At 44.1% G+C, this 119,746-nt stretch overlaps 7 protein-coding genes and 1 long non-coding RNA gene across 10 annotated transcripts; 4 read left to right on the forward strand and 4 right to left on the reverse strand.

Annotated features, from left to right (window-relative positions):
• Positions 1–1,862: 1,862 nt before the first annotated feature.
• Positions 1,863–37,641, reverse strand: LOC143362704 (uncharacterized). The gene is given in 10 exon segments (XM_076803094.1): positions 1,863–5,006; positions 5,008–5,147; positions 5,721–5,767; positions 6,041–6,101; positions 9,786–9,829; positions 16,410–16,489; positions 18,907–18,994; positions 19,789–19,820; positions 35,297–35,372; positions 37,497–37,641. Coding segments are annotated over 10 exon segments (1,269 nt in total). The 5' UTR covers positions 37,520–37,641; the 3' UTR covers positions 1,863–4,328.
• Positions 37,642–37,968: 327 nt separating this feature from the next.
• On the reverse strand, positions 37,969–39,252 carry LOC143362531 (protein DPCD). The gene is made up of 4 exons (XM_076802779.1): positions 39,096–39,252; positions 38,628–38,830; positions 38,297–38,530; positions 37,969–38,231 (listed from the first exon to the last, which is right to left on the reverse strand). Exons 1-4 carry the CDS (start codon positions 39,157–39,159, stop codon positions 38,130–38,132), a joined length of 603 nt encoding a protein of 200 aa, XP_076658894.1. The 5' UTR covers positions 39,160–39,252; the 3' UTR covers positions 37,969–38,129.
• Positions 39,253–39,269: 17 nt separating this feature from the next.
• Positions 39,270–39,753, forward strand: LOC143362532 (uncharacterized). The gene is made up of 2 exons (XR_013083658.1): positions 39,270–39,406; positions 39,673–39,753. It is a non-coding gene; the product is annotated as an uncharacterized LOC143362532 (long non-coding RNA).
• A 327-nt stretch (positions 39,754–40,080) lies between these two features.
• Mttfb1 (mitochondrial transcription factor B1) lies at positions 40,081–41,480 on the forward strand. Its single transcript, XM_076802778.1, has 3 exons — positions 40,081–40,855; positions 40,948–41,101; positions 41,196–41,480. Exons 1-3 carry the CDS (start codon positions 40,222–40,224, stop codon positions 41,449–41,451), a joined length of 1,044 nt encoding a protein of 347 aa, XP_076658893.1. The 5' UTR covers positions 40,081–40,221; the 3' UTR covers positions 41,452–41,480.
• A 466-nt stretch (positions 41,481–41,946) lies between these two features.
• Positions 41,947–44,373, reverse strand: LOC143362529 (zinc finger CCCH domain-containing protein 15 homolog). The gene is made up of 7 exons (XM_076802777.1): positions 44,147–44,373; positions 43,821–44,028; positions 43,172–43,413; positions 42,891–43,094; positions 42,627–42,801; positions 42,343–42,543; positions 41,947–42,276 (listed from the first exon to the last, which is right to left on the reverse strand). The coding sequence occupies exons 1-7, from the start codon at positions 44,213–44,215 to the stop codon at positions 42,143–42,145; spliced, it is 1,233 nt and encodes a 410-aa protein (XP_076658892.1). The 5' UTR covers positions 44,216–44,373; the 3' UTR covers positions 41,947–42,142.
• A 356-nt stretch (positions 44,374–44,729) lies between these two features.
• LOC143362526 (SEC23-interacting protein) lies at positions 44,730–61,329 on the forward strand. 3 transcript variants are annotated; one of them, XM_076802773.1, is made up of 9 exons: positions 44,730–45,020; positions 54,348–54,800; positions 55,579–57,212; positions 57,329–57,811; positions 58,284–58,455; positions 58,525–58,964; positions 59,070–59,436; positions 59,518–59,845; positions 59,932–61,329. In XM_076802773.1, exons 1-9 carry the CDS (start codon positions 44,888–44,890, stop codon positions 60,188–60,190), a joined length of 4,269 nt encoding a protein of 1,422 aa, XP_076658888.1. In that variant the 5' UTR covers positions 44,730–44,887; the 3' UTR covers positions 60,191–61,329. The 3 variants fall into 3 exon arrangements, with proteins under 3 accessions (XP_076658888.1, XP_076658889.1, XP_076658890.1); XM_076802774.1 differs by having other exon boundaries at positions 44,733–45,020; positions 58,305–58,455; XM_076802775.1 differs by lacking the exon at positions 44,730–45,020 and adding an exon at positions 50,735–50,756.
• Positions 45,504–55,498, reverse strand: LOC143362528 (uncharacterized). The gene is made up of 13 exons (XM_076802776.1): positions 55,414–55,498; positions 53,118–53,274; positions 52,238–52,320; positions 51,741–51,838; positions 51,534–51,668; positions 51,331–51,460; positions 50,237–50,449; positions 47,318–47,418; positions 46,627–47,243; positions 46,393–46,552; positions 46,177–46,303; positions 45,921–46,094; positions 45,504–45,832 (listed from the first exon to the last, which is right to left on the reverse strand). Exons 1-13 carry the CDS (start codon positions 55,451–55,453, stop codon positions 45,645–45,647), a joined length of 2,223 nt encoding a protein of 740 aa, XP_076658891.1. The 5' UTR covers positions 55,454–55,498; the 3' UTR covers positions 45,504–45,644.
• Positions 61,330–97,620: 36,291 nt separating the features above from the next.
• Positions 97,621–105,317, forward strand: LOC143362463 (uncharacterized). Its single transcript, XM_076802665.1, has 2 exons — positions 97,621–97,715; positions 102,246–105,317. The coding sequence occupies exons 1-2, from the start codon at positions 97,701–97,703 to the stop codon at positions 105,315–105,317; spliced, it is 3,087 nt and encodes a 1,028-aa protein (XP_076658780.1). The 5' UTR covers positions 97,621–97,700.
• The last annotated feature ends 14,429 nt before the right edge of the window (positions 105,318–119,746 follow it).

Here is a 119,746-nt window from a genome sequence, read left to right on the forward strand (position 1 = left end):
ATTCGCAAGATCGTTTTAGACGATCACGCGACAGCTAGACGAGATGATTTCCTCTTTCGCGGTAATCGGGTATCAAGTGGGAGCACCGATACGAAAACATTCCCAGTTTATATCTAATTCGCATTGTACGCGGAACTTCGACCAAACTCGGCCGAATCGGATGCGTTCGCCTCGCCAAATTCGCGGACCGTTTTCCGAAACGGCGCTTTCTATTATCTTAACACTAGGTTTACGGGACGCGTCAAAACGACGCGTTCTAATATTTTTAATTTACGATTGGAATTACTCAACAAACTTATTTCCTTAAAACTTGGATAGACACGTTCCTCTTATTTTTATAAAGTAATGTGAAATACTCGCTCTTAATGCTCCGTAAACCTGGTGTTAAACAACAATTGCACAACGGGAACGCGACACGCAACGTGTTGAAGAAATTGCTCCGAACCTGTAACGAACCTGTAACTCTTCAGATCCGCATACGGGGCGTTTGCTGACGGACGTTTTCTAATTAGGTACTGGCATTATGAAATATCGTCATTCGAACCGCGGAAGTCGCGACAGCTCCCTTGAGGTATAAATAAATATCTCTGATGAAACAATAAATATTCCCAACACCCAGAGCGTGTACGCATGCTCGAATTAGTCTAATCTATGGCGGACGTATTCTAATTACCGGCAGTATGAAACATGGGCCCCGTTCGTGTTTGTTTTCTTCGGTTTCTCGCCGGAGCTGCGCAGGGACCCGCATTTCTGTGCTCCCTTTTACACGGGCAGTCCCTTCAGCGCGATTTCATCGACAGAGTCCGGCAAAGCGGGGCGAGGCGAGGCGAGGCGAGGCAAAGCGAGGCAAATGGGGAGAGAAATGGGGGCCGGGAGCGCGGCGGACGTCGTTGTACAAAAATAAATAAAGTCTCTCTCAAAAGACTGAGAAAATATGTCGATAAATCTAATGTCTAGTTGAGATAGGTACCCCGCTATCGCCGGCCGGAAAGCAATTGTCCCCGGCTCGGGCGTGGACGTTATGGCGCAGCAGGACTATTATTTCCCGTGATCGAGGAGTTGCTTTTGGATTGCCTTCCGCGATCCCGGGGATCGCAGCGAGAAGGGCGACGATCTTTCCACCTCCGGGAAAGTTTTCAAATTCCCGCTATCCGCCATCCACTTTGTCCTACGCTCGCCGGAGTTCCATCGCGGACTCTGACAATTTATACATTTCTAGTCCCGTGATCTACTTGCGCCATGACAAACCGTATCTTTCGATAATATTTACTATCCTTCCGCGCTCTCCAGAGTCTCCCGCGTCTCAAATGACCCGCGAGCTTCCTCCGGGAAACTTGTTTGCGTTTGCGTTACACGGACCAACTTTTTGCCCGGGCACTTCATTATACTCTCCGACCCGAGACATTTTTGGAAATTGCCCTGTTAGGTCGTTGCCACGCGGAATCGACGATCCTTGCACCGGGACAATCCTGCGGGCGAAACTAGGGCAAGTCGATACGTTTTTCAGGTTTGCAATTTTTGAAAAAATCCGCTAAAACATTCTCTAAACGTTCCTCCTTGCAAACTGTGAGTTTGCGAATTTACGGAGATCAGTTTACAGAAACTAGAACAAGTAAAAAGTTTCTTTTGTCCATTGAAAGTTTTCTTTAATTAATCGAGATAAAATAAACACACCGTTGGGGATTCTTAATGTGGACGTTTCCTTATTTTACAAATTTGGAAATGATAGAAATGCTATTACCAAAGAAAAGTTCGTCGAGAAACTCTCCACGCTTAATTAGCGATTCGAGTGGGCAATTTGTTAAGAGGAAAGATCGACCTGTTGAGAAATTGGTCCCTTATTCGATAAAACGGTAAGCAGTGTGTACAGTAGAGCGTATATTTACAGTTTTACAAAGTAGCGAGGGAAAATGCGATCGCAGGAGATCGTCGTCTGTGTAGTGTGTACGTGGAGCGAAAAATATATAAATTTTGTCGGATCGAGGCGCTCGGGGCGGAGAAAGTTGTGGACTGACGTCAATAACAAACGTTGTATTCCTTGTCACACGTCACATTTATTCCTCATCATTCATTATCGTGCACTTTTCCCATTTTTTCTTTTTTAACAGGCTCGATTTACAACGCGCAAATCGAGCGACGGACATGCTAGATTTGCAACGTGCAGGACGACTCGAACGTAACGAAATAGTTGATCGTTTTTTTTTTTGTAAACAAACTAAAATTGTCTCAACGATTTACGCAATCATTTACGAAAGTCTACGTACAGCTGCTACTCTTAAACGTTCAAATTTTAAATAGCAAACACTTACAGAAAACGGAAATTTGTCGTATTTTACGAACGTTGATTTACTTGTTAGGATAGATTCTCCGTAACGATATTTCTCATAAATTTAGTTAACGTAAAATACAACGGTCGCTATAATTTCTCGAAAGGATTATTCTGAAAATAGTACTCTAGTCTTTAAGATTAATTTTATACTGCTTTAACCATTGCGTCTTACTAGAATAATTGAAATTTCGCAAATCTATGTAGATTTTTGTGAGTGACCATACCTGCACATGATTCCAGAAGATCCACAGACGATTTATCGTACGATGGATCGAACGAGCTACTCATTAATACCAATGAAATCGCTGAAATTAGACAGAGCTGATTATTAGCTGATTAAAGTTTTGAGCTTATTATCAATCGACTGAGCTAGTACCAATTCATAGCCGAACGCTTACTTTTGTCCGTCTCAATCGTTAATTAACGGCTTCAACCTTTTCTCGAAATTATAACTTTTCTAGCAGCCACTTTAAATTATTAACAGATCATCAAATTATTAGAGCCACCGTACGAAAAATATATTCTGTTATCCACACGGCGGATGCAATTTGCAACCCTGAAAAATTCTTAAAAAATAGTAAGGATTTGGTGTGGCTTCGATTTCATTTAACAATTTCTTTTAAAATCGTCGATTTATGCGAGTGACTCCAACAATTCGATCGCCCATTGTATTTCAAAAAGAGGATCAACGCTGATCTCAAAAGATTAGGTACATGAGCGCGTAAAAGCACGCTGATATGTAAGAACTTGAACGAATTTTGCAATAGTCGAGTTTAAAACGACAGCTGGGTAACTTACCGTATGATAAATTGTACAGTCTGTGGAACTTTTAACAAGTACTAGATAGCATGAGAACCAGTCGTCCGGAAAATCATTTTCGATCGACGAATCGTCGCGTTCAAAGAAAATTTCCTCCTTCGATTTCCCGGACGACTTGCTCGAAGGTAATCAATAAATTACTTCTTAATGTAAAGCGAACAGCGACATTGTTCTAGGGAAACCGCACGCGGAATTAAACGGAACGAGAACTGGACAAATGTCGCCGCGAGTAACAAATTTGTAATCCCCTGTCGTTCAGCGACATATGATTTAGAATACGTTATGAAAGCACTATATATTCAGCACTGATAACGTTCTTTACATTTATTTCTTGAAATACACTGTTTGAAGAGTTTATGCTAAACTTAATCTACGAAGAACGGGCGTTCAATGCAAAGTAACCGGTTAAATTACTTATCTAATAGTTGCGTCCCCCCATTACCAACTAACGGGAGAAATGAGGGAACGGATTTCAGTAGAATCGTGAAACATGGTTGGACGGCAACGTTTCGTGATCTTCCGAATGATCTAGTTCCCTGACTGCTCTCGTAAGTACCGAATTACAGTCTGTACATACATCAGGCGTGGGCGCAACAGGCGCTCTCTTCTTCATCATACATTAAAAAAAAAAAAAAAAAAGAAAAACGACGCGTTCGCTGCCAGTGTCACATGTGTGTGTGTGACAACGGCGATGTCTCAACAAAAATCAAATTACGTGGGCATCGAAAAATCGGGAGAACAAGGGACAGAAGAGGGTTTACAGAATAGCTGAAAATTCGAGTGTAGTGTGAGCAAATCGACACGATTTCGCTCTTCCTCGTGTACGTTCCGGAATTCAAGCGTCTAGCATCGAGTGCAAAAATCCAGTTAACAATCCCTCGACAAATCGACAATCCCTTCTCCATCGCTCGCATTCACCTCAGCCAACCACACTACAATCAAATCCAAACACCACCCACACCGGCGTCGACCCTAAAAACCTAAGCACCCGATTACCATCGAATTGTCTACTCCGTCGTGGATGGATACAATGGACGTAAACGGACAAGAGAAAGAGAGAGAGAGAAATCGAAGAGAGGACGCCGTTGAATCGGCATAAACGTATTACACCAGTGAGCCCCGACGTTGTCCATCCCGCACCAGTCTTTCGGAGTGTTGGTGTGCACCGCGACTCTGAATGTCAATTAACACGTAGATACATCGTACGCTTGGTATACCCGCTGATTAGCGAATCGTCACTTGTCCTGATCGAACTTGTCCTCGGGCGTCTCTGTTGTCCCGAGACAGCCAACAGGTTCTCCTCGAACGTGTCTACGGTAAAGTCCTGTTCCTTGTGCAGCTTCGGTATCGGTCTGCCGTGGTGCCCGGTCCGCCTGATCATGCTCGCGCGGTTTTTCACCAGCGCCGCGATGCCGTTTCGTGTATGCTGCTTTCGCTTTTGCGTTTGCAGGCGTCTGAGCGCCGATGGCCGGGGCCTGGCGGCTTGCGACGGCGGCGGTGGTGGTGGTGGCGGTGGTATTTTCGGCGGGGGCAACCGAGCGGACGGTCCCGGCGGGATTCGGGCCCCGCCGGCGTTCCGATTAGGGCCCGGCGGCGGTGGGAAACCTGGAATAGGGAAGCCTGGTCTAGGTGGCGGCGGTGGGTAACCTGGAATAGGGAAGCCTGACCTAGGTGGCGGCGGGGGGGGACGCGGAGGTCCGTACCTGAACGGTCGGGGACCGAACATCGGCGGCGGGCCCCGAAGCGGCGGCATGGGCCGGAATCGTGGGCCCGCGAAACCGAAAGGAGGAGGCGGAGGCGGCGGCGGCGGCTGAGGCGGAAATGCGCCACCTCCGTCTTTTGCGAAACAACGACGCATCGCACCGAAACTCGGCGGTCCCATGACGCTTGCTCGCTCGCTCGCTCGCTCGCTTCGGGCGGGTTGATTCCTCCGGCAGATTCTTCAGGTGCGCCACGTAACTCGGACGTTCGATCGAGTAGCCGCGGGCCTCACCGAACGCTGTAACATGCACAAAACACACACCTGGTATCAGCGCGAATACTAGCGCGCTGGGCGAAAGTAGCTTCTTTCGGACCCGGCTCGCTGTATCCGGTTCTACGGTTCCGTTAGTCTTCGATCTCGAACAGCGGTTCGGCGATCTTTCGACCAGGTACTTCAAACCGGTATGATTTTGTTACCGGTATTGCACTGATAAGGCTGCTCCGAAATGCATGAACATCGAAAGCCGCTCTAGAGCACGAGAAACGAGTCTAACTGTAGCTGGCGAACTGTGGTTTGTGGTGTCACCTTTTATTCTCACTGATTTACGGATTTGCTTTGTTCAAATAAACCGGCAAAATTGAACGCGGAGATCGATCCACCTTTTCAGACACGTACCATCGACGTTGGTTTTTGCTATTGTACTCTTTGTAACGAATTCATCGAACTATTCTTCGGTTATACTTTGTTACTTTGATTGGCAACGGAATGGTCGAAAACAATCTGTAGTAGATCTTGACGGATTCTAATAATCAATAAACCGACAAATATATTCAATATCGAGATCTGAAATGGAAAACTAAGATCACATACTTTTTATACTCTCCTCGGCGTTCCACCCTAATTGTTCCACAAGATATCTGGAATAAGAGAGTTACGATATAGTAAACGCTTTTGCTGACCAACTCGACCCGACCACTTCGCGGTACTAATTTCAAGTAGTCGTTAATTTTGTGGTTAATCACCAATTGAATTCGACAAATTTTTGACGTATCTACGAACAGACAACGATTCTCAAATGAGATAATAATCGGATGGAAATAGTTACATTGAAAGTTCACCATTGATCGTTCATTCGAACGAACAGAAGAATAATCAGCGACGAGGTAAAGACGAATAAGAAGGATACTAACCTGCAAATAAGGTATCCGGAACGGTTTATACCATGCGTGCAATGAACGCCAATTATGTCTTCTGAAACAAAAGAAACGGATGTTTTTCAGCTGTACGTAAAGGGCGTTACACATGTAGGATAACATGGCGAATGAAATTGAACGCTCGGAGAACATGAGATATTTATAATTCCGTAACTCGCAGGTCGCGTCCCATGGTGTACAGAAGTGCAACCATCGTTTCGAGCCACTTTGCAAAATTCGGCGCACGGTGTCGGTTCGAAAAGGAGAGGCCCGCCGAAAATATTGCAAGAGCAGCAACGCGCGTAAGGTGAGACGTACGATTTCATGGGTCATCAATTCAGCGAGAGGTGGAGGCAGGGTCGGCGCCTTTTCGGGCGCAGCAAGGGGCTGATTATAATATTACCGCAAATTACCAGCAAAAGCTGCGACGAATTCACGACGATTCGAGTTTGAGCGGGTCACGGGCGGCACTCTAAAGCCCTCTACACACGGTCGAGCTTGTTACGATGCGTAGGCTCCTAAATCTCACGACTGTTGCAACGCAGCTCCGCCTCAGGACCAACCTGCATCGAAGCGGCAATCAGCATACCTTTGCAAGTCCCATGATATTTACTTCTCCGCAACGATTATCTTTTTGCCTAATTTCCTTTCACCGAACACATCTTTTATGCTACCACTCGTGTGCGGGGAACGCCTTTAATCGTCTGTAAAAATTAATCTTTACTGTCGGAAAATAATTCGAAACTGACGTTGGACGAAACCTGGACGCATCGCAGCACGTTCGAGAAGTGTACAGGGAGCTTAAGGGCCGAACCCTCGATGGGAGCAGTCGCTAAGGTCATAATGACCGGCATGACCGACCCTACTACCACTTCTGCCCCGTCAATTTTTCTCTCTCTCTCTCTCTCTCTCTCTCTCTCTCTCTCCGCATTTTCCTTTTCCGCTGGCGCGGCGTCTCGGCGTGTGCGAGTACGCAACACTTTGGACCCACTTCGTGGCCTCTCACCTCGACTTACGTTGTGAATTAAGTGGCCATCGGAGGTCATGCGATATGTTGGTTGACCTTCGCGAGCCTCTTAAGAAGATCGTTCGCGGAAACATGACGCCATTTATACGCAGAAGCGAGGTCTGAACGTTTCAGTGCTGCCATACAATAAGGCCGGTATATTTATCAGCGGCCCCGCAGGAAATTATGCCCCTCGATGCCCGAAAGAATCGCGAAAAATAACCGTAATTGAAGAGTATCATACCGAGCGACGTATCACGACTCGAACCGGGATTAATTACGGGCCGGTGTTCGGGGCACCGTGGTTTCGTTTTCTAATTGCGAGCCGCGTTTCAAGTCCCCAAATTGAGCTTTCTCGGACATGCTGGTTACATGATATTCTTTTCATTGCAACAGTTGGCGCGAACCTCTTCGTTCCATCCGTGTTAAACGAGCTTCCAATACAGGCTGCAAACAAATGTTGCAAACTGTTCGTCTCGGAGCCCAACGAACACATCGACTTCATTCTCTTTTAATAAGCTATCAGTTTTGTTTTAATCAAGTACCATTTCTATCTGCAACCGGTACAAGGAAGAACTCTTCGAATAATTCAAGAACTGCAGATGTTATGTCACTGTTTCAAATGAGCGACATTGTCGAATCCGCGCCCGATTTTTCCACGAACATTCGTTGACGAAAGATACGCATTAGCGTTATTGCCAATTGATCGACGCACGTTTCGACGAACAGCGACGAGGAGGAGAGTCCGGCAGCGGCCGGCCATCTTAACGGATAGTAAGTGGCCAGGTTTACACGCAAGGGAGCAAGCAAGGTAAGATCATTCCACGTTCCTATCTATCACAGGGTCATCTCTCTTTTGCATACGCAGAAGCATACGTCTTGCAGAAGACCGGGAATATTCTCGGAACACGTCGGCATCTAATGTGAATCTAGAGCGAGCACCCCTGCGGCGCACCGACATGCTAAGGCTGGCAAATAAACCGATCCTCCGAAAGATTGCCAATGACCCACGACCTTTTCTGATCCGTTGTATCGACTTTCACGGACGATTAAATATCGGGCAATGCATCTTCACCTTCTGCCAATGGCGAACTGCCGACGCGCAATTAATATCTATTTCGGCATGCTCGTCGTCCCCTTTCCACGTTCGTTCATTGTTCCATAATAAATGGATCGCGGATTTCATGCGCTTCAGTTGATGCAACTTAACCGTAGAACTACCGAGCCCTAAACGTGACTTAGACTTATCCCTTTGTAATAAGAGCAAGATCGAATTTGCTCAGGTTTCATACGATTTTTATGGTAACGTGTGCCCCAAAGAAGAGATATATTAAAAAATTTCTCGTGAAAACGTGTCCATAGTTTCACTAATCGTGAAAGCAGAAATTATCCACTATTTTGACTGGTTCGGTGGTTCTAGTGTTAAAAAAATAATTTAGTGCTGTCTGACCGTTTAGGACCGTGTAGAAAGTTATCAGAACGAAGGAAACGTGGGCACAAAACATTACAAGTCGAACTATCCGCGCTGCCTCGAAAGGAAGAAAGAAACGAAGAAAGTATGCGCGGCGAGGCACCCCGCTGCTCAACAAACGAACTCAAACAATTCTCCACAGGAGCCGAATCACAACAGAGACGTCCATCCTTCACCGATAACCAGCGTGTCGATCGATATGCCATATCGGAATTCCTCGATCAATTCCAATTGACGGGGCATTACAGGCGGAGCCGATTGCGTTTCAAATAGAAATACTTCAGATTTCATCCCTTCGCGAATGAAACGGAATTTATTTTCACTGTTAATAATTGCTGCGGGACACCGGGACGCCAGGTAGTGGAAGCCTCGGGTCTCAAAGCAGTTCTAATCGTTGCGGGCATAAAGGCGAGAGGTCACGAAAATGAGCTGTGGCCTACAGCCGCGGAGAACGCGACCATGAGAGTGGAAGAGCTCGAGAGGCGATTAGGCGGTCGGACGGGGACGTAGGTAGAAGGTATCGCATGCCACTCCCTGGGGAACAACGAAGGTTGGTTTTCGGGCTACTAGAGTAGTCGCGAAGTACGACCCGAAGCGACGTGGTTAATGTGGCAATATGATATATAAGCGGGAGGTGCGTCCGCTCAAATAGCCTCCGGTGGATGGGTCTCCTTTCGTGTTCCTCGGACTTCTAGCGGAGAACGTAAACACCCGGCCGCTGGAAATATATGTAAGAGCCGTTGAAACGGGAAAGGACCTTTAACGTTCGCCTCGGCGCGCGCGCATAAACACGAAAATATCCCTCCGCGCGATACACACGTACCGTACATATGTACATACGGCGGAGCCGCGCGAGGGCATTTCGGTCGGCCGATTACTGCCGCCTTAAATCAATCGAACGATCGAAGTTCGAACGTTCCACGGTATCGGCCGCCGATACACGCGTAAACACTCGTAAACGCACGCTCCTCTCTTCTTTCTATGCGCGGCCCGGAGGTGGACCACGGGCACGGGGACTCGTGGGATGGGTGCAAGACGATTAACGACATCTTGCATTCCGCGGCCGATAAATCACCCGGCCACTGTAAACGGCCTCGGCTTAGTTATCTCTCACCTGGCCGGGTCCGCAGCAGCGCCCCTCTCAACCAGAAATCGTAGCGGAATTCCGCGTTTTCCTATCACGAATAGCTGCGGTGGTACAGTGATACGTATTGGTATTATCTCGCATAGAAAATCGGCTGATAAATAATATTACACGGACTCACCTTCACCGCAAGTAGACGTGAAATCTTCCATCAACTCGAAGAACCTGAAACGAAAAAGAACACACGTTTTTACTTTCCAAAAATCAGAATATAAATTGCTATTAAGCTATTAGCTAGATTAGATTAGAAGATTTTTATTTAGCCCCTAGCTGTCGTAATTGAAACAGAATATTTTCATGTCGCATAAAAATCCACAGTAATAACGGACCTCCGTATAAATTCTGAATTCCATAAGAGAAAAGCGAAAATAATTAAAAAATGTTCAGATCAGTACAGCAATCCAGGAGCAGGATAATTGTCAGATACGAGGCTCGCGTAATTTCGTTGATAAATCTCGTCGAGAGGGGACAGAAAAGTATAGCGATAACCGTGAAATCGTTTCAATCTCTCTTTTCCAATGGACGAGCCCCAGAATGAACTTGGTTCCACGAAACCCTGGCAACCGCCATTGTGTGAGAATGGGCGAGAGCTCAATTGTGTTACTATAGAGGCTTAATAGTGACTATAGAGGCTTAATAGGACCATTTTAGTGGCTTTCGCCCCTTTTACCCTCGAACCGGATTCCCTACACCATCGATTAGCCTTACACGATTAGAAGCACTAACTCATTCGCCGACTTTACCAGCTGGTTTCCACGATCGTTCGCTGTCGATCGATTATATGGGTACCTTTAACCTATTATATAGGACCTATAATGACTAATAAGAAGGATGAACTTTTCCCACTGTGGATAGCATACGATCACGTGTCCGATAACAGAGTATCGAGCGGACGGATCTCGATTGTTCTTTCGAAATTGATCTACAGAGTCGATCGGAAACGAAGTTAACCTGCAACGTGTAAATACTGTTTTATGTGCAACCATCATTTTACATTTTGCATAAAAAGACGCGTTCGCAATTTTTCTGGATTCGAAAAGTCATTTTTCCCTTCACGAATCTAGTGTAGTTAAATTTGGAAAATGCAGGATTAACACTTTAACAGATTTTTTAATCACTTGTCCTATAACTTTATCATTTCAATAAGAGTAAAATAAACAGATTCCTAAAGTTCCAAGCAAATCATTGTATTATTTAACTAACACAAAGTTGATACACATTTTTCTCTTTTCAATTTAATGTACCTAATCTATGTAGCTCTGGGAGAAAAATATTTTCAACAGTCGAACGATCTTCGTGTAGATAGTGATTCCCGGCGATTTAGGCTCGTAGGACGATCATCGAGAAATAAAAGGCACCCGGCGAACCCGTTGGGAGTGACAGTCGCATCTCACGCGGAGACGCATCTATCAAGTAGTGGAATGAAATATCGAAAAATGGCTGCTGGAGATCCGCGCACCGTGGCGCCGCTTGGAACGTGAAGAATGACGAGCGTTAAATTAATTTTACTTCAAATTTGAATTACAGATTCGACGCGGACGTGGCGGTGTCTCCGGGCAAGGCGCTTCGCGCTCAGGTCAATCGGAATTTCCCCGTGGAAAGAGCCATTGCTATCGGGGCATTGTGTTCCTGCTCGTCGTTTTCGTCTTTATCAAAAGCACCGGAGTCGCGTCAACTTAAATATTTATAACCCCGTTGGTCCGACACGCACATTCAAATCGAAAAACACGCGCGGCAAATTGCGAACTGCGCGGACATTTACCCTGATTACTAAATTGTCAACGTTACCAAAATCGTGCTAAGATCTATTGAATTTTATATTCTAGCATTCTCTGAAAATTTCCAGACGCGGATGACGATAATAAATCTCTGTGTTAATATTAAAAATTTGGAAGCTGTATCACGTCATTCGCATTCTTCCACTGCATGTAGTTCTACTCGTATGCGTCCACACACGGGCCAGCATGGTTTCCGGAAGATTGAGAACCATTAACTCGAATTATACGGCGGATTATGGGGAATCAGACGGGTAATAGCTGCCACGATTCCGTTTGAATGGCAGCCTAGGGCCTATGGCTGTTTCCTTGTTTACTCAAAGCGGGCTTAGCACGACGAATGTATGCTCGAACAACAAAACGCATCGAGGGCGCGCGCTCCGAGTCGCATTATTCGGTCCGCATAAATTCGCGGGTGGTTTCGGAGGTGTTGCGCGTCGCTGGGTTCGGCTAAAATAAGGAGATGCTCGTGAAACTGCGAGGAGACATTTATGGCAGGGCCGATAGTCCGTGCGTAAGCGGTGTTCATTTGAATAAGACCGCGCGGTGTGTGGTCCCGTTCACGAATCCTCCTCGCGAATGAAAACACGCGCACGAGAACCGGATCGCTGCCGATTTTTCTCCCCGTAGGAAAATACCCGTCCGGGCTTACGATCGGGAAAATTGTGGATCAAGGCGAGCGCCGCCTCTCAGGAACAGTTGGCTGCTGACGGATACGCGATAGTCGAGCATCGCGGCGTATTTGTCAAAATGTAACCCTCCCGGCGGTCCGCCTCGCGCAGAAAAATCAATGTTGGCTACTAATTTCAAATTCAGCGTTCCACATTCATAGAACACCGCGAACGGGACGCCCAGGGCGATGTGTTCGTGCAGCCACGGCACCGAATGCTCCGCAGAATACCACACTGCACCGTCGGAAATTGACCCGTACGTAACCTAATTCGAACGGAAACGTTCAACCCGCTGTTTCGCTCGGTTGCAACTAGCGGCGTTTACGTCGAAACTACCAAAAATCGATCGCATTTCCCTCTTTGGGAATTCACGGTTTTACCAGCTTCTCACGGCAATGGCGAACCGTCCTTTAATCGATGACTGTGTTCGATTGATTCAACGTTTCGCAGGTACGTGTCCGGGTCATCATGGCGAACACCCAGGGACGAAACACCGTCGCGAAGTCAAGGGGGACTTTGCGCGTCCGGATGCTCGGCCCCTACAACCCCTAAATCGCGAATCGGCATTCCGGTCTTGACGCCACAGGCACCTAGATTACCGCGGGACCCGCGATTACGATCGGGCCTGGCCGTGGCCCGTCGTATAGATTGTATGTTTCATTGTACTATTTAAGCAAGCAATCTCGTTCAAGGTTTATCCTAAAAAAAAAAGAGAGAAAATAGAGCAAGTTTTTCCGAATAATTTCTAACACTTCACGATCAACATTTTTAAGCAATTCAGTAAATTGAGGAAGTCCTGCGATGCTCAGCGTGTTAAAGAAATTTAGATTATTCGTTTGAACGCTTAATGTTTGATTGGAGATTGTTGTATGACGATGTATGTATTTGTTAGTTTCAGCTGAGCTCAGTAGTAGCGCGTCGGAGTGGGACGACTCAGGTAAGAAAGCAAGACAAATATTATGAATGTTGAACTAGAATACTAGAAGATAAACCGACCGTTTCCGACGAAAACTATAAAATCGAATTTAACCGTCAACGATTTAGTTCGTTCAGCGGATGACCTGGCACACTTTCGTCCTCAAGCTGCCTCCACCTATCGTTGTCCCGACAGACCAGGATCGTCAATCGCAGGGGGCACTTATAGTTTAAAGCGTAAGAGACCGCCACAATTCCCGCAAGCGGAGAGGCTACCCCCGAGAATGACCAAAATGACACCCTGCGGAAAGTGCCTGAGGGTAAGCACTGAAACAAGCGATTTTGATCGAGCACTTCAGACACTAGGGTGTCCTTGCACCTGCGAGAAAAATTACTCTGCTATCTGGCCTATCCACCTGGTGACTTGAAGGTCGCATTTATTCAGTTTATTAAAAAAATGATTAAGTTCCTCTCTCCTTCTATTGACATTAAATTCTTCTCACCTCACATTTAACCCTTTGCACTCGGCGCTATTTTCATTCTAAAACTAAATTTTTCTTCCGTCTTGGAACATTTTCATTTTATTCATACGAAACTGGTCCGATTACCACATATAATATTTAAATGTTTAGTAATCTATTGAATAAAAATTCTGTAATGTAACAAATATTTTGTAACATTTTTTGTAATTTCTTTGGAATAATGCCACAATAATTTCTAGCGGTGCTTCAGAGTCACCACTCGAGTGCAAACGGTTAACCATAGATGCTCAGTGAGTTCAGGCGACTCTTGTTCACCCACGTGTCTCACAAATTAATCCTCGTGTCAATGACCGGCTACCCGCTGTCAAGTTCTGAGAATTAATTAATCATCCTTTCTTCATTTTTGCCGGCAAATAGTCAGACTATTGTAGATTTCTATGTAGAAAATTCTGATTATCGACGTAAGGGTTATCCACCGAGAACTCGCATCGAACGCAAGCTAGACGCATGATTGAACGATTCTTCCGCAGATGTAACAACCAACGCGAAAATAAGCTGCCAATTAGCGGTTCGGCTCCGGCCGGCGATGCTCGGTGAATCTGCTATTTTGCATACAAAGTGCACGCATTGTTTGCGAAGGGCGTGTTCACGGCGGAGAGGATTATACATTCACGGACCGCATAAAGCTCCGTCGAATTATTCTGTCGGGCATATTATCATACTCAATCGAATTAAGTTTGAATAGCCTCCGGGGTTCCCGTACCCCTTTCGAGCTTTATTGCCGCGCGAGCCGCAACAGAACTATAGGTGAGCAAAAATTGTGAAAGGTGGCGCAGTGAGATTTCCTCTGTTTGAAGATGTTTAATGCATAGATTCGTAGGCAGCCGAACGGTTCGACCGCTGTTTGTATGACCGTATTCTCGACAAAAGTACCCCGAGGAACCGAGGAGATCACAAAAGCACGAGTTCTCTGCAAACACTCTGATCCCCGGCCGTGCCTGAGCATGTGCTTTCCTCGTTGTTGCTGCCAGCTTTCAAGGCCACGCTTTCTTCGTAGACAGTACGTATTGCTTTCCCGACGAACGAATTAATGATAACCGACGTAATACGATCACAAGCGGAACGTAGTTTCAGTGTTAATACCCCGTACGCAGCAGCACCGAGTCACAACAAATTAAACGGTGTAAGAAGCAGCAACAACAGCTTGCATAAGCAGCTCCCCTTTGGAACCAAGCAGGCGAAAACGGACAGGAAAGATATGCTCTGGCAAATCTACCTAATGACACGATCGTCCGAGTGGTCCAAAGCGTGAAGACCGGGTTCCTCGGCATTTTGCCAATAGTTGAAAAGAAACAATGGCGGAAGAGACCACCACCGGAGATATGACAGAACCTGTGCACGGCCGCGTTTTACACACGCACCTGGCTCTCTTTAGGTATTCGGGAAAAACGTATGGTGTAGAAAGGGTACAATAAACGTTCGCAACGACGTCCGAGTCTTGTGCAATAAAATATAAGATTACTTCACTGTTGTCGTACTCGCAGAAAGAGAAATGTGTAAGATTTTTTTGGAGAAATTTCAACCATTTTCTCTCTCTCTCTCTCTTTTATGGTGCATTAAACGCACGTTTTACCCGTCAGTTTCACCGAAGACAGGGTGTCGGAACTTCGCGATCGATTCGCGAAGCGTATCGAGCGTAATGCAACCAATTATCTCGTCCGTCTTTTGTGCGCGCCCGGCGCATCGTTCCCGATAGTCGCGGACTGTTCCCGGCGTGTTCGTGGAATATATGAGCATTGTCTCGGCCTACAAGACAGGGAACACGGGGAAACTTATGTTCGATGTCTCCGAGAATAAAGACGTCGTCGCCGAGGCGTCAACGCCCACGCGCGTTGTCGCGCGAGGCGTACATTGTAGCGGACTTTCCTCGAATCCTACGGGAACACGATTCGAATGCATTTAGGGAAGCCGAGTCCGCGTATTGTCAACCAGCTAGCGAATATCGCGCAACTCGATCTCCGTTTGCTATATCTTGTTACAGCGCCCCGAACCTTTGGGGGAGAAACGATCCAGGGCCCAGCCGCTCGAAAATACTCACTTGTTTTCGGAGAATCTTCGGAGAACATGCTCCTGAAACGTCGGGTGAAAGTTCATTCGAGAAACAATGGTGCAGCGTTTTCGTCGGCGTCGATACAATGTTTTAATGAGATACGGGAACCGCCCGTTCCAGAGATGCTTTTAATAATCGTTGTAGATTCCACTTGCTCGACCGAGGCTGCATTAATATGACGGTGGAAAACAATTAGTTGAACATCGTCCGCGAGATCGACCGTTGATCGATCGACGATAACCGCGGGTGGTTCGAGTGGGAAGTGCAGTAAACGTGAAATACGATTGGCATTAAATAAGATAGGTGGTTAACACTTGCTCGTACATGAGTTTCGTGTCGTGTTTCGTACGCGCGTTCGCATGCGGTTTGAATGACCGGTACGCCCACGCCGGGATAGGTAACTAGATGATCCCTCCCCTCGATGGTTGCCATAATCGTCGAGCGCCACGGCGCTACTTGTATTCTCGGAGATCCGATCTGCCTAGCGGTTTCGAAGCGATGCTGTTCTCGCTCGTGAACCTTTCGCGGACACGCGGATACCGTCTCACAATTATTATAAATAGACTGTGGATCTTTATCTAATTTTCCACTCTGACGGCTTAATTTTCAAAAATGAAAATAAGAGGATTTCCGACTCGTCTGGTCGTTGCGTTCATTTCTGTCCCTTAGACTGCGGATCTTTATGCGAAATAAAAATTGTCGAATGAGAAACGGAAAAGAAATAAATAAATAGCCGGACACGATGTAACTCTACACGTTACTGTCCACGTTATAAACAAATTGTGTACTCACTTTACCACATCTTTTCTGGAGGGCACCTCGTGACCGACGACCCAAATTTTCCTGTACGTGATGCCAGAATCTATGAAGACCTGCGTCAAAATGTAATCAAGCATGAGTAATCAGCGCGTTCATGATCTCGCTGCGAGTGCCTCCAATCGTTTGCTTCGAATCAACGCATCAAATTATTAGACGTCCTGAGAGAAACAGCGAAGCGAGAGCTCAAAAAGGATTCAGAACTATTTTTCGGCATATTTGAAGGCATACTTGTCTAATGCTTGGCGTATTTTTCATATTCAGCGCACGAAAAAATAATTTTCATTCCGGCGGCGTGTCTTCTCGAGCGAACGAACGGAAATTGGTGGAAGCTGATAAAATCCCGGAACGATTAGCTCGTCCGGGCTCGCCGATAAATCTAATTCGTTCTAATTAGACGTGGGTGACACCACGGAGGCCCACGTGTTAATTACCCGGGGGCCTGTGCGGCATCGGTGCTCAAAGGGTCGGGAGGGTTCCGGGACGCTGTTAAAATATTTTCCCTGGTGGATTCCAGTTGGTCCTCGCGTGGCAAATGGCCACCCGAGGAGAGAAAAAAGGAAGAGCGAACGGACGAATCGACCAACCACAGGCCCCCTTTCCCGAGGGGGGGGGGGACTTATTAATATAATTGATCGGTCTTTCGTTGTGACAGTCCCGGCTCAAAACGGTTCACGCTCTCCTCGCTAGACACGCCGGGGATCGGAGTCCGGCAGTCGACAATTCCGAAAATCTAATAATATGTTCATTAGCCTCCGCGCGGCCCCTCTGTCCCCGTTACAAATTAGCCGGGGCCCGCTCGGCCGCTTTTAAATGCCACATAAAGTCGGAACTAGCCCGACGTAATATTAGGTTTCCAGGAGGAGAACAAGAGACGACGGGGAAAAAACGAAAAAGCTGGGAAAAAGGGAAGGAACGGGTCGCTGAAGGAGAGAGGACAGAGAGAGAAAAAGAGAGAAAGAGAGAAAGAGCAGATGACGATCGAGAGACGAAGATAAGAGAAGACAAAGTAAAGGAGCCGTGGGCACACACGCGTTTGGATATCTGCCCGAATCAAGGAATGCAGGCTAGCGACAGCTTGCGGAGAGAAACGAAGAAACCTCCTCTTGGGCTCTATTACCGAAAGGTTAGGCTGTCCGACCGTATGCACACGCTTCTATTAGTGTTGCAACTAATTTCATCTGCGAGATGACTTATTCGAAAGATGACACATGTATCTGGCTACATTCTTCGCGATGGTATTCTCCATAGCAATTCCACGGTGCAATTGTCCCTTCAGGGACGACATCTGCAAACTATACTATATTTTTCATTATTTTTTTATGGGAGTTTCACCAACTGGCATTTTTCTGATTCCACTGACACTAAACACGATGTCATTTGAACTGTATTTAGCAGTTCAATTGACGGTAGTGTCCTACACGATCTATGTCACAGCACAGATCCGACAATTGAGCTTAGATGAAGACTTTACAATGAATGAAAGTAACAATCTGACGTCGTCCTAGAAGGGTTAAGTTGATGCAAAAATAATGATGGAAAATTGCAAAAGTTGCCTAAGTCAGGTCCAGTGGCTGCTGAGAATTTCAGGTGGAATAAAAATTGCACCAGGCTTTTGTCAACACTTGATTAACAGCCACATTTTCTGTTACAAACACTATCAAATTTTATATTTCTCTGTGATGTTACATATGTTCTATTATGGTGATAATTAGATTTTGAAAAATCTAGGAATCTGCAATTCTAATTTTCGAAACGAATCTAAAACATTGTTCAACGTACGTTACTGTGTACACGCCCAAAGGATTTTCTTTTCTTCTTCCAGCAAACGTAAGGAATATTATATTGGTTTTTCGCTACTTTATTACCTATACACGTGACTAAAATAGCAAATTTTTTAGCGGGAAAATATTAATAGTAAATGTCAGTTACAGAAAATACTGCCAACTCTGTTGCCATCGAAGACATTTGCGATATATTACATCCCGTGCAAACGGGTTTCACTTCATCGTAAAAACAAAAATACTTTCTTCAACTACGCAACGATGCGCCGTTTTTAACCCGGTCGATGATATTCAATTTTCAAAAAAATCAATTTAACACACCTACGGGAAACTGTGTTGTCTTATATCGTAAACAAAAATTGTTCTAGAACAATTCTGTAGCATTCCAACAAAAATATATTTTCTGTTATATGCAATTTCCTTTTTACACCGAAATATATGTTAACTCTTTTACTTTTTTTTTTTTAATTTTTAATATATTTGCACACGAAAATCTAACGAAAACGCGTAAAAACTTTCAGAACAATTCATATTCTAAAGAATGCAGACAGATCGATATCCTTTGTTAGAAAAGAAGAGAAATTCCCTTTCTACTTTGCATCGACCAAACATTTCATTTTCGGATTCAACTGAAAATGCAAGAGAATGCTCTCGCGCGAAGATTGGTATTTGATCAGTGTTTGCCTTACCTGTTGGTCATAGTAACGATTTGTGTTTGTCAGGTCAATGATATACTTGAGACGCGGAAACGCTTGCATCAGCGCCGACGTTGTAAATCTGCAACAATGTATACGGCCGAATTATAACGCGTGCACTCACCACTACACTTCGATTGTCGAAATCTCGACGTATCGAATCAGATCGAACAGCTTCCAGAAAAAAATCAGCCAATTGTCCGGGTGCGTTGCTTATTATTCAAAGAGAAGCGTACGAAGATCGTTCTCGAGACTGGGCGACGATACATTAGGAGAGCTCAGAATTAGGCGAGGAATTAGGCCAGGGTGCCCATACAGGCCCTATGGTCAGGCATTTCACTTAAACAATATCCAAACCGTCGGTGCCCACGGATGTAGTGACAATAAAAATGTGAAATCATCAAATACCCGGTGGAATTCATTTTCTGATGCACCGAGAAATCAAATGCATCGAAAGTGCACTGTACTTCCTATTGAACAGTGTCCTTTGCGAATTAAGTTCATGGCGTACCAGCAAACGGTAGATTAATTTGGCAAAATAGCTTGTTCTCAATCGAACTTTAAAATATATTGATCCAAATATTCTGTAAAATGTAATGCAAAAATGTAAGAAACAAGGATTGAATTTAATCAGCATGCTAAAACTTAAGACTAATAGAGAAAGTGTCTACAGGGTGTCCCAAAAATGCGATTCTCGGGGTCACTTGATGTAACCTTTTCCAGCCGCGCTCTGATTGGTCCGTGTCTTTCGTTAATAACTCCTCAACAAAGCCACGGAGAAGATTTTCGCAAAGGAAAAAGTTGTTTCAAATAATCTCAGGAATTACCCATTTCTTGGGACATCCTGTATATGAACGACGATGTGAATGCACTCACCGATCTTCTGGTTTCAGGTATGTGGAGAAAGTCTGAAACGAGACACAAAGTAGATTAGTCATCGAATATGATTGTTAACCGTCAAATGGTTTTCTTAAAAATCGCTTTAACAGTTTCTTAGAACTATACTGAGACTCGTAGTTTCTCTCTAAAATTCGATTTCGCCGTGCACGCATATAACTCGAGGAAGCCGAAACGAAGCGAAATTGACCCGTCAACGGAATCGTGCTGCCATAAACACACACGGCTGGTACACGTTGATACCAGAGGCGAGAGAGCTGATCCGAATGAAATACGCGCGAATGTTGCCCGTGAAATCAATTACGGGGAGCGTAAAAACGAAGAACGGGAACGTTTATTTAACATAGTTTCGACGGCCGGGGACTGAAGAACGTGTAAATTGAAAGTTTCGTTGGTTCGCCGGCTAGTATCGCACTCGCTATGGGTGGGCTAATGGTAATTACGGGTTTAGGCTCCGCGATCCGATTGACTGGGCGGAGAGATCGTATCTACGGATGAGTGCGGAATGAGTATCGGTCGCATTAATAACGGGCTCGTGGTATAAGCTCTCGCATCCGAGCATAATGATCTGGCCGTTGACTAGGCGTGGAACTCTTTCCTATCTTAATGGTGGCGCTTTTGTAGTTGCTCCACGTCTGTCTTATGAACTCGTAATCCTGTAATCATAGTCGTGTGATTGACAAGCGCGACTACGGGCCCCTGCTGTCCGTCAGGCTAGCTGCACGGGCACCAACACATCGATGAATAACCGAGCTCCAAATATATGTATAATAGGAACGCGAACGTAAACACCGAGGGAATCTAATTATCTGGACGCCGCTGTTTACGCAAACGTCCCACGATTATTCAAAAGTATTTCCATTAATCAAACCGGCCGGCACGGCGAGAATTGAAACGAGTAAATATTGGCTCGTGTTGCGAAACATTAGATTGCACTTGATGTTTTCTTGATCGAGCGATCAATCCACGCTGCCCCGGTGACTCAACACCCCCGGTTTTTAATTGAATCGGTTCTAATCAAAATGTGGATACGCACACTTCAACGCTGGAACTACGCGTCGAAATTACTTGTTGCGGGATCTTTCGTTTGCGATTTTCGAAACTATAAAAATGCTTCCACGAGGAACTTCTTCGTTCGTATTTTCTTCTTTTATCATTGAAAATCAGTTTCACAGCACACTCTCCAAGACATTTTCTGAACTCTGACCTAGTGAAGAAAGCTTTTCGAGCGCAAGAAGACCGGGAAGTGTAAAGAGAACAAAGCGAAGAGGAGTCAAGGAGATAACGGACGCTGCCCACCTGCGAAATTTACTATCGCTGCCCCCGCTATACGTATAGGCAGTTTATTTTTCGCGCGTCGCAGTCCCTCTTCCCTCGGATGAGAACAGGATCTCTCAGCTGATTCCGCCATTCAATTTCACGATCCTTAGTCTAATATACGACCGCGTCTAAATCAGGATTATCGGCCGACGAGCTGTGCCCCCATTGTGGCCCTTTGTGGCAGTCCACGAGGGCTCGCGCGCACCCAGTCTTCTCGTGAACGCGTCTTCCCACCACCGATTCTTCTTCAGCTTCCTTTTGGCTGGGAGAACGGGCCCGGCGGGCTTCTCGTTTGTTTCGCTCAACCCCAAAACTACAATTTAACCACCCCCCTTACGTAACGCTAACGCTATCCACCCCTAGTACGATTGCGTTGTGCCAAGAGGAAGCTTAGAACTGGTGTTTTACACAGGGTGATTAAAAACAAAGGTAGTTGTAGGCCTTACAGTGTCCAGGGTATAGAATTGTCTAATCATAGGTCCTAAAAGAAATCCTTTCCCTGTAAAATCACCTTTTATTGCTTGTTAGCACGGTTGTATTGTCTCGCTTCCGACACGGAGGAGCTGGAGGTATTAGTTCAAGGTTGTCAGATAAGTTATAAGATTTTATGAACGGTATTATTTTATCCCGGCTTGTCGGGATTCTTTGGACAAGAAACATATTAAATCGGAGGTAACCGTGCAGATAGACAGGCGAGGATTCCGTCTCGGACAAAATTCGAAGGAGGTAAAGGAGGCAATCACAACGGCGTAACGACCATTAAATCATATTTTTTCGCGCCAGCCCTGTGACCCGCGCGTACGGTATCATATAATTCATGCGCGTAAGTTTGTGTGACGCTTCGGTGAACAATCGCATGAATCACGTCGCGCCACCGTCCTATAAACATTCAAACGTTTGCTACGCTTTTGAAACAACAGCACGGGGCAAGCAACTTTCGGGATTTCGCGAGAGACGTCACCGCGGAAAATTTTCACATAGAGGAAAAGAAATCGTGCAAATAACATCGAGAAGTTTGATTTTCTTTTACCGTTCGAACCACCGCGCGACGTAGGCGTTCACCAACGGTAGGTATCGGCGGCATTTACCGGGAATATTTATGAGGGGTGCGCTTTCATGCTTTCGCGGTGAGTGGGCCGTAATACTTCGGAGGTCCTCGCCCCGTCGTCAGAAAGCGACGCCGCCATTTCGGCGGATCCGCCGTGAGAAATTTCACGGAAACAATCGTGAGAGAGGCCGTCCGGTTGCTTTCACCGTCGAAATACGCGTGTGACCGTCTGCTATCTCTTCCTAACAGAATCTTCGTGCCGAAGAAGTGCGGCGGATGCATAGAACAATCAGAACGAGCAGAAAGTAATAGGCGAGCAATTAGAAATGGAGTATATAAAACTGTATGTAAGAAACGGTAACACGGAAGAATAGAAAATTGGAACCGAGACCAGAAGGAACGAGTAAATATAAATAAATATATTTACCGATCCCCGTACCCGAGTTGCCAAGGAGGAAGACAATGCAAACGAATCGATGAGCAACTAATCGGTAGGAAAGCATTGCGTGTTTCTCTGGCCGGCAGCAGGATTCGTGAATAATTCATAGAGAACGATTGTCTGACTGCTAGAAGCAAGGGAAAACATACTGATCGGCGAGCATTGCTTTGCCGCGGCTAAACGACCTTCGCCGCACAAAGCAGTTCAGACGATTTCTATGAAATTCCCTTATGGACAAGTCGCGAAAAAGGGGGGTTGTCGGGGGAGTGGGGAATAGAGAGTTCGGGCAAGAGAAAAGCTTAAGGGATGGGAAGGCAGGAGCTTACGGAGAAGAACATTTTGTTGCACGAGTACGGCCAACGGGCTGTACGTGCTCGTATAGAATCGCATAGGAACGCCATATAGACTGGTATATGGCTGCCGCCAGCTGATATATGCGCGACGTTATCCGTATCCACTTACTTCCTCGTTTGGCAGAAGATTTCAAGCGATTTAAAATGGGTCACCTTAGCCGGAGGGACGCGTGCAACAAAGGAACGTGTCGGAAGTAGCACTCGCTAGAAGTGTCCGCTATCATTCTCGCGGACCGTGTCCGCCACTCTGTCAAACGATCGAAACGCGATACCAAACTCGAAGTACACAAACGCTTCCTTGTTCCCATACAGGATCGCTCGCTTCTACCACCTGGAATATCACCGTTGTCTGTAATAAGCCTGCACGGTACAGAGAACGAAATATTGTGACGCAAACATTTTGTTGTGGCATTATTTCAAAGAAATTACAAAAAATATTGCAAAATATTTGTTACATTACAAAATTTGTATTCAACGGATTACTAAACATTTAAATATTATACGTGGAAATCGGATCGGTTTCGTACGAATAAAATGAAAATATTCCAAGACGGAAGAAACATTTAGTTTTAGAATGAAAATAGCGCCGAGTGCAAAGGGTTAGTAATTGAATTAAAAAAAAAAACACTGAAAGGAACCCCACTCGGTGGAGGAGAAGGAATTCAACGATTTCGGAGTGCGAGCCATTGCTCGAAACAAGAAGTCGAAGAAGTCCGCGTGCCGGCGCGGTTGTCATTTTTCGTTTTTGGTGGTCGCATGCCATTTGTCGTCTATACGGGGAAGGACCACCGGAGACAACGGGAAACAAATTCAGGGAACAAATTCGTACGACAGCGAAACTTGAAGGATCACGATCCTTGGTCCGTTTGTCCGCGGCGAGAGGAGATGAGAGGAGCGAGACCCCCCGAAGCGTGGCGGACCGCCCCGAAAATATTTTTAATTTTATTACAAGCCTGTAATATGGAAATTCTATGGTCACAGTTATCAGGTGTGAATTGAATTATAGTGACTGCCGACGTGGTCTTATTATTTATACCCGGGCAGGGAACACGTTCCCGAGCCGCTGTCCCACGAGGCACACACCACGGATGCCCGGTGATAGAAAACACACGGCGTTCTAATGGCAGTCTATAAAGTTTTCTGTCGGCCCGATACTAATACGTTCTCTACACGGAATGGCGAGGCTGTATCCGCCATATCCGACCGTATAATTAATTCCTAAACACTTGTATCGCGTTCTCTTCGTTTCTCACTTTTTACCATCGAGATATATCAGGTTGGTGCTAGAGCCGTGTCGAAAATCTCGGGTCAGAAATTGTTTTCGTTCGAATGGTACGTGGCGAACGCGTAGACTAATAATATTTCTAGATCAAAAGGCTTCGTTGCATTTGCATTCTGAAGACATTTCACATGGACCGACCTAATAAAAGCGCGCGCCGTCGAGGAAAAGCTAAACGCTAGGGTTAGTAATAACTATGCGAAGCTCAGCACGACACGACGGACGGATTTTATGGAAAACGAACCGACTCGGGCCTACATCAGAGAAAAATCTTTTGGGAAATGCAGCGGGCCCGGTTGTTTTCCCTGCTTAACGATTTTTCCAGAAAGGCTAGTGCGTTTTAATTGTCCGGTTATCAGCAGCGCAGGATCTGTTGAAAGGAACAGAGAAAAGGGCGGAGAACAACACAGAGCCCTTTAAAAGGTCCCCCACAGCTACCGGTACCATTATTGCTTGGACAATCGATTGCCGCTACCGACACGGCGATGCAACACGGAAGAATCATGGACTTTTCCGTTCTTTCGATCTTGCCGACAGAGAGCCGTTTCTCGTGTAGCCGGCAGCTGCTTAAAATTTCTATTGGTCGCACGGTGTACTGGCGCTATTTTTTTTTTTTTTTTTTGGTTTCAGTTTCACCAAAATGTTTAACGCTAAATTCGCTGACCACGATGAATGGCTTATGAATTTATTTAGAGTCTGCGCGATTTATCTTGCGATAATGTCGACGTGTTACTCGGGACATCGATGTTCTGTAAGTATGATTAACATTCGTGAAGAATTTTTTCACGATTTCTCTCGTTCCGAGTATTTCCGATCGATCAAAAGGATCCCAGGTCGATTTTTCTACGTTTGAAGAATCGAGTCGATAGATTTAAATATGCGGCGTGATTAGGCACGCCTCGCAGGCGGTAAATCAATTTTCAATGGTTGCTCGTAAAGCTGGGTTATGAAAGATCCATTGAAAGAGATTAATGGATTTTCTATTGATTTTTCTAGCTTTGATGGATCTCTTTGGTTTTCATTGTGTCCGGTAATTAGACTGCGGATCCTTATCTGTTCACCGTATTTTCACGTTTGTAAAATACGGGACAAATGTTTGGGTCGATAAACAACACTGTTATTTTTCCTCTTTGGTCTCTTAGTTGGCGAAATCATGATTGCCATTGTTCTCGGTCTTATAAAACGGTGCGTGAAAATGACAAGCTTCGACAAAATTAACGTTGCATTTTTATTATAATATTAGTAGGAATTATAAATTTGCAATTTTTAAACCTTCATCCGTGAGACGTCCGACAACATAATTTCGTATTGCGACAAAAATCGCACAAAATCCAAATGAAATTAAATATCGGCACGCTTTAACGCGCGTTTATCGTTAAATATCACGAAGAAAGACCGGAAAATATAATCGCCGAACGGGCATTAATCTCGCTCCAACTATAATTTGTACCTCGTTAGATCCGCGCATTCCAACGTCCCGAATTCTGCTTCACAAATAAATCACGGACATTACGAGAAAACCGAGAAAGAAAAAGGATCTATTATTTCCGTACGGGCAGCGGACGTCCAGCTGACAGTCATAAATCGAAGCCTACCGAAGCCCGGACCGAGGAATCAATTTCGCCGACACGCAGATGAACTCGGTAACCTGTAATCTATACCACTAATCCGTATCACACTCAAAGGCGTCAGGGTCCCGAGCCCGAAGGTTACCGATTCCCTTTTCCAACCGGCGGGCTTGATTGTTTTAGCTACGGGGGTGAGAATACATTATACATTAACGAATAAGCGGCACCACCAAAAAACAAGATTAACGACTCGCAGGTATTTACGACCGTGACTTGTCGGGCTCGTTTAAACAAATGTTTGTTTCCGATGGCTGACCGGACTCCGCCTCGTCAGCCCCTTCCAACAGCGCGCAAAGTGTTCCTCGAGGTGCTGAGGACCCGGCGCCGTGCCAATCACCCCCCGAATATACGCCCACGTCCTGTCATCCCCTTACTTAGGGTATCGCACAACTGTGCTCTCCCCCAATTTTCCTGAAACAAGACGTAGGATCCAGGAAGCATCAGTTTTCGGCATTCGGCGCTCTTCGGATTTACTAAAAATCTACGTTCAACTATTTCGTTGCGACTCTACTACCAAAATATTTCCGACATTTTCCTGTTGTTCCCCGAAAGAAGAAAGCACAATTAATTATGAAGGATTTGAACAGGTCCAGCCACGGAATAGCTAAAATGCTTCGGCCCAACCGTGACGCGGCGTTTACCCGCGTTAGAGGACGCGCCCCTCTTCCTCGAATTATGCGAAAATCCTCCGGGGGCCACTTGGGCAGCGTTAGCTGCGTCTAGTCTCGTGTGCCAAGAGATTCGTCACACCGGCTCGGCGTCGGAATTGACGAGCGGAATATCGCGTTCCGCGAACTCTCCGCGATAACGCCGTTCGCGTTCGCGAATATGTATATCGTACTTGAACGCCAATTACCCCGGCATTATGCCGCGGTTCGCGTTCCCTGGCTTTCGCCTCGGGGGCGCACGCATATATCGGGACGAGATGAGGAAACGATCGTAAAGGAACGCGATATGCGCGCAGAAGGGAAACCAGCCAACCGGACGATAAATCTGGCAGTTGGTTCGCGCGTCACCAGCCCGCCGGTGACATTTCTGTAAACAGATGAAAGATCGGGGGAGAAGAAAGAACGGGGGCTCTAGCCGAGACCTTGAAAGAAAAGGGAGAGATCCAGACGTAGGCGGAGGACACTGGCCGTTTCGCTGGCTTCGGGGGAGAAAGAAGAAAACCCGGGAGATTGGTAGCTAGGACACACAGCGCCGGGGAAAGGGGGGCAGGTAGAACAGAACGTTGGGCGCCAAGTCATACGCGCGCCATTCAACGGAAATTTATATACCGGAGGCATAAAGCCACTGGTCGCCTCTAAAACCTTACTACCGCAGGCATCCAAACCGCCGAATTCACAAATCTCCTCTCGCCCCATTCTCTCTCCCTCTCTCTCTCTCTCTTCCTCCTCCCCCTTTCGCCGAACTCATTTCCTCACACCCCCTTCTCGTTTGCAGGCATCGCTACAATTCAAACGAATGCTGCATTCTATCTCGCGTAGAACCGCCGGTTACAAGGGAACCGACGTTGATGGAGGCACCGAGGGCCACAAAAATAAAACAAACTATTGTCTCTTAACGATCACGTTTCTAAGCCGTTATCCCCCGCGCTTGCGCCCACTCGGATAATGTCAGAACGCTTCCTTAGCGATTTCACGGAGAATCCTGAACATCTCGAGCATGATCTAGGCTAGAACGCTTTCAGGGGTTGCGAGAATTGCAGGACATTCTGAAAATTGCTTTTATATGAAACAGCACCCCACACAAAGCGTTACAATAATTGGAAAAAATCTGAAATCCGTCGATTTGATGAGCTCCAGTGTTACTTCGTACGCGACAGCCGAGTTTGAGGATGCTCGGACGCGTGGCTCTGCGACGCACCCACAAGTGCGCGCAAGTAGACGGTGGCCGGGGGTAACGAAGTCTCGCGAAATAAGAGAAACGGCGAAACACGATCGGACGGAGCGATAAGCTTCGCTACTGCGAGATCTCCTTTACTCCACGGGGTTCCCGGAAAGAGAGGTACTCGAGATGGACACTCGCCATCTCATCTAGCAGAGATAGGCTGCAGCCCAGCTACCATATCTGATGAAACGCGATGGATGGGGCATCGTGACACTAAAGTACGAGTCAAAAGTGTCCTCTGCGGCGTGCTTCCCTCTGGCCCAAGGTATCCACACCCTCCGCCTCGGCCACCACCTTCGGGCACCCACACCTGGGGTCCTGGAGACGCAACCGTTCGACAGGCTACACTATCTTCTCGTCAATTTGTTACCCACTTTCACCTACACCGCCGTACAATATTATTTCGACGCTCGCAACTGCCGCGTCGAATTGTTACAACCGCTTACATGCTTCGGCCGATTTTATATTCGATATACCGATTTAATTAGGATTCCTTGTGCTGCGCCGAAAGGGAGCTTAGAAATTTTCTGTTCAGATTATAATCTGAAGATCTGAAATTAAAAGGTCTTTGGCTCTGAAAGATTACAAGAAATTCCGCTTTCGAAAGCACGCGAAACATCTGTGGGAAGTCGGTGGACCCGAAAAGCAGTCTCGGGTCAAGCTCGGTCAGAGAGACAAAAGCGAGTCTCTCTCGGGCCGTGCTCGAAGAAAGAGAAGTATGGTCTCGCGGGGCAGGTTGGTTTGCATACCGTTCAGGATCGTTCGGGAACGGAGTCGCGACAGTACGTGTAACGAATGGGTACACGCGCGCGAGAGCTCGCAAGTTTCATCAACAAATGACATGTTTATATGGTCCTCCGGTGTCGATCGTTGGGAACTTGGGAGAGCGAAGCCGTTGCGGCGCAGTGGGTCCTGACGTGACACACGACCCCCTTCTTATTAGAGGCGCCAGTCTGCTAGAAGAAGAGAAGGAAGAAGAAGAAGACGAAGAAGAAGAAGAAGAAGAAGAAAAGGAAGGCGTTCCGACGAACCGAACCGAGGTATTGGCGTCAGATAAGATCGCCGAAACGGGGATCAGTAATATTTTATAAAGTCATCGAAGTTGCTCGCTAACTTCGGCATAAATTACAATCGCCGGCTCCTTCGAACCCCTCCCTTTCACCCTCCCTCCCCCGTTCCCCCCTTCGCAACCCCCATCCTCGTCCATTTCGTCAAGCATGCTTCTCCGCTGCGCGGAAAGATTGCGAATTTCGCGACCGATCGTTCTCGCCACTCACCGAACAAACAATTGCTAACTCGAGATCGAACTATAATACAACGGACAGGATGTGCAATGTGTTTTCATGGCGCGCGTGACGTTCCGAAAACTGTAAATTAGCCCAACCGGGTAGGAGAATTGGATAGAGTAGAATATTTTTATATTGATTTTTCCACAACGAATATTCAATCAATGGAAATATTCTCCCCCTTTCAGTCTACATCAAGCCAGATATGAAAATGGAAATTCGCATAAAGATCGGCAGTCTAGTAATTACTACGCTCGTACCCTCTACCGCGAGGGTATTTATGGGAGTGTCATGGCCAGCTAACCTTGAAGAGAAAATTGCTTCTACGCTTCATCGGAGAGGTTAATCAACTCTTTTCTCGTTGATAAGCATATGCAAGAATTCATCTTGGAAGAAATAGCACAGCTTCTTCGTGAAAGAAGACGGCAGAAAATGGTCGAAATTTGCTATGCCATTCTGTCCCGGCTCGTGATATAAAATTTATGACGAAGCGGGATACACGAAAAATATTAAAAATCCTAAATGATCGTAAATTTGAGACAAATGCAAAAGTTCGAACCCTCTTTCGTAACCGAGAGTCGAGGTTTCGGGTTCGCCTTGGACTTTGAGCTCTTCTACACACTCCCACCGAACAGTATCGTAGTAAAAAAAAAAAGTTTATAACTGCAACAACAGTAGAGCTACTGTAATTGATGTTCCAGACCAATACAGTTATCGCGAGGAACGTGGAGAATTGAGTGTTTCACTTCATTCTTCCAAGTGATTCTGCTACACGAACGTATTCAGTGTTAAATCGCCGTCTCCAGTATTTACGATACACGACTCTCCCACAGAGAAGTCTCTCTTCCGAAGAGAGAGAGAGAGAGGGAGAGAGGATAGTCTCTGGGACATCCGCGTGGTTCAACAGACGCGACGATTTTTTTGATTAATAATTCCCGCCGCAATAATTCGACATCCTACTCGATGGTTTACGAGCCGGGGACCCGGGGCGCCGGTGGAATCGGGGGAACGTTGAAAATCTTCGAAATTATTGCCGGCGTCGAAGGCATCAGATTAATTTGTCAGCGGCGGCGAAACCATCATTCACCGCTGCCACATGCGATATTTGGCTAGCATATGTCGCACAGGACTGCAAACATTTTTTCACGTATGATTTATGAACAAGTCCCTGGCAAACTTCGTAGCGGAGGAATGTATTCGTGTCATGGCCCGGGCGCCTCTCTCTCTCTCTCTCTCGGACGCGCGCGCGCACACGTCCCTCCTCTCTAACTCTCTTTTTCGGGCTCTCTTTCCTCCTTTTTTTCGGCAAAATGTTAAGTAACGGCCCCCGGTGATGGTAATCGGTTTGTTCACTGTCGGAAATAATAAACGGCGGCATTGTGCCTTGTCGCAGACGTTAATCTTGCGGGTAAACACACTCGATTTCACGGCGGACGACGCGCAACTTTTATGCCAAACTTACGAAATCCCTTCGAGACACGAAAACTAACGCGGCGCTCGGACCGTGCTCTCGCCCACAACCTCGGGATGACAGTGGGTGTCACACTTTACAGCTTTTCATGGGTATATTAATGTTTGCGCTCCCCTCTGGCCGAGATGCACGCCGAACATCAAATATCACGTGCCTGTTTAGTATAATTAACACGCGAGCTGCCACCCATTTCTTTCGCCGGCGATCTTCATAGATAGGGTTGCCAAACGCTGGACATGGCCGGAGCCGTCAATTGATACGTTCGTGTCGCACGCATGCGAAAACATTATTGAATTCCAAGATCCGCAGTCTGAAAATTGCGTTACAATTTGCATTAATATAATAAATAAACGTTCAGCAGGCTTAACAACTCGGTTGGACGTTTCGATCGAGGAAAATTTTCGGCGTCGTTCGGATATCGAAAAAGTGCAAAAAAGGAAACCGAAGGCGACGGACGTCACGGGATGTAAAATCTACATATCGAACGTCATCGCGAGGCCAGAACTTCTCGATTCATTATGGTTCCTCGAAGGCAAGTCGGCTTTCACCGTCGTCGGTGAAAACAACGAGGGAGGTTAGTGTAACCGAGAAGTTAACGCGATAGCGATCTGAATGCCGAGGATTTCCAGGGGTTGAAATACAGATATCACCCACGAAGACAGACTACCCATTCTCGGGTTGGATCCTGACCCGAACTGAAGCGAAGAATTAATATTCCGTTTCTACCAGTGCAGAATTTGCCTTACCATCGTTCAACGATCTCGAGGGAAAACCTCTCAGGTATTCGGCCGAGACCAGAAACGGAATGGTAAGAATGAAGGAATACTATACCGGGAGATACACCTATCTGTTCTTCGATTTCCCACGTTTAAATCATTCCACGGCTCTTCCTACCCGGGAAGATGGAGAAAGAATTCTCTACGGGACCGCTTGTGACAGTTTCCTGTGAAGAGAGAACACGAACCGATTCTTCTCGTCGAAGTTCACTGTATCTCGGTATGTATCTCAAGCTCTACAACGTTGCGAAAGCAACCGAATATTTCTGTGTTGCGAAACGATGATTGAATCGAGAAGCGTCGCATCGTTGACGGCGATTTTGCGTTGAAAAATGTAAAGGTTGGTAGCTCCTGTCTCTCGGAACGGTACGCATCGGTTGCGCATTGTTCGTCGTTCATCTCCGAACGTAATACTATACAACTACGCGGCCGCTGAAAGCAGATACACGTAATAAGTACCCACACAAGGCTCGTGAAATACAGATCAAGGAAACAAATTTTCGGACGATAAACATCTGCGAGGGCGATGAAAACGTTTCGATATTTCTTCCTGGAAGCACGCTATAAGTAACGCGTATGTACACGGCCGCGACTATCATTCCATCTTCCAATCTTTTATCGTCCGACAATATCTCGCGTTCCCTCGACAACACACACACACACCCACACTCGTGAATACCAGAAGTAAATACTAGATAAAAATCGTGGACTTGCAACATTTTGGGAATTAGACTGCGGATCCCAGACTGAAAATTCAGCAATCTACGTTCTTTAAAAAATAATTCAAAATGGGCACTGTATGGTACACATAATTCCTTTCCCCGAAAGATTGTTTAACAATCGTTGCTCTCAGGACTCTTTGGCGCATCGTCCGCGCAAAAAGAAAGCAGCGGCGTCGAATTTTACGAATTCCCCGGTAAAATAAAATCGGGGATCGTCCCGCGAGAGGACAGAGGGTTTCGCGAGCCTCCGGGCCGCCGATTCGGTACCAAATTACAGGCACGCGAAATTCAATCCAAAATTAAAATCGACTTTAAAGCGCATCTTTTACAATGTATATGTGACCAGCGAGTACTGTCTTAAATTCATCCGGAACCACTGCCGCGATGCCGTTAAAAAAAGAAAGAGAAGAAGATCGTGTCGGGAGGGGGTGGGGGAGGCGGAGAGGCCGAGAGGCGTGTAGGTCGTGTCGGTGAGCACGGTATCACATTTCGTGTGAGCCGATATTTGTTACACGTTGCCGTAGAAGAAGATGAAAAAGCGGTCCGGAGTGGCGCGTTTCGAGAAGAGAGCCGAGAACGGAGTGGCATGATCACGGGCAGAGGATTGGCCGCAGCGATGGTCGGCGGATGGGCAAGCATCGGGCACGAGCACAGGCACGAGAGCATTTGAGGGCCCTATTAACGAGTGGCCCCCCACGGCCGGGCGCAACGGGCCCAATCAGCCCGAGTCCAATTCTTGGGGCCCCGGCTTCGACTTGTTTTATGTAATGCCTGCGACGCCAGAATCAATTAGCCGGGCACCCTCCTATTTTGCGTATGCGTACACGCACACGCACACCAACGAACGGCGATATGACGGCCCGGGATCCACCGAAAAAGGTTCCGAACTTATTTGCAACTGTCCGGCCGAGGTACCAAGGGACGACGGTAGACGAGAAAAACCGGTTCGCTCTCTCGGAGTTAGAGGCGGAAATTAAATGAGTCAAGACAAACGGGAATAGCGGCTATGCTCGCCACCAACGGCGCACGGAATTGCCGATGCCGATTTTGACGTGGCAATCTATGAACTGTTGATACCGTCGCTCCCTCTCCACCACCGATTTGGAAATCCTCGATTTGCTACTTGGAAATCAATGCTTCCTTCGGTCCACGTCTCAGGCACTATCCCTGGGAAAGACGATTCAAACAAACGCAATGATAAAACTCGTCATACTGCGCGTTTCTAGACGAACGCAACGATGAGTTAACTGTCCAAACGGTCGCGTAAATCTAGTTTTTATACGCATCGCTGTTCCTTTTTCAGGCATTACCGGATTCAATATGGAGGAGCGTGCACATTCAACGCGAAGTGCATTCTTCAAATTAATTTATGGCGCCCGAAACGCGGCGCAAAAACACATTCAACCGCGGCTGCGGATAAGAAATACCTTATGGACGTTTTAAAGAGCCTCGTGGTTTCGAATTATATCTTTCCTTGCGAAATTACTCCGACGAGTACATGTATTTTCTGTATTACAAGACGGCCGTGCGTTCAATTAGCGGCGCTCATCGTTTTGTATTTTAATAAGGCCCCGACGAAAAACTGAAGATATAAAAATGGTTTATGCCACGCGAAACTCGAGCCCGGAGCACTGTCAATTAAGTGTCGCTGAGCACACCCACAACCACGGACCGTACGAGCGAGCATGAGAAGACGGTACGAGCTTCTACCGATAATCAAAATTTCTCCGTCGGCCAACAATTTTTCAATCATTGATCACCGGGCTTTTTGCGGTGGTATTTTATCTGTGTCTCAGTTCTCTCTTTCTCCCTTGTTTTATATTTTTATTTGTTCGCTCGGCAATTGACCTGGAATTCACGTTATTGGATTAATAAAAGTTCGTACGATTTTTCTGTCGGCGGTAAACTCAACCAATAAATTATTTCTCCCAGTTCGCAAATCGCGTATGGAAAATTCGTGAATCGATGAAAAGTTTCGTGCGATCTCTGCGAGCGAGAGATCACAGTGATCGAGGAAAAATTCGTGCTTCACGGAAACACAAAATTAGCCTATTCTCGACGTCGCCTGTCCATTGTTCCGAGCGACTGTGTGCGTTCAATCGAAGACAGTATAAAATCGAAGCGACGACTGGCTCCTGAAAGAGAAAGCCGAGAAAGATGTCATTGGACGTTCGTCTATCCATAAAGTCGGGAAACATCAGTGAATACCGCTTGGATCACAGCATGACCGCGATACATCACACAGCGGCAGCCAGCATGAGAGTTTGCTCAGCTACTAGGCAAACAATCGGCCGTGGCCATTCACGATCCGAAAAGCGCTGCCGCCGTGTATCGGACGGAATAGTGTGCATACATCAAGCTTGTTTATATCTTAGCCGGGGCCGGGGCATGCAACAATACAGCAATTTGGCTTCGACTGATACGGGATCTCACCCGGAGGTGCCTTTCCCGCCTTACCGTTACCGAGAGAGCATATCGATGAACAAACGGGCCTCCCTGCGCTGTCAAGCAGTGGTATAGAAGCCATTTTTACCCGGTGAAAGTTCTGCTTTGTAAACATTCGTCTAAATCACTTGCATACAGCGCAACGATCGCCATCGATTGCAATGGCCCCGAAAACTATTGGCACGCTGCGTTTCCGATTTCCGCCGACATTAAAACTGCTACAATTCCCGAAAAAGGATTCGCACGGATATCAATTTGCACGCGTATTGAAGCTTGAAGCCTCCACTTTTGCAAGCTATCGTTCCTTTTTCTTTTTCTCTGACAGTTTTTTGCTAAAAATGGTAATTGAAACGTCTCTAAAAACAATGGAAAAATTTGCTAACCAATTCGCAGGTATAATTGGCGACGTGTTGGTTCTATACCACTGGTTCGCACCGTCTTCACGGTGGTCTGCACCGTGTACCCTACCGATGTGTGAGCGCATACCTAACTGATACGTATGGATGCCGACACTGTACCCTCTATTTCTGGAATTCGATGTGATCTTATCTTGGTTTCAAAGCCGCCACGACCCCCGCGAAGAGGATCATTGATTTACTACGAGAGAGAGAAAGGGGGAGGGGTGGGAGAAAAGGAAGAAGAGTAAGGCGACTCCGACAACACAGTGATCGTACAGAGTCGAGAACAGTGGCTCCAGAAATCAGATTTGCGAATGTATCACCGATAAAAACCTCCGTTCTTTGTTATTCATCGGTGATCAATCCTTCTACGGATTCATAAAAAGGGATGGATGAGTGTTAATAATTAATTGATTTGTGAATAGTACTCACCTCCTTCAGGGGTACTTTGAACGGCAGAATTTTTGTACCTTTTATTACCGTGCCAAAAGGTTTGTATTCCAGCCACCTACGGCACAAAATACGACCACATACGTATACAGGGTGTTCTACTTAACTTGGACAAGCTGCACCGTTCGAACTATCAGAAATGAGAATAAAGTCGTAAGACAAAGTCGAACGAAGTTAGCGATTAAGATAGAGCACCGAAAACCGCGTCGCTCTAAAAAGTTGAATTGAGTTGCACTCTTTAAATTGTTTCCGGTGTTCAAAGTTAATTGAAAATTATTTTAGTACCGCTACTTTACGTATTACAACTGCTGAGTAACATACTGATAAATAATTAACAAAAATAAGGGACCACCGTTTATCTTTCACGTATATTAAAATCGAGTCTTTGTTTTTACTTAATCGAGAAGAAAGTGAATTTTGCTGACGCGTAAATGAAAATTATTTAAAACCATCAACTTTGGCTTATGATTTCGCTGCCACCCCTAATCATTTTAACGATGCAGCTTGTCTGAGTAACGTGGGACAGCCTGTATGCACAAGTGCATGTTGTTTGAATGAACCGGGTAGATGCAACAGGTGAGCCCAGAGTGTAACAAAACAGAAAAACAAAGGATGTGTGCATGACAAAAACATGCTAAAAAATCCGACTGTATCCAAACAAGTTTGCAAAAGATTCCACGAATGTACCTCGCTCGTGCGACTGATGTTTTGAAAAAAAAAATAAATTTACTAGTTCTATAACTATCTATTCAAATAGGAATTCGATTTTGTCAGAGAAGAAATACAGTGGTAGATCGTAATTTAAATTAAAAAAATGTCTAAATATGAAAAATAAAAAATGAATATATCGACTAGATAATTGATTTTTATACCGAGCAACATGAGAATTTGCTAAAATATGTGTTATAAACAAAATATGGCGTTAGATCAATCATTTTTTCAATTACCATTTTTGTATCGCGTCCTACATTGCCTACTGGAATCGTACCACGACACTCGGTGGTCGGAATTAAAACCAAAAATGATTATAAATATTATTTGAATGTGATGACTATTGATAACGCGGTAGTAATATTGCAGGCACAATTTGACGAGTTATTTATCCCCCACAACTGCTACCTGACCAACTCTGATCATTTCTGTTCGACATAGTTCCAAAATTCTTCACCCTAAATTGTAGAGTGCGCAACAATACTATCGATTTCTAATGGCGTCGGTATTTCCGATCGTGTTATTCAAAACCCCAATACACCACCTCCACTATAGCTAATTTTTATTACAATATACTCTTAATTGTTTCTACACGAAATTCGAATTATTCTATAGGAAAACTTATTGTAATAAATCGATTCTCTACAAAGAAACTACTGGAAGCGTATGTGATTTAAAAGTAGCATCAAAACAATATATTCTTAACAAACAAAAACAATTATATTCCCTGCGTACGAGGCAAACAATTTCATTAGTCCGTCCATGTTCTTACTTATCGTTTGCGACCATTGAATCAATAGAAAAATATACGTACATTCAGATAAAAGATATGGTTACGTTGTACTTCGCCAGGTAACGATGATAAGATACAATTTAAATTTTACGTATCTTCGAAAACTTACGTTTTTCTTCTTACAACTACGGACACAGATATTAAACAGACCATGCTGATTTTGTTTTATTCAGAGAATACTCAAACTATAAGTATCGAGAAACGGATAATCTAACGCATTTGTCATTCGAGCATAACCGCCTTATGTACGCTAAAAGCGCGCTCTCGCGGATAGTCACTTGAGATTTTCCACTCTGCGATGCAAAATATTAAAATCCAAAATAATAACGCCTGCCCGATAAAATATTCGAAAAAGTTTTTGATTTTCATTCACAGATGCGCCACGTGACGGGATATCACACAATCGATAATCGGTTAAACGTAGAAAAACATTGAGCATTTATATTAAATAATCGTTAAATAGAACGCGGATTCCAATGTTTATAGTTGTTAGGAGATTTAAGAATATCGAAATGCTGTACACAACTTCGTTTCAACAACGAAGAATTGAAAACAAGAAAAGTCGGCATGACATAACCTCTTTAAAATGTGACCTTAGATTTAGATCGATAAACAACTAAGTTTAAATGTTCGTAGAAACTTGTTAGAAGTGTGTAAAATGGAAAAAATATTACGTACCCATTTGGTATCGTTTTACCCATGTTCGCAGCTTGTTCACTTAGCGTATTTGTTAAAACGTAACACCAAATTGCAAACTACTAACACAGCAGATATGCGCAGCAGAGACAGTAGATGTCGGCGCGACGCAGAACCATCGATCAGTCTCTCGATTTTCGCGCGCAACGCCTCTACATCATTCAACTTCATTTATCAAAAATATCATTCGTAATTTATCAATTACATTTATCAAAACATTAGTTCGTGTAACATAAATGATTTCCAATTCATATATAATTATAATATAATAATTATTATATTATAATTATTGTGTTCCTCCAAACACAAGGGGATTTTTTGAGAAATTAAATTTTTCTCACTTCCTCAAGTTTGAAAATAGTTTAATAATAATAACATCTATACGAATGTTTCTTATATAGATTAATTCTCTAGACTTACCAATTTATTTTGTTAAGTCAATTTATTTTTTAAATTACAATGCAGACTTTGCTTTAGAACTTTAACCTTCAAAATAAATTGAAAGAGGCCTGTTATATACATGGAATAATTCCTCTTTTGAAGAATGAACAGTTGTACAAATATAGCTGTGGTAATGGCAAGGAACAAAAAAATTTTAGAAACTGAAGGTTTTTATTAGCTCGTTGGACACTGTACAGCGTCCTTACTTATAGTCGCTTGTAAACTCTCCTTCAATACTTTTTTTTCTATATCCAAGAGGGCAGGTGGTTTCTTATACTATGAATTAAAGAATTATAAGATTTGCATGTAAGTACTGAAATGAAAGAAAATAGTTTTCATACCGTAATAATTAATGTATTGTACTGATGCGTATAAGATATCCTGTCCTGCTCTGGTTTCAATCCAATGCGTTCCAAATCTGGAACTATTATTTTTTTAAAGTATTTTTTATTACTAGTGCGTACTGTTATTGTTCCATCATCTTCTGCAGTTACTGAATATACGCTCAGTGGATATGGTAAATTTCTTATACGCCACTCAAGTGAGGTCTTTGTTATTCTTCTGGAAATAAATGGCTAAAAAATACATATACAGAGTTAATAGACATAAGCCACAATTTAAATGTATTTCTGTGAATACATTTTTAAAATCTGTAACACAATTTTCACGTACAGCATTTGAACTTTCCTGTATACCACAGACTTCAATGTTATTCTGTCCGGGTTCAGGATCTCCAACTTCTACATTCCAACCTACGTTCTGACCAAAGTTACCTTTTTCTTTCCATGCTCTTCGCACTACTACATTCGTTTCCATGTGATACTCTTCAACCATTTCTCTCCCATCATCTAATAGAAAATGAATTTTCCTTTTCCCTGAAATTACAATTCGTTCTGTCTATCGAAATATGCATTTCTTATTTGTTGTTGTTTATTTCTTCATACAAAATCAAATTACTGTTTTGTTTTTATTAATTGTATACGTTAGTATTATAAAGGTACAAGTTCCTTTAGATTGACAGTTATTGATCAAACATTGAAGAGGTTACATATGTATCTAATGACACGATTATCTAAGTTAATCTCTAAATAAAATTTTAGTAAATATATCATAATTAATTAAGATCACAAATAATCTTACCATCTTGAATAATTGATGTTTTCTTAGCACTCCGAATTAAATTCAACCACCGTTCAGCCGCCATTAGTAAATAAGTTAGTCATGAACACTGCGAAAATGGAAGTGATCATGGCCGGGCTTTAGTGCCTTTGCTATAGTCAGCTATAGTGCTGCAACAAGCGACTGGAAACTAAACTTCTATACTGCAGTTTTATATCACTGTATATCACAGAACTATAAAGGATACACGAGGATTGCAAGGGTCCAGAAAACTGTTTGGACTTGGTGAAACAGCGAATGAGAACTTTTAAGATTAATTCCCAAATTAAAAGGTAATTATGTAATAATTTTATAAATGTACTTATAAGTGATATTTAATAATCTCATGATATTCTTGTTTCGATATTCTTGTTATAACCTCAACAAAATTAGCTATATATATACATTTGTATGTACTGAATTTGATACGCAATTTGTTGATACAATGACCAAATACTTAATAATAATGTAACATAATAGTACAACTAAAATTCTTTTGATTTGAGTACAATTTTAAAGGTTATAAAAATATACACGTTTTTATTTTGTTCTACTAAAGACAAAAAGGAGGACTAGCAAAACTAGTGAATTCATAACAGCATTTGGAGGCAAATATTGTGAAGATGTCTGCTGGTGAATGGCAAGATTAATATTTACTATATAATTTTTTATTACAGTCTTATTTTTCTAATATGCCATTTTATTCACAGATAAAAACGATGTGATGCCAAAAGTTGATATCAGTAAGATAAAATCTGTAGATTTTATGCATTTGAAACAAGCAGAAGAGATAAATATTCAACGAGCACTTAAGCATAGACAACTTCGTTGGAAAACAAGTCTATTCGGTATCTCTCTAGCACTTGGAGTTATTGGAATTTATGTTTACACTATAAAGACAGTAAAGCAGGAAACATTCTTAGATGATTTCAATGAACCTGAAACTATACTAATAGAAGCATCAAGTCAAAAACAATGAAGCATTGAACAGCTTAGAAGCATTTATAATTTTGTAGCATATGAAATATAAGAAAAAAAAGTTATTGCAACAGATGTATTGTAAATTATACTAAATATTTATAAATAAATTGTTTTTAAGCAAAGAGAAATGGTAACGGTTCTAAGATTACCACCTCTCCCAACAATTAGGGATATGGTGAAACTGTACAAAGTATCTGCAATGAAGAAACTTTCACAGAATTTTATTTTAAATGAAAAGCTAACAGATAAAATGATAAGAAAGACAGGAAGCCTATCTGATGCTCATGTATTGGAAATTGGTCCAGGTCCTGGTGGATTGACTAGATCAATCTTAAGACAATTTCCACAAGAACTAATTGTTATAGAAAAAGATAGAAGATTTACACCGATATTAGAGATGTTAGCTGATGCTTATGGAGCAGTTAATGGTAAAATGAGTATTATCTATGGGGACATCATGACAACTGACTTATCTAATTTATTCCCCGAGTCCAAAGCGACAGCTTGGGAAGACAAAAGTCCAAGAATTAATTTAATTGGTAACTTACCATTTAATATATCTACACCTTTAATAATTAAATGGTTACAAGCAGTCAGTGAAAGGAAAGGTCCTTGGTCGTTTGGAAGGACTAGAATGACATTAACATTTCAAAAAGAAGTTGCTGAGCGTATAATGGCTGAACCTTCAAATCATCAAAGATGTAGGTTATCGGTAATGGCACAAGCTTGGACGCGTCCAGTGCTACACTTTATTATACCAGGTACATTGATGTCCTAGCATGCCTTTAAAATTAATCTACATTTTATTTGCGCAGTATTTTCATACTATTTTGTTTATCTCTGAAACCTTAAGGTTCTGCCTTCCTTCCAAAACCAGAAGTTGATGTTGGTTTTGTAACATTTGTACCTCTAGTCACTCCACGGACGAAACATGAGTTTAAGATTTTTGAAAAAGTAACACGACATATTTTTAGTTTTCGTCAAAAATATAGCATACGTGGTGCTGAGTAAGTGCGATTTATTTAAAAACATCGTTGTTATAATGTAGGATATTTTACATTTTTCCTAAAGCAAGACTAAATTTTCTTATTTATTTCGTAGGACATTATTTCCACTAGAATGTCGGGACGAACTAGGTCTAATGATGTATAAACTCTCGGATATCGATCCTCACACGAGACCTATGCAATTAACAGTGGAGGACATAGACAGACTCGTTAGTGCATATAAATATTTATTAGAAAAAAATCCAGAAATCGGCTTATACGAATATCGAGCATCTCGACGAATAATAGGATCTTCCAATACAAGGGATGTAGAAATTGAAGAATGTGATCTTTATTCGACTGATAAATAAAGCGAACCTCTTGCTTCTTTTTTGTAATACATACATTGCAATTTAATTTACATTATTAATAGTCGCCCACTATGAATCGTTCGAGAAGTAATGAATGTAGTAATTTACAAAAAGTTTTATGCATTTAATTTTATTCATGCTTACTACGTATATAAAGATAATGTTTGTAAAAGTTAAAATAAATTCAAATCCGTAAACTTACTGTTCGATCTTAGAATATATTTTGTTTCACCTGCTAGTCTCGCCTCTGCACTAAACTGCTATTTTAGTTATTGCCTCAGGATGTAATTGAAAGTAAATTACATTAAAACCTTCAATGGTTTCGTTCATTATTTTTACAATGACGACGTAACTGTATATATATACTTGCTTTCTCAAGGTAATAAATGTCAAACAGTTTCTGCATATAATAAAAAATGGTAAATACTATACTTTTAATCGTTAAAAGTAAAAAATTATCATTACATGGAAATACATTAGACTTTTTACTGAAAGTAATTTGCACGAGACCAGCTCTTTGTATTTATATACATTATAAGTAAATATATTGTTCTCGGATAAAATGTAAATAACAATATACAAGGCAGCACACTCGAAACTAGTAGTGAAAACGTGAATAATATAGTGACGTCTGAGTTACAGATAAATGAAGACACACAGTAAGGAAAAGAATTTGAACAAAATATTTGGATCACTCTTCGTCTTCGTCTTCTTCTTCTTCTTCTAGATCTATGTCATCTAATTCATCTTCTAAACCTCTCAAATCTTCTTCAAGGAATAGGTTTTCATTAATTGCTAATGCAGCCGCACCTTCACCTAAAGTAACTATTATAAAAACTTATTAATATCTCTAACAATTATTCTGAAATAATGAAAGTATCGAATATTTACCTGTAGAACTTTCACCGTCTGTAACTTCATTATTTTTTAATCGATCCGCACTAGCCATAGTTATTCCAGTAGTGTCAATCTCGCTGGCTTCCAAATCATTGAGCCTGTCCATATCAAGCTCTCTGTATTCAATCTTTCCTTCATCATCTTCATCTTCTTCACGAACATAACTAGATATTGCTTCGTCCCCATCGTCAATACCTAAAAAACATATAGACACAAATTAACACATAACTTTTATGTAAATTTGAAGAATTTAACATGTAAAACAAAAATAAACATACCGTCCCCGATTGCAAGATCGGGATTGAAGTAGAACATTTCTCTACCAGATATACCAACTTGACGACCAGCTTTATAATCATTTCGTCTTCTTTCTTCTTCTTTAATAGCCTGTTCTTTCTTCTCCTTTAACTTCCGTTTCTTCCATGCCAAAAATGTCTCTAGTGTTATTTTAGTCTGTGAAAATATAAAATATATTAATATGTGTTTCTCATATTTCTCTTATATTGCAAGACGTTTTACAAATCAATGGAAGATTGTCATACTTGATTTGGCCCCAAATTGGCACGCTCTTTTTCAATTAAATCCTCTAGAGAAATCTCATCCTTTTTATCCTCCTTTTTCTTATCTTTCTTCAGTACAAAACCAGGAGGTAGCGCATGTCTATAGATGCATTTTTGTCCTGATGGACATTCCCAAAACCATCCATACTTTGCTTTTTCTACTGCTTCCAAAAAATGTTTACAGATCTAAAATTCAGGTAGTATTGTTTATTCGTGTCACTTACAAAAGATAGATGTTTGCATTTTGTAAATGCTGTACTAACAATGTCAGTAGTTGGACGATTTCCACCACCGTGTTTCTTTTCTACTACTTCCTTCAACTTATCCTCATCCCACTTATCCATGGTATCAGTTTCTTTATCATCATCGTCTCTCATATCACAATATAACGAACGTTTCTCTGCTTTTCTTTCTACACTTAAATCGTGTGAAAATTTGCACTTGTCTCCTTTTGTACATTGTCCTTGTTTGAAGAATGCGCATACTACCGATTTGGGATCAGTACCTATAAATTCGAATGATTTCATATTTACAATTTGTATAGGCACAAGAAATATTGCTATAAAAGCATGATTAAATAACGTATTAGATCCAAAATTATTCACGGCACAATTTTACAAGAGGATGAGTTTTTATGTAAAAACATAACAATCAAATTTCATTTCATTTCAACATTAAATTACTTGTTCATAACAATTTGAAAAAATGTATAGTCATGAAGTTGATAAAAATAAGAAAATATAAGAAATAATAAATAATAGATATGGCCAAGTATAATTGTTGTTGCACACAAAAACGTCCTCTTTTTGGGTATGTCAGTAAGAATAGTACTTCATGCATGTTCAAACAACGATATCGATAACATATTGTTGTTTACTTAAATCTTTGTAATAATCTTACTTTATGCAATACCTTTATCTATTTTTTGTGTTTGGACAGGCTTAAATATGAGAGCTAATTCTTTCTGTTCCTTCAACTTTTTTTCTTTTTCAAGCTTTTTAACATTAGGATCATCTAATTTCCGTGGATTAACACCACCTGATTTTACCTGTTTCTCTACTTGCTGAATGAACTTTTGTTGTTTGGCACCTTTTTTATTTTTTATACCGAAAGTTTTATCCTATAAAAGAGAAGGTTGTCATATGGAAAAGTATTAAACGTACGTGTACACGTGCAGATATATTCAAAATATGGAATGCATTTTAGGTTAACAATATACAATTATTATGTTCAAATACCTCGATCACTTTCTCCTTTTTCTTTTGCTCCGTCTTCTTATTGGGAGCAGCTGGCTTTTTGGGTGGCATTTCATTCACTTCTCAGTGTTTAAATGCGTGCAATGCAGAAAATATGACAACAAAATTTACAAATTCAGAGCAATCTCACTTCCATCGGTGGAGCAATCGGCTGCCCAAATTGGCAAGCTTGAATCCTTGAATCTATAGTAATGAAACAGACCATGGAATACAGAGAGAGGAAATGAGAGTTCTCACGCCCAGGATTTTAGTGTCCCCGGTATAATGATGGCTACAAGCTTGGGCGTTTTGCCACTACGAGGTAATGACTCTGTTTGATGATTTCAGCTTTGTGATAGGTCCCGTTGAGCGTGATGTTTTTTGTTAATAACTCCTTAACGAAGCTGCGTAGAACATTTTTGTAAATAAAAAAGTTACATCAAATGACCTCAGGAATCAGCCCATTTCAGGAAGTACAATATTTTTGGAGCACTCTGCAGCTATAGCCTGTAATCAAATCGTGCGAGACTGGACAAGAAATGAAACACTGCTAGGAATTTTGTTCTAGTAGTATTTTCAATTGTTGACCATTGTTGAGGGAGAAATCGTGCTCATGCATGTGTTGCACGGTGACATAACATGCGTGTTATATGGTGAATTGAAAGTGTTTTTTTGCGAGTTGTAGTTTAGTTATCTTTTGATGGCAGTGTTTATGTGCCGCGTGGTGCCAACGTCACTGTAAATATGAGTGGTGCATCACGTCAAATAAAAAATCCGTTATTATCGGCAGCCGGTGAAGGTTTTCCTTACGAAAATTATGGAGAAAATGCATTGCTGGTTCCAGTTACACCTACCACACCTGCCGTGCTCCGAGATGGTGAGTTAATTAACGAAACACCTGGGTGGGGCTTCCATAGGTTCATATGTTCGTAATCTTGACAGCACGTGACGGCCTTTGTGTATGACAGTTATCAGAAACGTATTAATCAAGAGAACCAATTAATTGTGTTTGTTCATTGTTTGTTTCCTTATCCCATTGTTCATCTTTTGCGAGTAATGTTTTGCATTAACCGTTTCTAGATACTGTTCGTGTTTGTGGTTATAAAACCTAATTCTATATGTTTTCAGCGTTTATTTGTTCCCTATTAATTTACATAGTCATCCTTATACTGCCATTTGCAGTCGATCTGTGTTCAATTATTATAAAATTACATGATGTAATGTCAAACCGAATAGATGAGAACCGAATTTCCTTACTCTTCATTCATTGTGTGTAAATAATGGTATGTGCTCCGAATACTAAAAGTAAAGGATTAGTTAGCATACTTTAGGAAAATGATATTGTTGTAAATGCAATGTAATTTATAATACAAAATTTATCGATGAGTTCTTTTATGTACATTTCTTGGTATGTGCAAGACGAAGAAAATGCATGTCGATCGTTGTGAATATACATATATTGCACATCTAAGTTTTTATGGCTCAGTAATATAAATATAAATTATAAATTAGTTCTTTCAGCTTGTGCAGGTGGTCTAGATCCATATCTTTGCGAATAAGGCAAATCAAGACTCTTTCTTCTACGAACACAACAAATTATCAATACGATGATAAGAATGATGAATAACACAATAAGCAGTGCTCCCACTGAAATAGCTGCTACTTGTGCTTCCGATAAATTATTCCACTCTGCAAACATAACATTTATGAGGCACGTTATTACTGAAATAATGGAAAAATCAAGGACTAAATTTAATGATTGCAGTACTTATATTACCTGTAACATTAATCGTAACAGTGTTATAATTGTTCAATAAGTCCACTGCTGTTATTTTAGTTGTTGTGTCACAACAGGTGGCAGAGTAGAAAAATATTACAGGGTTTCTTGTACCGCTAATAAATTCTGTACGTGGATAAACTTCATTCGATGATGAAATCACACGTTTCAAACCTGTATTAAAAATTAAGCTTACGTTAATCATATAATGATTATAACAATATTTTACTTTACTTTACTTTAGTACAATTGATACCTGAATCGTAGTCTTGAATTGTAAGGTCCATGCTCCATCGAGTTTTGTAACATTGACTCTTGTCCAATTTTCCAGCACAGTTGTTATTGAAAGAGTACTCAACTTTTGGCTTCACGTCATCCGTTAACTGAACATTACACGTTATAAAATTAATTTCATGAAGTTCTTAATAAATTAATGTAACAGAAGATGATTTTATTTTGCATTTATTATCACCTTTGATAGGGAACCCTGCACATATATGTATGCTGATTTTTCCTTTATTTCAGTACCTTGAATGTACAAGGTAACTGTGTTAGCTGTATCAGGGGAAGTATTATCAGGCACAACTATATCTACTGCCACCTGACTCATTTGACCAGGATATATCCACGCACTGAAACAAAATATAAATGAACTTATCCTTTTGTACATATTATATTCGCTATTTGATTTACGTTAGAAACTTACTAGGTTGGCACAACATTGTACACTCTGAAAGGTGTACTCTTAACTCTGAATCCATATCTAACAGGTAGAATGCAGGTATTCATTACATCAAAGACAATTCTGTGTATCGATCCAGGTGCAGCAATTAAATTGGAATTTCTATTCACTTCTATGAGCATCCTTTTCTCCTGTATAGTGTTTTCGTTGCTGTAATTCACTAATTCTTCTAATAATTCCTGATTCTCCGAAGTTTCTACCATTTTCATAGGCAAGTCAGAATTGTCTATTTTTCTTTTGATATCGCCATCGATATTTTCGGATAATGGAATCGAGGATCTCGCATTAATTCCATGCTGTTCCTGAATAAAAGTTGGAAGTTCTTCAACAAAAGACACACTGTGGTTGTTCCTCGAAGCAGTTACGTTCCCGTCATCGGCAAAATTAACGTACTCAACGAAGTTAACGTTTCTAGGTATAGAGAATATCGACGTATCATTCTCATTGAAATTTTCCGGTGTTGTCTCATTGTTTTGCTCCAAGGATCGTTCCCGCATTAACTTTTCATCATTGTCCGTGTTAGGATCGATTCTTAGGTCTGAGTTTTGTTCTTCCAATGTTCTTATTCTTGAATAGAATACCTAGGGAACAAAAATTTCATTACTAGATTTCCTTGTGCCTCTTAGATTGACAATAATTACTCCAAATTGCACACCTTCGCAAGATCATCATTGCTCGTGCTGCCGTCTAATTTCCTGACGTCATTTTCCTTAGTGTTTGGACGGTGTTTCATGAATGACGATTTGTTCATTGTACCTGCAAAAAATCTCCGATTACATTCATGAGTTCTCTAAATTATTTTGAAATAAAATTCAGAGAATTTTTTCCTGAAAAATTTAAAATAATTGCAGAAGTCGGAATTTCGCAGAAATATGTATTGTTATTGGAAAATGTTGTTTTGTGAACCTATTTTTTTTATGTATACACAATTACCGGATATTCGACCAAATTTTCTTACGCAACAGCTTCCGCAACCTCCAAAGATCACCCGTCGAATTTAAGATAAGCAAACATCGTACGACTCACATGAATCGTTGAGTCAAAATTCATTGTTAAAGCCACTAAGTATGTCTAAACATTCGCCGAGAGCGAATAAATAGACGCAGTTGCCTATGCGAGAAGATACTACTTTATTTTCGAATCGAACGCAAAATTCTGTGACGCATAACAGTTGTTTGTACAATTAGCAAAGAACGCTGTTGTTGGCGAGAAGTGAGGAAATCGATTTGCGTGTCAACACGCGAATGTTACAGAATTATTCGTAAGATAACGGGAGCATAACTGGCTGCATGAAAGGAACTGCGTAACATTCGCGACATAAGAAATAACTAACTATAATTTTAACTATCTAACTATAATCTAGCTATAATTTTCATTCAACATTTTACTAGAAGCTTCGTTCCAGTAATCTAATTTTAGGATTATATTCTTAATATACGTTCCCCTTTGTCGCACGATTTATTATCACTTGGAATAACAAAGGTTTCGAACAAACTACTCCGGCGGTACGTTCAATGGAAAATATGAAAAACAGTCGTTATCCGTACCAGGAAAGCGGTTCTATTTATCTGAGACATTGACTGAGCCGAGATGAATGTTCTATAAGTTTTATGGTTTATATCGAACGGAGTGACGACGCTATCACCGGTGCCAGCTGCAGTTGTTAACAAAACGTCAGCATCAACTTATCGCCGGGTGACGTGGGGCTGGTTACGTCGAGTCAAAGTCAAAGCTATTTGGTTAAATAAACGCGAAATTGCAACGAAAATGCACGGTCAAGATACACCGGTAGATAATAATAGAACAGAATGTAAATTCGGCTCGCAGCTACCTTACAATTATTATGATACTAACCATTGAAACCGACCGTTTCATCCACCAGATAACGCGACTTATTGTTTGCCCGGGGGTTCCACGAACATTATATCCACGCTCACTACATGCCATTATTGACTACTTACTGGAACAATATTATCGTGCTATAATTGCGAAAAGCCCTGATCGAAGTAAATTTCTCTATCTCAGACTCCAACAATCGATGCGACTTTAAAGAAGCCTACGAAAAAAGGCAGTTGCCTGAAACCGATTAGCAACGATCTAGACGGAAATCTTTGAAAAGAGTGAAACAACAAGGATAGATTGCTATCTATCTCTGTTAGGCTACCGCACAACATCGCAATAGTTCGAGGCATTGAACATTTCCAAGAAACCGTGCAATTCTAATTGAAAACAGTGAGACTGCAGCTCGCGCGAAACAAAGTTGCACCGTGCAGTCAGGAATGTAAAATAAGATGCAAAATTGGTCGCTGGTCGCTGAACAAACATGCTCAAAAATCGTGTTCGAGGTTCAAAAATCGGCAAAATCTCAGCAAGTCGAGTTTCACTCGCAGGAACGACTGGCCTCGTTTTTTACGGCAAGGTCTTCGGTTGTTCTCCCGCAATTCTGACGATTTGCATAGGAGCTGATGAAGTCGGCACGCATCGAGAAAAAGTTCGCGAATCTCGTTGCTTCCTGAGAGCGAGGCGTGCGTCAGCCGAACGCGCGCGAGCTTGAGCAAAGGGCAGCTCGCCGCGTGTTGCACAACAGCAACCGAGTGGTATCTCTTCGCCAAAAAGCGAAGACGAGGTTGCCAGTTGTCAGAAGCGTGTCGTCGCGAATACGCGCCGCGATATCGAGCTTCCGTGCGGTTTCGGAATCGCGAAACTGATACCTATATACATTACCTCGTGCTCGACCTTCGCCGAGATTAATTAATCGAAACGACTGCTGTGTTTCCGTATGCTAATTGGCCCATTGTCTGGCGAAACTATCGAAATTGTGTCGGCGATCGCGATCGAATTCGCTGACCGCAAATCAGACGTGGTCCGGACAACGGTAAGTCGAGCGTGCGAGTTTTCCTTCGGATTTTCTGCGATTAGTGTGTCACCGATATTTTTCTCAACCCTTATGCCAGTCTCCTCAATTTTCTGTGACGATAATGTTCTACTTTTGTAGCTCCAACGGAGATTTCTGTGTCTCGAGTGTGAATCGATTGATTAGGTGCACAAATTGGATCTAGGGATCTGGGATACTGATATACTACTGATGAGTTCTACGAATATCGTGCAACACGTTAGGATAATAAATAGCTGCGCACACAAAATTAGTCGGATTTTCTTCGTGTGATCTACAAAGTCGTGATCGTCACACATACGTGACGCGAACGTGTTAATATTAACAGCAAATACCAGCGATCTTGTAATTCGAAATAGTTCGGAAGTTTGCAAGATATTATTTTAACCTGTAATACTGGTTCTCTTTTTACACGGTATGCTTTTGCATAAACAATTGCCGCGTGTGTTTCTAACAGGAATCGGTTAGTTCTACACGATTTTTCGACTTTCGTGCAGTTTCTTGGGCATGTTTTATTTATTTTCACGCAGCTTTTAATGTTTTCGATCGTATAGACAGAATCGTAGAGCATGCCACCGATGTTGCAATGAAAAAAGTAACCGGTCGGTCGTAATTACAGAAATTACTACCAGAATGTAATGGAGCGAATTAAATATTTTTTTGTTTTAATTGTTCGCTCACCGGATAGCCGCGGGACAAGCAGTTCTTCCGTTGTTTCGGCATGTTTTGTCCTCGCAAAACCGTCGGCGGTGAAATGGTACTTCGAATTATCCTCCCCTAAGAGCTTCATCCACCACTCGCCAGGGGGTGCGTTGTTCGTGTCGATTCTCACCCCGTCCGTCTGACCCTTGCGTGTCCAAGACACCACAGTGCCGAGCCATGGCACCGTCACGTCTGTTAATTAAAATGTGTGCAATTGGTGCTCGGTCGTCCTCGGAGAATCACTCGATACCGCAGAGATTCGCATCGAGAATTCGCATCGAATCGTGCGCTATGTTTTTCGCGGGAGGAAAGTCTCGCAGCGATACAACAAGTTGTTAACGACGCTCACGGCCGCGAACACTGAGAGAGGGATCATGCCACCGTTGTGCAAAGTGTTCCCTACGATTTACCCACCAAAGCAAAGAGTTAGCTGCTTGATGTAATGCTGCGATCTCGGACCGAGTCACCTGAGAGGACTATGCGGTCGATACGATGAACGGTACGTGAAGGGAGCGAACCAGCGCGAAGAGAGAGCAGCAATTCTGCTAATTAATTTACGTTCCGCCTCGCCTGTTTTTCCGCAATTCCCTTATTACCGGGGGCTTGTTTGTTGCATCATTTTTGGCTTTCTACTTTTCACAATATTCGTTTTTCTCCTCGATGCGAATTCGTCTACACGGGAGACTCGTCATCCGGCAATGCTTAATTAAAGATTTTAATCGCGTTCGCGAAACGAACGTCTCATTAGACAATCAGCGTTAGTCCACGTGCGGGCGTGCGCGCTCCGAGAGTTGAAAATTATTTTTAGTTTACGCTGCTCCTGCGAGTTCTAGGCCTATGCCGGAGTCATTTCTGACCCGCACCGATATTTCCCTACGCTTTCGATACAAGACGATCGCTCGGGACCGGCTTTCGTCGTATTTCGGACAAACAAGAAGAGGAATCACTGCGGCACAGTATACGGAAGGTTAAAGCGATTTGCAATCCGTCGATCGATCGAACTAATTCTTGATCGGTTTAGCTGCGTGTCCTTGAACCTCAGTCTACCGACAAGCGAACAGTCGCATACTCACTCATGGGAATGCGGAGAACAGCACCCGACACGTTCCCCTCGACGTTCATGACGATTCGATCCACCTCGTTGTCCACCAAAAACTTCGTTTCCGTTTCGCCGGTCAGATCGCGTCTCCTTGCCACGTTCACCTGGAAAGAGTGATCGAAATCTTCAGTATTGGAAGCTGAGAGGTCAGGGTAGGGAGAAGGTGCAAGCACTGACGAGCGTTTCGAAAGCAGGCCCATCAGCTTCGCCTTCGTTCTCTTCAGCGTTTTGCACGGTCGAGAACACTTTCGTTCTCATGGAATTCGCGCTAGTTTCCGTCTCAGCGGTGCCGCAATCCAGGTCAAGGTACATCTAAAAGCATGAACAAGATTATGAATATTTTCGGTGCGAACTGTGCCGAATGACGAGCGGTGTACAGGCTACCTGACATTTTCTGGGAACGTTGTCCGCGTTTTGTTCGTCCGTCCATCTCGCGTCTGGCATGGCTAACTGCGAGTGGCCTTTCACAACGGCACTCGACTCTGCAATATTTATAGTTTCGGAACAGCGCGAAGGTTTTGCCTAAAGATGGTCTAGCGTTCTTGAAGAAATCCCGAGGAACCGGACCCGCGCGCCCGGTTTGTTGTTCTTAATCGACCAATTTAGCCGCGGAGTTGGCGTAAAAATAAATAACCGCGGGGGCAGGGGCTAGGTTTGTTGTTCGAGCCTTGAAATAACCGATCCAGACTTTCTACTTACAAAATTGCCAATGGGCGTCGTATTGTTTCGATGAACACGTTCCCGGCACGTGCCAATCGGTGTGTACACACCGATGATACACTTTGTTCTATTTTACAATTACTTCCGATGCGATTTCAAATTAATAGTTTCCCTAGCTTCCTTTTCAATCTTCAAACTGTAATTAATTTTACATGACTTACCCGACGTGACGTTGCCCGACCAGAAGATGTTAATGTACTGGAAATCACTTCCGTCCCGGTCGATCCCATTTGCGATGCAATACCTTCAACGAAAATGTTTATTTAACAACGACGCATTCGATACGTTCACGTGTTCGTTTAAGACTGCCAGCAATTTTTAAAGGAAACTGGGCGAAAGTATTTCCGTTTACAACAATCTTGAAGCTGATCAAAATCATACCAAACACTTGTCCTTTAACCCTTAGCACTCGAATGGCGACTGTAAGGCGCCACTAGAAATTTCTGTATCGTTATTCGAAATACTTTTCACGTTATTAAATTTGTTTGTATTTAATAAATTACTAAACACCAGTATTGCACGAGCAAGTTGCACCATTTTCGTATGTATAATACGAAAAAAAGTATATACGTAAGCAATCTGTATCTCTGACAGTGACTTTGTTGTGATTGTAGTTCGATTTTATTTGTTAAAATACTCTCATGAAAAAAAGTATATAGAAGGGAAATATTCTAGGTTGGAAAAAATGTTTCGTTTTGGAGTTAAAATAGCTTCGAGTGCAAATGGTTAACACTAGAACTACCGGACCAGTCGAAATGACTGGTTCCTAATTTTTTCTTTTACAATTACTGGTTTTTTGCAGTGTGACATGGTCTCTTTTACAATTACTGAAATCGTACAAATGTTTTCATCGGAAATTTTTGAATGAACCTCTTCATCGAAGCGCGTATTACAATAAAAGTCGTATGAAGTCTGAACGGGCACAGTCTCGTCACTGTTGCAAAGCAATTTCAGTCGCATTTATTGCTCGGTAGTTCTACTGTCAATTCGCCTAAAATCCCACAACGGATCACTACTTCAAATGCTGAATAACAAACTGACCTAGTACATTTCCCATTGGAAAGAATCACACTTTCTCGCGAAGTATCCTCCGAGGTGTCAATGATCTTCGGGATCCTCGAGCTCGCAGCCGGGATGATCCATTCGGGCTGGTCCAACGATTGCGCACTAGATCTTCGTAGTTTCTGCGGCGCACGTCCTACAAACAATTTCCAATCCTGTTTGAGATCCTCGTTGGCAAACGTGGGAGGGTTCGCGACGGAGCCGTTCAAGCACAACACTAGGCAAAGGAACGTCAAACAATTGGTTCGCGTCTTCATGGTGCTTCTCTCGCCGGTAATCGAGACGGAAGATTAGTCGTATGAATCTACCTGTCACTTATAAGGTCCCAGGAAACTGTAGTTTACAAAAGGGTAAGGTGTCCGCGGTTACGTCGCCGATAACACCGCTCGACAAAGTAAATCTAGGCGTAAACGCAGGCCCGTTGCACAATCGCAGGTGTTTGATGTGCATGCGTGTACAGGATGTGATCGCCTATAGAAATCGGTAATCCGAGGCCCGACAGGACGCCATCGTGCGATCACCTGCGCCAAGAAAAGATACGCGGTATCTTTCATGGTATCTACGCGTCCCCGCCATTGGAAATTACGAGCATTGTATCCTGTTCAATATTGACCCTCCGTGAATAATACCGAGATTTCACGCGTGGGCTGTTTCACGGCTCCGATGACGTCGATCTTCGATCTAGCCGAGGGGAATCACCAAGGTCAAAGAAACAGATTCCCTTCAGGGTTCACGAAGTTCCACTTTCGGATCGTTACGGTTTTAACATTTCTTATTTGCAACTTAATATTTAAATAATACCTGTTGCGTCAGAAAGCATGACACTACTCGAAGCGACATAACGTCAAACATTTACTCTGCAGTGCAGTTCGCGAAGGTCCGACTCGAAAGTAGTTCGAAAAATGAAGAAGCGATCGTTTCAGCGAAAACAGATAAAAAGCGAACCGGAAGGTCGATCAGGATTAACGATGAACGCATATCCTCATTCATCTGAAAACACTGCAGTCCAAAGAGACTGACTTCCTTCAATGTATTCGCATGATTCATACGACTCGTCGTACCTCGGCAAAAGACGTTCGCTAGACAAAATTGTAGTAAAAATGTTTACCGATCTTCGTGGAACGTTAAGTCTGATTCGATTATGATTTATGAGGTGTAATTTTACTTTTAACCGAAGTTGATTTCAACGACATTTCCCGTTGTTTCCAGATGCCGAATCGGAGAGCGTCGTAGGGAAGGGATCAGCGAATTCGCATAATTCACCGGCGGCCCCGACCGACGCTGATGCCGAGTTCACACCCATACCTTTGAACACAGAGGACACCAAGGCTCCGGAGAACCAGCCGGCGAGGCAGGGCTACTTCACCTCGATACTGTCGTCCCTGCCGAATTTGTCCTTGTCGTCCATCACCGGGGACTCGGCCCAGGCAAATCAGGGTCCCGAGAACACGGCGAATCCGCAGGACAGGAATCCTCGTTTGCCACCGTTCGATCCTCGCAATTCGCTGACGGAGACGACCTCGCCGCCCGTTCCTAACTTCTACGAAACGCGACCTTCGAACTTCACCAGGTCCTCTGAAGTTTATCCCGGAAGTGGCTCCACTTTGCCGGCTCCGCCGCAACCAACCGCTGCTCCACCCACTATACCTTCATCGCGGGACGGTGAGGCTTTTCACTGCTATAGGGACTTGTATAGCAAACGAGGAATGGGGTGTGGATCAGAGCATTTCCAGAAATGTCAATTTGTTAAACTCCAGGATTAGTTAGCCCACTTTTTCAAGCCCTTGAAGCTCACCTAAAAGGCAACCGCTGAATCAGGAAAACTGGCCGAATAAGTTTTAAAAGATTAAATGAATGCAAGGTGCAAATGATTGCTTATCAACGGGACACTGCACCGCTGGACGTAAACATCGTGTTGCATAATATATCGTAAACAACGTATTACGGAAACTACTGAACGGAAAATTCTGGCGGTTTCACCTTATTAGAAATCGTTACGTTATTTCTGTAAAAACTTTCCTGCGTACTGTGTTCAATTAACAATTGATAAATTACACACAGCGGAACGATTGTATAGCATGACAAGGCCTGTCCTATCTATCTGTCCTGTAAATCTAAAAACTGTCCGATACTCATTGTCAGTTGCCAGTTACGCTGGACATGAAGCTGGAGTGGCATAAGGTCGCAGGAGCGGTCGACAGTGACACGTAAATGTCTTGCGTAATTGGTTCACTCTATACCTCGTTTGCGGCTTTATTAATAGTCTTTTTCGTACCCGTGCGACCGATATACTTGAGAACAGGCTCAATTTTCATTTTGAGAGCTCTTCGATACCCGTGGGTACTCTAGCATTTGTGTTCAATCCTTAAGAGGACTTTCAAGGAAGTCTTTGATTTAGAATTAATTGTTAAAACTAATGGTTGATTATTCCTCTTTGTAGGACCCATTTCGTACCGGCTTGGCAACCAGAGACGCCTCAAGTATGCGCCACCACCTGAATTGACATCAACCACGTCGAAACCATACTCGGCCCCAGCGGTGCAGCCGGTGTTCACCCCACAGAACGTTGCACCGTTGTCCATCTTCAACCCGAACGAATCCGCGGCTCCAGTTCCAGCCTACCAGCCCGTCGAGGCTCTTGCATCGACGAACTCGCCGTCGGTTGAACTGTCAACGCCCGAGCAGCTGTCCCAAGCCAACTCTCTGCAGGAGTCCTTCAGGTCCAGTCCAATTGCTTCCGCGGTTTCGTACAGCTCCACCGGTACTCCTCGAAGTGCGACACCTCAGAGTCCAAATTCCGGCTACGAGAGCGTGCCCTTGAGAACAACGGTTCCCCAATCGTTGTCCCGACCGATTCCACATCGAGCCCAAGAAACAGCCACCCCACAGAACACGCCGGTGAACTTCCCTTTCCCTGCGTTCGGCTCGTACCCCATTCAACCAGACTTTCTGACCTCGACGAACCCCGAGAAGGGTGCTACAAGGAATCTTCCCGGTCAGGTGGAACCGCAAGCTACGAAGGACATCGTCACTGCGTCTGGCACCGAAGCTAAGCCAACCGTAACGTTCGCTCCCAGCTCTGCGATCCAGATTTCGGAGAAGCTAGAACACTTGCTCGCAGAGAGAGAAGAGGAGTCCTCGAAGTTAGCTACCGAAGCTTCCGCGAGACCCGAGGAGAGTACAGCAGACGGTCGATCTACCGAAGCTTCTGATAGCACATCTACCGACGTTACAGAGAAGAACAGTTTCCTGAAGCCAGAACCTGCTCGGCTCCCTCCACGAGAAAGTCCTGTGACCAGTCCTCCTGAAGAACGACCAGTAGAAGAAGCAAAGCTCGATGCTGCGCAGAGTCATGCTGCGCCTTCGAACGTGCCAGCTTTCCAACACTTTCAGTCGTTCCCATTGACCTCCAGCTTTCCGGAGCAGCCAGCACAACAGAAGCGTTTAAATAGCACACTAGAGACCTCGAGTTCCAGTGCTTTTGCCGATCAACGATCGGATCAACCAGCTATCTCGTTCTTCGAGACAAAGAACGTCGGACAGTTCCCGCCCCTGCATTTTAAGGAAAGCAACGTGAACGTTGACTCGCTGGCGACCACCGCGAGAAATGATTCGCAGCAACCACACGCGAACACGGTCTTGAACTCGTACTTCGACAATCCTCAAGCTTCTCAACCGTTCTGGGACACCGGTTCAGCTTCTAATGCCGGGATTGTTGGCACGACAGGTAGCACTCAACCTGCCCCACCACCGCCGCTGTACAATCCTCTGCAATTTCAAAGCACGTTGCATAAACCACCGGCACCGAGATACCAGCCGTATGTGTCCCATTTCGTGCAACCGCCGCAGCTGCCAGTGAACCAGGCTCAACATTACTTCGAGACTCTGTCTGGACCGCCGCAAACGCACGACGCGGCGACCGGAAACGACAGCATCTTCCCGCTCATGCCTCCTGGGATCACACATGTACCCGAGCCGACGGGTATCGCCACTCTGAGTCCAGTTCAAATGTCAATTAACCCGCACAGTTGCCGCACCACCCCGGACGGCCTGAGCCCCGATTTGCAAAACCTGGTGAGACACGATTTGCACGGTAAACTAATATAACTTCTTAAAAAATGTGAAATTGTTTGGTCCCGTTTGGAAAATGTTATTCTGTTCTGAAGAGATTGAGATCTTTTCCATTCCAGGCTGTGGATCCGTCAGAAAAACGCATGCAGTACAGGGCGGTGTATCATCATTGGTTCTATCGCAAGGAGGTGGAACACAAAGTGTTATGGCTTCCGTTTTCCATGCAAGATAGCTTGCGCTTAGAGGAGGTTCATAATTCCACCGAAATTACCCCGGAGACTACCATCGCCACCGACGGCGGTCGTTACGATGTCGACATTTTACGACGGCAACGGTCTCCCGTTTATTGGAGCGGGGCGTCGACGGAAGTGCGACGATGTTCCTGGTTCTTCAAAGGGAGCAACGAGTCCGCCTACACACCCTACGACGAGGGCACAGCCGCGAAACTCGAAGAGGAGTACAAGGCGGCTTGCGTGACGAATAGGTGGAATCGGAGGGTCGATTTGAACAACGGGGAGTACATCATCTTCTACGGGGCCACGGTCCAACTTCATTACACTTCCACGTCTCCGGAGGCGTCCGGTTCCTGGAGCAATAGCACGGTAAATCTTCTAGTCGTCAACCCCTAACTGACCAATGCAGATTCGTTTCGAACCAGTTTGTTAATCTGCACATAATACTTCATTGAAATGCTAATTCATCTGCTACAGCTTTGCTATAACTAATCCATAGATAAATGCCTGAATGCTGGGAAGCCTTTGCAGATGGCTCAAGCAATCAATTGTGCCGACAACTATGAAAATATCATGAAAATATATTCTTCCTTTCGAAATGTTCAGCGATACGATCCCCAATCTAATTGAATAATACTATTTTCGCAAAGTAACGCAATAGAAAATTCTAGAAGACGATTTTGATAGTCATCGGCACAGTTAAGCAACGCTGCCTATTCTACTCGAGCCGTAAAACTTGCAGCAACGAAACTTCGGTGAAAGTGCTTTCGGGCGGCGCATTATTTGCTGAGAATAATGCACGCATGATTCTGTTGGAAATGTTCAATCATGATTTGTACAGGAGGACAGTGCATATTTACAGGGTGCTGTCAGCAGACCGCGGACGATAAAACGGGGCCTGGACGAGTTCCACATTGAAGATGGCGAGCCTGAGAAGGTGGATCATCTTCTGTTCCTTGTCCATGGTATAGGAAGTGTCTGCGACTTGAAGTTCAGGACTGTCGAGGAAGTCGGTAGGTACTTGAATTCATTTTTAACGTTAATTAACTCGTTAATTTCGAATGACACAATGTGTTCTGCAGTCGACGAATTCCGGAGCATAGCACTGCAACTGGTGCAGTCGCATTATCGAACAGCCAGCGAGCAAAGAGTCGTGAACAGGATAGAACTGTTGCCAGTCTCCTGGCACACAACGCTCCATTCCGAAGACACGGGGATCGACAAGAAATTACAAGCCATCACGCTGACTAGTATACCGAAGCTACGATACTTCACCAACGACACGCTGCTCGACATACTTTTTTACACCAGCCCCGTCTATTGTCAGACCATAATGCAAACAGTCGGCAGCGAGATTAACAGGCTGTACACGCTCTTCAAAGACAGAAACCCGGACTTCGACGGTGGAGTTTATTTAGGTGGCCATTCGTTGGGCAGCTTGATTCTGTTCGATCTTCTGTGTCATCAGAAACCATTGATCGAGGACAAATCGAGCGACGAGAACGAAACGGCCGAGGAAAAAGTTAGTATGCCTGGACTGACTCGTTTAATTGTGAAACAAATTCCGCAGACTAATGGTTTCACTCTATCTAGTCATGCTGACGAATTGTTTTTGTACTTTTTGCAGAACGAGGAAGACAACGAGTCCTTACGGCCAGTATCTAAGCGAGTTGTAAGGAGACGTCGTAGTAAAAAGATAAATTATGTGATGGGTGTTGCTGGAACCGGTCAGCCTTATATACATTATCCCCAATTGAATTTTCACCCACGTGCCTTCTTCGCCCTTGGTAGTCCGATTGGTATGTTCGTCACTGTTCGGGGCATTGACATGCTCGGGGAAGATTTTGAGCTACCGACGTGCCCGGCTTTCTTCAACATATTCCACCCGTTCGATCCTGTTGCCTACAGAGTTGAGGCACTGATTAATTTGGACGCTAGCAAATATCGGCCGATGTTAATTCCGCACCACAAGGGACGGAAAAGAATGCATTTAGGTAAGCGTTCCACGCGGTTTACATTGCTTTATGTAAAATGGCGAAAATAGGAATTTTTATAAAGATCTGATTATATTGCAGAAGTTAGAGAAATAATGGCTCGCGTCGGGGCGGATTTGAAGCAGAGGTTGATCGACTCCGTGAGGAACACGTGGAACTCGGTCTACAGTATGACAGTGTTTCACAGGCCAGATAATAGCACTTTCGAAGAAGAGATTGACAAGGTGGTGGAGGAGCAATTACAAGAGCCACCGTCCGTGCAAGATCATCAAGCCACCGATGATGCCTGTGAGGACTTCAAAGTGGGTAAGCTGAATGGTGGACGAAGAATAGACTATGTTCTCCAGGAGGCGCCACTGGAAAGTATCAACGAGTACATTTTTGCCGTGAGGAGCCACGTCTGCTACTGGTTGGTTACATTTCAAAAATTCTATTACCAATTGGCGATCTCGTGCCATTGAATGGGTGCTTTAAAACATTTTGATTTTTGTTTAGGGAATCTGAGGACACCATGCTGATGATTCTAAAAGAGATATATGGCTCCGAAGGCATCCAAACAGACGCTCAGCTGCCTCAGCACACGATCCCGATAGAACGAGCTACGCCCTCACCATCTTTGATGCCGTCGCCATCCACGTCTAGTAAAAATAGCATAACCGCACCAGTACCTGGCATAGGAGTGGATCCTACTGCACCGACAACGAGCAAGCCCGTCGGCCCACCTCCAAAGAGTGGATTTGTTAAGAAATCATGATTAAGAAAGAATTGTTTGAACGTTGGAGAGTTTAGGTAATTGAAAAATGAAGGTGACGGCGTGTAATTAATTCCGATTGATCAGGTTGGTGCAGGAGTTGTACCTGACGTTGATAAGTGAATCATGTGAACTGTAAGGATAGCGGAATCGAATCAGTGTTCGTCATTCGCACGATTGTTACGATAGAATATTAGCAAATCTAGTAGGTTGTTCCATAATTTCGTGGTGGTCATTGCTCGCTTATTTCTATTAATATTTCAGACATACCCTCCAAGATTGTTATAAATCACCTTCTCGATGATACGATCACTATTGAATTTCAAAGGTTTTTCTTTATAATACTTTTTATGGTTTTGATACTACCGAATTCTTTGCCCAATAAAAAATATCGTGGTGTAAATGCATCCGACACGGATTTACGGGACGACTTAATGCTACATTAACGTTCCACGATAACGGATTGTTCTTTCACGTGCTCAGAGAACGATTAACCCTTGGACGCTTTGGACTAATTTTGACCAATCGTTTCAAAAAGTTTCACTCAGCTATGAGACTTGTGACGGTGCTCGAGTCGGTAATTGTTAATACTAGGTGCAATAAGAAAAGGATATTGAAGAAACACCTTCAAAAATATTTCTAAATCGGTGTTGAACCAATGTCTAGATAGATCTAGGTACTGCTGACTGAATTCTGGTCATTGACCTCCAGTTTCCAAGGGTTAATTAATTAAACATCGTCTCGTGAATCGGCCTATGGAAGCTATCCGAAGCACAAGCCGGCTAGCTGAAGATAAACTGCGCAAAATTGCATTAATGCATATTGCTAAACGAACGGAATAACTTTGTCATGTTCGATCATGGATCTTATCGACGGACTTAATTCTTGCGATTCGCATTTTTGCAATGTAGAAAATATTTATAGCACTCACCGGAAGAAACACGAACACGCGCAAGCCAGACTTTCTCATGTGGGAAAAAGATTATTCATATTGTTTACTGTACATATAAATGCATATAAATGAAATGAGATATATATATATATATATATATAATTTTTTTCAGATCTATCTTGCATTGTGAGAATGTAAGTGTAATTTTTCGGAAGTGCAAGGATTTTAATAAAACACGTTATTCTTATAATCAAGAGTTCACAGAAGCCCTCTTGACACTCCTTTTACAGTTTTAGTTTCTCGATCTTTCTTTACACGAATGGTTGTTACAAATACTGTTTTATTTAAAATAGTTTAAGTAAGCTTATTCTTTATTTGTTATACTCATTATCGAACTTCGTATGCGTTTTAGAACAAGTCAGAAGGAGTAATGTAATGTGCCGACCGAATTACGCAGATAAAGGAACAAGCTTTTCCTAATTGGCCAAAAAGCTGTGCAAGATTATCACAGACATAATTGGAAAATCGCGTTCCCCGAGTTGTGCCAATTTCGCCGCAATCCTGCGATATGGTTTCTCGAACGGTGTCGCTGTTCCAGGAGGGATCATCGAATGGCGTCAGCTTATCGTGCCCGGAGTTTTTAGTTAGCCGACATAAAAAAGAATGGTTCGGCACATGCATGGGTATCACGAAACGCTAATTAATTGCGGTGCACGTCCACAGGGCTGGCGGGGGCCTGCTTTGCATTTTGCGTGCAGGTCCTCGTAAAACTACATGCCTGTCAGCCCGAGCGAATTTCAAGATGATTTATCGTCCCGGCGAAACTAAGTTTTTCGCGATACTTGCCGGGTGGGTTCGCGAAACCGAGAGGCGAGCCGGGGTCTCTGCATGCCACCGCATTCAACGGGGCTATAACAACTTGTACCGTCGCTTATGCGATCTGACATCGTTGATCGACTTGTGTTTTATGTCCCTTCCATCCAGCTCAGCTCCGCTTTAAAATATGTTTCCTCTTCTCGCCTCCCGGAATCTCGTCAACCGATTTACCTCGCGAGTTCGCGTGAACCCCCCCTGTTCCCCGTGCCCGGTTGTTAAAGTCGTCCCGACGACGCGGCGGGTTTCTGCTCGATAATCAGCATCTGCGGTTGAAATTTCAACCTTTCCGTTTGCAATCTTCCGACTTCGCGTCTCTCAAAAGAAACGTTCGCAACAACCACTCCGGAATAACTTGGCCACCTTTTAAAAAATCTAATTGATGCCTGCGCTTTTTGCGGACCCGCGCGTTCCCAGGACACGCAAATGGGAACCCGAGGTAACTCGTTCCTCGTCTTCAGCAAAAGCAATTTTACAGGAAAACCTCCTGACTCTTCTACGTCTTCTCTTTTTTGGTCAACGACGTTGCTAAACTCCTTTGACAACGAATTTAACGATGAAAATTTAGCGCATTTTCACGCACTGGAATTATCGAATTATTTCGTTCTCTCTCATTATGTCGCAAACAAAAGTAATGGTAATTTGAACTAATACGCAGGTGTAACGGCGGCTAATTTTCCTTCTTTTTGTGATGAACAGCGTGATTTATGCCCGACCATTGTTTATATTTCGCTGCCGTGCAGTTGTATCAAGGAGTTTTAATATTCCTCGGGACATAACTTTGCCCTTCAACAGCAACCACACCGGGAGACAGACGTTTATGCCTTACAGTGGTAGCAGAAAGTGCAGCGAGGGTAAGATTTTACAACGAGGCTTGCCGAGAGTGATTTACACCTCGGAAAAACTCTATGACGTTTACGATATCTATTCGCCGATTATTTATGGCAGCCGTCCGCGTCGAGGAACGTCCAACCACTCGACACCCATATTTTTCTGTTGTTCCTTCGGAAAAATGTTCGAGATGAATGAAAATCTCCATGGTGGCGTGAAACAAGAATTTTATTCAAGTGTGTGCAGTTTCATTTTACATGTAAAATCGGGGTATCAATGTTTTTAAGGACATTATACTATGTTGTGATTTTATGTTTCAGTGAATCCCAAGAAACAGCATGTATATTGAAAAAGTGGCCAGAGGAAATCGATTAGTACTTTCCCCATATTTTCCACGCAACGAACACGTTGATCTTTTCGTCTATTATACAATAAACAGTGTTATGCAACCGGTTTTGTGATGAGCAGAAGTGCATTCATGAAAATAGGTCTTGATAAGAAATAAATTTCCCTTCTAGTCGGTGACAATTTTTCCAAGTCGATTGTAAAACAGAAAATATTACGTTCAAAATAAATTCGGGAGCAACTTCATTTCCGATGCCAATGACATTTGCCACTGCGCTATATTCTTGGCCTACTCGCTCCTAGAATAGCGCGTTGCCTCGTCGCTTTTGTTCTATAAAGTTTGTTCTGCACATGACAATAAACCGTCCACGCCGTCGTGACACCCATCCGAACAACGGATCCCGATATTAATCACTGTTTATGCATTTTGTAAATTTGGTTTTTGGCCAGTTTCTATGTCGACAGTCCAGTTGGACGCGCGGCTTTTTGGCACACATCCATCTCTCGCTATGTTCTGGAATTACAGACCGTTCTCGGATTTTCTTTATCAAGATTTGGCGATGAAATTCGAATTTCAAATTAATCTTCGGCTTTTGGCTGCGCCGCGCATTTATGACCGACTTAATGTGGTTAGTATTTGTTAAAATAACGTGCTGACACTGATAACAATTCTGGGAAATCGTTTCTGCCCCGGCGCATACTTTTATTCGTACTTTTCTGCGCTCGTATTCTGCGCATTGCCCTTTTCACAATCTTATTATACGAAAAAGATCGCTGCGATCATACAATTCTTACACAAATTTCAGCATTGTAATTTAAAACACAGTCGCAAATAATTTTTGTTTTATTTTTGATTTAGCTTTGATTTTGAGCTTCTCGCGATTGGCGAACAAATTAAATGCGGTTCCACTCTGCCGCATCGATTTGTTTAAAATTCAGCCGCGGACTTATCGTAACTCCCTTTCATGCTCAAAACCTATGTAAAACATTCTCGAGGCGGAAATAATGTTTCCGCTCGGACAGAATTACATTCGTTGATGTAACATAACAATAATTCACGGTAATAACGATTGCGTTTCCACGATAACGTGCCCTTTTTTATTTTCTACGCTCAAAGAGCCTACCGCGGTGTAACTAATACGACACGGTTGTTACGCGACAAAAGGCATAATTTTGTTTATACGTAAATTCTGTCACGTGTCACGCTAATGTAATGCGCTGATAATGATACGCGGCCGTGCAGTTGAATCAGACCAAAAAAATATATATATATATCTATACATATATATTTTAAATGTTTGTCCCGTAATGTTAACGAGACATTAATTTAAATGTGGAGCAACAGTTTCACCTCTAATTACATCGAGCGTGCTGGTACCGTGAAATATATTATACTTGAAATTTTATATAAACACGATGCGCCTGCGTGCACGCATACAACGAATCCAGCTGATGGATCATGCTATTGTTCATTGTAATTAGTGCGTTGTTCGCACGACACGCGGAAACTTATCATCCCGCGATGAATTATTGAAGATCACTTGAAAATATTTCGTATCTTTGGATTTCTCTCTTATTATCCCTACTAAATTGCGAAGGATGGTATCGCGCACAGCATGATATCAATTAACTATGCATTAACACATGTCCGACCGAACGACGAAAATTCGCGTTTCATCGGCAGACCCCGTATGACGAATATTCGTCATCCGGCCGGATATGTGTTAATACAAAGTCATTTGCATAATATAAAACAGCACGCTGCGACCGACAATTTCGCCGTGAAATATCGCCGTGATAGGTGCGATCATTCTAAAGTTGTTTCGTTTTAATGTGAAATCAATGAATTCGTAAATGCCGTGGAAAGATACTACAGCGAAACACATTTCGGCACGTTGACATTTAATCACTGGAATTCCCAATTTTGCGTGTCACTGCAACAGCTAGATTTTTAACGATGCCAACAAATTATTTACATAATCGTCTCGTCCAATTACCATGAACAAATCGTTGCAAGACCTCTATCGTACACAACCAAGTCGAATACAGATCGTGAGAACAATCAGACAACAGTGTATTTAAGAAATTTTTCGGCTGAATTAGCTTGCGACTGTGTGAACAAATCTTTACAACGTTGTTGAGCACTTTAAAAATCAGATCTTTAATTGCAACGCCATATCTTGATGGTAAACGGCCATGACCGAAACCGATCATGAGAATGGTGAAATAAGAGTGTACTCAAACGATTATTCGACCGCATTGCATACTGCTTGTGCGAACGAACTTTGTAACAACATTAATGGCTACGAGGGCCAATAAACGTCCAAGGCAGAAACAGAGCGTGAGAATAATGAGATAAAAGTGTACTGCAAAACTTTGCGACGTTCTTGGGCACCGGAAAAACCTGATCTTTAATTGTAACGTCATATCGTTATGGCGAATAACCGAGACAAAATGGTGTTTCAGCAATCGTTTGATTAAATCAAACTTTATTAAGCTGTTTTACAGCTAGCTGTTGTAGATTATCGAAATCCTACGGATAGATTTAAGGGAAGGTGTAACCAAATTTCTGAAGGCGTGTATATCGCTATTGTTAAGTGATGTAAAATCGCTGTCAGCGTTTTGCAGATCCCGCGTTAATTACGTCAGGCAGTTTTCCCGGTAAACGGCCAAGACAATGAGCGGCGTGAATGTCTTGTTCCGGGATGGATCTCAATTCCGCGGGACCGCAAAAGTCTGCGGGAACCGGCCGCGCCTCTCTTAAGACCACGTTAAGTCTTTCAGAGGTAGAGGCGCGAGCACGCGTTTTAGGTGAACGCGTGCGAACGTCGTGCGGAAGAGAATGAAAGGGAGAGAGGGAGAGAGAAAGAGAGAGAAAGAGAGACGGTTCGCAGGCGTAAACCGCGAAAAGAGCGGACGTCGCGGACAGAGCTCGGATGCGGCAAGGAATCGCCGAGGTTTCTCCTACACCTTTCTCCTTGACTCTTGCGAGGTTCACCATCCGCCCACTTATTTCTCCTCCGCCCTGCATTCGTTATACTTCGTTGTTCCCTTTTGTAGCGCGGCGGATTGCATGCGCCGCGCGAGATATACGCTCACATCACTTGCATAGTTTCGCGCGGCTTAACGCTCCGCATCATCCACCTTCGCGAGCACATAGTGCACACGCCTCCCTTTTTTCCTTCCCTCGTCGACTACGTGCCCCTTTCGCTTCTCCTTTCAAAGACATTCTTCCTAATACCGGGTTAATTACAATTAACGCTCGAGCCGAGTAATAAACGCGACTGGCGTACAGTCGGGGCAAAATTGGACCGGACACCCTTTGAAAACTCGAACTATTAAAGCTTTTCTTTGAGATGTCAGAAGAATTAGTTCACTAGATAAATGTGGAAAACGAATTTTTTCCCCGGGGAAAAAAGTGTGGAACAATGCCTGCAATTAAAGTGTAAAATATGTGAAATTTGTGGTATAGTAGATACTTTATTGCTTCCCCTCTGGGTTACAATTTTTATACCACCCGCTCCTTTTTCCCCTCATGCTGGTCTTAAAATTTTTAATATAATATTTACCTATTACCTAATCCTAATTGACACTGTGAAATATGAAATAATTATGTTTCCGGTGTTTGTCGTATACAAGAGCGAAGCTCGATCCACGTGTAAAGTGTCGTAGAAATGATTTGAATCAGGATTGTTCATCGGGAACAACCCGGGGGACTGTGTCAGGTGGTTGATAGGCGAACTTATGGTCTCACTTCCAGCGATTTTACGTAACGCCGGCGGGACCATGATGCGCAAAATCTAATTCCATCCAGAGGAACATCTTCGCCGTAAGAACGCAAAGAACGCGAGCCATAAATCCTGCTAGCGCGAGCTCCACCTACGGGGGGTTTATAGCTAATAAACGCAAATGCCTACCGCGCTGCTTATGCGGAATACATAAAATATTGATACACATTAACTATCAAAGCGATAGCGACACCGGGGACGACATTGTCGGGAAGGAGGAGGAACGTTGCCCCAAGTGCTTTACTGAATAACGATTTTAATACCTTCTGCGCACGATAGTTTGCAAAGCATGACGGCGATGGCATAATCGTGTGCAGCATCGAGCCGAGCCTTCTATTTAACGACCAAACAAATACCTCTGCCTACTGCTACTCATTTCCATCCCGAAACCAGTGCCATGATTTGCAACGTTGTAGGTTCGTCAGATTTTACCGGGAACGTACGTTACACACCTGGAAGATGATCAGATTTAGTATGTTTCAGTTTACACAGTTCATTCTCTACCCTATAATGACAATTAACATTTTTGAAAATCGCAAACTTTACGAAGGATAAGTATTGATTGAATTAGTCCGTACCAATTGTTCTCTCGTGACAGACTACTTTAATCGAACGATATATTTACCATTAGAGAGACACGCTCGTGCTCCGGTCGACGTGTGCAATTATCGAACATTTCGTCTAAATTTTTATCAATATTGCACACTGCGAGCGGCGTGCGCGCGCGCGCCTGGTCGAAACTGCAGGCGACAAGTGTTCCGACGATGAAATTCGTGTCATATGGAAAATATATCGCAGAAATTTAGCCAATGCTTTTTGCCGCGTTACCTTTTACGCGTAGGCGTTAAAACATTTAATGAAATTTCCGAATATATTCCGGCTTCCGGGTGTTCCCGTGCGGCTGTATTATTTGTTAAATTCAAGGATGGCGTCCGTGACAGGCTAAATACGCGGGATTGCAATTAAACACACGTATCGCGCGTATCCGCGACTCAAATTAATAGAATATCGTGTTAGTCCCTCAAAGAGTTGCTCCGATGCCACCGGCCATTGTCGCGGCATCAGCCATAGTGAATCGTTACAGAATTTACCAGGCTATCGGCCATATTCCGATACGCACAACTTAAGTCTTGCGCGAAGTCGTGAAACTCGTGAATTTTATAATTTTTACAACGCATTCAGAAAATACTTCCTGTGACCATAAAATTTTTCCCGTCCGAACGACGAACGCAGCAGATATTTACAACAGTGTGCGGGCCGCGCACACTTCTGTCAGTTGCTTGAAATTCTGGCACAGTTTCGCAGCGAGCGTTGCCATTAGGCGAACGCGGGGTGAAATACTTTCCATATAGAAACGTTAGGAGCAATCAGGTCGCGTCAGCGGGAGTCACGCACGTTGTTCGATCTAATCGCCGGCAAAGTGCATTTACGGAATGCCCAGATTTTCAGCTGTACAATTATTCCCGTAATTAACGTTGGCGGGTCATAAGTGTAACATGCGGTTCGAAAGGGCCGGGGGTCCACCGGACTTTATTACAAAGATATATGAGCCCCGGGCCCCCGCACACACCCCCGTTCCCGGCTACGCACGTGTTGTCTGTGTACCGGCGCAAACATCGATAGCCGCCTCGAGCATTCGAGCTATTTCCGCGGATGATACATGCCCCGAAAACTATATTGAACGCTTGTAAAGCGCGATAAGTTATCGGAGGGGGGGAAATGGCACGATTAACGCGGACGTGACGGCTTTATTCCGGGCGCAAAAACTCCTCAATGGTATTGCCGTGTACAGGCGAAATTATGGTGTCGGGCCTGTGTCTAACTCATCAAAATTTACTCCTTCCGAACTCGCTGTCCTTTACACTTTTCTGCGCGAAATACGCAGGGTTCAACCGGAAAAGGAGTGACCTTGAGAAATAAAAAATTGTTTAGAAAGATATTTATTCTACGTTCTCAACATATTTTTGTTGATATTGCCCGCTTTTCCGGCGTGCCACCCGTTATCGACCGTCCTGTAGAAAAATATAAACGGCCGCGCGCAGCGTGCGCGATTACCTTTTACACAGAGCGTGTCTTTGTTGCGTTACGGAACACCGCGAGCGAGATATTAAATTTCCACAAAAACTCCGGCCGCAGAAGTTGTGTAGTGCCGAAATTGATTTTATTTTCAATTGAACGGTTTCGATTGCAATTCGACCAACGTCCGCCGAGAGAAAGAAAGGAAATTACGATCGGCAATTTTTCTACGCATTTCACCGAAATTTCTGCCATTGTGCGCGAAAATTCCGCGAAAATTCTTACCCTTAAAAAAGGCAAACCGGCCCACATTGAACGAGCATACTCTCCTATTTTTAATGCAACGTCGCTCCGACGAACAACGTGCTGCAAATACGCGCGTTCCAAATGGAACGGAGCACCACTTTAGCTGGAATTATTTTTACGCAAGGTAAAAATTGTCTGATCGAATTTATGCTAATCCAATGTGCGAGTATCAGTAATATTTGTGGATTCAGATGAATTTACCGTTTCGGTATTAAATGTAATTTCGTTGAATCTTAAGTTAAGGGTTCACCACTTGGGGGATGAGGTTCGTTAATCGACGAGAAGCTGGTTGAAGCATCGGAGCATTGTTTACGGGAGGGGGGCGGGGGATACAAGAGTTGTTAGAACTAAGGACGAGCAGTTGTCGGGCCGGCTGGGAAAGAATAAAAAGATAAATCAGAGGGAAGGAAGGATAAGGGGCTGAAATAGAAAAAGCTTGTAGAGTAGATTTGGAGACAGTCCAGAGGAACGTGCAGCCACCGGGTGACTCTGTGGCCTTTGCGGGCTCCCCCTTTTGCTTGCCTACAGCTGCACCATTTTCTTTCATTTCCACTGCTCTTCTTACACCTACGTAATGCTGTTTTGCCCGGTACTTTCACATCTGTTCCTTTCTTTCCATCTTTCTGGGGCTCCGTGGCTCCCTCAACCCCGTTTCCCTTTTATTCCTTGACGCCGTTCGCGCGCCTTCTTGCCCGTTGCTCCAGCAACTCCTCCCTCGCACCGCCTAGATTTTATATATACATATACAATATATTATTCATACATCTGTCGGTGTGCTTTATCGATTTAGCTTGCAAATCAAAAACCGACAGGTACTTCATAAATAAAGCTCCCTGTGGTATTTTCAACGCCTTGTCGGCTTCAGCTTTCCGTGGAAATTTTTCTGCAATTAAACATTCCTATCGGATAGTTTAGTTTCCTCACTGAAACAGGATTTTTTTAAATAATAGCTCGGGAATAAAATTACTGCTCCATTTTTCAAGCTATGAATTGACAAAAATACACGGTCTACTTTCAATGTAATATTTATTAGAGTTTAATATTCGACGCCAAGTTTGTACAACAAACACGTGACCGGCTGATCATCGAGAGATCAAGGTTTTTACGTTTAATCGCGCAGACGTTAATTAGAAAGGCTCGGTTACATTTTTCGTTCGGCAACCTCGTTACGGTCGCAGGGGAGATAATAATAGTGGTGTTACCGTAATCGAAAACAATTTTCGATCCGGCCTGTTCCCGTCGGTAATTAGTCGATTAATTAGAGTGACCGCCAAATAATGGCATTTGGAAACGGTATAAATTCACCGGTATAAAACGGAATTATATTCCGTTTGTTGAGGTTAATCAAGCATACAACGGCACTAGCATGCCAATTAGCTGAGCCGAGTTATCACACGAACATTTCCAGTTTCATTAATTAACTGGAAAAATGCTCTTTCCACGGCGATACAGGAGATGTACACGTTCGGCTATTGGAGTTTTATTTCCCCGGGGAATTATTTTGATCCGTTTGTTTCTCCGTGCTTAGCAATTATGAATGTTTGTTAACTGTCAACCTGATTGCCGGCTATTTTTCCTGCGATCGTTAATTGATGAGCTAACACGATAATTTTCCGTCGCGGAATAGAGAAACTTCGATTTGCGATATTAATGAATGTATGCTGGTGTTGTTTATTCAACAGAGTGGTAAAAAGTTTATGAAAGATTGTCCTCGTTAAATTTTTGTTACTTTCTTTACTTGTTAGCATAATATGTTCCGCAGCTGGACTGTGTTTAATGTAAATTAGGATTCATGGTGGTTAGAATCATTTTGTTAATTTTAATCATTGTTGAGTGGGTGCACTCTTTTTTGTATGTTAAGAATTATTAGAATGTGTATGCATGGAGAGGAGTAATAGTTTTCCAACGAAAATGAATGCTGCCAGTGTTTTAAACAACGGAAGCTCTCATATTGGATAAATAACTGCGCGAAAATTATGCAAATGGGTTTATTAAGGCCAGCTTCGTCCACTATATTCGCCAAAAACTTTTCTAATAAATTCGCTTTTAATCTGGAGTTCAGGGAACTTTTTTCAGCGAGGAGTCGTTAAGAAACAGAGGGACAATAGAGAGCGTGGAAAGACACTCGTTATTTTAACAATTTCTCAATTATCCAAATTAATTTTTGCGATACTTCACGAAGGAAGCAGCCCTCGGTTTCTCTGAATTATTCAACTGCGCTTTAAACTATTTTACCATGCGCACGGTATGAAACGTTTCAATTGAAAAACACATCGTAGTACGTCGAAAGCGCATGTTTTCTTAATGAAACGGTAAAAAAGAGTGCACTTTTGAATTACGAATTATTTAGTAAAAAATGTTTCTGTACTTCGCTGCAGATGCCATTTTAAGGTAGCATGTTTTCTTAACGAGATGGCGAAAATGCAGGGTGTACTTTGAAATTGGAAAATATTTAATAAAAAATGATTCCCGCATTTTCCTTTGCATTCTGATGCCACGCGGCACGGGCCGTGACGTTTTCGCGAAATATTTTGGCACCGTTGACAAGCAGCTTTCATGTTTTTATTAAATCCGGCCGCATTTCCGATCAGCATGGGCGCCTGCCCTTTCGCGTTTTCGTTTCTAGCGTTCTCTCTCGCTGCTGAGAACGATTAATGCAAATTTTATTGCCGGATACCGTGAGCACGTATCCTAATGCAGTAACTCGGTTTGTCGGTGTCGCTTGCAAGCTGCGCGCACTGACGTGATTAGAATAAATAAACTATCTGTCGTTGATTTTTAATAGCCAGCCAATTCCAAAAAGTGGGGTATCAAACTAACGACAATCGCAGATATTATTAACTTTTTATTAGGAAAAAGGAAAGCACTCGAAATTTGCAGAAGCTGACAAAATAGAAATGAATCGAATTTGCAGAATTTAGTTGCGACATAATTTCAGGATAAAATGTACATTAAAACAGTGAAGAACTTATAAAAATTAGGTCATAAACGTTTGTTCCACTCCCGAAGTTCCCACGAACTTTTCATGCAAATTCGCCAGTCGTATAGTCGCGGTCAAAATTTTATTTCCGCGACTTTCACTTCCTATTAACATTCGACTTCATAACGAGCAAGTCCCAGGAAATATTTCTCTGCGCGGCTTTCTATGAAAAACTTCGCCCCTTCACTGATACAATTATTACACAATGCCGCGTAATTTCTACTCTTTAATTACGCCGCAACTAAATCGACTCTCCTCGGCCGACCTAAAAATCTCATTCACAGGCGACTCATCGCCTAGACTACTGCGTTTGCGACGAAAACGAGCCGGTGAAACCCGAAACGCGAGATCCCCAGAGAAACGAAGATCACTACGATACCATCTCCGTCATTTCCTTCCGGTCGGAAACATTTACATTAACAAGTTCAAATTTTCTCTGCTTAGAAGCCTCGACGAAAAGATTGTTGCTGCGCATTTCCGCTTGATTTTTCGAGAAGTAGCCCGGCCACGTCCGGCGACACCAGCGAAACCGAAAGACAGCCGAGGGAATGATTAGGCTAGAGCGTCGGTCTGGTCGCGTCGGTTCTATTCGCGCCGGATATCCCGCAGCTCGAACGTGACGGTGGATCCATCTAAACGGGGATCTTTCGATTTAAAGTCTCCGTGGGAAGATGTGCACGTATGCGCGTGTGGAGGTGAGAACCCGGGGTCACAGGTCCCGATAGGATATAGGAGGATACACGCGCGCACACGTACATGTACAGTACATACACACACACACACACACAGAGAGAGAGAGAGAGACACAGGGAAGAGCGCATCTCTGTCGGCGCGAGAGGTTCAAGTTTCCAGAGGAAAAGGGAATCGGCGAGGGCCCTTTTCGCTTTTCCTGGAATTTTATCTGTCTGACGGAGGATACGAGAGGACGGGCTATAATACCGGCTGGGGTCTAGATAAGACAAGACGCGCGCGGGGGAGGATTCGACCGGGGGGACGGGGCGGGGGGCAGGGGGTGAGAGAGAGAGTTCGTCCATCACTACAGCGAAATTCCGTCCGCAATCTCTGAAGGAATCTTTGGTATCTCGACAGCCAGCGGGTGTGTACAGCCCCCTCCGAGGTACAGGCTTATTCCTCTTAGCAGCCTCGTGAACTTCCTGAAAAACGCGAGATCGAGAAGGTCAGGACCGGTTCGCGAACCAGCCGGGGGGAGAGGGGGGGTTCCCGACAACAAACGAAACGAGAAGCAAACCCCCTCGAACCCTCGACCCTACGGAACCTGCCGGCGGCTGACACCGAGAAAACGGAGCATCGATTGATAGAGCAATAGTTTCATTTTACGACGAGAAAACGAAGGAAAACTCTCGGCAATTCTCCGGCGAACAGCGCCAGGGAATTCCTTTCCTCGGCTTCTCCCTCTCCCCTCCATCCCCCCGAGAAGACACTTCTCTCCCGATCCTCCCCTCTTCTCCTTCGCCGTTGTAGACGCCGGTGATCATCCGCGTTTTCTTCCTATCTGCCTGTCCTTGACTGACGCGGAAATTAAACGGACGACCTACATCGCCGAAAATCTGACGTTTAATAAAGAGACGCCCGCCGCCTTTTCTTTCGTCGACGGCTGCACCGACACCGACGAACAGATTCGCATTCATTCGCCTCTGCGAACCAGCATCCCTCTCTGTTGAGCGTATTGGCTGGTTGTCGCGGTGGACATTATTAAACCGCGCACTCTTCCGCGGCGATCGAAGCTCTTCGACGAAAGGCGGCGCTCGGCTCGTTTCTTCACGCAAAGGCTCGATATCGTTGCAAAAGTTTCCGCGAAGTCGAAGTAATTGAACGCCGAGCGCGCTGGAATGCGCTGTCTTAGAAAAATTACGGGACTGAATTTTGCCCGACTTCGGGCGACTTGTACGGTGATGTTGAAACCATTATTTTATTATCTTTAACACTAGGTTTACGGAGCACTAAAAATTACGATTTTACATTACTTTATGAAAATAACATGAATGTATCGATCAAAGTTTGTAGCCATTTTTTAAATAATGTATACCCAAAGAAATCCATTTGTTAAATAATTGCTCATGGATGCATTTTTACAGTCTCAATGTTCGCAATTTAAAAACATTAGAATCCGTCATTTTGACGGGTCCCGTAAATCTAGCGTTAAGAAGAACTATTTCAGACAGAAGAAAAGCTGTCTGCTGTGATCAAAATATTGTACAGTAATATAGATATCCTCTCTCCCCACTCCTGGGTCCCCCCACCAAACTCCTGTCGAGTGTAGTATTAAGAGTAGGGGACTGGTACACTGGTAACGGAGAAGTGGCTGCCCCCAGTGGAGGGGATAGGCGATCTAAGATCGTGTAGCTCCGTTGTGCTTAGATCAAGACTTTACCGTACTTTCTCGAAGAGTTCCTGAGGTCATTCAACATTTTTCCTACGAGTTTCACCTGTTACCAGTACCAGTTAAAATAATTTTAACGTCTATTAGAGGTGATACAACCTCCTACACACGTATATTGAAAAATATATGAATAATAAATTATGCAGTGCAACAAACGATGCTCGATAGAAAGCAAAACCTGCAATCAAAGATGAGGTATCAAGGTTCCACACGTGTCACGTTTCGCTTTCGTCCGGACAGAGTGTACACGCGTATCGATCGCGTCAGGATTTCAAAATTAATTTGCAATTTTTTGCTCGAAGCCATGCGATTTTAATTAACCGCTCGCGTTGGCAATTGATCGACAGACGCTCGCGACGAACGCATCGAATGCGTTTCGCATGGGCCACCGGTGTGCACGAAATCATTTCTGCGAAATGCTTCAAGATTCTAATCAAATATTACCGATTCGGAAAGGCTCGGGTAGGACGTCTTTGAAACTCGAAGAACACGAGTAACAGGAGTTGTCTCCGAAGATGTAGTTTCGTAGATAACGTGGTAAGAATTCTTTGATAAGAAATAGGATGCTGCCAGGAAATTGTCCTTTGCATTCAAGAATCTGGAAATTTGAATAGTCTTCGTCGTACGTTGTTCAAGCAAATCCTCTTATGGTTCGTGTAACGTAGTTTCGGAATGGACATGATTTTCAGGTCGTCTTATCTGTTGGCGATTTGAGGAGTCGTGTCTGGTCGTTTTGAAGAATTTTTCCTTGTTTAACACTAAACCTACCAAGCATTGACAGTATCTGGTAAATATTGCCCTATAAAAATGGCAACCCTAAAATTGAGATTGTCTGTAGTTTTCAATATAATAAATCGCTGGACAAGGAAATTTATTCCACTATTTTTCATAAACGAATTTTTATAGTTTCAATAATCGTGAAGTATAAAACCGGTCATTCTGACCGTGGTAGGTTTAGCGTTAACGAGCATTTTATTTTAGAGTACACGTATTAATTGTTTGGTATCAAAATCTTAAAATATGGGCCGGGTAACTAATTTTCTCCGGAAGCGTTCTATTTCTTGGGGAACAAATAAATAATTTTGAAGAAGAATAGAGAAGACTGTCTATGTTCTGGTCGAGGTATTAGATCTAATGTGATCTCGTGAACGTTAACGCATCAAAATCTTAAAATATGGTCGAGTAACTAATTTTCTCGGGAAGCGTTCTCTGTTTCTTGGGGAAAGAAATAAATAATGTTGCAGAAGAGGGGCTGTCTATTTTCTGGTCGAGGTATATCTGATCTAATGTGATCTCGTTAACCGTGCTGCCGAGGTTGGGACAGGCCGTTTATATATGGTTTTCTGTAGTGGAGACCGTCGAATCAGAGAACACGGCGAAATTGTACGCGAACGTTTTATGACTCTTTATCTGCGGGGCTCTTATCGTTTCCATGCGGCTCTGTACAGTGTTCTAACGCAGAATTCTCGTTTCCCCGTAAGGCGCCCTGTTAGCAGACTCTAGTGAAATATTGTTCGAAAGAGTTGCTGCCCGGGCTAAATGAAAATGCACCGAATCGTCTGCGAATCGACTGACTCGCACTACTCCAGTTTCCGCGGGCAGTGCGCCGCGGTTTTTCCGCGTTTGTGACAAAAGAAATCTTGAAAGGATGACTCTTTAAGACATAGTGAATTAACCAAGGAAACACCAAACGTAACAAATTCTCAAAATAAAGCAGGATTCCATCTCCCACAATTTGAAAAACAGCAATTCCACCAAGGCAATTATTTCACCGTTTAACCCTTAGCACTCGAGTGGTGACTCTGTAGCACCACTAGAAATTGTTGTGGCAATATTTCAAGGAAATTACAGAAAATATTTGTTACATTACAAAATTTGTATTCAATAGATTACTAAACATTTCAATATTATATGTGGACATCGAATCAGTTTCGTATGAATAAAATGAAAATATTCTAAGACGGAAGAAAAATTTAGTTTTAGAATGAAAATAGCGCCGAGTGCAAAGGGTTAATAAATGAACAGGGAAAGCCATTGATCAGCCATCGATCGTCTATACGATCAATTTCGTTTAACGGAGAGGTTACAGTTTACAAATTGGCGCCTGCAATGAATAACGATCCGCGCTTTGTTCAACTTTCTTAACTTTCGAGCGACTCCGCGAAATCGCGACAAGTTACGTATTCGTCCTATTCACAATCGACGAGCAAATTGAACAGATTGCTAGCGATTCTGCGAGGAGGACTAGTGCCGGGGTTCCAGTCTCGTTACGCAATCGCTGTAAACAGCGTTCATTATCTTAGCCGTTTATTAAGAACGTCAGCTGGTGACGGCCGCCGTTAATATAACATTATTATCCGGCGTCGATGATTAACAGTGGCGTCGTGTCAATTACGCCCTAAAGGAATCCACGTTAATAGGGAAATTAACTCATTGTTCATTTTCCGGCTATAGGCTTGGCGTTTCCCATCGTCGGCGGGACTCGAAACTCCTGGAAATTTGCATATCTTCGATCTCCAGACAATGTCACGCCTGACCCCGATAGATGCAAAAGGAGGCATGAAAATTCGATTACACGGCCACTCAAATGCAATTGTTGGCTCCTTTGACAGGACTGATCCGAAATTTCGGTAATTTTAACGAGATGCACACAGCCGCCGAGACGCGGGGCCCGTTGATGCACTTGTGTGTGCGTTCTGCGAAATTGCGCGATTGCGTGCACACTGGGTGATCCGAAGAAACCGTCCTCGGATCCTGTGGACTAGCAATCGCGTCGCGCTAATTAATCTGATAAATCCCAAAATAATTTATTTTTATAATTTTGTATCTCCAGGATTTATTCCTTGGGATTCGTTCTGGTGACAGTCGACGCGATTCAAATAATTCGATCGCGATTTCGGTGTACCGTTACGGTCACTCGACTTTTCGTGGTACAACCGGTGTTACGTGATGAGATGCTTTCTTTCCAATAAGAAGATGAAAATAGGCGGACGCCTCGCGCGAAGCGGAGAGGTCGAGCGGGGCGGGGACAGACACTTTCTCTCGTCGACGCGGCGCGTTCTTCATTCCCGCGAAACGTATTCTTCCTCTCCCCGCCGGGAATCGACACAAGGCAATCAACTTCGTGGTCTCTGGGTGTATCGAATCCGTTGCTTTCCTCTTTTCGATCATGCCGCCGCTGGATACGCTTTAGAGTTTAGAATGACGTCCTTCCAATTTGCAGGTTCGTCCACTTTTGCACTCTGCTTACTGATTTTCGAAAGCCCCTTCCGGTACTGCTTATTTCCAGTTTCAAATTAATTTAATATCCAATTTACTAATTTTTATCTTTATTTTCTCAGGGCGGATAAAATTGTTTCCTGGCTGATGTTTCAGTATCTTTTATAGCAATTTCAGTTGCTGAGCTAAAAATTAATAGGCATCCTTTAACAATACCTTCCTTGGAATATTGTCAAAAATTTTGTGTTGATGTTAAGGTCCATTTTTATACTTGCAATGTAGAATTTCTTAAACCTTCTGTTTCGGTATTTTCAAATATTGTGACAGTTTCATTGAAAGTGGGGAGGGTTACACCGACTTCTGGATCACAGGGTACATACTGACGACAATCAGCAAACTCTGGTAAGCAAACCAGCATCCTCTAGTCATAAATGTTACACCTTTCTCCGTACAATCTTACCAGTGCTGTATAACGAGTTCTCGAGAGTTTGACAAAACCAACGCGACGAGCTTAAACAATGGAAATCGATGATTACGGGGGAAAAAAAGTACAAGATATCCCTGGTTTTCTGAACATTCTCCGGCATTATGCGGTCGATTTGATCCATCGAGGATGGTATGTCGGTCTCTCGAATATCAGTGTTAAGATATTCGGGGACGATCGCTGTCCGGATGACTAACTTCGAGGAGAAAGTAGTCGAGAACAACAAGAAAGCCGGGGCTTGCTCAGAATAAACCCGCTGCCATCCGACGCTGGCCAGTTCTCGGAATGTCGGACGCGAAGAATGTCAAACGGGCTGATTTTTCCAATTTTTAATTTTTTAATCACTCGAATTTAACCGCATCAGGAAAAATCCAAAACATATTACAATCTCTCAATCTCTCCTATTCGCAATGTCTACAAAACTTAAAATTTGCATAAAGATCCTCCTAAAAACAATCCCTCTGATTCGGAAATATTTTTACGAGAGATTTGTTTCAAAATTGTAAGAAACCCGAATGAATTCTTAATTTTATCATTATTCCCGTTTAGTTGTTGGTAGATTTACCGCACACACAACTTTGTCTGCGACGGTTTTAGCGAGTTCGAAAAATTGGTGTTTTATCATACGGTTCTTTCGAGCGGTCTAGCTTCGCGATCGCTGTCGCGCAGCCTCGGCGGCTGTCGAATAAAGATAAATAAAACATTGTTACGTCAACGGGGATCGTTGAACCGGGACACGTATGCGTCGGTGCACTGATCTCGCCGTTACAGGAACGCAAACCTGATTTCACGCTCCGTATCGTTCACGTAGCGCGGGCAAGGGTGTCGGAATCTGGACTGTCTGGTTATGGTTACGATCAGTTAGGCCTTCGACCACGTGAGACAGCTCGACACCTTGGCCTTCCGCCCCTCCATCTCGTTACCAGGGCCGTGACACTGGCAGGTCGCGTTCGAATTCGATTGCACGGAACACGGGACGGGAACTTGTTCATTCTCAGACACACGCCGACCGATCAGAGCCGTGAAACGATGCCCGCGGACGTGTTAGGAACTGTAACGCGAGCTGATACGCTCGCCGAGCAACCGTTTGATGAATTAACATGCGTCATCAGTGACATAACCGCGGAGGAGCGCGTCGCTCCACGTAATTGTGCGCGCTCGAGGAAACGGTCTCACGCGCAGCTCGAAAGAAGCCTTCGTTCGCTCCCATTTATAATATTTACAATTTCGCTACACTAAAAATCCAATTTATGACAATTCTATTTATTGTGAGTCGCAAGTAGACTGCAGATTTTCGTGCAGAATAAAAATCGTCTGCGAGATAGCTACGTAGGTATTCGTCCTTAAATAATTTTAATGTCTTCGAAATAATACAACAGTGTTTTCTCGAAGGGTTTCTACATACCATTTTTGCCACAAATACACAAAATTCGGAATGGTTGGTTTCGGAGGAGATTTGAAAATTGATCTGTGTCAATGCGATAGATCAAGTGGTAAAAATAGCAAAGAACACTTTCGAATATTTCAGTGGCTGATTTTGGGGAAAACAGGACGAGAAATCAAATTTCTAGCCACAGAAATGGAACAAAGACACAAATACCGAATACTGTTTATAATTACAAATGACGGTGTTCGACGATGTTCTTATGTGGACCATCGCCGAGCCCCCGGGGAGTGTGTCAGAATTCTCGTTTCGTAAGTGAACGCTGTCCTCTCGAACGAGAAAGTAGTCCCGATACGAGATTCTCGGTAATATCGACTCAATTTTCGGGTATTGTTACAAGAACGTTAATCACGCGAATTCCCCTCAGGAAAGTTCGTCGTGAAACTCTTGCTACAAATATTGACGATACTAATAGAAACCGAGGAGTCAACGTTTTGTAAGAGGAAACGTATTTTTTCTCCGTTACATAAAAGACTTCATTTGCTCTTCAATTATATCTCTTTGTTTGACCGAATGTCATAACACCGAAAGCGATAAGAGGTTGGGAACACACGTACTGTTGCGTAAGATTCCGTCGGTTCGACGCGTGGGTGTGTGTGTGTGTGTGTGTGTGTGTAGCTTGTGTGCCAAAAAAGGTAAATTTTTAAAGCAGTTTCTTAGCACATGCATTTGGACAGAGTTGCAAATACAATGTTTCGCAACGTGTGCGCGTACGTTGTTGATTTTTCTAGTTTGTCTGAGAACTGTAGAAGAGAAACTGAGGTTAAATTTGTTGGAGGCTAAAATATTGTTGGCAACTTTACTTGTTACTTGTGCCATTCGTTGGCTAATTATTTCAAAGATACAAGCTACTACGCGTGGCGAATTCGGTTTATCAACGTTGCGATCAAGTTTATCGAATAGGCGTGCAGACGGGCACGCTGAACGCGCGCGATAAGTAGAAACAGCAAGTAACGAGCAGACACGGCAACCAAATCATATCGAATAGGATGTACAGTCCAGTGAAACAATGCCTTCCAGGTCAAATCCCGAACAGCACTTGCAAAGCGGTTTGTCTGTTCACCGGAATCAACCGTTCCACATTTACGCGCACTACTACGAGCCTGCAAGAATGTTCGGCGGAGACCAACCAATTTTCCCTTTCGAAATCTGATCAAAATGGCGCCACCGAGTCGACGCTCCGATTTAACCCGGTTCCACCATGTTTGACAGGCCCGATACACCGGACCGAGCGATTTCAGATTATCATAATGTTATCACACTCGTAGAAAACCAGTAGAGGGACCAGGGTTACAAATGAACGTGGTTACTTGCTAATTTATCCTCGAGATGCGACAATTTTGCAAGCTAATTTCTGTCGAAATGATAAAACGCACAAGGTCAAGCCAGTCTGGTCACGCCTTAAAAATATTCCGTGCTCTCTCGTTCGCCGTGTTCCGGAGAAACACGTTCCTCGTCCGGGTACGAAATTTCTCAACGGGTGACCTACTTCTTCAAATTCTGCGACATACGTTGAATTTTTTTCTTAGCCCGTTGCATCAGGAAGAAATCATTTATTGGCTGGTTACGTTCCGGTCCCGGTATCGTTCACCGTTTCACCATCCGGAAGTCTGTTAATAGACGTTTTAATAGAGGATGTGTCTAGTTCACTGCAATCTTCCGAGATTAATTTCGAGAAAATGATCGATCCCCGTAGGCTGAAGTTTTGCACACATATTTATTGATGTTCGAAGCGACGCCATGAATTTTTACGAGACGTTCTCTTAAAAATGACGGGGCTTTATTAATAAACTTTCTATGGGGATGTTCTAGATTGGACGCGCGCGTTTTTAGTGGAATCTTAAATAAATTTCGCGAGAACGATTGAACCTGGTAAGCTGAAATTTTGCATACATATTTATTCACGTTCGAGGTAATATCATGAATTTTTATGAGACGTTTCGTTCAAACTTGCGAGAGTTATTAACAAACGCGCGGGTAGTGTTGTTGAAAAGCTGTGTTCTATCGGTTCGAGCTCTGTTTAATGGACTGTTAAGCAACTATTGCTGGATAAACTGTTAAATTCATTGAATTTAGCTTTGATCGAGCTAGTCCCGTTTGTATTCGTTCCAACCAAAAACAGCTTCGAACCGATCGAGGGCCCTATTCACGCCGATCGTTCGATCAGAGCGATGTTTCTGTATGCGAGCTTTCATCCCCGTAAAAATCCGATTTCAATGTATATTTGAACATAGTCTATGATCCCCATAGCGTCGCCTTTTCTAGCCAGCGCTGTCCCTTTTGCAGCGTCATTTCGGCGACCCCATGATCCCATAGTGCAAACCAACAGTGAGCTCTTTGTCTCCATCGACGCGACAGAAACGAGTCGCCGGCCAATGGAAAGGATCTGGGAATAGCGTCCGTTGCTCTATAATATCTTGTTTCAACCAGTGAACAGCGACTTTATGGTTGGTTTACTGTACAGTCAAGTGCAATAATGCTTTAGAGGTTAAACCTGGAAACTAACAACTTTCGAAACGGTCCGGCTGATCTGAGTCGTCCGACATCTATTTGCGTTCGGTAACGCTCGCCGGCCGGGAACTTTAATTTCAATTTCACCTGGCACAATTATTTGCGAAAAGAATTAACTTACAAACGTTGCACGCCATCTTAAAGGGCCGGTCCTCCTGTTTTTCGACGTGTCGAATCAATTTTCGAATTTGTTCGAAAGTTCCGTTGCCGACACTGCACAGTATGAAATCTGAAACAAGAAAATTTTCTGGTCGGATTAAAACATTCGGAACGCTATCCGAAGAGGAATACTGGAACTTTATTTTGTGACAGGGATTTAAGCATCGATGCAATATGCACTTTTATCATTGTTCGATGCGTCGTTTAATATCTTGCAGCACATAATTCCGTTTGTTAAGACGAGCTCAACGACGTGTAACTGCAAGGCGTCCCTTTTTGCGGCGAGTCGTTAAATTGTGAACCCCCAGAGAGTTAGGTCAACGAGAACCGCGCGTCTTCGGCTTGCAGCACTCTATTTAACTGCACTACGGATATAAACCAGACCGCTTACTTTTTCATCACGTGTTTTTTGCCGTGAAGGAGATATGGCCAACGTGCGGACAATTGAGTTGCAAAGAAATTAAGTTAACCCACTTATTTCCTCGCCGACTCGAGAAATACTTTTTCCACTGTCTTCGGTACTTTTTAAAACATTTACCTGTGCACGCCGGGAGACACGTACTTCTTGAAAACAGGCCCTCTGAACGAATAATAAATAAAAACCAACTAAACCCGACAAAATTTTATTCCCTTCCACTTGCAATTCCTTTTTTTACATTTTTACATGCTGGAAATATACATCAAGGTCCACGGCATGTGATTGAACACAAATCAACCCTTTGAGGATTTTTTAAAATGGAGAACTATAGGGTGGTTTACGACTAATGTTTTCACCGTTCTAGGCTGTCGAATAGTCTAAACAAATTCCGTAATACGTGTCTCTGTTGATCTAAAACACAATTGGAACAACCCTTGAAAATTTCGCCGGCATTAAAGCAGAATTCGCAATTAATCGACAGAACAATGCAGTTTTACAGGGGCAGCTTGGTGGTCGGCGCTAAAAATTAATTATATCCACGGGTATATAAGTAAGTTTAATATATGGACGGTAGACAGCGGAACCGCGGTGCGTGGCGAGCCAACGGGCTGAATGAAGTCCTTTTAATTAATCCTAAATAACGCGGTCGAAACTGTGCGTCGCTAGGCCGGCCCGATCGATTAGTAGTCTGTACGTGACAGTTCATTCAGCTAAATCGAGTACACACCATTCTTATTCAGTGAACACGCGGCCTGTACACGGGGCTGGAACTTAATTAAATCGCGATGAGCATTTACAACGCAACAGTAAGAGCATTTGTCTCGCTGCTCGTGAGCTCTAAGGACAAATTGCGAATTGCATTCGGAACGAATTCATTTGGCCACGTCCGGAATGGTGAGGACGGAGGTAAAGGTCTCTCATGCCAAGGCAACTGCCAACCCCTCTCTCTCTCTCTCTCTCTCTCTCTCTCTCTCTCTCTCTCTCTCTCTCCCTCTCCCGTTCCATCCAACTCACCCTTTCCCCGGGTCCCTTCTTCTCCGTCTTCTTCCCGGCCGTCCCCACTTTCGGTTATTCTCTTTCAGCCTACGATACTCGGCCGCAATGTCCGTCTATCGTTATCTGCTCCTCTCTTTCTTCGGCGTTTCCTTTCCGCGACGAGTGGTCGCAATTGCCAGGCGACCGGATTTTCCGGAGAAAGGGACCACTACTGTTGCCGGCTCCGTCCACCAACCGGAACGAATCGTCTCTTGCACGCAGCACCAGGCCAGGCCCCCCAGGCTCAGCCTTGGGCTTCCTCGCCGCGTAATCGCTCAACGATTTACCGATGGGAGATTTACCTTACACTTGGTTTAGAAAGTGCAGCCGCGTTCCTGATCACGTGCTTGATCCCCAGACCACCTCGCCGAATACCCGCCGCTACGCGTTGCTCTCCCTACGTCGCATTCTTCTCTGTCGGATCGCCGGATTTGTCCTCTCGTTCTCCACCCTCCCGGACGAAATGATCGCCCATGTGCCCTGCTGTTTTTAATTTCACACGAATCCCCGAACGGTACACACCGTGCCGTAATTGTTACGACGCGGGACGCAGGATCCTGCCAGCACAGTTGCACTTTACCAAAAGCGAGTCTCTTAATAGGATTTTCAGTGGATGTACTGTACCAAAAGGATATGTACATTCTAGTATATTTTAGTATGTTCAAGTATATTCTAGTATATTCAATGTATATCCTTGTATATTTTAGTATATTCCAGTATATTCAATGTATATTCTTGTATATTTTAGTATATTCTAGTAGATTCTTGTATATTCCAGTATATTCTTGTATATTCTAGTGTATTATAGTGTATACTAGTATATTCTAGTATATTCAATGTACATTCTTGTATATTCCAATATATTCAATGTATATTCTTGTATATTCTAGTATATTGTACTGTATACTAGTATATTCAATGTATATTCTTGTATATTCTAGTATATTGTACTGTATACTAGTATATTCTAGTATATTCAATGTATATTCTTGTATATTTTAGTATAGTCTAGGATATTCTAGTATATTCAATGTAATTTCTTGTATATTCTGGCATATTCTAGTATATTTAATGTATATTCTAGTATATTCAATATATATTCTTGTATATTCTAATATATTCTAATATATTCTTGTATATTCTAGTATATTGTACTGTATACTAGTACATTCCAGTACATTCAATGTATATTCTTGTACATTTTAGTATATTCTAGTAGATTGTACTGTATAATAGTATATTCTAGTATATTCAATGTATATTCTTGTATATTCTAGTATATTCTAGTATATTCAATGTATATTCTTGTATATTCTAGTATATTCTTGTATATTTTTAGTATATTCTAGTATATTCAGTGTATATTCTTGTATATTCTAGTATATTATACTGTATACTAGTATATTCTAATATATTCAATGTATATTTTTGTATATTTTTGTATATTATAGTATATTATAGTATATTCTAGTATATTCAAGTATATTCTAATATATTCTGGTATATTCTATTATATTCTGGTATATTCTAGTATACTCAATGTATATTCTTGTATATTCTAATATATTGTATTATATTCTTGTATATTCTTATATATTTTAGTGTATTCTAGTATATTCAAGTACATTATAATATATTCTAGTATATTCCCGTATATTCTTGTAGTATATTCTTGTGTATTCTTGCAGATATGGTATGTTGACTGCAGTAGTATGTTGTATGTTGATACAGTATGTTTATTGGGCGAAATTGTTGAAGAACAGAGCTGCAACAGAGCTTGAGAGCCGTGGGTTTGTTCGACGATTGAAAATCAGACGGAAACTTCTGTCTTTGAATGGGCCTTTCTCTTTCGCTCTTTCACCCGTTTCACCGGTGGTCTGTTCATCGAATGATCGCATGATACGACCCGACAGGATACACCGGGAAGGTAGGCCAAAGCAGTCTGTAATCGCGAGCGGGGCCGCGATTCTTGTGATCGATGGAAGAATGAAAGTTCTGGCTGGCATGCCGAGCCGCCGAGATCAAACCCGCTCAAGGCTGATGAATCTGTAGCATGGCTGAGTTCATTGGGTCTACCGTCGCGGTGTGGCATTGTCGTCTCGCGTGCCATTTCTTTCGTCCTATTTCCTTTTTCTTTTTTCTTTTTCTCTCGCGACGCTTTCATATCCGAGCCTTTTTTTCGACCGGGAAATTATTCGGCGAACCGAGGGGAGGAGGCTCGCTGCCGTTGATTTAGTGTGGAAATCTCTCCTCGATCGCGCGCTTTTGTTCGGGTATCGCGGCGAAACCGCTGTGTTTTACGTTTGTGAAATTTTGGTCACGGGGGAATAACTTTTTGGAAATTGAAGGGAACGATTTGGGAATTTTTTAGGGGTTCGAAGGAGGGATCTGCTGGATGATGTGTAACAATATCCTCGAGATAGAAAGTCCATATTTTCACATTTTTATGACTCCTCTAATTGATCACTATCTTCAAAATGTATTTTCATACTAGATTAACGGGAACACGCGAAATGTAATTTATAGTAACATGAATCAGGGCTGGTAGGAAGTAAAATGTAAGCTTAAAAATGGTTCAAAGAGAAAGTTGAATTCAGATCGTGTCTTCCGACGTAAATGAGCAATTAACGTAATGCGTTTACGGGAACACAAATTCGCGCTATTTTATTTTACGAAATTACGGCTTTTAAGGGGCAGGATAGCTGCTCTAGTGTAACCAGTTATGATGCATAACAGGTGCGAGCCAAGTTCATGCGGCAAGGACACTTTCACGAGTCTTTGGCGGCCATTTAATGGCCATTCCCGGAACATTTAGACGTGGTAAATGTTTGTTTTAATTGCCTGGCCCGTCGGCAACTACGATTCATTCTGTCCATCGTTTGCAAATGAGACGTTAATTGGAAACAATTACAAAACATTCGGTTGAAATTTCAATTGTTCATTTAGTCAAAGGAAACTCCCGAATGATACACATTCTAGCTGTTTCATATAAATTGCTACAATTCATATCTCTATGGAATAACTTATGAATCGACCTCACTTCATTCTAAGTAGGGTGGATACGGTTTTTTCTATGGAGATTACTATAACAATGCACATTCAGGCTAGGAACAATGCGAGTAGTGACGCAAATGTCTGAATGGTTACGTAATTCATCTTTATTTCAAGAAATTAAGGTTAAACATTGCGATACGTTGCATTGAAAACCAGACTTACTATTCTCACAAACGGGTGTGTCATAATGGGATGTCAGCTAACGAAATTTCAATTAAGGGACCCTACTACTGTGGGCGTACCAATCACCGTGCCTAAATTAATTATACTTATTTTTAAAGCGTAATGAAATCCATTCCTTAGTATTCGTTACGTTTCAAAAATAAGTGTAATTGATATAGGCACAGTAATTCGGTCCCTTACCGTATTCCCATGCTTTGCAAATATGTTTTTGGTCAATATCCCGAAGGATCGGCGGGGATATCAAATCCGGGGGGTCGCGCTTTCTTCGCGGTGTTCAAAAATGGCCCGAAAAAGAAACGTGCGTTCGAACACGTGCCTCGCATCCACATGTTCGCATCTGTTCAGGTGTAAACCGGCGATACATGTGTAGAGGATGCTTAAAGTGGTCAGTGAATCCCACGCTCGGAATTCAGTCGTCGGAGAAAGTGTAGTTCGATCGGGTTACACCGAAGCGGCAGCAGCAGCGTTGCCTGCTCGTAAAAATGTATGTTAACGGTTACGGTGAACAGTCTGTATCAGAGAAACGGGCCACTAACGTAAAGGACGCGTACGTATTCTTCTCTGGTGCGTACAGATTGTCCCGCGATACGTGATCTATCATGAAAACGCGCGACCCCGCTAGACAATCGTCGAAAGAAAGTTCTATTGGGAAAACCCATACTTTTATTTTCATTTCCCTAGGGAACACACTGTTTCGTCGAAGAATAACGGAGAATTTGTTTCTTCTTACATGAACTCTCAATGGAAGCATTAAATTATTACTTCCACGCGAACGCTCGTGGTTTTTAGCGAGAGATACGTGTCAATTGGTAGTAAGATTGATCGTTAAAAATACAATGTAGATCCGGCGATGGCGGATACGATGAAGAAAGTGATGTTTGCCTACTCTGACAGGAACGTTCACCATTTGCTTTGCGAAACAAAATACTTCAGAGCATAATTCTTGGAACGTCGCTTTCGCTCGGAAACAGTTAGTTTCTACCAATAAAAATAAATCTTAATACGACGCTACGCTTCCGATCGATGTTTGAAAGTAAATATGGATATGTTCGGGGCAATTGTTTGTTGTTTCTTTCATAAAGTAGTTATGATTCGTACCACTGGTGCAATTGCTACGATTTAATTGGAATGGTCCAATGGACCGTGCTAATTGGAACAGTTCTATTTCTGTGCGATCTAATACGGAATCTAGACTCCGCTCTAACGTAGAAATATAATGCCCTAATTTATTGACTTCCTTACGTATGCGATTCCGATTATTTATCAACTTTCCATCGACCAATTAACACAGTGCCGTTCTCCTTTCATTGGCCCAGGAACACTGCCTCGTCATTCCTTTCCATATCCTATAGTACATCCGGTGCTCCGTCACTAGTTCTGCTCATAATCGTTCAATTAGCTCTAGACATTTGAGATTGCAAATTAAGATCATTTCACGTGATAACGCGCTGGACCATGAAAAGATTTACTTGAAAAATTATTCGCTATCACGCGCCTCCGTTGAAACAATGTTAAAAACGCGTATTATTTTCAACTCGTTCAAATTATCAATATAAAAAGAATGATGCTCCTGCATCTTGCAATTAACCTGGACAATTTTTATTCAGCATAAAAACTAAATTGAAGCTCTTTAAGCGACAATAGTACCTCCCAATTATTTCCCAAAATTGATTACGATTGGTCGTTAGTACTCACCGTCTAAGAATGAGTTAAGGTACGAAACAATGATTTCTCCCGATGATTCATTCCGATCCGATCGATCCGGTGAAATCACCGACGTCCCCTGTTTAAATTGTAAATCGTTGCCGGTTTTCGCACGCGGCCGAAAAATTCGTATCCGTTTCCTGGTTCCGAAAAGGTGACGCAGTCGACTTTCGAGTGACGTACGCAGAAGCGGTTGCACGCGGCGCGCGTAGACGCGGAATCGCAGGCGGAACACGCTGATGACGTTGCGTCGGCAATGAAAGTTTCGCGCGGGCGCGGTCCACGTAAATGGAGCAACAAATTACTACGTTACGTTTCCATTACCAGCAACAGGATATTACACGATCCGTGTATTATGCTCGCGAACGTTATGCTGTTAACGCACCGAGATCCTCTGATCTACGATCGTAACAGTTTCCCGCGATTAACGGGATCAGCCGGCTAAAAGGGTTACTCCGAGATTCGCTATTCCTTCCGAGAACTTTCCCTTTATCACACTAATTTTTACCAAATCTCATATCGCATTATATTTGTTCACTTCTCCCGCTAAAAATGCTGATGCAAGGATTTTTTAAAACAAACGGTAGGTTGAAATTTATTACAGGGAGTAGGAGACTGTGAAAATATTAAATGTGAACAAAGTTTCGTTTCCTTTAATAGCTCGGATTATTTTCATATTATCTCGTCAATATTAATGGCCGGATTCGTGTCAATAAATTGAATCAGCAGAATTGATAATTCTTTTGCTCACATGGTTGACTCTCTTCACATTCATCAAATTTTTGATTTGTATCCATTGGAGCTCTCACATCATTGCAGTCAGTCATCCCATAGAATTCCAATAAATTTTCAATGTAACTCTTCTGATTGAATGTTAATTTTCCTTCTTCCTGGTAGATATCCATTCCTAAAATATGATTAGCTTCTCCAAGATTTTTCAACTCTATATGTGTGGACAATTCTTTCATGTATTTATCTTCGAATGAATCCGAGCTACTCACCACTGTCATATCATCCACGTGTATTCCACAATACAAAAAATGCCTTCCTTGTTCGACAAAAAATAGACAGGGGTCAAACGTACATTGTTTAAATCCGATGTGCAAAAGGGTGTTAGTTAGATATTCATTCCAACAACGACTTGCCTGTTTCAGACCATAAATACGTCTTTTCAGCTTACACACTTGCCCTATGGATTTTTGCATACCTTGTCGGGATCACGTGCTGCGCAAGCACATGATTTTGAAGGTAAGAGTAAATGATGTCATAGTGAAATCTGTTCCTCGTGCCGCTTTTACTAGAGGCTACACGCATCATGCGTCCGCGTTCCTCGAACCGTAAATTCCTTAGAGGTTCGATCAATGTTCGACAATATTTTACAATTCAGTCAGGAATACAATGACATAGTATTTTACTGAAGAAATTGGTAGTCTTACCACCTTCCTATTCCCAAAAATTCCAATTAAAAGCGAAGGTGCAGTTTTGAGTGAAATTGACGGAAAAAGTCGAAACGAGCGTATTTGCGCCGGTGGATGATATTCACTCGGCTCGAATAGTGATCGTTCGGCGCGGCGGCGCGAACACAGTCGCAAAGCGGGAATGCGAGGTAATTGGACGTCAATTTTCTGCAAGTGATTCAAACCGATTTACAAACCCTGGGCATTAATTGCGACCGCAAATGACAAGCTTCGCATGAACCGGGGGCTGATCCGGCCGAGCCAATGCCGGGAAGAAGCGCCGATGGAAACGAGCAAACAGGAAAACCGAAGGAATTACGGCCGAGCATAAATATAGCATATCTGTTTGCCACGTTTCCCAAAGGAGAACGGCCGTTCTCGTGTGAGCGTAATTCGAACGGTTCGAAAAGCTTTCGGGGAATAAAAGTATTTTAACTTGCGACTCGCCGAGCAGAGCCTAGCGGATGATGGGCGGTGGGGAGAGAAACTTAGATGATAAACTCCGGTAAAACACGAACGCTGTAAACTTTCTCCAATAATGGCGGACATCAAACCAATTTTATGCTTGTGTCATTATTAGGTATACCGTTCCCGACGTCGACGACTTCGAAAAAAAAGGAACGCTCTGCGCGAGAGATAAAAGGGGTGAATCCGCGCGAAGGGATGGATCAAAGAGCAATCTCCTGTTTTTACGTGTAGGAAATTAATTTAAACATCTTACATTTTTTCTTTTATAGAATTCCAGTAAAGTTTTGTCACACTTCGAATTTTCCACTGATTCTATCGTCCCATACATTTGGTCTTTCACGAATTTCGTTTTGTTCCTGTCACATCGATGAACGTGTTTGTGGATAAATAAATATTTGTCCAACCCTCTACTGCAATTTATGGCTGGACCATCCGAGCTTTAAGTTCGCGTAAATTCGGATTTCCCTGAATCATAGAAAAACCTGGTTAAAATTGGTTTTTCGGGAAAAATGTAACACCAATTTGTCAAAGTTAAGATTTGAAATTCTTAATGGCGAATGAACTTATGGTTGAATCGATACGATGAAACAGGTTTGAGTTGGAATTAAAGTGGTCCTTTCGGAAAAATACTGTCGTAGCCTTACGTTTGTTGTAATCGTCGAACAATTTTCATTCGGCAAGCAGGGAGAAGTGGGGGAAGGCTTTGCTTTGAATCCTCCGTCGGACGCGTCATCCAATTTATTAAATCAATACGCAGATCCTATTATACGGAAATTAATTAGGAGGAAATTATTATAACATCGGAAAATCTGGTAAACACCGATGCGAGTCATTTATTAAGGGCTGTTGGCTTATCGCACCTGATCTCGGTGCTAAATGAGCCGAATGTCTGGCTGGCTGTGTATGAGCACAGCTGGTCCAATTCGCAACGAGCTATCCAGGAGTGACTCGCTCAAATTAATGTTTGGTTTATGTTGTTAAAAGTAGACCCGCCAGCAGTGAGACCTTACACCAGCCACTGTTAAATGTAGTGCAAAGTGCTCGGGCTTTTACACTCTGATAAATAACTCTGCAGACGTTTTGTCACCGTGCAAAAATTTATTTGCCGTTCCCGCTGCTAATTAATACTTTGCATCCCATTAACACGCTCGTAGCAAAACATTTTAGCAGCGATGGCGAGCAACGAAATAAATGTCCACTTCTACTATTTTTAATTACGGCTTGCCGTCATTTTTCAAATAAATATTATTCAATACTAATCGGAACTGTCAATTTTTTAGAGAATTGCAGGAATCGAAATCGTGCTGAACTTCATCTATTCAGTTTCATTGACAAGACATTACACGATTGCGTTACGCTGCAAAAGTGGCAATGACCTGAAAGGAAAGTTCAGCGTGGGGCGTGCGCAACCTACACAACCTCCTAATAGGAGTCCGAATGTGTCATTGGCTAGATTTCAAAGTTTGCACAACGAATTGTAAACGAATCGCAACGAAATGCAAATACAGAGGCAACTCTACCACTTTTTAGTAAAATCCGGTTGAAAAACGGACGTGTTTTTAAAATTGTGAAATAAGAGATACAAATTCCTTGCTTCACTCTACTTTGCAAAATTGTGGTAGATTCAGTACAAAATTAAAATTTCAGGCCATTTTTGGAACGCGAGAATCGTGCCGTCTTGAAGTGCAACGGTTCGACCATGATCTCACAGTTGTACCTGTCACCGTGGATGCGCACGAGGCAGGAAAAAACGGCGGGCGACTTGCCGTCACGCGAAGGTGTGCGCGAGCATTGTTTTATGGTGGAACAGCATACTTCGGTCAGACCAATGGGCAGCTGCCGTCACCGTGGAAAAAGGGGAACGCATCGGTAGAGGTGTATTTCCCTTCCATAAATTCGTCCTCGTAAAAAGGAATGAGCTGAGTTTTCGTGACACTGCCTATCTCCATAATCGAACAATGTAACGAGACACTCGGGAGCATCACGGTGCAACAATGAGAATTCGGTGCATCAACTGCACGCCCGAGTCTCGTAGTTCACGTGCCGTTTACATTCCTGTCGTAAATGAGACGAATACGGAACAACCGTGTAGCACGTATATACGCGCGACAATTGTGTACGTGCTCGCATAAATAATCCTACGCCAGGCCAGCTCTTACAAAATTTAATTCTAATGAAATTTATCCACGATTTTCCCAGGCATATAATAATTAATACATTTACACTTGCTGATAGCATTTCAATAAAAGAGTTTAATTTTCTTTAAAATATACGTTTCGGTTTTCGTTTCGTTCGATGTGCACAACCACGAGTACACACAATTTCAGTAATTGCCAGGAGACGAAAATAAATTAACCAGGTCATTTTCACCTGTCCGGCAGTTCCGGCGTTGGCCGAGCCGTGGGCCGGCAGATAATGAAAACATCAGAGTGAAGTATGTTCCGATTACGGTGTCCGGCGAGCAAGTAGGAGAGTCGGAATCTTCCGGACGGTTTTCTTTCGAAAACAGTTGTTTCGTCCAGTGATTTCTCCCGAACGAGTGTCACATCACTGACCTCGTGGAGAAGAAAAAGAAAGTTCCCGATGGGCGTGCGAGATGCTGCCGCACCTGCGCACATTCCTTTCGACGTGACCCTAAAATTTTAATGTCCCCGGAGCGTTCACCTTAACCATGGATCACCATAGGACCGATACGTTTCTCCCGCCTTTAATCTCCACGGGGACCGATGTCGGGTCAACAGGAAGTTCCACCGGTCTCTGGGTGTTCGTGGGCCTTGAACGTGAAAGGGAATTACATCCTTGATAATTATCTCCGTTGAATATTCAGCGAAAATCTCTCACAGCCCGACGACAAATTTACTCGTACCACGTGTGCCGCTCGGTGAAAGTGTTTGGGGATACGCTTTTCGAGACTGATATCTAATAAACAGGCTGTTCCCTAGATAGTCAAATGCTTGAGAAATTTACGCTCGTCCCTGAGGCTTTTACATGTTTTTCAACTTAAAACATTTTTCAGCAGATTACATTTAAAATCATTACAATCGGACTGGGGATCTTCACGCAAATGGAAATAATCTAATATCCAATTGTGCGAATGTCTGTACAGATTGCAGATTGCAGCGTTTTTGTATTGTTCATTAACGGCGGGACGAAATCATTCATTGGAGACTGTGATTAGTTGCTTTCTTCCCGGGGAAACGTTTCTGTAATCGTGACTTGCTCGAGTTAATAATATATTGGGACTGTTAATAAGTATTATTATACCAGGAATTGATTGCATTTCGTTCGATATCTTTTTGTGCTGGTTTTGATGGCTTTATGGTTCTTCGAAAATTTAGTGATCTAATCAAGAGCTTCTCTTGATCGAGAAGCTCGAGCTGCCTACACGATCTATGTCACAGCACGGCCCCGAGGATTGGGCTTAGATCAAATGGCAGGCGATTCGAAAACGTCCCTTGTACCGCAGGTTAGGTTCTTTTTCCGACGGTCTCGATGGCTTCATTAGTACAACACGCGCGAGTGTTTTCGGAGCTAGGCGTTTTTTAAATTCAACGCGTTCACCGCAGAACAGTTGACCGAACTACATGAACGTTCTGCACGCACTTTTACGAGTGCACAGAGCCGATTGCGTTATACATCAAAACAGAGGAGAACAACAAAACGTATAATGTCGTTTATGACGTGCGCGGGCTTCGTGTGTTGCATATCAATGCTCCATTCAGGCAACTGATACGTAAATATTGTAACATAAAAGCGACGTTCGTCTATGCATGAGCGACGTGCACATGTGCAACGCGAGATGCACATGGAAAAACATTGCGTGCGACATCCATCGAGAAAAATGATTCGCAACATTGCAGACAGGATATTCATTATTCGAGAAAATCAGATTAAAACATAAGTGATGCTATTCATGCCGTAGCTTCAACTAAACTTTGCGGAATGTTCAGATCGCTCGGTAATAATTTCTACAATTTTAATTTAGAGATTAAAGCGTTTTATTGCGCACACCAAACGCTTCACTTTCGTTCTATCGTTCTTCCTGTAATTGCGTAAAATGTCAGTAGAAAACTCGTTTCGGAATTAATAGCGACGCAGGCAATCAGTATTCGTTAAAAATTGGATAATGTTTCAATCAATTTGTAGTAGCCAGAGCTGGACGTGGGATCGCGAATTTTAAACTGCAAATCATTTTCACGTGGCCATTTTTTCCTCATTATCTGAGACAATTATCGACTCGAAATGGGGTCGACTTTCTCAAGGAAAGACAATGATCCTGCAAGAGTAGGGATTTAAGCGCAGTCTAAATCCTGTTTCAAAACGATCATGGCGTGACTTTCAGTTAATTTGTAACTGGATACTGTTATGCTATAGTATAGTCTACCAGCCTGCCACATAAAATGACTTTAATAATCCCCGAGTATAAATTCAACTGTACGTTATAAACGTTTCAAGCTGTACGAGTAATTAGAAGCAGCGAAAACAACGTTCTATATTTCAAAGTTGTTCTAACAATTACAACCAGCAAAAACAACGTTCTATATTTTACAGTCGTAAATCGCTGTTCACGCTGCATCCTATGTAAGAATGCCGCACGCATAATGTTCGTGTCTGACGCATATGAAATGCTCACGCGTATTCGGATTCGGCTCTCGAAGCTGTGAAACAGGTCGCGTTTCTATTTCGTTTCGGTGCCGCTCGTCGCTGAGAATTAACTGACTATTGTACGATAATTAGCCGTTCGAACGAGAACTTAACTGCACGGTGCTTCCCGTTAATGTGACATTAATCCTCAAACGGGGCAAATCTTTAAGACTACCGAATAAACAGTTTCACTCCTCGAAAATGTCAAGCCTCGCGTTTATTTAGAAAATATTTTTGCTCATTTTGCGTCATACAGACTGCAGATATCTACATCTAGGGTCATTAATTTTGATCATTGAAGCATAAAATCAGAAACTACATTTAATAAAATTGTTTGCCTCGAGCAACGTTGTTCCGAACATCGCTTAAAAATTGTACGAATCAGTGTGGAGGCTTTTGCGACAGTATGCAGCACGACGAGTGCAGGATTTTGTCGCATTGCGTAGTGTTGCATGCACATTCGCACGAAACTCGTTCCTCCGTGCATCATTGTCGGCGCCGAGGGGCAACGTCGCACAAAAATTAATATCTGCTTCGTTAACACACCGTTAGTTAAGTAATCGGGTTCGAGTATCACTTCGCTAAATAATCGAGAACAGGAAATCGAAGATATTTTCCTTGGAATTATATAAACCTTGTGATAACGATCGGTATCGAGCGGTGTACGATCGAAAGAAACTCAAATTGAATTATTCAATTGCATTTCGAAGAGAAGGTGAGAATATTTCATCGGTGAAACGAATTAAACGAAGCGCTCAAGGTGTACGGACGAACGTGGAAATGGACGCGCATAATGCTTTCTAGAACGAAATTATTTTTCCCGACGAAAGTAACTTCAGCATGCATGGCCCAGACAGACGCCATCGTTTATGCAGGAAACCGAATGCAGACATGAATATGCAAAATTTACGGCCAACAATAAAACACGCCGGTGGGTTCGGCGATGGTGTCAGGGTGCATGGCGGCAGATGATGCTGGGAATCTTATCATTTCAGATGCGCAGAAATGTCTAAGCATTTTCAAGATTGATTTACTCAAGTGCCGCGGCTCCAGATCTATCGGCAAAATATCTCTATAGTTACTTAAAACCGTGCAATTGATCGTTTCCGGAGGAACGACCATTTCAACGTCATTTTAAAACATAAAACCCAAATAATTTAATTAGCAAACGTTATTTCGCGATAATACGGTAAAACACCAAGCTATCTCGGTGCAACATATTATTTTCAAACAATGGATCATATCTCTGCGTTAAGCAAATGAAAATGCGGCAGCACGCGACCGTAATATAAATATGTGCACCTGTATAATACGAAATTTCCAACAATGGATTAAGTTACCGCGCCAAATGTGATAATTTTTCGTATTACAACGAATGACGTAGACTGGTCCTTGATCATTATATCTGCTCGATCGAACGTGCACGCTGTGAACACACATACTTAGCTTTCCGAGGAGAGTGTTAACAACAGTTTACAAAATTCTCGACCGCGACCAAACGCGGACAATTTTTATTTTGCACGGAGATCGACGGTCTGGTTAAAAAACAAAATAAAATCTAAGAAGATTGAGGATGCATCGACAGCTTCGATTTTTATTTTAGGTACAGATTCCACAGTCTGGTAATGAGCAATGGAAGCACGATCGACATCCGGTCCGAAGCGCGATGGAAGCGGATGGGCGAGCGTCATCACCGGACCAATACTTCCGAGCGCATCTTTCTTCGCCGCGTCAGAGACAGGGCTAGCCTACTTTCTCTGCGAAGAGAATTTTTAACCGGCGTGCGAGGGTTCCCTCTCCCCGTTTTCTCGTCCTGGACGTGGTCCCGTCGGTCTCCCACCCCTGGTTAGTCCTCCTCTCCTCGTTTCCCGTCTCTGTTCATTACTCCCGCGACGCTCTCTCCTCTCTCTCTCTCTCTGTCTCTCTTGTTCTCTCTCCCAGGAGTGTCTCGTTTCCTCAATTTACTCGGCAAGCTCAGCCGAGAATTCCATCGACCGGGTACCCCTCTCAGAGTCTATATAAACGAGGTGCACATACGAGACTGAGCATTTTTTGTGTTAAGTAGTGACGGAGTCGTAGGTCTCCTCCGTCGAACGAGACTCCATAAGTTCGCAGAAGTGTCAGTATGGTGTGCCAGACGTGATCCATCGACGAGTCCGTGTCCGATCAGAGCCGGGGAAACGTCCCGATTTTCGAGTGGCGGGAAACGTTTAGGCGAGCCCGCGACGCAGACGAGAACACCACAGACAAGTGTCGTTTGATTTGTGTACAGTGCCGGACGACGGATTGCGTGCGTGCGACATGCTTCGAGCCAAGGTAGGCGATCATGGCTGCGATCATTCCCGCGATAACTCGTCCGTTTTCTCGGGTCTCTTCGGGCCCTTTTTACCGTCGACTTGTCCTGCCGGCGCGGCTGTCTTTGTTCAGGCGGACACCTCGGCTTCTCAGGCTCTTCAGCAATTAGCTTGTGCAATTTTAGAGATTTGTCAAATTCGTTCGATCGGTTAGCTAGCCGAACAATTATCGATCGTTGGCAAAATAATAGAATCTCGTCTGGAAAGATCGTTCGACTCTACTACTTTTCTGTTTACAATTTGTAGGAAGTTCTCAAGGTGTGCAACGACACCTGAGTGCAAGCCTGAGACTGCGAGCATGACTCTGTTGCAATTGACCGGAAGATCTTGCCACGAGAGTAGCAGTTTCGTTGCACGCGTGATGCTCTTCTAAACCTGATCTTTCTCAAGGGGTTTTCAGTTTGTGTGCACGACTGAACGCACGCTTCAAATTGTTTCGCTGCAGAAACCGATGGAAAACGTTCCGTTAATTAAACATATATTTTTACACACGCTGAAATGTATCGCAATAATTGATTCAAGAGAACCTCCATATTTGTACGAACAATATTGAATATTGCAAAATTTAATTACCGCAATTTTAACTCTGCCTCGATTTTTATATTCAGTCCCATTCCGATAGGAACAACCAACTTATTAATTACCAGACCATCAAACTTGCGATCAATTATTGCCTCACAGCAGAATGTATACAGTTTCAATGAATAGACAGAATTAATAATGAATAGACAGAACTGAAACCTGAAATATAAAACTTTAAGAACCATTTTTATATCGTTCCTAGCTTGTCAGAAAAATGATTAAGAAATAAATTCTGTATTCAATTCCTGTTGCTATGGTCCAGCGAATAAGTCATTCAGAGCGTCGAATCATCGAGCCCGGTAGACGTAACCCAGACGTTCGCTCATCGATTTTACGCGTTGTTAAGTAAGTTCTGTCATTGTAAGGAATAACGCCGCCCCGGAGGGAAATCGATCGATTAGCTTTACAGTCGGATCGATTACCTCAGGATTATTCAAGTGCAACGGCAGTAAACAAAAGTGAAGCGGCACGGTTCGGTGAAAACGACGCTTTAAAAACGGGAGTAAAAATTTTACTCCTCATCGAGCATCGAGAGTTGCTCGTGGACATGTTACGGTTTCCGTCGGACGCTGTTGCGTCAATATAATGAGTAAAAAATAGACCCGATGAACGTAATGACTTTTCGACGCTCGTTACAGTTCGAGAGCATAGAAAGCAGCCATTTTTCGTTTGTTGCCGGCGCAATCGACCGGCAACCGTGCGCCTGTTAATAAGCGTGGTTCTAATGAAACGTGAAACACGAATTGAGAAAATTGAGTAGCTAATCTAATTCTTTATAAAGAGGAAGGTCACGCAGGCATTGTTCTAACACAGCAATTATAAATTAGCACTTCGTGCAATTTGTTTGGTAATTTTCCGAGCAGTGATCGATTGTATCAACGTGTATTAATTAAAAATTAAACGAAGAGACGAGGAAATATGAAATTCGCTAAATGAATGTAAATTGAGAATGGAGGGATACTGATCTTCACAGTGAGTGATTAATTACAGGAGTGAAACGCCATCTAAACAATTCATTGCTATAAGAAGCTTCAAGGAGCCTTAAGAAAATTTTAAAAAATCGAAGGTGTAGAGGTCGACGAGTGAATGTACACTGTCGAAAAATATTTGTTATTGGTTCTTTACCAGCAGAAGTGTTTTATGTGTTTGCGGTCACTACGAAATGACTATTGGTACAGATACAGTAGTAACTTTTTTACGATTCGACGATTTTCGTGCTTTGCCACAGTTGTGCAAAACATTTAGAAAGTACGTGTTCCAGTGAATCGACTATACAAATTGCACCCAGTATGTTTTTCCTTAGAAATAAGAAACTTACAACATTGTAATGACATAATTGACTGGTAACAGGATGCACGCAATGGCAAATGCAAAAGATCATTTGCAAAACCCGCTGGCAAAATATGCAACTTAACACATTGAGTAATTGAAAACATTTATTCGCGTAGAAAGTTAAAAAATTCATGCATTCCTTCCTTCAATTCTGAACTTTGAGAATTTCCGCAATTATTTCTATGACTCAATAAATTCATATAAAATTATTAGCAAAGTCGTCACACGTCTGGAAGAGCATCGGCAATCAATTCTGAAATGACTAATAAATAAATCTCAATGTAATATATGCGGACGAGGTGCCTAAACGCGATGATAATTATTCAGTGCTTCCAAATGGTATGCAAATTCGCTGTGTTACGTCGACAATGATCGAATAAAAGAATATCTTATTTCCGAGATGAAGCTTAGTATTTATACAAAGCGATTATGTCACGGCTAGCGCGAACGAAATACCCGATACTGTTATTTCAATCGTCTTTGCTATCCGGTCGATCGGCTTATAATGAAATCGAGAGTCGAGAGGCGCCTCAAAATCCAGGAAACACGTTCGCGGAAGGAAGAGAAATAAATATCGGGTGTTTCCAGGGAATCGTATCGCTCAATAAGAAGTGGCAGCCACGATTGCGTTACGTGCACTCGTCTTACGTGGCGTGTATGATTATGTATGAAGCATATGAACGAGGTGTTTGGCCTAATCACGCTCTACCTACACCGATCCGTTCAATACAACGACCGCTTATTACCTATTTTTAGTACGCTGCCCGCGTTGACGTGATTGCGGGTGCGAGTATGTCAACAGGTTTCATTAGGCTAATGGTCATTACGTAAAATACGTCCGCCAAAAAGTCTCACCCCCTTTTTTCCCCGAGAAAGTTCGCAGATCACTTTCACTGTGTCTAATCGAACTGTGTTATGTATTTGCTTCATGATTTTCTGCCATCGTTTACTCCATTTATCTATCATAACAGAACTATCATATTCAGGGGAAAATAAGAAAAATCTGTTCGATTTTGACCGATTATTAATTTCACGAAGTCGGTGCTGGCGATTAATAGTTCTGTACAAATGGAAGTTAATTGGTACCTGGCAGGTTTTTCTGAGTCTGTCGACAATAACAGTCATTACAAAATAATTAACAATTCTCTTGAGCGAAAGTGAAGGCTCATTCTTCGCGCTTCGATTAAGAGAGTGACCTCGAATTACAAGGTCGTCTCATAAAAAAGTTTGTCACAGATAGATTATAATTTTTGTAGGCCAGCGTTCATAAAGTTTGTCGAAATTGTCTGATTTTATTGCCGAAGGCTAACCGTAAAAAACATTCTGCACGTTGCTCGTTTCAATTAGCATAATGAATTTTTGAATCTTTTTGCGTGCTAGGTTTACACGTGAATATAAAATAGTTGATCATGCAGAGACACGATTTTTCTGGTTGGTTTTTGCACGTCGAAAATATCAATTATTGATCAGAGATCGGTGTAAAAACAATGCGGCATTGTACCGTGACACGATTAAAGTTTAAGCATGACTTGCACACGACGACTCTCTCGCCTGACGTCGTGCACTCTTGAGCTGCATTTCTCGTGGATGCACTTGAGAGAAAGTACGGCATATTATGTTAGCCTTGCATCTCGGTCATCGTGCCACTTAAGACTACCAGGCATAGTGTCTTGATGACATTTACAACTTAAACCTTTTACGCGGGCTTTTCTGCCGCGTCTGATATCTTTCATACGACATTAGTTATCTGAATGATAATCGACACCTTGTAGAAACATCTCTTGCCACTATTTTCGCAGCTTCAGATAATACCCGATAAAAAATTTCTACAAATATATTCAGTTATTTCTCATTTGAAAGATTGACCACCAAAAATATATGGAAATTTTGTATCACCGATTCGGTAATAATTTTTCATGTTCTGACAATATAACAAAGGTTCGCGTTGATACAGATTCATTTTCCTGCACATCAAGCAGTTCAAAAGAAAAGGTTACTACTTTCAACATGACATTGCACCTCTCCCACTGCAATTAGCGAAATAATTCGCACGCGCACGCATTCAATACGTACACACAACGTGAACGCAAGTTTCCACGTACATGCATACGTACCACTAGTTTGTCTTGTACCGACCGAGGTTGTAAACTAGCTTAAAGTTTCACACGGCCTTCAATAGGAACCCGTAGATAATATGTGCGCCACGAGAGAGAAATGTGTACGCAATACTGAGCTACACTTACGCCCCCGTCGAACTAATTAAAGCAAGGGATGCTATCAGACCAGTTAGCTACTTCTCCCGAACCTGAACACTGTAATTTTCTACGTTTGATTCCAGTGCGAAGGATTTACAGATCAGTGAATAAATTCGATGAATTAGCAATTAAAATTATTATTTATCGCGTTCATTTGTTTTTTAAACCGTCATCCCTTGTATCGTCGTTTCGTACGAATTGAGTACAACGAATTGACCCTCTCACCACCGAAAATGATCGTGTATCTGTAAAAAGAGACCCAGGTGTATTGGTACGGTCAGGTACCCGAAGCAGATTAAAAGAAAACTTCGCTTTCATTTCAGACGACGCTTACGCTGCTGTGTGTCCTGTTGATTGGACACCACGTGCAAGCAGTACTGAACAAACCGCAAGCATCCGAGGAGAAGAAAGAGAACGAGGTTAAGGCTGACGAAAGGATAAGTAACGGCCCACCGTCATCCGACTATGGCCCTCCTCCAGGATCCGACTACAACAGACCTGCGCCGGTGTATGGTCCAGCGGAGTTAGTGGGTGATCAAGGGCCAACCCCCATATACCCACCGCCACCACCAGACCTGCCTCCACCAGCTTATGGGCCCCCATTGTCCTCGTACGGGCCTCCGCGGATCATCAAACCTCATTTCGGCCCACCAAAACAAACCTACGGCCCCCCTATATCTCTGCCGTCAAAGTTCAACTTCGGCCCGGTGAAGCTTCACTTTGGGCCGCCCAAGCAGCACTACGGGCCGCCGCATTCGTTCTCGTTCAGGCCCCCGAAGAATCAGTATGGCCCACCGTTGAAATTCACATCGGTGCCCAGCCAGTTTGGGTCTTCTGGTCACGGGCTCTCAAAGCCAGGACATGGGCTTTCGATTCCCCTGTCGTTGGACACGTACGGTCCACCTCAGAAACTGGCGGTCCAGTTTAGCACCCCGCCGAGCGACAATTACGCGCCACCATCGCTGCCCAACATCCAGTACGGTCCACCTGCCGGCGACCTGTTCGGCCATGCCGCACCTGGGCCTCTCCCAGGAGTCCCTGCGCCACCCACGCCACCTGACATCAAGTACGACGGCTGGCAGCCCATCGCAGGACTGTCCGGTCAGCACGGGGCACCCGTGGAGAACTTCGGCGGGTCCTTGGAGAGCTACGGCGTCCCTCTGGAGAACTATGACGTGACGGACATTGAGCAGAAGAACGTGCACGGCGCGTCCCTGAACCTGCAGGTGTCTCAGGCCGGGTCGCACAACGCGGTCGAGCATTCGAACGTGCCGAGCGACTCTTACGGGACCCCGATTCACAACCCCGAGGCGCAGGATCTGAAGAGTTCGGTCAGCTCGGGCGGGAACGACAACGACGGGCTGCCGCCACCGCCGTTGCCGCAGTACGAGCCCCTTCACAACGACCAGAGTCACTTGAAGAAGGAGGAGCACGCGAAGGTGCCGAGCGTGGAGCCCCTGTCCATCGTGAAGACTCACGGCTTCGAGTTGCTACCCACCTCCGCGCCGTTCTCTTCGGGCCTTCATTCCGGATCGCTGGGGACCGTGAAGATCCCGGTCGTCGACAGCGGTGCTCAGTTGAACGTCGAGCATGGTCACGCGTTCCAGGGCTTCGGGAACGACCTGTCGCAGGTGAACGCTCTGTCTGGCAGCTACGGGGCCCCATTCGGTGGCGCGCACTTCGGGAATCTGAACTCCATCGAGTCCGGACTACCTTTGCCGCCTCCGCCGGTGCTCGACACTTACAGCGCACCACCGCCATCTTCGTATTCCCCTAACGGGCCGTACCCGGCCGCCGAGGCAGGTCGATCGTCGCCTTTGTTCTCGTCGTTCGGGCTGCAGAGCGGTTCGCTCTTCAAACAGAATGTTCATCACCATCGTCCCCACGGGTCCTACAGGGCGCCGCCGGGTTCCCTGGTGCCGCCCAGGAACCGGGAGCCAATTAAATTCAAGGAAGCCGTTCCCAGCGGACTTTTGACCAGCTTGAATCGTTACTTGCCGCCACTGCCGCCGCGGCATTACCAAGCATTCACCAAGGCAACCAAATCTTTCGTCCCGGCAGCGTTCTCGTTCGAACAGCAATTGCCCAGTCTCGGCGGCCCGGCCGCCTTCAACAAAGCGCTCGGCACCGATTTCAACTCGCCGATCGCAGCCCCGAACGCGCATTACGGCACCCCGTTGTCCTTCGGAGACTTCAACACCCCGGCGCCGGTCCTCACCTACGGAGCACCGAATTTCGGACCAGCTACCAGCTTCGTCTCCACGTCCACAGGGATCGGCAAGAATCTGTACGAAAGCGTCAGCAACGCCATCACCACCACCTATGGGACACCTGTAGTCGGCACAGCGCAGACCACAGGACCCGCTCACGACTGTGCCTTCCACAATGGCGGCGGGTACAGTTTGCAGGACACCGGGCTCCAGAGTTTCGGAGCCTCCTTTGCGACTCACTCCCTCTCCTCTGGCCTGAACCACAACGCTCATCTGAAGACGGGCCCGTTGACACACACCGCGGGCATCTCGCAGTCGGTGGGCCAGCTGAGCCTGCAGCCTGATCAGGCAGCAGGTGATAAGGACAGCTACGGTAACCCGGTCGGGTACAACGTGCTGGCACACGCGGACAGTGTCCTCTCCAGCGACCATAGTCAAGCGGCCGAGGTAGCCAACGTCATCGCCGCTCCTCCGGCTACTCAGTCCGTTTCCTCCGAGGATCAGTATCACCAGCAAGACGGGTTTAGGGCAGAGGCGCTGACGGCAAGTCTCACCGAGCAAGGTTTCGGCCAGGCGAAGAACGCGGGCCCCAACCAGGTGGATGCTAGTCAATTTCTGAGTACTCGCGAAGGCAGCGAGGCCTTGTCTCTGGCCAAGGGCCTGACGCTCAACGGCGGCTCCGACGGCTTCGAGATCCAAGGGTCCAAGGGCACATACATGCTCCAGATCCAACCTGCCGACGGAGGACTCGGCACGGACAACTCGGACGGCAGCATAAGACACGATCAAGTCCTGTCCGACGGACTCCTGCAGGACATCCTCGCCGCCATCGAACAACCTGACCGCGGCCAGGTGCAGCTCCAAGGTCTCCCGGAGGCGCAGTCGCTGCAACACGTGTACAGCGATCTACCGCAGACCCTGAACGCTGACATACCCAAAGGTCATTACATCACCGTCGACCAAGGCCAGCAGAAGAACCTTGAGCAACTAATCGGTCACGCCAGCGACAGGAACGAGGACCAGCTGGACGAGGCCGAGACCGCGAAAAAGGAGGCTGTCGCCTTCTTCTTCAACAATCAATTCGGCGACTCGAAGAAGGAGACCAGGTCGGTCGCGAAAAGTGAGACTGTTGCCACTTCCGTCACGGCGGATCAGGGTAAAAGTGCCGACAAAAAGTCCTCTTAGAGATCGTCGCTCGTGACGCGCTCCTGCAGACATCATCCGAGTGCTTTGCTGATGACCTATGATAATTTATGAAAGACTTTCTCTATTTTTAGTACCGAGTTCGTACCGATTGCGAACATACTGCGGAAATATTTATGGTCTGTGCTTGGTGTGCTGACTGATTCGTGGCTCTTTGTTGTTTGCTTAGGGACAATCAGAACACGTATTTTAATAGTCTTCGTTAGATTCTGTATTTTATTTATGAATTTTCCTGACGAACCGGATCGAAGAAGTCAGTTTTTATATTTTTCCTCCATTTTATCGGTAACTTATGAATTTTCTTGGTGAACGAATTTTTCTTTCTAAGTCTACTATAGCGTTCGAAGAGTTTAGAGTTGGAGAGTTCACACGAAGGCTACGATTGATCCCAAGAGCCACGAATCAACGCGTACGCCTACTCGGCTCACCGGTGCTGACGAGTACAGTTCGAAGCTAAGCCGAAGACCTTTCTATTTAACTACTGGGACGTCGGGACCACTTTCGAGGCACCGAAGTATGCTGAAAAACACAGTTCCCCGTTAGAAGCTCGGCTAGTCTGTTAATTATCGCCGATTGTAAAGCAAAACGGCTGTTTCCCGAGGCCACCATCTCTCCGCGGAAAAGTATCGCGCGGCGGATAACGCTTCGCCGCGTTCCGTAGACGAGCGGATCTCCCGTTCTCTCGTCGAGGCTGATATCCGCGTGGCCGGTTCTTATCGCGTACTAATTGCGAACCCGGTATCAAAGAGTCCTCGAGTGCTGTTCAGCCTGGCGCCGGAACCGAGCGTTCCGCGCCTCTTTCGCTCGGCGACTCTTCAGCCTCGCGAAAACCAGTGAAAGCATCGGAATCATCGTTCACGGGTCGTTGAGTGATTGTATTGCGGCCGGTCGAGATGTTCTCGCGCGGGACAACCGAGCTCTTCGTCGTTTGTCGGCGCGCGCCGGTCAATTTCCGCGAGAACGTGGACGAAACTGCGCTGAAAACTTCCGATTCCTATCATCGAATTAACTACACGGCTGTATAAATTGCAAAGCAATTATTATCCATTGAAATTAGGACACTCTTCGTTCACAGGTAGCTGTAACCATCGGGTCAAGCATGAACTCTTTTAGTAGGAAATTTAGAAGTCATTCGGAGCTGCTGATCGAGTCCTTCGAAAGCTCCCGTAAAAATCCATCAAATTTTCTGTCACGCAAATTTGTGTCCACGTTTTCGAGTCCGGTTGCAACCGGTCGCAGCTTTCTTCGATCGTTCCGAGGCGCGGTCATATGATCGGCCGAAGCCCCATGTCTTTGACCTTCGCCTGGGTGAAAGTTCAGGAGCTCGTTCAACTGCTATGGGCAATCACGCGCCTGCCTTTCACGAGAATCTCGTTTCGAGTGAAACGCGCTGCGCTGCCCGATTTCCGCGACCGTTTCAGACGCGATACACACGGTTTTGCATACCTTTGTGACAGCAACAGCCGGATCTGCACGCGTCTAGTCCATTGTCTCCGACGGGTCACGCTGCGCGTCAGCCGTGTACCACGGGGGAACCATTTGTTAGATGAAACCCGCAATACTTAACGACTCGACGGTAGGGCTACTCTTTCGAACTCTCTAGGAGTATTCCAGGAGTTTTAACCGGAAGCTGTTTCGTGTTACCGGAAGCGTTGAAAGTTCTGAAAACACACAGAGCCCGTTACGAAATATTTACGTCACACCAAAGCTTGAAGGAACAACACGAAATTGTGGAGACGACACCACGAGTCCTCCGTTGATGTCGCAGTTGATACGTGTCTAGAGTAGCTAGATTATAGTCCGTACATTTAACCAGACATAACTAGTCAGTACTTTCACGACCTCGAAGGAGTTTTAGAACTTTCACGACTTTCGGGATCTTCGAACCTCTCGAAACCGTTTAATCACTCCCGTTAAAAAAACATCTTATCGAAACTCGACCGCGATCGAACCTAAAGTCGAATCGTTTTGGTCCAAGCAGCCCTAATATCACCGGCTCCTCTGCGATCCGTTTTGCGAAAGCGCCCAAAGACAGAGTCGTCCTTTTCGAACGGAGAAACGATAAACCATGCTCGCCTAACGCGCTGATAACCGACGCGATCGTTCGCGCACACCAGTTCGCGTTCGCGTAGTAATATTCAACTTCTTCTACTTTTATAGCGTTGCCCTGGCAAATGGTTATGCATAACTTGGTATATCGCGGATACGTAAAATAAGCGAAGCGTACAAGCTTAAGAGATGCTCATTGTTAAGAAATACGCAGTAACGGTGCTGCCAAGCCATAAAACACATCGACTCGTCCCCTCTATCTCGCATACACCCTTTCCCCCCCACCCCTCTCTCCTAACCCCCACCCCCTTCTACATTTTTATGGATTTATTTATTATTTTATACGCGTAAGTGCGACGGGACGCCGTTCCCCGACGACATTATCAGTCGTCGAAACTCGGCGCGCCGATTGTGCGCCTTTTCTTTTTATATGTGCGCGATGGATGTAAATATACGATTTATTTGTAAATAGATACGCGTTTTCATTCCGATCCCCAGAAATCCAATTTTTCTTCAAGCCCCTCCTCCTTGTACAGTGACTTAGTAGCTTATCCTCGTTTCAAATGCTTTTAATTTATTCTAGCACATATATTTAGTGCAGCATCATTCTTACTGTTACTGTTCATTACTGTCGATTACTTTTTCAATTTTCATATATCAATTTAGTCGTAAACGCATAAAATTCGCAGCGATTAATTCACACAAAGTAGAGACCGCACCTCAACGAACAAAGTAAGCCTAGGTTCAGTTTGCAATTAAGATCGTCGTGTAACGAAAGAACTGTGGTTCAATAATTCGGAAAATTATTACAAAAAATTCAGCACACCGTCGAGCCCGTCCCAACAGCCTCCGGGCCGAGGCACTCATAATTGAACGCCGAAAACATTCGAATTCTATCAACGCCTGGATCTCGGACTCGTGGCGGGGTCGAAGGTTCAAAAGCAAGGTAACCACGGGCTGTTAAACGCCGCCGCGCCGCAAAAGCCGCGTACGCATGGACATCCGATAACATTCCCAAGCATCTGGCGCTCTGTTTATCTCGATTGCGCCGTTTTCCGTTTCACGCTGCTCGTTCGGGCGGCCGTAATCTGAACTTTCGGCGACCAAGAACCCGCGTCGCCGCGCCAACTGCATTTCGGCTATTCCGACGCCAATCACAAAGCCTCACCACTCGTCTCCCCGGACCCTAAATTGTTTAATCGCGCACGGAAACGCCTGGCGCGGCGCGAGTCGGAAAAACTCGGACAATTTTCTCGAAACGGGATCTGCGAACTGGGCCGAATTACAATTAGATTCGATCGAAGACTGATCTTAGATATTTGATCTCACTGTCAAAAATTCAATTGAAATTATCGGGCTGCTCTCACTGAAAATTATAAGGTACGTTGCTTCATTGGAGTCATTGTCATCGGTAGAAAGACAAATACTTCGCAGAGTATTGAGTCTCTCAACGGAATAAAAGAATATTTCTCTTTTATTGAAAGAATTATTTTTCTATGCAAACAAATGTAGAGTAGCGTTCGAAAACCGAGTACCATCCGCAGGTTGCGTGACCTTGGTCGCTCAGGTGACTCTCTCGCTGGAGAGTTCCGAGTTGCAACACCGGTCCAGCGTATTTTCGGTGAAAGTGTTCGCCGCCCACGCGGGGATGTCGAAACGACAGACGTTTCCTTTGCAGACGCCGAGGCGACGCGATGGGTCGAAGCGAAAACGCACGATCGGTGGAATTAGGCATCCTCCGCTAAGTAGGATTACGGTTATGTAAATGAAATGTTATCGCGCCGGTGAAGTTAGCGCGGATAGTTAGCGTCCCCGGTCCCCCGTAGCTCGTTAAAATCGATTCTCGCACGCTTTCTATCGGCCGGTCTTCCCTTCCGCTTCTTTTCCATCCCCCCGGTCGGCTACTCGGGAGGTCGTACGGTTTTCTTCGTTTCCTCCATTATTCCGTACTTCGTGCGCCCAGACAACGCGCGATCATAAGGCTCTCCCTTTGCAAACTGAAACTCGACTAAACTATGGGAATGTTCGCACGTTTTTCGGTTATAAAGAGAGCCCCGGCCATGCACCGGCGTAACACGAAGATTTCCGCTGGGTTCATTCATCCCCGCCCTCCAGGGACGCGTTAATTGTTCGTCCGCATCATTTCAACGCCTTCCGACGCTCGTTTAAGTAGCTCCGCTGATCAACATCCGACGCTGCCGAGCAACATCCGCTTTGTCGTTCGTAATCTGTTTCAATTACTAGTAGATTACTAGTTTATGCAATTTTGAGATTTTGGGCTGAGGGACGAGTTCGATTTATTAATCAGAAAATTCCTTATGGTAAGCGTAGAGAAAAGGAAAATGAGGATCCACTGGATTAAACAATTTTATCGAACGAAAGAAAAGAAGAAAGGAGAAATAGATTAACTGTCACGTCAGAGGTGGACTGTCACAATTTTTGCGCTACCGAATTGTCGGAAGGTTCGATAGTGCTCGAGTAGGTTCGACCTCCTCGCAGGTTTCGCGGCGAGAGGAGACGGGTCCGCGCAAAATGGTGGCTCGCGTTGCAATTTCTAGAAGATACAATCTTCGCGGTAGGAAAGACACGCGAGACGGTCTTTCGAAGTTACCTGCTGAACCCCGGGGTCGGTTGCTTTCTCCTGGCGCCTACGGCATAAACTACTTCGCGAACGAAGTTAACCGGCGAAGTAGACAAAACGCCGTAATGATCGGCACGTCACCAACAACCTGGAAATAAATTTCGTTAGTGCTCGAGCCCCGATGGAGCCTAATGACTTCCTCCCGGTGTAGCTTTAATCGCGAGAGAGAGAGAGAGAGAGAGAGAGGGGGAGCCGTATCACACCGCGGGTTTTCGGTTCTTCGAGGAGAAACCCGGTTGACGAGGAGGGATTGCCGGAGATCTCGAAGGAGGGTTTTCAGGGGTAGCCAGGGGGAACGTATGCATTTCTCGCGGAGCTCGGAAGTGCTTTATTTCCATAGTGCGCCCGTATCCGTACACACCGACAGTCATACTGATCTCTGGAGGCAAGTTGTTGCCTCGTGGGTGGTATATACAGAATATAAGGAGGCTTGACAGAGAGAGAAGGAAAGAGAGAGAGTGTGTGAGAGAGAGAGAGAGAGAGAGAGAGGGTCTCGAGCGTATCGTTGCACGGTATGCTTGGCGCAGCTCGTTCGCCGAAGGCGAAATTGTCTTTCTTTCGCAATGGAGAATAGTCGCTAAAAGTAAAATCTAAGAAAATAAAATACCCCCCTGGGCTGGCGACGGACTTCTTAAAACAGCGTCAACGGTGCTCTACTTCTCTTTAGCGCAGCTTACACTGGCGACACTGTACTCACGGCTGCGGGTCTTTTGCTAAAGAGCTGCGATTTTATGGTGGGGCCTGATACAATGAAAAACCTGCTCGCGGAGCATCCCTTCCAGAGGGTATACAGGTGTTTAAAGGTATTTTGTTCTAGGTGCATTCTCTGGAACAAAGCGATCACTGACTGGCAATGATTTGGGGAGGATATTCTAATATATAAGTTTGTCAGAAGTCACCTCCTCGATGTCACTTTCCTCAATTTCTTCACAATTGTGCGTTCGGATGTTCCTTCTCTACGGAGGGCTGCTCACCTGCAATAATACACTACGTTTGGAAATAATTGGAAAAATTTCACCGATACGAAACTTGCACACCACCTCGAAGTCACTTTCCTCAATTTCTTCACAATTGTACGTTCGGATGTTCCTTCTCTACGGAGGGCTGCTCACCTGCAATAACACACTACGTTTGGAAATAATTGAAAAAATTTCACTGATACAAAACTTGTACACCACCTCGAAGTCACTTTCCTCAATTTCTTCACAATTGTACGCTCGGATATTCCTTCTCTACGAAGAGAGAAGGTATTTTGTTTCTAGATGCATTCTCCGGAACAAAGCAATCACTGACTGGCAATGATCTAGGAAGGTATTATACTGTATAAGTTTGTTAGAGGTCACTTTCCTCAGTTTCTTCACCATTCTACCTTCGGATATTCCTTCTCTACGGAGGGCTGCTCACCTGCAATAATACACTACGTTTGGAAATAATTGGAAAAATTTCACCGATACGAAACTTGCACACCATCTCGAAGTCACTTTCCTCAATTTCTTCACAATTGTGCGTTCGGATGTTCCTTCTCTACGGAGGGCTGCTCACCTGCAATATTACACTACGTTTAGAAATAATTAAAAAAATTTCACTGATATAAAACTTGGGCACCACCTCGAAGTCACTTTCCTCAGTTTCTTCACCATTCTACGTTCGGATACGGAGGGCTGCTCACCTGCAATAATACACTACGTTTGGAAATAACTAAAAAAATGTCACCGATACAAAACTTGTACACCACCTCGAAAACTTCGACTGCTCGAGATAAATGTCCAGGACTCCTGTCAGCCGGGTGTCGTCGCGAGCGTCGACTAATTCTATTTTTGTCGGTCGGACAAACGCGCCGAAGAGTAAAAACTGCGAGGGGTTGGACGGAGACTCCGCGACAGTATTTCGCGTCTTTCGATTCGCTCGCGAAATCGTCTCGCCCCCGTTCGTCGCCCTTCGCCGAGGAACAGAGAGATACCTACGACGATTCCGGGGAAGATCGCGCGAATTCATAGACGTCAGGCGGGATATTGTTCCGCTTGATCGATCGACAGTTCAACGGGGTTAATCGGAAAATCTTCGTGGAAAATCCCGGTCCCGAGGGGGCGAAACGACGGCTACGGGACGGTCGTCGTACAAGCCGCGTAACAATCAGAGGGAAAAATGACAGACGACGCTCGAGAACAGCGAGAACGGGGGTTGGGTTTGGTAAAGGGAAGGGGGGGTGGGGGTGGAACAGTTTGAACAGGGGTTCGTGGATGGACAAAGGGGAGGGAGGAGACGCGGCACCCGGGTTGAAATAGAGAAAAACTATGGAGCGGGTGGAAAGAATGAGTCTAAAAGGAATTCCATAAAAATCGGTGAAATATGCATAGTACCGCGGAACGCGGAGGAGCATCGCGACGTCGTCGAGTGTCCCCGGGGAAACGGGAATCCCGGCACGAAGAAGAAAACGAATTTCAAACGGCAGAGAAGGAAGGAAAGGGGGGGGGGGCGTGGCGGGGGTGTGCGAGGAGAGGGTGGCGAGGAGAAGGGTGCCAGTGAGGGTGAAGGAGCAAGATGCAGTATGAGCGGCTGAAACGAGGTTGCACGAGGAGATTTCGGTGCGCTGGGGGTGAGAGGGGGAGGAGGTGCCGTACAACAGATAAAGGGAAGAAGGTCGGGGAGTGAACATTCGGAACGTCTTCTCGAACGAAATCTAATTTCGGCCCTACGGCGAAACTAAGCTATTTTCTTCGCTATATGCACGCGCAACACCGTGCGCAAGTGGTTCCACCGATGTTTTTCACTTCTCGTGCCTTCTCACACCTCACGCCAGCCGACAGACTCTCTTCGTCATCGAATAGCTGAACTACGGATAATGCGAGTTCCCAGTGCCTGGCTGAGTTTCTATTGTCTCCGCTCCGATAGCGGGTTTCACTTAAACCCTCTCTTTTTCATCCTGATGTTATTACTTTGAACTGTGAATAATTCATTTAATAGAAAGATAAATGTTTTATACCTCAAAATGTAGGCTGACAGTGCTCCCACTCTCAAAAACTGGATCTTTCGATCCTGGAGACAATCTTGTTTGGAAAAACTGAAATTGGAGACCTCGGTGCAAAAACCAGGCGTCTATTTTTCAGTAAAATTCTACTCGTCGAAGCTCCAGATATTTTTATAAATTTCTGATTGCTTGATCCGGGGATGAAACGATTTCAATTCGATTAATTTTTGGTGAGGGTTCCACTTCTTCAGAAACGGCGCCGAAATTATGCAAATCGAGTACGAATTTGCGAGCGTACGAGCATTTTAAATTCGCGGAACAGTCGCAGTGCCCACGTAGCGTATATTCCGGTCCAGACAATATCGCCGCAGAGCGGACTAGCCTAATCCTAATCACCAGACTGTGAACTGGCCCGCTGTAACGTTTCGCACCCCCGGTGACGTTTAGCTCTTCTATTATTCGCGCTAAGGGCTGGATGATGATGCCAAACGCCGACATTGTTCTCCGGGACAAGGAACGGCGGAAGTGCGTTGTGTTGGCTCGCAGCGAAAGAGAACGGGTCCGGGGGAGGCAATGCGCTAATGGCTGATTTCGCAACGTGCAATTAGGGGAAGCGATTTCGCCCGAATTACTCTTTCATTCCTATAATATCCGACAATGTGTGAATTATTTTTTCGCCTGGTTGACGTCTCGTGAAATAGCACAACCGCACCAAGTAGCACGATTAGCACAATGGCGGGGCTTCGGCAAAAATTGTTGAACATTAAATGCCGATTACCTTGATGGCCTCTCGTGTCTGAAAAAATACATTCTAAATTATTTGGACGCGTATGGTACATGGGTACTTTTAGAGTACTTGTACAGTTAGTTAATGTACGTTCGCTGGAATTAGAAAAACCATTGAAACTTTACAATAAATGTGAACAGATTAGTGTTCGTTCAGAGAGGGGGGCCACACTGGGGCGTTAATTGTCCCAGAAGAAATTCTTACAGTCAAACGATCCGCGAGAAGGGGAACTCGCAACTTTCCCCGCCAGCAAAAACGAAAGAAAAACTGTCCGTCGAGACACGTGGACGATGGAATTTCGAGGGGGTACATTCGCGAATAGGGGAATGTACGAAAATAGCCGAGGTATCTTTTCGTGTGGCGGTAGCAGAGAGCACAAGGATTTCTGGTCCCGCCCTCATAATTAAGCCGGCGCTGGTTTTTGATGGCCACTAAAAATGTCGCGGAGGGTTGAATGGTTAAGGAGTTTCGGTGAAACCAAGGGATGTCGGGTTCGAGCGGGTTTCAGGGCAGTTGGGGGTGCGAGTTGCTCGTAGACGGGGGTTGAGCACCGACTGGGAGAGAGAGATCGAACACGAGAGAGAGAGAGGGAGAGAGAGAAATACAGATAGAGGGGGAGGGAGGGTAAGGGAAACCCTTATGCTCTGATATTAGCAATACCTAGTCTCATAAAGTCGACTGCTCGGCAATTCGAATCACTTTGCGAACTCTTTACGTACCATCGAGCCACCTCTATCTCTCTCTCTCTCTTTCTCTCTCTCCCTCTCTCTTCGGTAAATCGAGAGCGTAACACCGAAGCGAAGGAGTTAAGGGCGAGGCCGAGGGAAGCAAAGGTGAAGTACTGGCAGGGGCAGTGATTTTAATGCGGGCGGTTCTTAAATTTAACGTCACTTTCCCATCTTCCTCGACCAGCATCGCAGCCTCCGTGGACCCGACGCAGGACGCAGAATTAAATCGCGCCGAAGTAAATCTGCAGCAAGGTTTCTACGGTGTTAATTCGGTTATGCGGGCCGCAGTGTCGTTTGCCGGAGTCAGCCTCTCCGCCGTGAAATGTTCGCAGCGTCACAGTTAACTCTTCTGAAAAGTTCTACGCCGACCTATGAGATAGGGCTCCCCGGGTGTACGTATGGAAATATAAAATCATGTAATTCCATTTGCAGCTGCTCGGATTTGAAAAATAACATGGACGTCTGCGAGAGGAAACCGGTCCGGTGTTGGCAAAGCTAGAAAATTATTCGATGCTGTATTCAATGATCGTGCTTGATACAAGTGTGAACAATAGTGGTTCACGAAGATATGTGGACGTCACTATTTGTTTTTATTATATTTTATTTTTTATTAGCCTTTTGATCAAGCCAGCTTTTATTGCAGTAACTGCTTTAGGACGATTATTCTCTACAGATCTCCTTAAACGAAGTTGTTTTTAAAAATGATCTTCTGTGCATACAGGAAAAAATCATCGTGCCTCTTACTTATTGCGAGACAGCCTAATGGCTCCATCTATGCCTTATGACCAGTACTGATGCAGCAGGTACTTTCATTTCATGCAACTATGCCTCGAATGTCGCTCCTTACGTTATAAGTTAAAAAATGTTTGCAAATTATTTAAAAGATAAAGTTAAAATCAATTCTACTGAAGAGATTTAAATGCCTCGTAAACATTGTAATTGGTCACTGCAGATTTGCATGGGCACACTTTGTGAAATATAAAAACACCTGTACATAGATTAAAATTAAAAATCTTATTTTACTTGTACCGTAATGATTCTCTAAATGAGCGACCGAAATGTTTACCCTTCTCGATTGTTCTTAAACTTCTTCTGTCTGATAAATGAACGCCATTGCAGCGAGCAGCGCGGTTGAAATTTACAAAGTTGAGTTTTATTTCTACAAAAATATTAGTGTATAAAATGTGAAAATTCCCGAAATCTTTTTGATCCGTGTTAATTATAAAAGTGTGCTTCTTTTCGCAGTAAACGAGATAATCTTAGTTCGAGCAGAAATCCAAATCGAGAGTGTCCAGGAATAGCTCGGCTTATTATAGTTCAGACGACTTTCCGTCGATACATAATCCCGATACCGAGAACATTAAACTAAACTTGTTATTTCCAATAACGGTTAATCCTTCTGGCAGGATAATTGAACAAATGGTGGGCGGGAAAGGGGGGTTGGCGAGCCGAAGCGGAAGTCGCGAGGATATGTAGAGCTCTTTAATGCATCATGTCTCTCTGATTTAATAAGTTCATTACCTAATGAACAGGTGTACGAAGTAACTTGCCTATTCTACCATTTACGAGCTTCGTCGCACCGGTCGCTCTTCGATAATCAATACTTTTAATTATCGCGTTTTTATGAGTCCTATTGTAATTTAGTTTGAATCCGATATGAAATCGATAATCACGTTGTTTATGCACGGAGACCAATTTTCGCTCCTCTAATTGATACAACGGGGATTAATTCGCTCGACGATGTTTGCTCATCTTTTTACTTCTCCGTTCCTCTGCTTCCCAAGTCCGTTCCAAGGGTTTTTTGCGACAAGAACACGTTGCTAATTTGGAACGACCACTACCTGTAAACATTTAAGCTGTTGTAGGCAAAGTATTAATTAATTAGTTGCTCGAGAACTCGTGTGGGTGACCCCTCGATTGTCAAGGTTCAGACAAAAATAAATAAACTACCTCTAATATTCTTTCCTACAAAGTGTTAAGGAATAAAATCAGTAAATTTCGAGAAATTTGCCGAAAACGTGTCCCAATGACTCAGCCCCGGCGCCGAAAAATTATTCGCGAAGTAGTTAGGGTTGCGCGTCGCCGCGGGGCGTAGTGGGAAATATGTAAAACGGGTGAGAACATTTTAAGCCTTTAATCTCTTCAGAGACAAAGAAAGCGAAAAACGTCGGGCGTAGGCACGGCTTTAGCTTCTTCCTCCCTCCTTTCCTTCCCCCGTTCGTGCTATCTTCCTTTTTTCCGTTCGCCGGGCCGCGCGCAGTGCAATTGCCATGAATTAGTGGGACGAGATAACAAAGAAAGAATTAAGATTCGTACATAGCAGCCTAGCCGGTCTGAGTTACGCGTGTTAATGTATGCAACGTCCACTTTTTCCCTTTTTAGCTCGACGCCGCTCAAATTCATCCTTCGCTAATGGTCGCCGAAACATTCCCCATTGTTCCCCGGTTTCTTTGCGAACGGGCCTGGGTCTTTCACGGAGAAGCGCACGAAAAACAAAAAATGCACGACGTCGACGACACAGGGCATCTGTCCTCGAAGAGTTAACAGCGCCTCGGAGTCACCGGTGCAAAATAGATAAATATTAACGACGCGATGGATTTCACGGCGAAATTGAACAGAAGTCCCCGGGATAAGGGGTTAATCGTTCAGCGGCAGGAAGAGGAGGACGCGGTCTGCGAGTTTCAGGCGCAGGGCGATTAGATCGACAGCGAGCCGAGCGAAACGGTGTGCCGGGAAGGTGGTGCTAAAGAAGGCTGATGGAAAATGACGTTATCTTTTGGCGTAAGTCGGCCGAGTCGCGAGGGAGGCGAATCGTAATTGCTTTAGTTAAGGAATGTGCGTGGACGTTGGATAAAAGCCGAGGCGAAAGAGGTGTTGGGGAGGAGATAAGAGAGGAAATGATTGAAGCCCGGCTATGCCAGACGAGGAAGGAGCAAAGGTAACGGAAGGGCGAGGAGGGTCGAGGGGCAGGGAGAAGGGCTGACAGAAGAACAAGAGAGAAAGGAGACCGAGCGAGGGGTAAGTTCAGCGCCATGGGGTGGCGGCTATGAATTTAAATTTCTCTAATTAGGACGCGCGGGAGATGTGGTGACGTTGTTGGTAGCTGGCCTCCCCTCTCCTCCCCCTTCCCCTCTTTCTTCCCCTCGGCACCCTGCAGCATCAACTCTCTCATTTTCTGGGATAATACTTTCTTTCTCGTGCCGCCGGCTTGCTCTCCTACTTTTCCTCTTTGCTCTTTTCTATATAGCGAACGTGTATCCGCCGGGGGGCCCCTCTCGCTGTGCGTACACACCTGCGTGTGGGTGTCCCGCCATAATACCGGCGCCAGGCCACAAAAGCGTCGCGCTAAAGTAACTCAAGTAAGAGGTGGCTCACATTCGCCGTCGCTGACACCACCTGACTCAGATTTGTTGCTTCTCACGTTCTAACCGAAATTTATTTGATGCCAGCTCGCGCGGGTTAATTAACGCTCCCCTCGGAGAGACGGAGACGGAGACGGCGACGGCGACGCCGGGGTGGAAAAGGGTGCGGAGAAACGGAGAGAAGAAACCGTGTAACAGAGAGATACAAGAGTGGCACCGGGGAACAGCCAGTCCGAGTTCGACGATCGCGAGAGAACTATACCGTGAAAATGAAACGGCGGCGCTGCGCTTTTATAGCGCAATCGCCATGTATTATGGCCAGCTGCTTGATGATTCTCCGCCGAAGAGGGTGCACGTCTTCAAGACTACGAATCGCTGTCTGCTGGGACTTGTTTCAACCTTTCGAGGGCCGATCTCCTAAAATAATTTCAAGAACAATGTGAACTTTATCAGAAAAATAGTCTTGGTAGAGATAGTCTTTGGCACCGGGGACCGGGGACGCCTCGTATCCAGGATCTCGGGGTTGATCCTTGCGTGTATCCCGTTGCGTGAAATAGAGACAGCGGGAAAACAGTTCGATCGACGGGAACCGGTGAAATTATTGCCGGCACGAGCACGCCGCCGGAAGTCGACGCGAGACGCGTGCGCGCAACACGGGGAAAGAAACGTTTAAGCCGGCGGGGCAATAACTCAGACAGTTTCTGATTCTAGTTTCCATTACATTTACTTTTCGCTTATACGCGGAAGCGAATTTTACGCTCTATACCCAGCCGTCGCAAGTTCGCCCGGTGAGTAGACAAGATAAATAGTGAAGAAGACAAATAGTACAACTTTTCACGTCGAATACATATTTCATCGTGTAACCGGGTGCTTCCCCGTACAACTCTGACATACGGCCCGGGTTTTGCGATCGCTTTTTACACCGGCTTCACGCGAATTATGCTACCGGTGTGATTATTGAAGTCGGCCCGTTGCCCGTTGTTGCGAAATATATATGTACGTACGGGCTTTTATTTGTTGCGACGCTCAAATGAGGAGCGTTTTATTGCGCGACGTAGGTGGCGCGAATAACGAGAAATATTGCCAAGCAAATGTGACGCATCGTTTGTTTCTCGAAAGAATATTTTTACAAACGTTCGCTTTTTTGTCCGAGTTACGCTGAGCAATATTTTCCATTCCGATAAACTCGATTTATAGTCTAGCTTCATATTTTTTAATCAATTTCTGCATTGGCTATTTTAACAATCTTTTGAACTGCGATATCTTTTCCTCTCGAAGTTCCAAACCGTGAAGTTTCAGAATTGTTTTAATTAGGACGGTGATAGAAAAGTGACGAAACTCTGCTCACGGTTCGGCGACGAACATTTTTCATAAATATTTCACGTCGTCGCAAATAGTCATGAACGATAGGACCGTTCGTACACGTAAAGCATGTTTCATAGACGTAGTTTATTTTCCACAAAAAGTTCGCACTGCAACGCATATTTTAAAATACCTGTCTGCAGCTCTGGAACGCTCTGTGAACTTGACAGGGTTGATCCCCAGAAAGCAGACGCTATTCACGATTTTGCGGCTGGGGTTCGTTTGGACAGCTTATACATTTTTCAAAAACGTGCCCGAAGGTGTGTCGCCTAGACTCGCTATCGCAACGAATTAAACAGCTTTTAATTGAAACTAATCGCCGGAAGCTGAGCTGAGCGATTGCTTTAAAACGCTGGATCAAAAGGAAGGAACCAAGGACAATCCAAAAGTTAACATATTAAACACTAATGTTGGTGGTATGAAATTTGAAAAATAATAACAATTCCTGCAACGTCAAGGTAAAAATATTCTTCAAATCAATTTTATTTGATTTTGGACTCGAGCTCTGATTTTC

The sequence above is a fragment of the Halictus rubicundus genome, chromosome 17 (assembly GCF_050948215.1).
Source record: "Halictus rubicundus isolate RS-2024b chromosome 17, iyHalRubi1_principal, whole genome shotgun sequence".
Lineage (NCBI taxonomy): Eukaryota > Metazoa > Arthropoda > Insecta > Hymenoptera > Halictidae > Halictus > Halictus rubicundus.

Bases quoted from the DNA above. Each gene is read 5' to 3' on its own strand.
- LOC143362531 (XM_076802779.1), bottom strand. From the start codon at position 39,159: ATGGCGGCTGAACGGTGGTTGAATTTAATTCGGAGTGCTAAGAAAACA. The intron at 38,831-39,095 runs GTAAGATTATTT...TTGTAATTTCAG, and splicing joins AACATCAATTATTCAAGATG to GGAAAAGGAAAATTCATTTT. The intron at 38,232-38,296 runs GTATGAAAACTA...TTTAATTCATAG, and splicing joins ACAATACATTAATTATTACG to TATAAGAAACCACCTGCCCT.
- Mttfb1 (XM_076802778.1), top strand. From the start codon at position 40,222: ATGGTAACGGTTCTAAGATTACCACCTCTCCCAACAATTAGGGATATG. The intron at 40,856-40,947 runs GTACATTGATGT...TGAAACCTTAAG, and splicing joins GCTACACTTTATTATACCAG to GTTCTGCCTTCCTTCCAAAA. The intron at 41,102-41,195 runs GTAAGTGCGATT...TTTATTTCGTAG, and splicing joins TATAGCATACGTGGTGCTGA to GACATTATTTCCACTAGAAT.
- LOC143362529 (XM_076802777.1), bottom strand. From the start codon at position 44,215: ATGCCACCCAAAAAGCCAGCTGCTCCCAATAAGAAGACGGAGCAAAAG. The intron at 43,414-43,820 runs GTATTGCATAAA...TCGAATTTATAG, and splicing joins AACACAAAAAATAGATAAAG to GTACTGATCCCAAATCGGTA. The intron at 43,095-43,171 runs GTTAGTACAGCA...CCTGAATTTTAG, and splicing joins ATCGTCCAACTACTGACATT to ATCTGTAAACATTTTTTGGA.
- LOC143362526 (XM_076802773.1), top strand. From the start codon at position 44,888: ATGAGTGGTGCATCACGTCAAATAAAAAATCCGTTATTATCGGCAGCC. The intron at 57,812-58,283 runs GTAAATCTTCTA...TGATTTGTACAG, and splicing joins GTTCCTGGAGCAATAGCACG to GAGGACAGTGCATATTTACA. The intron at 59,437-59,517 runs GTAAGCGTTCCA...ATTATATTGCAG, and splicing joins ACGGAAAAGAATGCATTTAG to AAGTTAGAGAAATAATGGCT.
- LOC143362528 (XM_076802776.1), bottom strand. From the start codon at position 55,453: ATGAAAATTGAGCCTGTTCTCAAGTATATCGGTCGCACGG. The intron at 47,419-50,236 runs GTGAGCGAACAA...GATTTTTTGCAG, and splicing joins GCTTGTCCCGCGGCTATCCG to GTACAATGAACAAATCGTCA. The intron at 45,833-45,920 runs GTAATATAAGTA...TTATGTTTGCAG, and splicing joins TGTTACGATTAATGTTACAG to AGTGGAATAATTTATCGGAA.